Raw genomic sequence first — 144,179 nt, 5'->3', positions numbered from 1 at the left:
AACCATAAACAAAATGAAAAGACAGCCTACAGGATGGGAGAAAATATTTGCAAACAATATGACTGACAGGGTATTAATCTCCAAAATATACAAACAGCTCTTCCAGCTCAATATCAAAAAAACCAGACAACCTGGTCAGAAAGTGGGTAGAAGATCTAAATAGATATTTCTCCTAAGAAGACATACTGGTGGTCAAAAGGCACATGAAAAAATGCTCAACATCCTAATTCGTAGAGAAATGCAAATCAAAACTATAATGAAGTATCACCTCACACCGGTCAGAGTGACCATCATCAAAAAGTCTCCAAATAATAAATGCTGAAGAGGGTGTGGAGAAAAGGGAACCCTCCTACCCTGTTGGTGGGAATGTAAATTGGTACAGGCACTATGGAGAACAGTATGGAAGTTCCTTAAAATACTAAACATAGAGCTGCCATATGATCCTGCGATCCCACTTGTGGGTATATATCTGGAGAAAATCATAATTTGAAAAGATATATGTACTCCAGTATTCATTGCAGCACTATTTATAATAGCCAAGACATGGAAGCAACCCAAATGTCCATTGACAGAGGAATGGATAAAGAAAATGGTGGTGTGTGTGTATATTTATATTTATATATAGTAGAATATTATTCAGCCATAGAAAAGAATGAAATGATGCCATTTGCAGCAACATGAATGGACCTGGAGATTATCATACTAAGTAAGCCAGACAGAGAAAGCAAATATCATATGATACTACTTATATGTGGAATCTAAAAAAAAATGTTACAAATGAACTTACACACAAAACAGAAAATAGACCCACAGACATAGAAACTAAGTTATGTTTACCAAAGGGGAAAGCGGGGGAAGGGATAAATTAGGAGTTTGGGATTAACGTATACACACTACTATACATAAAATGGGTAACCAACAAGGACCTACTATATAGCACAGGGATCTATACTCAATATTGTGTAATAACCTCTAAGAGAAAAAGAATCCAAAAAAATATATATGTATATATATTGTATACATATATATGTATATGTGTTGTATACATACATATATATAACTGAATCACCTTGCTGTACAACTGAAACGAATACAACACTGTAAAACATTGTAAATCAACTACACTTCAATAAAAAAATAAAACTTAAAAAGGACCCCATGACAGAGATCCCTGTGGATCAAACCGTTCTGATCATCCTTCCAGCCATGCTGCTCATTACAGTAATCATGCTCAGTTTGCCTCTGGTGGTTGTGCCACTCTATCAACCCCACTGAAGTCAGAAGGCACTTTTCAATGGCAACATCTTGAATCTTCACTTCTGGCCACTGCAGTGCTTGGAGTGCAGCCACTAACAGTGCTTTTCAAAGATTTCCTGCTTCTATCGTCAATGTATTTCTCAGTGCTTTGGTAAGGGAGTGTTTTTGAACCCTCTCAAAGGTGGATGAGTGAATGGAATATAATGAATTAACTCCAGCGTCGTTTCTCCCTGCATCTTTGTCATTTTCCTTCTACGTTATACCATGAATATTGACTTTATTTACAGTAAGACACCACAGAGTCAAGATTTCTATCAGTCATTTGGAATCACTCTCAGCTGCTTGAATGAGCCCACTGATTTTAGAATCTCTGGTAAATAAACCCATATCACTAAATTCAGCCTTATTCAGACTTATGTTACTCCCTCCTTAATCTCACATGTGTTTCCTGGGTTGTGCTGACATAATTTAGCAAAAGTTTGTGGTTCTTTTAGTGTGTCCCTTCTTTTCTGGTTTTACTCTGTAACTGATGTCCCAGAGCAGGTTGCGATCTGACACTGGTTTTAAGCCTGGAGCCTCTAAGAAGTAGTATATTGAGTCAAGGGAATAGTTGGATTTCTGTGATATGTACTACCTTAGATGATGCCTTTATTGGTTGTTTTAGCAAGCAGGGCCAGCTTCATCAGACAGAGAAAGAGGGGCTGCTTCTGTTGGCAATGGAAGGTCAGATTTGGAAAGTTAGAGGTCCTCAGAAGCATTCAGAGCCTCTCAACTCATTCTTATCCTCAGCATCCTGTTCTTTTCAAATCATCTTTCTAATTTGTACACAAGAAATTCAATGAGGCTGTTTAATCAATCTCTGTTGAATTTTGAGCGATCCACAGGATTAGGCTTGGCACCTTATTTTTGTAACCCCTTTCTTTTAGGTTAGTCATGGGAACTGTGATTCTCTAATTATGCCTTAAATAGAGAATTTAAATCTTGAATTTGTCATTTTATTTTTTAAACTTGGCAGTGTAGTTAGAATTAGCCAAGCATTTTGTTAATCTATTACTATGTAACAAAGCACTCCAAAGTTTAGTGGCTTACAATGGTAACCAGTTATGATCTCTCACAATTTTGTGGACTGACTGGATTTAGTGGTGACTGCTGGGACAACAACCAGAGGGTCACCATGGGCTTGGACATTCAAGATAGATGACAAAAATGGCGGGTAGTAGATGCTGGATGTTGGTTGAAGATTCAGGTGGGGTTGTTAGCTAAGAATACCTTGGTTCTACTCCCCATAGCCTTTCTTCCTGGTTGCTTGTGCTTCCCTACAGCATGGTGGCTGGATTCCAAAAGGGAGTGTTCTAAGAGGCAGAGGCAGATGCTGCCGATCTAAGGCCCAGCCTCTGAAGTTACACAGGACTAATTTTGCTACATTTCTATTCATTGAATTAAGAGACCATTGAGGTTCGGGGGGAGGAGGGAACAGATGGATAAGTCATAGTATTTGTGACCATCTTTAATCCACCGTATTAATCCACTTACCATTTTTTCATTCCTTGTGCCTTGTAGTAGTCTATAGCATCAGCCACTTAGACCTCCAAAACCTTACAGAAGTTCCATCTTCTAATGCTGACGGAATCGGCATTGATTTCAAACTCAACCAGGTTTTAATTGATCTCATATTTCCCATTTTCTTGAAGATTGATTGCCTGTAATCATCTACTGTATTACTTAGGTTCTTTAATTGCAGACAAAATAATGCACTGTAACTAGTTTAAGCAGGGAAGGATTTATGATAGGTCATTAAGTCACAAGAATTTCTAGGAGAGCCAGAGAGAGAAAAGTAAGTGCTACACAGCCAGGAGCAGAGGAGCCGAGAGAAAGTCCAGTCACATGTAGCATACTTCCAGTGAAAACCTTGATGCTTCTGACACTTGACACCCGGAAGGTAGGACTAGATAGAACCACTGCTTTGGTAGAAAAACTAAATACCTCTTCCAGTGAACCTGTGGGAGGACTTTACAACTGTGACCACATGGATCTAACATCTGCTTTATAATTGAGCACATGTGGAACTCTAGCTACAGGATATTTCTGTCTTGGAAAATAACCTTGTTTTCCAGCCTCTAGGCATGTTTCACAACTTTGATTCTATTGACATTTTAGACTAGATACTTTGTTGTGGGGCAGGGGTGGGGAGAATCTAACACATTGTAATATATTTTAGTAACATCCCTGGCCTCTATCTGGTAGATGCTCCTCTCGCCTCCAGATTGTGACGACCAAAAATGCTTCCAGTCATTGACAAATATCCCCTGGGGGAGAAATTGCCTCCTGTTGAGAAGTGCTACTCTAGGGTAATAAAGGCATGGTAGAATGGAATGGGAATGGGACTAAATAAGCTACCATACTCCACAAAATAGATTAATGGGAGGTTAGTGTAGAAGAAAAAGAAATTCCTTGATATCTCAAGGATCAGTGACACAAAAATGTCATTTTAGATATATTAATACCTATTTAAATATACTAATATCAAACTGGAATGAAAGGTCCACCTCGATAGTGGTAGATGAGATAAAGGTAAATTCTAGGCCATTTTTTCCCAATGATGTTGACAGTTAGGGTTTAGAATAAGAGAAATTCTTTCAACATGGTTGCCCTCAGATAAACTCACTTCAGAGCCCCCTCTTTGCTTGAGGTTCTGTCAACATGGCAGAGATGGTTCTTACTATATATGTATGAGTGCAGAGTACCATTAATCTGTCTGCATTTCTCTCCATTTAGCTGTCTTTAAAAACCCAGTAGTTCATAAGTACAATATTGCTATCAGTGTCATCTGACAATTTTCTGCCCTCCATTCCTCATACTTTTATTTCTTGAATCCAGGTTCTATTGGGGGTATGTTTTAAAAGTGGCAATAGAAACTAGTGGACTAGAGGAGAGAGAGAAGAGTCTCCACATTGTGGATAAAGAGTTTTTATTCTGTACAGCTATAAGGATGTCAGTCCCACAGGAAATTGCTTTTGATTCAGGAATCCCTAGAGAGACAGGCACGGAAGAGACAGTAATGTTGCTGTGTGACAGCAGATGGTGAGAATGCAATTGGTCAGCCAGCTCTAATCTTTACATTAAAACAAGTATTGTTGTGGGATAGGAAATTGAGTTAGCAGGTTTAATCTGCTCCTTCCTGATACATAGGTTGGTGCTAGTATATTTATTAGGCACTTACCATGAGCTCAGTCCTATGAAAGATAAAAGAAAAGTGGAAGACATTGTCCTTCCATTAGCAGCCATTATCAATTATTCAGTTATATCAATTATATCAATTCTTGTCTCCGTTTAGTGAGAACTCACAGCACCTAAGTATTGGTTGAACTGCTTTACATACATTAATTACTTCATTAAATGCTTGAAATAATCCTATGAGGGATATACTTTCATTACTTCCATTTTACTTAGCCCTCATACTACATTGCAATAGGAGGACTTCATGCTTAAAAAAGTAGATTAAATAGAATCTAGAGCCTCATAATATAATATCCAAACTTCCCAGAACATAATAAAAAATCACTGCTCTTACCAAGAATGAGGAAAATCACATCTTGAGTGAGAAGAGACAATCAATAGTGCCAACACTACAATAAGCCAGAATTATCTGACAAGGATTTTAAAGCAGCTGTCTTATAGCAATTATGAATTCCCTTGACAAATGAGAAAATATAAAGTCTCAGCAAAAAAAGAGAAGTTATAAAAAAGAAAAAATGGAAATTATAAACCTGAAAAATGAAATAACTGAAATAAAAAATTCACTCGACAGGCTCAATAGTAGAGTGGAGATGACACGATAGATAGAATTGGTAAACTTGAGGACAGAATAATAGAGTTTACTCAGCTTAAACAACAGGAAATAGAAAGAAAAATGAAGAGTCTCAGGAACCTGTGGGACAACAAAAAGAGCTGACATTTCTATCATTGGAGTCCCATAAGGAGAGGAAAGATAGAGTAGAATTGAAATATTTGAAGAAATAATGACTGAAAACTTTCTAAATATGGCAAAAATCACGAACCTACATATTTATGAAGCTGAATCAATCCCAAATGACATAAATACAAAGAAGTCCATGCCAAGACACACTATAATTGAAGTTCTGAAAACTAAAGACAAAGTAAACATCTTGAAGGTGGTCGCAGAGAAACAAGGCATAGCTTATAAGAGAACACAAAATTCAAATGATAGTGAACACAAAATTCAAATGAAACATGGAGGTAAGAAAAATGGTGTGATATTTTTCAAGTACTGAGATAAAAGAACTGTCAACCGTGAATTCTAAATCCAGAAAACTACATGAACTTAGAGAGCGGAAGGGGAAGTTACACCCAAAAGCCTCTAACAGTAGAAGGGAGTATGGATACTGGGGAGACTAAGAGAAATACATGTTGCCTCAAAATATAATGGGTAATTGAAGCCATTTTCCAGGTTAACTAAAATATTTTTGCTCTGTTTTTTACTTTTGTGATTATGGCTGTTTCTCTATTCTTTTAGAAAGAATATTGGATGTCTTCCACCACTGACAAATCTCAAAACATTTACCACTATGTGTTTCTCTTCCCAGTGTGTGAAATTATCTTCTTTGCTACTACTAGGGAGTAGTTTCTGACCAGGCTGAGTAGGCAAGACTGAATTAGCAATTAGTGTCCCTTTGGGGCAGCATATAAGGCATTTTTGGATGAAATCCTTGTTCTGCCTTTGCTTTGACCACCAGGGATTGCATTAGCAAAGCAGGTTTCTCTGAAAAAGAGATTGGATTGAATTGGGTCAGATATTCATAATGATGACACCAAATTCTTGCCAAGATTAGACCTTTGCCATTCAGTGGGAGTAGGTATTTCTTTATTGAAGACACACAAAAAAGCTGGCTTCTCTGACCCTGTCAATGCAAGAACCTTAACAGACAGGTCTAAAGGGAGGAAGGCAGAGCCTCAGAAAACAGAGGTGAAGAAGAAGGGTAAAAGCATTAATTACAAGGAATGACTGGAAGCTCTGCCATTTGAGCTTAGATTAAAAGTCTCCATCAAGATGTGGGAGCATGTGTGTATGTATAACTGATTCAATTTGTTGTAGAGGGAAAACTAACACACTATTGTAAAACAATTATACTCCAATAAAGATGTTAAAAAAAAAAAAAAAGAAGTCTCCATCAGTGCCTGGATTTCTGTTCCTGGAAGTATCTAAGCACTTTTAATCATTCCAAGTTGTATTTAGTGACCTTTATCTCATTTAATATTCTTCATATTCCATAAATATATTGGCCATGAATGATTGTACCCATTCCTTAGATGAGAAAATCATTGCACAGATTTTACATGGTATCTAGAACTTGAAGCTGTTTAAGTATCCTATCTACTGTACCATAGACTTTTGCTATAGACTTAAATCTCCATGTGACTTAAATGATTCCCTCCATTCTGGTTCCTCACTGGCAGGTAGACTCCAAATAGACTTTGCCACTCAGTGATGAGGAGGTAATTCTGTCATGAGTAAATGGATCTTGCAAAGAATCATTGAAGAGAGGCCCTTTTCACTTGGGAAACCACAGCTTGAAGGCTCAAAGCTGTGAAAGATAAATTAACCTTCCCTCGGACTTCGTCCAACCTGCCAAGCAAACTGGAAGTAATTATTTTATGTGGAATGCTTATTGCCATTACAGTGGCAGGGACTTGATTTCACCATTTAGCAGACCCATCTGTTCCTTCCTTGGCAGGCACTCTGATCACATGTCAGGTGGGGCCCTAGCACTCCTGGGCTCTGATTGCAGGGTAAATCTGAGGCTAAGATGTGGGTATATAAAGAGTGAGAGGACCTGGCTCTAGCCCCTAGTCTAGCTGGGGAGATGGAAATAAGAGTGAAATGATAAATACCGTTAGAGGCATATTAGTACCGAAAGAGTTGATCAGATAGTACATGTTCCAAAAATAATAATATGCAGTGCGGTTGCAGCCCATGCCCTGTTTCTGTCACTTGCTAACTCTGTGATCTTGGGCAAGTTACATAACCTCCATGTGCTTTAATTTTCTCAGTTACAAAATAGGCATAATAATGCTTACCTCATTGAGTGTTACGTGAAGGTGGTGTAAAGTGCTCAGCACATAATAAGTATTCAGTAAATGTTAGCTTTTATGGTAAAGAGTTCAGGAGGGACAGAGCCCTGGGGGTGGTCAAAAAGGGCTTTCTTTGGATTGGAAATACTGCTTTGTCTTTTCGCTCCACTTTCACCCCACTTCATAGCTGTGTCTGTCTCATTGGTCACAGCTGGTTGGTCTAAGCATGGTCATCTGACCAAGGAGGAGCCAGTAAGAGTTCTTCCACAGAAAATGTAGAACTGGGAAAGCCATCATCCCCCTGGTGGTTGAGACTTAAGAAGTAAAACTGGGTGCGATGATGGCTGAGTTTCCTGCTATATGGACCAGAGAAGGAAGGATAGGGAAGGCTTTGAGGCCCAGCTAAGGTTGTTGGTTCTTCATTTGACAAACAAGCAGGCATTGGGAGGAGTTTCTGAAGAGGGGCATGAAACCTGAAAATGAGCATTTTGGGGTAGGCTAGATCTCCTCCTTCAGACCTGGGGAGTCTGTTTCCTAGAAATGCCTGCTTTTTAATGATGCTGAAAGTTATTGATCACTGTAGGTGCTGCACAAAGTGTGTATTCAGGGTTTAGTAACATTAGTACTCTCCAGCTTCTAGAGTGTTGACAATATTTTTCCTTTATAGGGAAGTTTCTGCAGTCCTGGCTGTGCCTTAACTACCTTTCTGATTGATCCAATCTAGTTCTTCAGACTAGACAATTACCTCTCATTTCCTTATGGGGAGAAGCTGCCAACAATTTCTGTTTAGATCAGGAGCCATTTGGTGTCGGGTACCACATGGCAGCAGGAAATGAGGAGCTCATATAAACCATCACTTAAGTTCTTGCTGAGACGGTTTTGTTGTCATGATGAGGAATACACATTAAAAAATACCCTTACATCTTCTTAAGAAACAAACCAGTTGTGAAAAATGGCATGCTGGTGTGTTCCTGGAGCTCTGATTTCTGACAGAGACCCTAAAGAGACAGGAACAGTTTTACTATTCTTGTGGCTTTTATGTGCCAGGTAGCCTGGCCATTGGAGTCATTCCTGGCTTTGACACCATTTCTGTGCCTCGTAATATTGTTGCAAGGATTAGATGGTAGACGGCATCAATAAAGAACCTGGCACAGGGAAAATGCTTGACAAATGACAGGAGTTAGTATTGTGCTTAATGATAGTGCCCCAGAATTTGCTAATTTTGTCTTTTTAGTTAGTTCACAAATCTCATTAAGAAGGGAGGACACCGTGTTGTCATCTTCTGAAGTCTTGGATTATTGATCCTGTACCATTTACTTTGTTTCTTCTCTTTTGTGTGCTCTTGAAATGTTGTGTGTATGTGTGTGTGTGTGTGTGTGTGTACACGTGGGTATGTTGTTTGATGAGTTTTTCACACATTCATGGATTCACATAACCACCGCCATGGTCAGGATTCCATCACCCTCCCAAAACCCCCTTAGTGCCCTTTGGCAGCCAAATCCTTCCTCCACCCTTGGCAACCACTGTTCTGTTCGCGATCACGATACTTTTGCCTTTTTCAGAATGTCACATCGGTGGAAACATGTAAATGTAATGTTTTGAAATTTGTTTTTCAGTCAGCATTAATGTCTTTGTTTAATGCATGCTGTCATATTTATCAATAAAGCATTCTTTTTTAAAAATTTACATAATCTGCTTTTATTGGACATCTGAGATATTTCCAAGTCCTTTCAAAACTACTGTGACAATTCTATGCATACATAAATTTGTGTGCACTTCTGTTAGCATTCTCTAAAATATGTGAGTATCTTTTCCTTCACTTTTTACTATAATAAACAGTTAGAACCTTTTTGCATACATCTCTGGGCACGAGTGTAGTATTTCTAAGAATATATCCTCTGAAGCAGAATTCGGAGAATATTCAGAGGGGATGAATATTTTAAAAATTTACTGCCAAATTGCCCTCCTAAAGATCTTACCAATTTATATACTTTCACCAGTAAGAGTATGAAAGTGTCTGTATCCCTCATATACACTACAACTCTGGTTATTTTATTTAAACATTTTAATTTTTACTGATTTGTTAGGTAGAAAGGTGACTTTTTAAAAAAAGAATTGCATTTCCCTGGTAATTGGTGAGGTTGAGCATTTTTCAATATCTTTGTTGATATTTTTACTTCTTGTTCAGTGATTTGCCTGTTCAGAGACTTAGCTGGTTTTTCTTTGTCTTTTGTAATATTGATTTACAGGAGCTCTATAAATAACTAGTGCTTTCTTAATACTTTATCTATTTTATAAAAGCATTCTTTTTTTTTTGGCTGACAAGTATTCCATTGTATGAATATACCACGGTTTATCCATTTGCCCATTGAAGGACATTTATGTCATTTTCAGCTTTCAGCTATTACAAATGAATTGGCTACAAATATTCACATGATCAATCCTTACTTGGATATATGCTTTCTTTTTCTTGGGTGAATACTTGGAGTAGAATGGTTGGGTCTGTTTAACTTTACAAGAAACTGCCAGTATGTTTTCCAGAGTGACTGTATCATGTTGCATTGCCGCCAGTGATGTATGAGAGTTCCAGTTGCTTCACATCCTCACCAGTACTTGGTATTGTCAGTTATATTTTAGCTTTAGCTTCTCTAATAGTTGAGGTTTTAACTTGCATTTCTTTATTGGTTAATGACATTGAGCATGTGTTTGTGTGCTTATTTTTGATCTGTATAGCTTCTTTAGTAAGATACCTGTTCACATCTGCCCAGTTTTTTTAAAATTGAGAAATAATCCATATACCATAAAAGTCACACTTTTAGTGTGTTTTTTTGCATATTCATAAAGTTTTACAACTTTCTTCCTTCTTTTTTTAAAGATTATTCACTTCCTTTACGGAGCATGGTTAAAATTAAAATAGATACTTTAAAGTATATGTCTGATAATTCCAGTATCCATATCATCGTCAGGTAGGTGTGTGTTGATTGTCTTTTCCTTTTCCAGATGTTGAGATTTTTCTGGTTATTTGTGTGTAGATTAATTTTAAATTGTATCCTGGACTTTTTGAATGTCATGTTAGGACACTTGTTTTTATTAAATCATATGGAGAATGTTATTTATTTGTTTGTTTTACCAGGCAGATTTTGTGCAAACTGCCAGTTTCTACTTGTCTCCTCTGAGCTATTGTTCCAGTGTCAGCTCAGTTTCAAAGCCTTTGCAGTGATATTTTGATCTACCTCATGTGAGTGCCATCTAGGTGCCTGCTTGGGAATGGGGCAGTGGTCTACTCTATAATTTAGTTCTTAAAGCTTTTGGCATGTTATTTGGGATCAGATCCATGTGTGCATAGCTCAGAGTAAGTGTAGGAGTTCATACAGAACATTTTGGCCTCACTTTCTCAAGCTCTCTACTCTCTTTGACCTCCCAGATACTACCTGGCTTGAAGAATTTCCTTTCCTGGTCTTTTGACTAGAAAGCTGTGACTTAATTTCTTCGCTCTGTTGTGCCCTTCCCACAATTTGTCTGCTTCTGGGGCTCAGTGGTGGGAGGATATACAGAGAAAAAGAACAATGAGCATTTTCCTCATGCTTTTGGGACCAGTCTCTCTGGTCAGAAGAAAAAGAAAAAAAACCCTCCTCTCTGAGTTTTAGGCACCTGTTCAGCTTCTGGTGCCATTACTAGCTCCAGCACTGTGTGATTGCCTGCAACTAGAGAGAGAAAATGGGAAAAAAATGTTTTTTTTCCAACTCTGTATTATCCAGAGGGCCCCCTTTCTGTTCTTTGGACCGGAAACAGAGCTCTTTTGGAGGTCTCTCTGTCTGCTCTCCATATGCAGTTCTGGGTTCCAAGATGCCTTTGAATCTAGGTCAGGAGATTTTGGAAGGGGGAAAGTGGGAAGCTAACTACTGGCGTAGTAGTACTTAGAATTCTGGTTTCCATCCCTAATCTGCCTGCCACTATTTATTTTTCAGCTGCTCCATGCATTTTGTCCAGAGTTTTTAATTTCATTGAGTGCCTCCTCCATTTTGAACAGAACCTGAATGCTCCTTTATTTTTGACAAAGGAAAAATGATCTTTTGAGGCAATAGCTAAGCTCTGGTCCTTTTTTAAATCATGAAAGTTACATAGAGTGATAGTAAAGCACGTGGACCATAGATCCATCTGCTTGGGTTCAAATCTTGATTCCGTCACATTCTAGATGCACAGCATTTACCAAGTTACTTGATTTCTGCGATTCAAAGAGCCATCTTTGATAATAACAGAAAATACTTCATAGGGTTAATATGAGTTTATATTTATAAAGCATTAGAACTTTGCCTGACACATAGTAAGTGATATCTAAGTGTTCTTTATATAAACTAATGTCTGTTGGCCCCATAGATTATAAGAAATGAGTTTTATTTCTGCATTTCCCAATTCCCTTGGTGTTTAACTTATCATTTTTTTGTAGAAGGCTATAGAGAGAGTAAAAATACCATAGGCATTAGAATCAGGATGATCTGAATTTAAATCCAGTGTGAAATATCTAGCCCAATATCACTCACATGTAGGGAGCAATGTAAATGTTCCTTCCCCCTTAATATAAAAGAAAATGTACAATGTCCAAAGTTCACTATTCTTGATTATTGTCCTAGTGCTACTTCCTCATGCATTCATCCATCAATTCATTTCTTGATTTATTGATTAGTTAATTAAAAATTTATTAAATACCCACTTTGTTCCAGGACATGTGCTAGGTGCCAGGGAAATACTGGTGAGCAAAATAGACATGATTCCTGCCATCATGGAGGTTACATTAATCAAAGAATCATCTAAACATACAATTACAAATTATGATGGCTACACTGAAGAAAAAGTACATAGTATTTTCTGAACACATAACAGAGGGATCTAACCTAACTGCAGGAGGTGAGGGGAGAAGGTGGTAAATAATGGCTTGAGTTGAGTCTGAATAATGAGTGGAAACTAAATTGGCCAATTGGCAAGTAAGGGGTAGAGAGGGCAGTGCTTTCAGTGGCCCTGTAGTGTGATGAGAATAGCATGTTCAGGAGCCAGTATGGTTGATGAGGTGGCTAGGGAGGGAGTTAGTTAGTTCAGAGGAGAATGGCAACCAAAGAGGGTGAAACAAGATGGAATTAGGTTGGGGAAGGCCTCTTGAGCTTTGTGCAAGACTGTATTATAAGAACAAGATGAAGGAATTGAAGATTTTTAAATGGGATACAGGGTGGGATAGGAGGGGACAATGATAGGACCACATTTACTTGGGAAGATGACACCCATGACCACCTCCATGTGGATGGTTTGAGGCTTACAGTCATTGCTCCAAGTCTAGGTTTGCTTAGAATCAATGTCCTCCTCTGGGTTTTTTTTTTTTTTTAACGGTTCGCAGGCCTCTCACTGTTGTGGCCTCTTCCGTTGCGGAGCGCAGGCTCCGGACGCGCAGGCTCAGTGGCCGTTGCTCACGGGCCTAGCCACTCTGCGGCATGTGGGATCCTCCCAGACCAGGGCACGAACCCGTGTCCCCCGCATCGGCGGGCGGGCTCTCAACCACTGTGCCACCAGGGAAGCCCTTCCTCTGGGTTCTTAAGAGGCACCACCAGTCTCTCCACAGTGAAAGTCAAAAAGCCTGGCATTTAAAGATATGGTTGAAGATGACATCCGCTGTCTAATGGTCTTCCCACACCTTTGGGATGTATTTTGTTGGTTTAGGCAAATAATCTTCCTCTGGAAGCTGACATCAGGAACTGTAGGAATGAGTTCTCTTTGTGGTGGGAAAGAATGAAACAGACCCGCCAAGAGAAGTACAGATGGGAGAAGACAGCTCCCAGGATATCTGAGTTTCTGGATCCAGTCAATCCTGAAACTGTTTCCACTCTTACTTTTTCTATGGTTTGTGTTTCCTGGACCAGTGAATTTTTTGTGCTTAAGCCAGCTTGCCACCAAAAGAGTCCTGTCATTCTTTCAAGAAGTTCTCAGGGACCAAGTTTTGCTTTGTGTGCTAACTAATTTAACTCAAGAATTAGCTGGGGTCACTGTGTCCTTTGGCATAAACCTCCATCCCACATGCAGAAGGAAAAGGCAGTGTTTTTCCTTGTGTGTGTGTGTGTGTGTGTAGGTGGGGGCAGGAAATAGGGGAGTGGGATGAAGGGAGTATGTGAAAGTTCTCTGGCATCTGGCTCTGCCCTCAGTGAACTCTCAACCATATTCAGTTCTCACATCTGGCAACTCTTTTTCTCTGCCTTCCAAATCAGGAACATTGCCCTGTTAACCTCAGTTACCCCAGATCATTGTCACCAGGCATAGGTGTGTTTTACATCTTGCTCCAAGTCGGGGTGGCAGAAATGTTGACATTTCAAAATTGCAAACAACTTAAATTTAGACGTCAAATCTTCTTAAAATATACCAGAATATCTCCATGATCACTCTTCACTGTACGCTTCTGCCTCCTGCCATGCTTACCCCTTGCTGTGTTGTCCAGTCCTAAATCCTTTGAAATTCCTACGTAGGCAAGTTTTTTATCGTTTGATTTCACTGTCTCCATATAGAACCTCCCACCTAGAGCAGCTTGCTTACAAAGACAGCCCCCCACCTTGAGAAAACCCCCTACTAGCTGTTAAAGTTTTCTTTCACCCTACTTCACTGTCTACACTCTCTGGTTTGCCTCTTTAACATCTCCTTTACTTTCTATTGTTATTTTTACCTCCTCCCCTTAAATGCAGCAAAAAACAAACAAAAAAACTCTTGGTGTTGATTCTTAACAGTGTGCTTTGTGCTCACTGAGCAAATGGCTTTGAAAGGATCATTTTCCCTCATCTCCTGGGATCAGGGAAGAGGCCCCAACCCACTCCCCTCACCCCTGCAACTCACTAATTCTAAGGTACCAAGTTGGCATCAGCTCTGAGCAGTCTTTTTGTGTCATGTAACCCTTCCTCTTTCCTCCCGCCCCCCATGCCCAATAGGAGCTTTGGCAAAAGAAAGAAAGAAAAAAACCTGACTGGGTTCCAGCTCTTCTTTTGCCTTTTTCTCCCAGATCTCATGTTACTTGAATGAGGAGGCTCTCTGTCGATTGAACCTCCTGTGTTCAGCTTTTTGAGCTGACAGCTTCCCTTTCTTCTCCTGCCATGAGAAAGCTTTCTGGGGCTCAGGCGTGCTCCCTTTCTCTGGCATGGAGGTGGAACAGTGCTCCAGCTCAGGTCAGCCCCAGGAGTATAGGATTGCTCAGCCCTTGACCCCGCAATAGCTGGCCTTGGCACTGCTGTCCCTCTGCTGTCTGCTCATGTACCGTGTTCCAGGCAACACTGATATTGGTGGATGACCTTTCGTCTTAGGCATAGCTTTCTTCTCAAACACAGGAGAAGGGAATGCAGGAAGGGCAGAGCAGTGAGGGGTGCCTTCTGTGGCACAAACACGTGGCCTTACTAATGTCAGTGGTCTACTGGACTTCCCTAACTATAGCCAGGAAGATTGCCTGTAGGAGATAGAATAAGACTGTAAACGCACCCTTCACCTTTCCTCCTTCCTTGTAATCTATAAACTGTAAAAAGTAAGTGTTATGCATTTTTTTTCATGCCATGCAGTCCCTATCGTATACATTCCACACACCAGATCCTAAAAAAATTTGAAGGCATTACAAAAAGTGAAAAGATGTCAGGTGTCACTAATAACATTAATCAACAGTCAGTCATTGTTGACATCATTACCATTTATGGATCACTGAATTGCACACTAGGTACTATGCAAAGACCTTCAAATGGAATGTCTGATTGAATCCTCCCAACAATCCTATGAATTTGATTTGATCTTTCTCTCTATCTTATAAACAGAGACAGAGAGGTTAGCCATTTAAACCCAGCAAATTTGTACTGGAGCCGGAATTTGAACCCAAACTACCTCCACTCTGTATGCTGAATCGCATACTGTGTTCATGCATGTCATGGATCTATCAGGAAAGTGGTCTTGACCCTTGATGGATATAGTACAGTTGTTAATGAAAAAACTCATATCTATGCAAGGAAAAGCAAAGAGAGTTTTTCTTCTTTGTTTTGTGTTTTCCTGTAAACATCAGTCTTTGGATGATTTCAGCTCATGACACTCTGATGCCAGGTAGACTGAAGGAGTTCAGATTCCCTGAGAGGTATCTTTGGAGCAAAACTGGAAGTTTAGAGACTGCTTCTGTCATCCTAACACTAAATAAGTGTTTTAAGGAACAGAAAAGCCAGAGATTTGGTATGCAGTGTAGAAAAGCAAAGCACAGAGACATGGAAATGTCCAGAGTTTGGATGTTCAAAGGAAATTAAAAGGCTTGGTGACTCTTCACTGTATAGTGCATTTGTAACTCTCTCATTTAACCAACATCATGCAGCCATGAACCAGGCCCTGGCTATGGGCTAAGTATTGGGAGTGTAGCATGATAGCTTGAGCCTTCTTCCCTGAGGCTTATGTTTTAGTGGGGATAGATGGACAGAAACAAGCAAACAACTGTGTTGATTTCAGGTAGTGATAAATCAGTGCTGTGCAGAGAGTAAAGCAGTGTAATGGGTTAGATAGAGACTGGTTAGACTAAGGCATCTGGGAAGACTTCTTTGAGGTGGGGGCATTTGAGCTAAGGCCATCTATGCTTGGGTTTATTTCTGGGCTTTCTTGGGTTTATTCTATTCCAATAAAGTCACTATGAAAATTCCAATGGAACTCTTCATAGAAATAGAAAAAATTCTGAAATTCACATGGAACCACAGAAGACCCCGAATAGCCAATGCAATATTGAGCCAGAAGAACAGAGTTGGAGGCATCACGGTACCTAATTTCAAATTATATTACAAAGCTATAGTCATCAAAACAGTATGGTACTGGCTTAAAAACAGACACATAGACAAATTGAACAGAATAAAAAGCCCAGAAATAAACCCAAGCATAGACAGTCAAGTGATTTTTGACAAGAATGCCAAGAATACAAAATAGGGAAAGCATAGTCTCTTCAGTAAATGATGTTGGGAAAACTGGATATCCATATACAAAAGAATGAAATTGGACCTTTATCTGGCACTAAACCAGTCTACTCTTAGCAAGTTTTCACTGTTTAATACAGTATAATTAACTATAGTCATCATGCTGAAGATTCAATCTCTAGCCTTATTCATCCAATATAACGGCAACTTTGTATATATACAATGGACTAATACTAAGCCATAAAAAAGAGTGAAATAATGCCATTTGTAGCAACCTGGATGGACCTAAAGATTATCCTCTTAAGTGAAGTAAGTTAGACAGGGAGAGACAAATATCATATGATATCACTTACATGTGGAATCTAAAAAAACGATACAAATGAACTTATTTACAAAACAGACTCAAAGACATAGAAAACAAGCTTATGGTTACCAAAGGGGATAGCAGGGTTGGGGGGAGATAAATGAGGAGTTTGGGATTAACGTATACCTACTACTATATATAAAATAAATAACCAACAAGGACCTACTGCATAGCACAGGGAACTACACTCAATATCTTGTAATAACCTATAATGGAAAAGAATCTGAAAAAAAATGAATCACTTTCCTGTAAATTAACTATACTTCAATTTTAAAAAAATGGTTTAAAAAAGATTTTCTCTATTTTTAAGTAATTTGATTATGCTGTTAATTGGTAAACTTTTTTTTTTCATCTTTCTTGTGCTTGAAGTTTATAGAACTTCTTGGATTCTTGGTCTTATAGGTTATGTTAAATTGGAAGAAAATTAGTCATTATTTCTTCAAATATTCTTTTCTGTCCCTGTACTTTTTTAAACACTGTAATGACACATAGGTTACACTGCTTGAGGTTGTGCCACAGTGCACTGATGCTCTGTTCCATTTTTTAAAATTTTTTTCTTTCTCTTTTTCATTTTAGAGAGTTTCATTTTTGTGTCATTAAATTCTCTAATCTTTTCTTCTGCAGTATCTAATCTGTCATTAATCCCGTCCAGTGCTTTTACCCTTACACATTGTAGTTCTCATTTATCCAAGTTTAATTTGGGTGTTTTTTATATTGTCCATGTTTGTACTTAACAAGTACAGTCTTCCCTCTGTGGTTTTAAAAAAATATCTAGATTGCATTATAATAATTTTAATGTTCTTTTCTGTTCATTTTAACATCTGGGTAAATTCTGGATTGGTTTCAATGGATTGAGTTTTCTCCTCATAATGGATTCTATTTTTCCCACTTCTTTCCATGCCTGGTAATTTTTTTTTTTTTTTTTTGCAGTATGCGGGCCTCTCACTGTTGTGGCCTCTCCTGTTGCGGAGCACAGGCTCTGGACGCACAGGCTCAGCGGCCATGGCTCACGGGCTTAGTTGCTCCGCGGCATGTGGGATCTTCCCGGACCAGGGCACGAACCCGTGTCTCCTGCATCGGCAGGCGGATTCTCAACCACTGCGCCACCAGGGAAGCCCCATGCCTGGTAATTTTTGATTGGATACCAGATATTTGCCAGTAATATGCTGAATTCTTCAGGAGCACTCTCTGCAGATCTGTAGTCTTTTTCTGTGTAACTCTTTCCTCTTGGTACTCTGCCTGTGAATGCTAGCTGTCATGCTCTCTTTGGACACTCATGTTCATATCCTCAATCAGGGAATTTGCCTAGCACCACCTGAGTTTCCCCTGCCTGTGCCATGGACTGGAAACTCTTTCAGTGGAGTTAAGCTTGGGAAACTGCAGGGCTCCCCTCATTTGTTTCCTGTATCTCAGGTATGACTGTCCTTTGTTGACTGATGCTCAGTGTCTTGGAAACCATTGTTTCATATATTTTGTCTGTGTTTTAAGTGATTTCAGGAGCAGAGGTCCCTGTTACTAAATCATGGCTGAAAGTGAAAACCCTGAAGATCATTTTTTAAATAAATGACTTATAATAACAGAAAGGGTTACTAATAATATATGATCCCTTTGGCTTTCAGATATCTCTTGGGATGACTTAGCACAGTAGGTGAGGGCATATCCATTACATATTCATTACAAAACATAATGAACATTTTACTTTAAAAAGTAAATATTCTAATGTTAAGGTGCAAGGTATGTGATAGAAGTAAAGTATTTAAATACTGATTTACTAATATTTTAGAACTCTGGCAGTTAAATTTGACACAATATCAGTGAAAGTATTCTCACTGTACAGGCCGGTTACTAATGACAGCCCATCTATGATGCTAATGGAACAAATAATGATTCTGTAAAGTTTTAGTGGGAGATTATTTCTGTTTCTGTGCAGTCGATGCTCAAGATAAGAGTAAATTCATTTTCTCTAACAAGGGAATTTTGTTTATGATATGGGAAAACTCATTCCTCATAATGAACAGGAGTTAGCTTGTCATTGACTTAGAGGGCTGAGAAAACTCCCAGGTAAATGGTAATCACTTTCATAGATATTCGTCAAATAAAAAATTGTATTCTCTATCAGTTGCAAGAATAGCAAACTGGTGGCTTGTGTGTAGTATTCTTCCTGTCCACATGTTTTAAAAATCAGGAGATTTCACTGATTCATCCAGATTTTCAGTTTCTCTTTGATGAGGGAATCTCCCTATTAATAAACTTGACCCCTTTTATTCATTTATATTAGCTGCATGGCCTGTGTATTCATCTGAGTTTGCAACCCCTTCCTCAGTACTTCATCCTTCCCATTTTTTTTTCATTGAAATATCTTCCTAATAAAGATAATGTCTACAATATTGTGAGTAGTAAAAATACATCATCAAAGCAGGATTGATCGGAAAGGCACTTTAAACTTATTATTTCTATCTTCTGATGGAACAATGGCCACTGTTTTTAGATAAGTGATATCATATGATGTTTGTCTACCTGAAACTTAACACAACATTGTAAATCAACTATATGCCAATAAAAATTATTAAAAAATAAAATAAAATAATGGCCACAAAGCCTTTGACACTACTCACATTGAAAGACGCGATCTATGTCTTTTCTCTTTTTTTCCCCCTTGAATCTATACAGGCTTGTGACTCAGTTTGAACCAGTAGCATGGGGCAGAAGTAACACTGTGACTTCCTACTGTAGGTTAAAAGGTAATGCAGCTTTTCTTTTGTTTTCTAGATACCTGCTTTTGGAGCCTAGAATTGCCAGTTATGCAGTTTGACCACCCTGAGGTGGTCATATTATGGGGAAGCCCAGGCAGGCCACATGGAGTAGGGGCTGTAACCTACAGTTCCACCTAAGGACCCAGCCAGTAGCCATCATGAACTGTCAGACCTGAGTGAAGATGCTCCAGGTGATTTCAGATTTCAGTCATAAAGTCATCCTTAGCCATCAAGAACTCCTAGCTGAGGACTCAGATACTGTTGAGTACAGACAAACTCTTCCCTTTAGACCTTGTCTAGATTTTGTTTCATAGAATGTGTAAACGTGGAAAAAAATGGTTGTTTTTATGTGCTAAATTATGGGGTAGCTTTTCACACAATAGTAACTGGGACATAAATATTTCAAAACTTATTTGAAGGAATTCTACACTAAAGAGCACATACACTGATCTGAACCTCCCTATCTGTAAAATGGGGATGATAGTTTCTATAAGACTAAGGGAATGAAAGCCTGAAAGTGTGTAATGTACCAATTCCAGTGCCTGCATGTGGTAGGTTCTTGCTTTTAAAAATAATTAAAACGAGTAATTTATCACTATGTAACACAAGTTCAACGATAGAAATTTAGAAGGGACACTAGTACTAAAATGATTTCTGTTGGTATTTACCCCACCCAAATCCTAATCCCTCGTTACAAATGGAACTATTGCAGAAGAAATTATTTGGATTCTGAGTGAAAAATCTGGTTAAATGGAAGGCACACTACACAAAGGCAGTGTTCTAGGTACTTGGTGAAAAACCAAAACATGGCTTTTTACCCTTTAATCAGCTGTAAATGGGACTTGTAGGTTTTTCAGGTAATTAGGAAAGTCAGTTAATTCAAATAATCATAAACATTTGATACCTTAAATACCTTAAACTCTTTATTTTAACTAAACACATCCACTGTACCTTACACAGTAATCTACATTTATAGTCTTTATCTCTCGGGCCAAGGCCTTTTCTTTTCTTTTCTTTTTTTTTTTTTTTAAATCTTTACTGGAGTATAATTGCTTTACAATGTTGTGTTAGTTTCTGCTTTATAACAAAGTGAATCAGCTATATGTATACACATACCCCATTACCCCATATCCCCTCCCTCTTAAGCCTACCTCCCACCCTCAGCGAGCTGATCTCCCTGTTCAATGTAGCTGCTTCCCACTAGCTAGCTGTTTTACATTTGGAAGTGTATATATGTCAGTGCTACTCTCTTACTTCGTCCCAGCTTACCCTTCCACCACCCATGTCCTGACCTCCATTCTCTACATCTGCGTCTTTATTCCTGTCCTGCCCCTAGGTTCGTCAAAACCATTTTTCTTTTTGATTCTATATATATGTGTTAGCATACGGTATTTGTTTTTCTCTTTCTGACTTCACTCTGTATACAGACTAGGTCCATCCACCTCACTACAAATAACTCAATTTCGTTTCTTTTTATGGCTGAGTAATATTCCATTGTATATATGTGCCACATCTTCTTTATCCATTCAACTGTCGATGGACACTTAGGTTGATTCCATGTCCTGGCTATTGTAAATAGAGCAGCAGTGAACATTGTGGTACATGACTTTTTGAATGGTTTTCTCAGGGTATATGGCCAGTAGTGGGATTGCTGGGTCATATGGTAGTTCTATTTTTAGTTGTTTTAGGAACCTCCATACAGTTGTCATAGTAGATGTATCAGTTTACATTCCCACCAACAGTGCAAGAGGGTTCCCTTTTCTCCATACCCTCTCCAGCATTTATTGTTTCTAGATTTTTTGATGATGGCCATTCTGACTGGTGTAAGGTGATACCTCACTGTAGTTTTAATTTGCATTTCTCTAATGATTAGTGATGTTGAATATCCTTTCATGTGTTTGTTGGCAGTCTATATCTTCTTTGGAAAAATTTCTGTTTAGCTCTTCTGCCCATTTTTGGATTGGGTTTTTCTTGTTTTTTTTTTTTTTTTTGCTATTGAGCTGCATGAGCTGCTTGTATATTTTGGAGATTAATCCTTTGTCAGTTGCTTCATTTGCAAATATTTTCTCCCATTCTGAGTGTTGTTTTTTTTCATCTTGTTTATGGTTTCCATTGCTGTGTAAAAGCTTTTAAGTTTCATTAAAAGTTTCCATTTGATTTTGTTTTTATTTCCATTTCTCTAAGAGGTGGGTCAGAAAGGATCTTGCTGTGATTTATGTCATAGAGTGTTCTGCCTATGTTTTCCTCTAAGAGTTTTATAGTGTCTGGCCTTACATTTAGGTTTTTAATCCATTCTGAGTTTATTTTTGTGTATGGTGTTAGGGAGTGTTCTAATTTCATTCTTTTCCATGTAACTGTCCAGTTATGCCAGCACCATTTAGTGAAGAGACTGTCTTTTCTCCACTGTATATTCTTGCCTCCTTTATCAAAGATAAGGTGACCATATGTGCGTGGGTTTATCTCTGGGCTTTCTATCGTGTTCCATTGATCTGTATTTCTGTGCCAGTACCATACTGTCTTGATTACTGTAGCTTTGTAATATAGTCTGAAGTCCGGGAGTCTGATTCCTCCAGCTCTGTTTTTCTTTCTCAATATTGCTTTGGCTCTTCGGGGTCTTTTGTGTTTCCATACAAATTGTGAATTTTTTTGTTCTAGTTCTGAGAAAGATGCCGTAGGTAGTTTGATAGGGATTGAATTGAATCTGTAGATTGCTTTGGGTAGTATAGTCATTTTCACAATATTGATTCTTCCAATCCAAGAACATGGTATATCTCTCCATCTGTTTATATCATCTTTAATTTCTTTTATCAGTGTCTTATAGTTTTCTGCATAAGGGTCTTTTGCCTCCTTAGGTAGGTTTATTCCTAGGTATTTTATTCTTTTTGTTGCAATGGTAAATAGGAGTGTTTCCTTAATTTCTCTTTCAGATTTTTCATCATTAGTGTATAGGAATGCAAGAGATTTCTGTGCATTAATTTTGTATCCTGCTACTTTACCAGATTCATTGATTAGCTCTAGTAGTTTTCTGGTAGCATCTTTAGGATTCTCTATGTATAGTATCATGTCATCTGCAAACAGTGACAGTTTTATTTCTTCTTTTCTGATTTGGATTCCTTTTATTTCTTTTTCTTCTCTGATTGCTGTGGCTAAAACTTCCAAAACTATTTTGAATAATAGCGGTGAGAGTGGACAACCAACCTTGTCTTATTCCTGATCTTAGAGGAAATGGTTTTGGCTTTTCACTAATGAGAACAATGTTGGCTGTGGGCTTGTCATATGTGACCTTTATTATGTTGAGGTAGGTTCCCTCTATGCCTACTTTCTGGAGAGTTTTTTTCATAAATGGGTGTTGAATTTTGTTGAAAGCTTTTTCTGTGTCTGTTGAGTTTATCATATGATTTTTATGCTTCTGTTTGTTAATATGGTATATATATCACATTGATTGGTTTGAGTATATTGAAGAATCCTTGCATTTCTGGGATAAACTGCACTTGATCATGGGGTATGATCCTTTTAATGTGCTGTTGGATTCTGTTTGCTAGTATTTTGTTGAGGATTCCTGCATCTATGTTCATCAGTGATATTGGCCTGTAGTTTTCTTTATTTGTGACATCTTTGTCTGGTTTTGGTATCAGGGTGATGGTGGCCTCGTAGAATGAGTTTGGGAGTGTTCCTCCCTCTGCTATATTTTGGAAGAGTTTGAGAAGCATAGGTGTTAGCTCTTCTCTAAATGTTTGATAGAATTCACCTGTGAAGCTGTCTGGTCCTGGACTTTTGCTTGTTGGAAGATTTTTAATCACAGTTTCAATTTTAGTGCTTGTGATTGGTCTTTGTATTTTCTATTTCTTCCTGGTTCAGTCTCAGAAGGTTGTGCTTTTTAAAAATTTGTCCATTTCTTCCAGGTTGTCCATTTTATTGGTATATAGTTGCTTGTAGTAATCTCTCATGATCCTTTGTATTTCTGCAATGTCAGTTGTTAGTTCTCCTTTTTCATTTCTAATTCTGTTGATTTGATCTTCTCCTTATTTTTCTTGATGAGTCTGGCTAATAATTTATCAATTTTGTTCATCTTCTCAAAGAACTAGCTTTTAGTTTTATTGATCTTTGCTATTGTTTCTTTTGTTTCTTTTTCATTTATTTCTGATCTCATCTTTATGATTTCTTTCCTTCTGCTAATAACTTTGGGGTTTTTTTGTTCTTCTTTCTATAATTGCTTTAGGTGTAAGTTTAGGTTGTTTATTTGAGATTTTTCTTATTTCTTGAGGTAGGCTTGTATTGCTATAAACTTCCCTCTTAGAACTGCTTTTGCTGTATCCCATAGTTTTTGGGTCATTGTGTTTTCATTGTTATTTGTTTCTAGGTATTTTTTGATTTCCTCTTTGATTTCTTCAGTGATCTCTCGGTATTTTAGTAGCATATTGTTTAGCCTCCATGTATTTGTATTTTTTACAGATTTTTTTCCTGTAATTTATACCTAGTCTCATGGCATTGTGGTCAGAAAAGATGCTTGATATGATTTCAGTTTTCTTAAATTTACTGTGGGTTGATTTGTGACCCAAGATATGATCTATCCTGGAGAATGTTCCATGAGCACTTGAGGAGAAAGTGTATTCTCTTGATTTTGGATGGAATGTCCTGTAAAGGTCAATTAAGTCCATCTTGTTTAATGTGTCATTTAAAGCTTGTGTTTCCTTATTTATTTTCATTTTAGATGACCTGTCCATTGGTGAAAGTGGGGTGTTAAAGTCTCCTACTATGATTGTGTTACTGTCGATTTCCCCTTTTATGGCTGTTAGTGTTTGCCTTACGTATTGAAGTCCTCCTGTGTTGGGTGCATAAATGTTTACAATCATTATATCGTCTTCTTGGATTGATCCCTTGATCATTATGTAGTGTCCTTCTTTGTCCTTTGTAACAGTCTTTATTTTAAAGCCTATTTTGTCTGATATGAGTATTGCTACTCCAGCTATCTTTTGATTTCCATTTGCATGGAATATCTTTTTCCATCCCCTCACTTTCAGTCTGTATGTGTCCCTAGGTATGAAGTGGGTCTCTAATAGACAGCATATATATGGGTCTTGTTTTTGTTTCCATTCAGCCAGTCTGTGTGTTTTGGTTGGAACATTTAATCCATTTATATTTAAGATAATTATCGATATGTATGTTCCTATTACCATTTTCTTAATTGTTTTGGGTTTGTTTTTGTAGGTGTTTTCCTTCTCTTGTGTTTCCTGCCTAGAGAAGTTCCTTTAGCATTTGCTGTAAATCTGGTTTGGTGTTGCTGAATTCTCTTAACTTTTGCTTTTCTGTAAAGGTTTTAATTTCTCCGTCGAATCTGAATGAGATCCTTGCTGAGTCGAGTAATCTTGGTTGTAGGTTTTTCCTTTTCATCACATTAAATATGTCCTACCACTCCCTTCTGTCTTGCAGAGTTTCTGCTGAAAGATCAGCTGTTAACCTTATGGGGATTCCCTTGTATGTTATTTGTTGCTTTTCCCTTGCTCTTAATATTTTTTCTTTGTATTTAACTTTTGATAGTTTGATTAATATGTGTCTTGGCGTGTTTCTGCTTGATTTTATCCCGTATGGGACTCTCTGCACTTCCTGGAGTTGATTGACTATTTCCTTTACCATATTAGGGAAGTTTTCAACTATAATCTCTTTAACTATTTTCTCAGGCCTCTCACTGTTGTGGCCTCTCCCGTTGTGGAGCACAGCCTCTGGATCCGCAGGCCCAGCGGCCACGGCTCACAGGCCCAGCCGCTCCGCGGCATGTGGGATCTTCCTGGACTGGGGTACAGACCCGTGTCGCGTGCATTGGCAGGTGGATTCTCAACCACTGCACCACCAGGGAAGCCCCACCTTTCTTTTTCTCTTCTTCTTTTCGAACCCGTATAATTTGAATGTTGGTGCGTTTAATGTTGTCCCAGAGGTCTCTGAGACTGTCCTCAATTCTTTTCATTCTTTTTTCTTTATTTTGCTCTGGGGAAGTTATTTACACTATTTTCTCTTCCAGGTCACTTACCTGTTCTTCTGCCTGAGTTATATTGCTATTGATTCCTTCTAGAGAATTTTAAATTTCATTTATTGTGTTGTTCATCATTGTTTGTTTGCTCTTTAGTTCTTCTAGGTCCTTGTTAAACGTTTCTTGTATTTTCTCCGTTCTATTTCCGAGATTTTGGATCATCTTTAGTATCATTGCTCTGAAGTCTTTTTCAGGTATACAGCCTATTTCCTCTTCATTTGTTTGGTGTGGTGGGTTTTTACCTTGCTCCTTCATCTGCTGTATATTTCTCTGTTTTCTCATTTTGTTTAAATTACTGTGTTTGTGGTCTCCTTTTTGCATGCTATAGGTTCATAGTTCCCATTGTTTTTGGTGTCTGCCTCCAGTGGGTGAGGTTGGTTCAGTGGCTTGTTTAGGCTTCTTGGTGGAGGGGTCTGGTGCCTGTGTTCTGGTGGGTCAGGCTGGATCTTGTCCTTCTGGTGGGTAGGGCCACGTCCAGTGGTGTGTTTTGGAGTGCCTGTGAACTTTGTATGACTTCAGGCAGCCTCTCTGCTAATGGGTAGGGTTGTGTTCCTTTCTTGCTAGTTGTTTGGCATGTGGCATCCAGTGCTGGAGCTTGCTGTCGTTGAGTGGAGCTGGGTCTTAGTGTTGAGACAGAGATCTCTGGGAGAGCTTTCACTGATTGTTATTACATGGAGCCGAGAGGTCTCTGGTGGTCCAGTGTCCTGGACTTGGCTCTCTCACCTCAGAGGCTGAGGCCTGACACCTCGCTGGAGCACCAAGACCGTGCCAGCCACACGGCTTGGAAGAAATGGAAGGAAAAAAAAAAAGAAAAAAATCCCACCAAAACCAAACAGAGAGAACCCCAAACCAAAAAGTAAAAGCAAAACTAAACAGACAAAAATCACAGAAAGAAGCATACACATACACACTCACAGAAAGAGAAAAAAGAAAAAAAAAGAGCATCCAATCCAGTAAACAAATCCACCAATGATAAGAAGCACTAAATGTAAACTAAGATAAACATAAAAACCAGGAACAAATCAGATGCAGAAAGCAAGCCCCAAGTCTACAGTAGTTCCCAAAGTCCACTGCCTCAATTTTGTGAACATTCATTGTCTGTTCCATTCACCAAGTTGATTGTGGAGATTTAATCTGCTGCTCCTGAGGCTGCTGGGAGAGATTTCCCTTTCCCTTCTTTGTTTGCACAACTCCTGGGTTTCAGCTTTGGTTTTGGCCCCACCTCTACGTGTAGGTCTCCCTCAGGCATCTGTTCACCACCCAGACAGGAGGGGGTTAAAGCAGCAGCTGATTAGGGCCCTCTTGCTCACTCAGGCCAGGCAGAGGGAGTGGTAAAGTATTGATAATTGGAATGCAGGGTGAGCCTGCCGTGGCAGAGGCTGGTGTGATATTGCCACAGTCTGAGGCGCACTCTGTGTTCTCCTGGGGAAGTTTTCCCTGGATCTCAGGACCCTGGCGGAGGTGTGCTGCACAGGCTTTTGGGAGTGTGTGGGTAGTGACCTGTGCTTGCACACAGGATTTTTGGTGGCAGCAGCGGCAGCGTTAGTGTTTCATGTTTGTCTCTGTGTTCCGAGCTGATAGCTGCGGTGCATGCCTGTCTCTGGAGCTTGCTTAGGTGGTGCTCTGCCTTCTGTGGGCACACGGAACAGGAATCCCCTCTCCTCACACACGCTGGAACAATGGTCTCTTGCTTCTTCTCCAGGTCCAGATTTTTTCCCGGACTCCCTCCGGCTAGCTGTGGCACACTAGCCCCCCTTCAGGCTGTGTTCACGCAGCCAACCCCAGTCCTCTCCCTGGGATCTGACCTCCGAAGCCCGAGCCTCAGCTTCCAGCCCCCGTCCATCCCGGTGGGTGAGCAGACAAGCCTCTCAGGCTGGTGAGTGCTGGTCGGCACCGATCCTCTGTGCGGGAATCTCTCCACTTTGCCCTCTGCACCCCTATTGCTGAGCTCTCCTCCATGGCTCCTAAGCTTCCCCCCTGCCCACCCCCCCATCCCCGCCGGTGAAGGGGCTTCCTAGCGTGTGGAAACTTTTCCTCCTACAAAGCTCCTTCCCAGAGGTGCAGGTCCCATCCCTATTCTTTGGTCTCTGTTTTTTCTTTTATCTTTTGCTCTACTCAGGTCTAGGGCAAAAGGTCTAGGTGGGGATATTCTTGCCTTTTGGGAAGTCTTAGGTCTTCTGCCAGTGTTCAGTAGGTGTCCTGTAGGAGTTGTTCCACATGCAGATGTATTTCTGATGTATTTGTGGGGAGGAAGGTGATCTCGTCTATTCCACCATCTTGAAGGTCTCTCCCAAGGCCTTTTCTTAAGGTATGGGTTCTGTAATTGCAGCTTCACATTGCCTTTATTGCATTAAACTGTAACTGTGGTATATATTGACTATGATTTCTATTTCAATTTCTTTAAAGAGGAGTGAGAACTTAATGGAGCTCGAGAGGCAATTGAGTGCAGAGCAGATCCCATTTATATTTTTGCAGCCTAATTTGATAGCCATTTTAAATCACTCATCACTTGATTCTTTTTAAAGCATGTATCTCAGTTTTGAACATCAATTCTTTTTTTACATTCATAAAAATAGGTGGCTACACCTGTGAATTGGTCATGGAAGCACCCTCCAGTCCCTATATTTTTGTATGTGTGTTATAGTTAAATTCCATAAAACGGTTATAGATAGTGTTCAGTGGGAGGGAGAAGGGAGTTATAACTTTTCACCCTGGCATTGGAAAGGTGTCAGTAAAGACTTATTGAGTCAGTAGGTCCTCTGCTGTATCTGGAAGGATGGCAGAGTTGGAAATGCTAGCAGTATGGTGGAGAATACTCTCTGCAGATGGGAAGGCATGTGTGAAGATGGAGGCAGTCAAGTTCAGGGCATATTTAGTGAATGATGAGTGCCGAGGTTTCTGGGAGTTAAGATGTATCTACAGGGAGGGTAATCCTCCCTGTAGATACACTCAGTTTTCCTGGGAAATTCCTGACTTATGCCTGTTGTTCAGGAATCCTACTCAAGGTAGTATTTGTCCCAGATAAAAGTGTCACAGTTTGGACAATAAATTATATGGCCACCCTACCTAAAGGAGAAGAATAGGAAGATGAAATGTCAGGTAAGGTGTTTTGACTTTGGGAGGTAATTGAGAGTCATGGAAGATTTGGAGAGTTTAGAGAATCAGTGCTAAATTTTAGGGATCATTTTGGTGACACTTCAGATTGCACAGTGGGTGAAAGAGAAGAATAGAGAAGACTACATTGAGGTTTCTGGTAATAAGTTGTTTAGAACAGCAGCCAGGAGAAGGGCAGGGGTTGAGGAAATGCAGAGGAAGGCATGGACAGGAATCAATATTAGAATCTAATATTGAAGCATCAAATTCCTTGAGAGGTGAATGGACAGGGGGCAGGATTTCTTGTCCTTGGGCCACTTGGTGGCATGGTTTATTGGCTAATCCAGTTCCCCCTGGGATGGAAGTAATAAGAAATCAACCTTAGGTCTTGTAGCTCTTCCAGTTTAGAGATGAGCCTTGTAGGTGTGCACCACCTTGCTGTTGAGAATAAATCACCAAGATTCTGTATCCCATCTACATTCTGGAAAATGAAAAGAAGTGAATTATTAGTCTTGAAGGCTCAACCCCATTTTGGATTCACTTCCCACCTTTGATTTCTCATTGGAAACTTGAGAAAAAGATTTTTTCATGTGTGTTAGGGTCTTCGCTTGAGGAGGAGGTGACCAGAAAAAAATTTAAACATGGGGTCGAAGCACTCACAGAAGTAATTTATTTTTCTCATTTCCAAGCCAGAAAAATCACCTTTTCCTCCCAACTCTCTCGTGCAAAGGCTATGTTTTTATCATGGTGTCTGAAAAACATTTGGATAGCACTAAGTTCTCTACACACATGTGGGGCACTTTATGTAAAAGACATATGTGTGACACCTCCTTTTAAATCCCCCCCCACCCTTCAGCACACATTTCCCCTGGTGCTTTTCATCCTGTTAGACTCTGAAATGAAATGGAAACTTTGTGGGGAGCTGACAGAGAGGAAGCACTTTCTCTTTTTCTAAGACACAGGGCTCGTGGAGGCTCTGAGGTCCTGCACTGGATCTCTCTGACACAGGTGTGTACTTTCACTCCATCTTCCTGCCAGTTTACAACCATCTGGCCTTGAGCTCTGCTTTGGCCAGTGTCTGTCCCTTCTCAGCCAGATAACATTTTCCTGTGCTTTTTCAAGCATGTAGAATTCAGTTTGGATGCAAGAGGGCATGTGTCTGGGCGCTGTGTAGAAAGTTAACTAACTTGTTGGAAATCTGGTTCCTAATTGTAGGAATCAAAATGAATTTTCAGTATTCACCTATGAGAATGGGATCATTAACCATTACAGAAACACAGCCAAGATGGTGTTTGTATTTCAACAAAATCCTGGAGATACAGCAGTGAGCAAAACAGACAGAAATTCCTGTCCCTGTGGAGCCTACATTCTACTGAGGCAGAGAGAGAGAGAGAGAGAGAGAGAGAGAGAGAGAGAGAGAGAGAGAGAGAGAGAGAGAGAGAGAGATGAACAGTATAGTCTTGATAAATAAGTGCTAATGAAGGAAAAAATCTGGGGAGAAAGAAAATGATGAGGGTGAGGGACTTTGAAATAGTAAATAGAGAAGCCAGGGAAGGCCTCACAGTAAGGTTGCTGCTTCCTTTGGGTATTTCCTAGAATGAGACCAAGCCTTGTCTAGTGGAGGGATGTCCCAGGCAAAGGGCAGAGCAAATGCAAAAGCCCTGAGCTGACATGTTCAGGGGACAGCAGGCCAGGGTGCTGGAATGAACTGTTTTTCCAAGTTGTTTTTCACCTTTTCTCTGCACAGTGAAGGCCTAAGATCTGACCTAACATAGTGTATATTAGCATTTCCTTGTACTGGCTGAATTATCATTAACCCTTGGGAGCATTTGGAAAATGCAGATGCTCAAATCCTTGCCCAAGCTATTCCAGTTGAGTAGGTCTGGGGTGATAGCCAAGTACCTGTCTTTATAGACAGCTTCCTAGGTAGTTTAGATGATCTGTAGGTCTTGGGATCAGCTACCTAGATCCAGTTCATCATGAGCTCCAGCTTCATTTTGGCTACAGCATCTATGGATCCCCTTTTCAGGGCAATGAAACATTGAGGCAGATATGATTAGTGTTGGATTCAGTTATTCTATCTGCAGGGTGATGACAGGCTAATGTTTTTCTGTGTCCTATGCTCAGGAATTGCAACACAGTTTCCAATTGCGCTATAGATTTGTGCTGTGCTTTGCTTTCTTTCCATGAGAACTGGCCTCTGTCTTCAGCAGGTTCTAGTTGCTCTATTCCATATCTCATTGTAGCCAAGGAAGGATTAAATAAGCCAACTGTAGGGGTAGGGATATAAATAGGATTCACCAGGAACTTGAATACAACTTGAAATATTCTTTTCTTGTTTTTCCTGCTCTCTGCCTGTTGGTCTTATGTTCCATCATTCCCACAATGTAGAAGACAGGGACTCTCACAACTCTTGAATGTCAGCCTGAGAGCTTCTGCCATGAGAGGGTTTGACTTCTATTCTCTGAATCACACATCTAAGAAGTTCCCAGGGAGGAGGCTTAGTGGTCTGTTCCTGGTCAGGTGTCTCCTGTTGAGTGGATGCAATGTGGCCAGGGTCATGTAAGTACATGGCAGCTCCTCTAGCAGCCATCAATGAGGACAGGTGACAGTTCCTAGGAGAAGGATGGGGTGAAGTGCATATGAATAATGTTAACTCCAGAGCTGAGACTTGCATTGAAACTTTTCTTTTGATATTGATATAGAGCCAGGGTAATTTAGATTTAGAACCAAAACCAAAGTCCTTAAAACTAGATAAATGGCCCTCCTAGATCTAATTCCCTATTACTGCACTATAACTTCATCACTGCACATCATTTCTACGTTCATGCCCCTCTAGTCACACTGGTCTCCCCAAGCAAGACCTTTGAACTTGCTGTTACTATTGCCTGGAAAAGTCCTGCCCCAAAAATCTACAAAGCTCACTCCCTCACCTCCTTTTAGTCTTTGCTGAAATATTGTTTTCTCAGTGAATCCCCCTCTGTCCACCTTATTTAAAATTGTACTTCTCCTACCCCAGAGTTCCCAATAATTTTATCCATAGCGCATATTACCACATGACATACTCTGTCTTATGTATTTGTTGTCTCTTTCGTTCACTACAACCACAGCTTTACAAAGCCAGGGATTTTTTTTTTGTCTGTCTTGTTCACTGCTGTATCCTCAGCACCTGGAGCAATGCCTGACACATGGTAGGCACTCAGCAAATACCGAATGACCAGTCAAGTTCATGTATATTTTCTTGGACAGCCATAGTTATCCCACAGCCATACTTTCCTATGACTTTCCATGATTAGGCACCCCCAGGTAGAGAGTCACACCTGGGCCTTCTTTGGATTGAAGCCAGTGATGATTCCAGAAAACAAACAGAAGAGCAGGGAGGCTGGGGTTGGCATAGCAGCTGCTGAGTTGGGAAGGGGGCAGCATCTGTATTACTCAAAACACAGCAGCATCCCCAGGGAGAGGGTAACCCTGAGGCTCTGCAGGTCTTTTCAATATCTTGGATTAAATGAACTGTGAAATGTTTGTTTTATTAGAAGAGCTTGGGTTTGTTTCTGAGGGTTTAAATCGTGTCTGTTCTGGGCAGCTGATACGTAGCAGAGAGTGCACAATGTTTAGAGAACTCATGGGAATCTCGCCCATCATTTGGGGTCTGTTTTCAGGGGCCCCTCTCGTTTCTCTTCCAAGACCAGCAATCTCTTTTGTTGGGACAAAGCACTGAGGAAACACGAGGTTACTGTTGGTAAAGGAAAAGGACTGTGGAGGGGAGCAGCCTCATGTAGCACACTGCGTGCAGAGGAACTCAGGAAATTCTGAATGGCTGCAGTCTGTGGAATTTCTGACGGGGGCAAGTGCATTAAATGAAGATGGGACTGGAGGTTCAGGAAGAGCCAGTGAGAACTTTTATGGGACTTGAAAGAAAAGCCCTTCATGTGTACAGATGTTCTGAATACAGTTCCACAGCATCCCCTAAGTGTGTTGCTCTTAAATCACACTTTCCATCTTTATCTAGGAAAGCTGAGGGCCTCTGAGGTTCAGGAGGGAAGCCCTAGTTTCTGAGTAGGGAATGATAAAGCTCAGATCCTGTGGTGAATTCCCATAGTGAATGGAATAGGAGCCTCCACATTCACAGCTATGAATATTGAGCTTCTTTCTTCCTGTTACAGCTTTGTCATTGATTTAGCTGTCAGCCCTCCATCTCTGCAGATGTAGAACCTACAGATATGGAGGGCCGACTGCACCTATGCCATTTTATACATATAAGGGACTTGAGCATCTGTGGATTTTGTGTATGTGTGAATGTATGTGTGTAGACGTGAGTGTGTGTAAATGCATAGGAGAAGTTTGCGAGTATGTACCCTCCCAATGGTTAAGTTTTCAACTCTGGGAAGAAAAGAAACAATGAAGCAAGGTTAAATAGTTTCATTTTTAGCCTTATACTATTCTAAAAATTTGGCATCTTTTTCCTACCGAAATGTATCCATGCATTATTTGTGTAGTTTTGAAAAATTGCAAAAAGATTGTAGTTGACAAATGAAATCACTAACAAATGACAAATTGACTGATGTTCCCTTTTCTGCTCTCTTCTATTTCCTGCTGGTTCCAAATAACCACAATAGTAGTGGATTGGGGAGGGGAATCTAATCACATCATGTAGGAATCATTGTTTCTTTAATGCTGCTGACCTACTTTCCTACATATCTATGCCATTTTTTCATGCTGTCTATTATACCTAGAATTCTTCCTTTCCCAGCTCTTAGTGTCTTCGATTACTAATTTTGCTCATCCTTTAAGACCTATCTTGATTAAATCACCTCCATGACACTTTTTCTCATTTGTTCAGCATTCATCTTATCCATCCATCTATCCATTCATCATTCAGTGAATGGTTACTAAATGCCAAACACTGTGTGGAACTTCAGGTAGTACAGATATTATTCTTGCTCTCTTGAAGATAACATTATAAAGAGAAGATGGAAAATAATCAAGCCATTGAATGAATATAAAATTTAAAATTGTATTGAATGCTAGAGAAAAATAAACATGATATCCTGAAAGAATAAAGAAACAACACCCAAATTGAATAGGGTGATCAGAGATGGCATTTATCTTAAGATATAAAAGTGGAAAAAAATGAGAAACATGTCAAAGGATGAGGGAGGGTAAGTATAAGGCTGTTTTCACAGGGGAAATATAATATATATGATCTCTTTTGCTTCTGAAAGCCTTCTATATTTGCTTATCACATTGTTCATTGTATATATGATGTCTATGTTCATATTCTTGATGTTCACGTTTTGGGGCAGCTTTCAGTTTCCTATCACGTAGTAGGAACAAACACACTGAATCAAGCATCTGTGGACTCCAAAGCAGGAAGAAGGAATTCCTTATATTGTCTCAAAGACATCTTAAATTTCATTGATGCCCTCTCTGGAGAGTTTCTAAAAACACAGAAATTATTTCCAAAATGATCTTTAGGACTGAATATTAAAGTGGTTTTACTTTTCCAAGTTGCCTCTCTGCTAGATCTTTACTCTGTACCAAGAAAGATTTCCATTATCTACTAATCCAATTCTGGTTGGGTGGAATCCATCCTTAGGCCAAGCTTTATTTAAAATCATTTAAAGTCTTGTTAAAGAGGAAGTACTTTCTTCCCTTTGTGTTCCCTCAGGCCTGTGGGTTTTTTTTTTTTAATAGGAAAAAGAGTATAGTTTTGTTTTGTTTTGTTTTGTTTTTTGCAGTATGCGGGCTCTCACTGTTGTGGCCTCTCCCGTTGCGGAGCACAGGCTCCGGACGCGCAGGCTCAGCGGCCATGGCTCACGGGCCCAGCCGCTCCGCGGGATGTGGGATCTTCCCAGACCGGGGCATGAACCCGTGTCCCCTGCATCAGCAGGTGGACTCTCAACCACTGCGCCACCAGGGAAGCCCGATAGTATAGTTTTGATAGACCAGAAATTTTCTTTAGTGAAATATATGGACTGTAGACTATATCCAACGTATAATCACCTCTCCATGACTCTGAACTGAGTTAGTGCTATTTTACCAACTTAAAGAGTTGTTAGTCATCTTGACTTTTCCCAAAGGTCTGGCCTTAAGGCATGGAGAGGTTTTTATTTTCTAAACCAGATACCAGAAAATATCTTTGCTGTCTCCCTTGGGGATAGCATCTTCCAGACTAAGGCAGTAGAGAGAACAAGTCCAATTTCAGGAACATATGATAGTCAGAATAAAGTGAAAAACGTCTTGCTATCTCTGGAAGGTCATAGTATCTTAAGAGTTATAAGGTACCTTGGAAATTATTTAGGTCAGTCCTCTACCCAGGGCTGAAATTTGTTTATAATAGCACTGAAAAATGATTATATATCTCACTTGCACATAAATATTTTCCTTGATGAGAAACAGTACCTTCTAAGACAGACCATTCTGCTTTTTAGTTATCTCTGGTTATTAGACATTACTTATTCATACCAGTTTTATCCCATAACCTTCAATGAGACAAAACCCACAGTTCTAACATCTTTCCAGTAATCCTAAGAACATGTCTTATCTATGGCTTAATTAAAACTAAATCAGGCTTTGAATCAGAAGATTCAAATTATGGCTTCACGAATTAGTTGATCTTGGGCAAATTTTTAACTTCTATGACTCAATTTCCTCCCCTGTAAAATATAGTCACCTACCTCACTGAATCATTGTGAGGATTAAATAGGAAAATGTGTGTGAAAACGACTAACATATGCCCAACATATAGTAGGTGGTCAATAACTTCTTTTCTGTCCCATCTTCTTTCTCATGTTTACTGAAAGAGTCTGAGGACAACTAAAGGTAAGGAATGCATTTGTCTACAAGTAACAGAGAGCCCAAATATTATTGACTTCATCATAAGGACATTTATTATTTATTTATTAAGAAGCTCAAAGATTTGGCAGCCTTAGGCTAGGTATGGTAACTTATTGATCTTATGAAGGATCCAGGCTCTACCTCACTTCTCCACCATTCTTAGCATTACTAGCTTTTTTCTTCACGCTTTCTGCACCCTAGATGTAAGATGGCTGCCGTAGCTCCTGGCACCATGGATGAATTCAAGGCAGAAAGAAAGAGGAAGGAGTGGCATCTGTAACTCCTTTCCATGCCCTTTCCTTTTCTCAGGAAGGAAAATAGTGTTTCCTGAAGCCTCTCTGCAGACTTTTCTTATCTTTCATTGGCCAGACTGAGTGAAAGGGCCATACCCACTGCAAGGTGAGCTGGGGAAGTGATATAGGCAAGAGGGAAGGGTGGGGATGGCTATGCATTAGCCAACTAACCACAGCTGCTCCTGAAGCACCTCTCATGTCTCCCCCAAATCGTCCCTTCTCCGGGCTTATCACTCCCTGTACTCTCAGCATCTCTGAAAATGACTTGATTTGCATACGCTTTGCTCCTTTAGTCTGCTTGGTTGGGTTAATCATGGTCAGCACCAGGTGATGGCTGTACCCAATGTGGCTCAATCAGGGAGCAGAACCACAATGAGTATTATGAACTGTGGGAGTTACTGTGGGATTAGATTTTACAGAATGTAAAAGGAGCTGGAGAAGTAAGGTCTAGAAAAGGAAGTTGTCAGATCAGAGAAAAATCACTAACCATCTCTCCCAAGGCACAAGCACAGGGAACAAGTCATAACTTATAGGAAAATCTGGAAAGTCAGGCATGTCCAGCTGCCAGAGCAGGGCCACAAAAAGGATCTGGAAAAGAAGTTTCAGGAAGGTTGTTGCCTCTATGTCTGGTGGTGAACCAGGGATACTGATAGTCAGTTGGGCCTGTGGTCAGGAAGAAGAGCTGTGTGCCGGGGAAAGCTAGGACAAGCTGGAACCTGCTGGCACTCTTTTCTGTCTCTTACTTCATCTAACTAGAGTGAACTTTAGAGCATAAGTTCAACGTGATTTGGATGGACTCAGTGTAGCTCCCCCAAACCCAGGATGTATCAAGCATGGGGAAAAAGAAAAGGGCTGTGCACCCAAATGGACTTTGGCCATGATGAGGTTTCACACATTTTCATTGCAGCAAGACACACTTTTGGGGAGAGCAGATTCTCTGAGGGTGTATTAAATGAGGGAAATAGGGCCCATTCAAGGTAAAATAGGATTAGCATGGGATATGAACATAAGTTGCTCTTATGAATCCATTAGGGGAAGGAAAAGCAGGAACTTAGATTGTGAGGATAAAGAAGGAGGAAGAAGATGGAATTTTGAAGCAGAAACTATGTCCCCAATCATCTTCCTATATATGCCCTTCACATCTCCACTATTAATTTTGTTTCTTAAACTTCTGTTTCCAAACCCCATAACAGCAATTTTTCCTTGAGTATTTTTGCTTTGGAATTAAATTTTTTATCTTTGTCTTTTTTTTTTTTTTTTGGTGTTACGTGGGCCTCTCACTGCTGCAGCCTCCCCCGTTGTGGAGCACAGGCTCTGGACGCGCAGGCCCAGAAGCCATGGCCCACGGGCCCAGCTGCTCTGTGGCATGTGGGATCCTCCCGGACCGGGGCACAAACCTGTGTCCCCTGCATTAGCAGGCGGACTCCCAACCACTGCGCCACCAGGGAAGCCCTTTATCTTTGTCTTGACTTGTCTATCTGTAAATGTTTAGCAGTATGTTAACTGTTATCTTTTGTGTACTAAAGCACAAGGTTGTTTAGAATAATTAAATCATGGGATGTCTCCTATGCCCATCTTACTGCTGATACTCTTCATCTAGGTGATAAAAGCCAGACATACATTAATCCACATAAAATTGTCTCATGATAACTTGAAAAATTATGAGAATGTTATCTAATCATGAAAATAAGTTAAATTCTTCCTTTTCTATAAATAAGAGGTGGTTTTTTTTTTTTTTTTTTTTTTAATTTACAAAGCAGACAGAAGAGTAGGGCCATTTTTCTGTTCCATTATGCAACACATGATATATTTATTGTTTCTAAGATTTGTTTTTTGAGGCTGATTTGTCAAAAGGACAGCCTGACCTATGTCTTCTCTGCATGGCAAGCTGAATGCCAAACAAATATCTCCTTCATTCCAAAGATACCATTCTATTCTATTTAGGTAGAAGATGATGCTTACCTTAGCAGCAGGAAAGGCAAGCTTATTTCACAGAGCTCTGTAGAGAAGGTAAATTTTGATGTCAGTGCTAGTTAAAGCAATAGTTCCAACCTGATTTCCAGTTATTATTGTCCAAATGGGAACATTCAAATGCTGGGATTTCCTTACAAAACTAGTAGCCCTAGAAAAGTCACATTAAAAAAAAACAATACAACTTAAGGGTATATATAAAAACAAGCATTATAAATTCCTTATTGCTCTGGACTTAGGGAAATAAGCAGATGGAATATATTGGAAGGGCTGAGGGCACAGATGTCTTCTTGGCTTGGGTTCAGAGTAAAAGAAGCCCATTTTGTAGCTGAGTCTGGGATAGGAAAGATCCAGATACATGGAGGGCTGAAAAACCAAATACACAGGTTTAATGAATTGTTTATCAAAGTAATTATCACAACATTTAAGCAACAAGTTATTGTCTGGGAGCATGCTTTTTAAACTGATTTAAATATGCGTTTTGAGTGGGTAAAGCTTTTCGGTGGTGGTTGAGTTATGCTGAGTGTTCTTAGCTCTTCCACTTACAGTAGCATTGCTATTGCTCTGGCCAAGAGAAGGCTTACCCTTTGGGGCCCTAAGCCCTTTGTTCATTACAAACATTGTTTCTACTATGTTCAATAAACTGGGAGTGAATGTTTACTATGTTGAACTTTCCTTTAAAAGTGAAAAAAATAATATCAGCTGCTGTACTCAGTTTAAGGACCATATTGCTAAAGGAGAAGCCATGAAAAATAATTAACTTCTGTTGTTTAGTTCTTGTTATAAAATTTATGCATACCCATTGGAGAAAATGTAAGAAAATACAGACAAAAAGAAAAAATTTAAATCATCAGAAATCCTTCTATCAGAAAACGATCAAAGTTAACATTTTACAACAGAACTTTCCAGTTAACTTAGGTATTTTTCATATTCCTATTGTTTTCTTCCAGCAATATGTTACAGACATTGTTCCTTGTCAATAAATAGAGATATAAAATGTCAATTTTAATAGATGCCTATATTTTAACTAATCTATAGTTTATCTAAGCTATCCACCATTTGTAGACACCATGATTGTTTTTATCTATCTATCTACCTATCTATCCATCTATCTATCTAGCTAGCTTTTCAATCTACATACTTTTCTGTGTGCTTGTCTGATTATTTCCTTGGGTTGAATTCCCGGAAGCAGAATTGCTGGATCAATGGTTCTGCACAAGTTTAACTTTTGGTAGGTATTGCCAAATTGCCTGCCAAAATTTCAAACTCCTTATATTCCCTTCGACAGGGTACGAGAGTGTCTTTTCTCCATATGTTCCCTAACACTGAGTAATATCAACCCAGTTAATCTTTGCCAAGCTGAAAGGCTAGAACTACCACAGCATTAACATTTGTTGTTCTTATTTGTGTATTTAAGATTATTATTGAGTTTGTACATCTTGTCACATGTTAATTAGCCCTTTGCACAGAACATTATGAATGTTCAGACTATGTGCTTCCCATTCATTGTGTTTGCATTTTCATTGTATTTTAAAGAGATTATATAACCTGGAAGTTAGCAGGCCTGGCATTTAGTCCCTAAAGGGATTAGTTACTACTTCTCCCTAGATGGATCTGTAAAATGGGAGCAATTATAACCCAGCCCAGCCATAAGGACTACTTCTGTTATGTACAGTAATTGGAAAGAGGAGGTTTTGTGTTTGTTTCTTTTGGTTTTGTGTTTTTTTGTTTGCTTTTTAAATTTCTGCTCACTCCTGTGGTAGGCAGCCTATAAAAGGCCCCTCAAGGATTCCAAACTTCCTAGTATTCATTCACATCTTTGTATAATCTCCCCTTGAGTGTCAGCTGGACCTAGTGACATACTTCCACCTAATAGAATACAGCAGAAGTGATGGGATCCACTTCTAAGACTAGATTACCAAAGACTCTGGCTTCCATCTTGCTCCACATCTCTAACCCTCTGTCACTGTCTCTCTCCCTTCCTCTCCCTTTCTCTCCCTTTCTCTCCCTTTCTCTCCCTTTCTCTCTCTCTCTCTCTCTCTCTCTCTCTCTCTCTCTCTCTCTGAGCCTTAGCTCTGGGGAAAGCAGGCTGCCATGTCATGAGTAGCTCTATGGAGAGGTCAATGGAGCAAGAAACTGATGTCTCTGGCCAACAACCAGCAAGGACCTGGGGCCTGCTGCCTGCCACTTGAGTGAGCTTGGAAGCATACCCTGTGCAGGTCCAGCCTAGAGATGACAGCACCCCCAGCTGTGACACTTGATTGCAGACTGTGAGAGACTCCAGGTCAGAGGCACCCAAGCAAGTTGTGCCCAAATTCATGACCCTCAGAAACTGTGAGAAAATAAGTGTTTGTTGTTTCAAGCTGCTATGTTGTGGAATAATTTGTTACACAACAATAATACCTAATACAGTCCCTGAGTTATCCTATTGGAGTTGATACTGTGTTCTGCTTCCTGCTCCTGGCTCAGCCATCCACCACCCCTCTGTCATCACTGGTCACCACTGGGAACTTGGAATTCTTTGTCTCAATGTACTTGTTCTATCTTAGCAGACAGGTCAAGGAAAGCTACACTCCTGTATTAACCACATCTTTTATTTTCTGTATTCTAATGCTTTGCTATCTAGGGCCTTGCTGACCCCGGAGGGACTGCTCATCTTGGGGTTAGTGAATTTCTAGAGGTAGCAGACAGCTGTCAGGGGAGTGTGTCCTTTTCAAATGCAAACCAACCCACCCAGAGCCACACCCCCAACTGCCTCCTTTATTGGGCTCTTATACTCTGGTTACTAACCTCCTGTCCTAATCACCCCAGGGCCAGGTACCAGACAATTAGGATGGCCTCTGTACTCCAGAGCCCACTGAAATGATTCAAACCAGCCAATCCTAAACCTGCTTGCCCTGCCTTGCCCATTTCTTCCCAAAGAGACCACATTAAAGGCTCTTGTACAGAGTCTCCCTCTTCCTGTGCCTCCTGACTGACGCTGGTGCTTCCCCATGTGTCCCCCACTGCAGGGTGTGCCCCCTCCTCTTGGAGTTTGAATCTGGAACATAACTAATTATCTTTTCAATGGCAATTGTCTTATAATCTGTTGGCTTTACCACACCTGAGTAATAATAAAACCTCTATTAAAACAACTCCCTTTTTTCCTGCCTGCCTTCTTCCTGTACTACCTCCTCTCAGTAGTTTTAAATGAAAGGCTATGACTGCACATAACCAAAAGAAAATTTGATTTCTCAGAGACCCATATTAGCTAAACGCACACTAAGTAAGAGAAACAGTTTGTAAGTGCGCTTGATCTGTGCAGATGCCCTTGACTATTAATATGCAAATCAACATCAGTTCTCCTTTATTACAACTTTCTGATTCTATGTTTGACTCACTAGTATTTAAGAAATGGGACTCATTAGAGAACAGGTACCCCATATAACTCAGGTTACCCTGAGCTATACAGAGACCGATCTAAAGCTCTGGAAGTAACTACTTTTAAAAGTTAGATTATTTGTTGTTCACACCCTTCTTACCTCTTGCCCCTGCAAGTAGAGAGGAGGGGAAAAAAGAGGTTTGGTTTCCAGTTATTTTAGTCAAAGGGCTAGGTCAGATGATCTTTCAAGGTCCTACTTAGCCCTTAAAGTTGCTTGGCTTGTTTGTGGATTGGTTCTGAGAATGGTAGAATGAAGATCATGGACACTGTTGTTTACTCATTATGTTGCTTGTATTTTTGTTTCCTTTGTTTTTGAAGAAATGGCATTCCAGCTTGCCTGACCCATAATCCTGTCTCAAGTCCTTATTTTTGAGAGAGGTGGGAGATGCACTTCGTGTAGACTGTCTTCTGAATTCCCCATACACTTGTTTTCCCCGAGCAGGATGTCGTCTTTTGTCTCTGAAGGGGATGTACTTTGAAAGGCTGTGCTTTCCTAAGGCCCAATCAAATTTTGTCAAAATTTTGGTTCAATGAGTTTATTTGTCAACATCACATTGTATCTAAAGATGCTTTTATCCACTCATTTGTCTTAGGTTGAACTAAATAGTATGTAATTTACTGTACCACCAAAACATGGAAAAGAAAAGAGAAATATTTCTTACTCTTTGTTCTGCATCTCAGCTGTGAAGTGCAAGGAATCTTGTGCTTCAGGGCTGTCATTAATTTCTGATTCTAGAACTGCTTTAGTAAAAATTAAGATATTCTGATGGGTTATATTCAGATTCTATTTTTTTATTTTTGGGACTCTTTTCTTTGTTTAATGAACTGTCTCTTAAATAATGCTCTTACTCTGTTAAGGAGAGAACTATTGAATTGTCATGTGTGCGTTGACTAGCAAACACACATAAATGGAATAGTAGCTGGGCTCCTGTAACCAAGAGAAATTTGCAAAACATTTAATTGTTAAGGGAGTCACAGTATTTCAGAGATTGACCTTGAAGTTTTGAAAAAGTGAATTGATCCACTGGAACAAGTACAAAGACAGCTTTGGTGCTAAATGTAAATTGTTAAAAATGGTACGGAATAACATCTGCCTTGTAGTATGCCTTAATCAGCACTGTGAAAAATGAAAGTTTAACGATCTACTATAGTGGCTTCTAAGTGAAGGATAAACAAAGGATGAAAGAGTTTCTTGCATGGTTTGTAACTGATGCCATGAAAAATGTCAAGAACCATCTGCCTCAAACTTATCCAAACTGTCATCGAGTATTCTAATCCAGTCAAACGAGATACAACTAGAAGAACCTATGTAACTTGCTGAAGGCTTATCAAAAGAGTTGTAAATAAAGAAGGAAAAAACCCATCAACTGTGTAGCTGCAGATTGTAGCCAGCTTGCCTGTGGCTTTGAAATTCAATCCCATTTCTTTAGTCTGACAAACTGTACTAAATAGCAAAATGGATTTTTATTGCTTTCAGCCATTTTCACTTTAGTTGCTATCAGGAGATGAATACACAGTTTCCTAATAGAATCAGAATCATGATTTATTTTTTTTTAATGCACATACTGATTTGGACCTTACCACTCAGTCCATGAGTATGTACAGAGTATGTGCAGAGGAGCTAAACAGTGCATTTTTGTAGGTAAGAGATCCCTTACCCATGTATGGCTAGATTTCCATGACCTAAGATTCCCCACATTTTTTTTTCTTAAATTGGAGCTTCTCTCATGCTAGCTGTTTATTATTCACATTTTCATAATCTACTCATTAAGAGTACAGAGTTCAAAATCATTCTGATGGGGTTTAAACTCCAGCTCAACTACTTACTGGCTGAGAGATCTTAGGCAAGTTGCTTAACTTCCCTGGACTTATTGTCATCATCTGGAAGTCTGAGATATTTGTAATTACCTAGATCATAGATGGACATGAGTTTATGCTTATAAAATTCCTGAAACATTAAAGCTAATTATGACAGGTAATGCTCACTGAATATTCATATCCCTGTGTTCCTCTTGGTTTCCTAGTCCTTTGCACTTGGGCTGGGGCCATGTCACTAGCTCTGGCCAATGGACTGTTAATAGAAGGGCTGCATGTCATTTCTGAGCCAAGATATTTAACTGCCTGTCTGCCTCCTCCATCTTTCTCATTCCCTGCCAAGGTGACCTTGGAGTCGATGTGATCCAGACAGAATAGTTACAAGATAAAGAAGGGCCACTGGTCCCACGTTGGGCTTCCGATGAGAAAGAAATACAACTTTGTTGGGTTTAGCTGCTGGCAGTCATTCTTAATTTGTTACTGCACATAGCAGAGCTAGGCCTAATACATAAATCAGTAAGTGTTGGTCTTTGTAATTATATATATTTACTTTCCTATCAATAGATATGCAGTAAATATGTACTTAAATGGCATGGAATCTTCTGACTATTCCATTCTCTTCTTCAGTATTTCTAACTGAACAGGAAAAAAAGTGTGGGGGGCGGGGAAGAAAGAGGATGATACAAATAACTGTAGAACAAGGCAAAAATGTTAAAGCTGCAAGGATAGTTTCACAAAAGGACCTCTGAGAAATTAGAAGAGATTACTTACAGCTGAGAAGTTCTGGAAGAAACTTGATGGTTGTAGATAGAGTCCCTTTAACTAGCCTTAGAGGATGGGCAATATTGAGATAAGCAGGTCTAGGAGTGTGCGAGGCATACCATGTTTCACCTCCCCAAGATGGAGAACAAGGCATAAGTCTTTAGGAAAAAAAGAAGAAATAGGAATGACCAACATATAAATGAAAAGATATTCACAGACTTCCCTGGTGGCACAGTGGTTAAGAATCCACCTGCCAATGCAGGGGACACGGGTTCGAGCCATGGTCCAGGAAAATCCCACATGCCATGCAGCAGCTAAGCCCATGGGCCACAACTACTGAGCCTGTGCTCTAGAGCCTGCAAGCCACAACTATTAAGCCTGCATGCTGCAACTACTGAATCCTGCACCTGGAACCTGTGCTCCGCATCAAGAGAAACCACCGCAATGAGAAGGCCTTGCACCGGAATGAAGAGTATGCCCCGCTCGCCGCAACTAGAAAAAGCCCACGCGCAGCAGTGAAGACCCAACACACCCAAAAATAAATAACTTTATAAAAAAAAAGAAAAGATATTCACTCCCATGAGTAAGCAAAATAATCAAATCAAAATGAATCAACATTGAAGCAAGAAGCAGATGTTATTTTTTTACCCATCAGTTTGGCCAAAATATGAAGACTGATGATATCAAATGTAGGTGAGAGAGTGGGGAAATGGCGCTTTCACTGACCTCCAGTGGAAAGGTAACTGGCTGTATCTCTGAGGTTTTTGGCAATAAACATCAAAAGCCTTAAAAATGTGCTTATCTTTCACCCAGTGGTTTCACAAAGATGATTGTATGAATATATTCATCAGAGAAAAAAGGTTAAATAATTAAAACAACCAACAGCAGGAAACAATCTAAATGTCCATCAGTAAGGGATGGATAAAAAATTCATGGCATATATGAGAACATTAATTTAAAATGATACCTGGGCTTCCCTGGTGGCGCAGTGGTTGGGAGTCCGCCTGCTGATGCAGGGGACGCGGGTTCGAGCCCCGGTCTGGGAGGATCCCACATGCCGCGGAGCGGCTGGGCCTGTGAGCCATGGCTGCTGGGCCTGTGCGTCCGGAGCCTGTGCTCCGCAATGGGAGAGGCCACGGCAGTGAGAGGCCCGCGTACTGCAAAAAAAAAAAAAAAAACCTATATAAACCTATTGACATAGAAAAATCTGTACTGTATAGTTAAATGAAAGGATGTCTTAGATCATTATGGACTATATATCCTATTTGTGTCTTTATTTGTGAAGATACATACTAACATATTTTTAGAGTTTAGAATTATAATTTGTAGATTATAAAATGTCTGTATTTTCACATATTATATTTTGTATATATTTATTTGGACTTTAATTAGATTTAGATTCATATATACATACATATCCTTTCCAAATTTTTATATATCAAAATTTTAACAGTTTATACGTGGGTGGATTTAGGTGGCAGGATTATAAATGAAATTCATTGTGACCCTTATTTTTTGAATTACTTCTCACGTTTAGGTGTTACTTTAATAGTAAAAAGAAAGCTATTTCCAAAAAAAAGGAGAAAATGTTTGGGAATGGCCTTCATGTTTGGATGTGGATAAGGGACTCTTCTAATGGCCTCATTCCTTATGTGATGGATACACTTTTTACAGCCTGATTGTGTCTACTCTGTGTGTAAGGAGATGTGCTACATGTGAAACAGGCCATTTCCTACTTATGTAAATCATTTTGCACTGAAAAATACTGCTTATCAACAAGTTTTTATCTTTTTAGTATTATTTGCCATTTCTCTAAAAGCAAGTCTACCTTTAATTTTATAATAAGACTGAAGTGGTTTGACAGTCCACACAAGAAAAGAGAAAAAGATGGATTGATACTTTAAGAGCTAGAGGACCGGAAATCTCTTGCCTTGTACAGCCAGGGCAGAGAATTCTTAGTTTTGTTATATATAAAATAAGAGCTACCACGCATCGAGTGCTTTCTATTTGACAAGTCTGTGCTTCTGTGCAGTATCTTATTTCATCTTTCCCACAATCCTCTGAGGTCAATTCAATTATTATTTTAATTTTATAGATGAGGAAACTGAGTTTGTTACTTACTGATTAAGGATAATTTAGGATTCCACAGCTAAAAAGGGGAATTCATTGTGTTGCCTGATAATTGAGAGATGATCATATTCCAAATGGTAGAATCTTGATGAATGAAAAGGGACCAGGTTTGGGATTAGATGATACGGATCATATTGCTGCTGCTTCTTGGCAACTTTTCCCCCTTGGGTCAGAGTAAATATGGCAAACAGAATGCACATGTATTTACACTCTAATTCACACAGGAGTACAGGAATAAAAATTATCTACCTATATTTAGACCTAGGTCTATTCCAGTAAAGACAGAAAGGAGAGGCCACAAATGAGAGGTGTCAAGGCATTTCGGAAAGATTGAAAGCAGAACATAGAGCAGTAATTACCTTAGCAGAGTGGAGAGGACTGTAACCTAAGCGCTTGTGGTGTAAGGAGATAATGCCAGGATATTTGCTCTGGAGATTCATGTAAAATTTCAAAGATGAAGGCATTCTGAAGAATACTTATTTATTTACCTACCTAGTTATTTTTCTTAAAATATTTTATTTTTAAAAATTCTATTGGAGTGTAGTTGATTTACAATGTTGTGCTAGTTTCAGGTGTACAGCAAAGTGGTTCAGTTATACATATACATACAGTCATTCTTTTTCAGATTCTTATATAGGTTATCATAGAATAATGAGTAGAGTATACACACTACTATACAGAAGATGGATAACCAACAAGGACCTACTATATAGCACAGGGAACTCTACTCTTAAAATATTTTAATCCATTTTGTAGAATTCTTACTTTCCAGTGAATTACTTTATGATTGTTTCATTTTTCTTGCTTTTTATTTTTTTTCAAATTAGAAAGTTTTGAGGTTTTAAAATTATGCAAGTATCATATGCATATTGCAAGAATTTGAAACAACACAGAAATGTAAAGAGTAATAAAAAGTCTTTCACACCTCCATATGATTCTCTAGCTGTGCTACCCAATATGGTATCCACTAGCTGCATGTTGATATTTAAATTTAAATTAATTAAAAGAAACTAAAAAATCCAGTTCCTCAGTTTCAGTAGCCACATTTCAAGTGTTCAATAGTCACAGGTGGCCAGTGGCTACTGTAGTGAACAGTGCAGAAACAGGTCATTTCTGTTATCATAGGAAGTCTGTTGGGCACTATTGCTCTAGAGGTATTCATTATTAACAGTTTATCATATAATTTTTCAACATTTTTTCAATTGCACATGGAAATAATAATGTGTCATAGACACGTACTCATGGTTTTACACAAATAGTCCAGCTGCTTTTAAGGAAAAGCCACATTGCCTTTTTCTGTCCCTTCCTATCCCCAGCTCAGCTTCCCAGAAGCACCTACATATCATGTTTTAAATCAAATTATAGTTTATGCATTGTAACAAACTAAATAATGCAGAAGCACAAGAAAAGCACCCCTGACCATCTCTAGTCCTATATTATAGAGGCAAAATCTATTTAATGTTTCTAGTTTTTGCTCTTTTGGTGACTGCTTCCACAACTCCATCTCTTGATTTATCACTCAGTCAATATTTATTAACTCCTCAGTATGGAAGATGAGGATTAGCTCACCCACATCGACCTCTCCCCTTTATATCCTCCTCCTAGTGTTTGAAATTTATATTATCACACTCTATTAATTGCCTCTCTAACTCTGAATAACATTGTTTAACCTCCATTTCTTATTTCATCAACTTTCCCTGGACTTGCAAAATCAACGCCTCAACCCTCCCCTCTATCTCTTCCTCCCATTTCCAAGTCCCACCCTTTGTTGCCACTCTTTTCCCACACATTGTATATTCTGTCTGCCCACCAAAGCTGTGTTCTCTATGCTTACTTCACAGTTTAGCCTAAAAGTCTGAAACCGGTTACTGACATTCATTTGAAACAAAGTATGTGGCTTGAACTAAAAACACTCCAAAGTTCCCTAAATTTGGGTCTTCTGCTATCCACTTAGCTAGATTTGTTGTTAGAGCATCTGATAGAAACTCAAGTTCATGCCAGTCTGTGTGCATGTGTGTGTGCGTGTGCATGCTCATGTTTGCGTGGGCGAATTCTCTAATCATGTCAGGTAGGAGTTGCATGTTTAGGGGCTTCAGAGGTCCCTCAGAGACAAGCTACAGCAATGTGATTCTGATCCCTTTGATTGTATACAGGCTTCACATCCTACATCTTTGTTCATACACTGTCTCTCTGGCGTGGCCTGGGGGCTGTGGGTACTGCTGAGCTTTCTGATCTTCCAGAGTGTAAAAGATTTCCTTGACTGAGGTAGAAGCCCATGGTCTAAAAGGCATGGAGAGCAAAATTTCAATCCCAGAGATCTATGCAAATGCATGGAGACATCTATATTACATAGGCCATGAAAGTTGACACAAGTTATTCATAATTTCAATGACAATATTGGATTGCCTTTAATATGCACTAGTTGAAAGGGGGAACTAACCAAAAGCTAATATTGGAGATTGCTTTCAGGCTGCTGGGAGGTCCCCAAGAATCTCATTGGCAGTCTCTTTTGAAGATCAGTTCCCTATGTCCATTAAACCAAGATTAAATTAGTTTGTGGGAGCTGCTTTTAGCATTTGCACTATTACATTATGCATGATTCCTGACTGCACATCGCATGAACAAACTACACAGAGCTCCATTAGTGATTTTTTTAAGGCTGTGCTTAACTTGGAAATGGATTGATTTTGTGTAGGTTAATGTATACCAGTGGTGCTGCCGTGTCCTTAAAAATACCCTCTTATATTTGATATCAATCGAGAAGCACTCTTTGGGGATTATGGCTCATTTAAAAAGGATAAAGTATGTAGATTTCATGATTAGAGAGCAGTAAACCCTGTAACAGTATGTTGTAATATCAGAAAAAATAGCACGTCCCTCCTCCATGCCTTGGAGAGGTCAGGCTACCTCATTCAGTGTTTCCCACCATTTCCCAACGTGGGTAAAATGGTATTTCCAGGATCATTCAGCAATCAGGACAGAGCCAAAAATTGAACTTATACCTTTTAAATTTTGATTGTGAGAAAACTGGATTTTTAGGGACCTTAGCTCATCTTTCCCACCAGAGGGCTGCATCCATTTTCGTGTTCTTTATAGAGCCAAGCAAGGTGCCTAGGATAGTGAGGATGTTGGTATAAATTTGCTGAATTGAACTACATACAATGTAGCTTTCTTGTTTTATAGAGAAGGTGGCTGGGACATGGTTAAATATTTAGTTAAAAAGTACTTTTACTAACATGTACTCTAGGCCAGGCACAAAGATCAACCAGCCATAGCTGCTACCCTCTAGGAGCTGAGAGTTCAGTCAGGGAGCAGGTAATGCACAGGTAATGGCTCTGGAAGGGAGCAGAATACAGCAGGTGTGCTGGGCATACAGAGGAGGGTCTTCCAGGTGCTTCAGGGCAATGATATCTATGGCTAGTCAGGCAAATGATGTGGTGAAAGGCATCCAGGCAGGAGAAGAGCTGTGCGTATGGGCACAAAGAGAGGAAACAGCATGGAGTGGGCAATGAATTGATAAGCCATGGTGGTAGATGGGGCAAGATCAGCAGAGGCAGGTAAGATGGACCAGGGAGGAACTTGCTTGCCAAGTGAAGGAGTTTGCTTTGCCCAGGGATGTCTCATGTTCAATGACAGAAGCAAGACTCAGATTCACTTCTCTTGATTCCCCAAACTGCACCATCCACCTGTATTACTCTACCGTGCTGCTTCTCTCACCTCAGTCCTCTCTTTTGCTGCCCCTACTGGGAGAACTTCTGCTGCAGACCTTGCTTTTTATTAGTATTTTTTAATTAGAAAAGTAATGCCTTCTAGTTTTTTCTAAGGATTGCAAGGTATAATGAGAAAAATAAAATCTCTTCTCTCGACTTTCCCAATCCCAGACTGATAATGGTTTCATATGTGTCTTTCCAGACATACTCCATGTGTGTAAGAAGTGTAGTACACAGAAGCCATCAGGCAACTCACACTGTTCAGGAACTTGCTTTGATTCATTTGATAGTAAATCTCAAACAACTTTCCGTGAGTGTATAGTGTTGTCTCAATTTTTAAAAAATTGCTGCATAGTATTTCATGGCTCTAATTTATTAACCAGTACTCTATTATTTAGCATTTGAGTATTTGAGTTTTTCTCATTTATACACACACACACACACACACACACACACACACACACACACACAACAGTGTATATTTGAACTATATACTATATACATATATGCATATTTACATATAGTATATAATAAATATGGTAGAAAAAGTATGAAACATGGATTAAAGACACTCAAAAGTTAGGTGAACGATTGTCTTAAGGAACAGGGGAAACACAAGCTATTTCATGTTTATCTGTAGTGTTTTATTTCTTTAAAAAAAGATACATAGCAAACAAGGTAGGTACATTGATAGCTATTACATTACTTTCTGTGATTTTCTGTATCCTTCAGTTCTAGAGTTTTATTTTAAAAGTACGCATGCAAAGCAAGTTAACAATTTCATCCTATAATATGTATCATTTTATATCCTGTAGGGATACAGTTGAAGAAACTGTCCATGAGATCACAAGAGAAGTCCCTCTGATATTCTTCTCAAAATCAACCCCAGGATTAAAGGAGAGCTTGTAAGTTTCTAGTTTATTTTAAATCAGTGAGACCAGTGGGAAGCAAGAGACAGGGGGATGGCGAACATAATTTCCCCGTGTTTTCACCATTTTCTGTGGTTCTTCCCTGGAGCCCTTCTGGAAAAGTCCAGTGTGCCAAACAGATTTACTCACTGAGGGACCTGCTGTGTTACATTGTGGCCTGTTGAGGCAACAGTGGTCCTGATGGGTGGCCAGTCCAGGAACCCATCTCTGTAGATGCTTTGCATCCTTTCCTTTTGCCTCACCTTCACCACTGTAAGTTTGCAACTCCCAAGCAAAACATCAGCACTTAAATCTTTGCCTTGCCTCTGCTATCCAGGGTACTCAGCGCTTTCCCGTGACCCACATATTGGTTATGCTGTAGAGTTCATGTGGAGCCTTGGAAATGTTGGTCTGAAGTGTTTCTAGAACCAGGCAATGTGGTTTAGTCAAACACAGATGAAATTGTGCAGCCAGCTGTCCTAGATTCAAGCCTTGGCTCTAGTTCTTATTAACTGTGTGATCTTTAATCTCTTTCATCAGCCTAATGGAAATGATATTACCTTCCTTCCTTATCTTGAAATGCCATCATCAAGATCAGATGAGATAAGATTTGAGAAAGCAAAGTGTAAGCCATAAAGTACCATACAAGTTGATAATTAGCACTATCTAATGTGAATTTGGTCCAGTGAATTCTCTTGTCTTTTTAGTCAGTACAAGTTCAGTGTTAAAAATTTGTAATATTGTGAAAACTTCAAGTAGTTAATTGTGTTAGTTCCCTGGGGCTGCCATAAAGAACTGGCTTAAAACAACAGAAATTTATTCTCAGACAGTTCTGTAGGCTAGAAGTCTGAAATCAAGGTGCCAGCAGGGCTATGCTCCCTCCAAAGGCTAGTATCCTTCCTTTCTTCTTCCAGCTCTGGTGACTCTAGGTGTTTCTTGGATGAGGCAGCATAACTCCAATCCTCCACCTTTACCTGCCTGTCTTCTCTTTGTGTGTCTCTGTGTCTCCAAGTCCTTTTCTCCTTATAAGGAAACCTGTCATTGGATTTATGGTCCACCCTAATCCTGTACAATCTCATCTTAACTTGATTACATCTGCAAAGATCCTGTTTCTAAATAAAGTCACATTCACAACTACCTGGGGTTAGGATTTGAACATATCTTTTTGGGGGGATACAGTTCAACCTACAAGAGTTGTGAAAGCTCTTAAAAATATATGTGTGTATGTATGTGTATGTGCATGTGTAGGTGTATATATATCTATATATAATATTATAGATCTATGAAGCTAACAACGTGAAGAGAAGCACAGTTCTTATTAATAAGCAAAATAATCTATCGCTGAGGAATCTTTTCCCAAGATCCATCTTCAAATTACCATTCCTTAATTCCAAATACCCTGCCCCCAATATACCATAACTTAGCCATGTAGGGGTCATTTAATTCTGTGCCATGAACCCATCCTTTAAAGAGGTCCTTTCAGCATTCCTATAACTGAATCATCTTCGCAAGGGAAAAGAAGGAAAAATGGAGAAAGAAACTCAAATTTTTTGAACACTTATCATTACTCAGTGTTACCGTAATTCTTTCATTTAATCATTGTAACCAACTTGTAAGGGAAATGCCACATTTTTTTTTGTTTTGTAGATAAACTGAATCTCAAAAGAGTAGTGTCATGTCTAAAGACTCAGAATAACGGGGGAATACGAGACTCCAGCTCTACTGTTCTGAATCAAAATCTCATGATGACTTTTCTTATTCTCAGTTTAATTCTGTAAACACTGTGTTCAATAACAGTCCCATCTCTTTAGCAACTAAACAACATTAAAAATATAATCTGAATAGTGAAGGATGGTCCCCCAGTCTCTTTATACTTTAGTGTCCAAGTTTTATGGTTGAGGAATCTCTCACTTGGGATTCTTCTCCTATATACTAAGTCTGAATGGGCCAGTTGCTGGATTATAGCTACCTCTTACCTCAGTGCTTGTTTGCTTGTTCATTCATCCAGTCAATGAATATTATTGGACATCAACTATATTCTAGGTGTGGAGTTCCAATGGTGACTAAAAGAAGCCTTCAGAAAACTTACAGTTTTATGGTAACTGAAACACCGGGTCTGTAGGTCAAACCAGTGTTTCACTTTTGGTAAAGGTTGAAAATGATATGGGTCAAATCAACCTAAAACTCAAACAAAAGGAGAAAAAGGAAAAAAAGCAAAATGCACACACCTGATGTGAATCAGTTCCCACAGGCCATAGAATACTCCTTGGCTCACAGCCCAGTAAATTATATTAAGATAGAAGGGGATGCGGGGGAAAAAGAGAAAAGCTAAGGAATGGAGAAACTGCCAAAAAAAAAAAATAAATAGGGGGGATAAAAAGACTATTCATGTGGGTAACTGATGGTTGAAAATTTTCTTTTTTCATATCATAGGGGATGGTTGAAAAGAGAATCTTGCTTCTAAATGCACAAACACTGACCTGCTTTAATAATTCAAATCAGAATACAGGTTCACAGAGCTTCCAGAATCCTGCATAAAATCAAAGATACAGAAGACAGGGAAAGCTGCAGTCTAATTAGAGGGTGTAGAAGCCAGCCAGCATGAGTGGCGGTGAGAGGGTGAGGTGGAGTCACCTTCCAAAGCACCAGGGAGAGAGTCCTGGCCGATGTCAAGAACAAGTGGGGACAGTAAGAAGTAGGTAGGGGAGGCTGAGGCACCTCAAATTAGCTTTTTTTTCTTCCTATAGATTCCTAGGTTAGTAGAGTCTTTGAGACATTTCTATTCCCTTTGTCTTCTGAAACTCATGAAAATTTTCAGTGTATTCCATTTGTCATCAAGACAGATAAAGCACATTTGCAGTCAGCCAAGGATAATTTAGCGATGCCCCAGTTGTGTCTGGGTCTGAGTTTTGAGTACTAGCTATATGCAGTACACAAAGCTGGACAAGGTCAGAATAAGTTCCCATCATGGGTTTTGCCAAGTAATCATTGGGTCTGGAAGAAAGCAAATCATAACATGATTACTGCCTCATTGTTTGTAGCTGTAAAAACTGGGAGCAGCCCAAATTTAATAAAGGGGAATTGATACATATACTGTGGTATATTCAAATAATGTAGCACCGAATAGGAGTTCAGGCAAAATAACTATATGCAGTAAAATCGCCAAATCTCAGAGACTTGTTTTTATAAATACTTTCAGCTATTCACCATGAATATACTTCTGTGTATACATATTTATTTTTACATTATGTACATGTTCAACCATACTGATGCATTTTGTTTCCAAAGTATATACTACAATGGAAGTGAAAAAGAATGAGGTATGGGCTTCCCTGGTGGCGCAGTGGTTGAGAGTCCGCCTGCCGATGCAGGGGACGCGGGTTCGTGCCCCGGTCCGGGAAGATCCCACATGCCGCGGACCGGCTGGGCCCGTGAGCCATGGCCGCTGAGCCTGCGCGTCCGGAGCCTGTGCTTCCCAACGGGAGAGGCCACAACGGTGAGAGGCCCGCATATCACACACACAAAAAAAAAAAAAAAAAAAGAAAAAAAAAAAGAATGAGGTAAAAGATAGAAATGATAATAGCCCTCAGAATTTGACCATAGTTTAATGACCCCTTTTCTAGTAGGGTAATATTTCTATAAAAGCCAAAAAAACACACATAACCTACCTGAAGTTTTCACAATTTTATACATTTTTAACACTGATCTTGTACTGACTGAAAATGGTAACAGAGACTGTTAGACTAAATCCATGTTGTACAGCAATAACTATCATTTGTATGCTATTGATACATTATGGCTTATGCTTTGCTTTCTCCAACCCTATCTGATCCTGATGATGGCATTTCAAGATAAGGAAGGCAGGTAATATCATTTCCATTAGGCTGATGAAAGAGATTAAAGATCACACAGTTAATAAGAACTAGAGCCAAGGCTTGAATCTAGGACAGCTGGCTGCACAATTTCATCTGTATTTGACTAAACCACATTGCCTGGTTCTAGAAACACTTCAGACCAACATTTCCAAGGCTCCACATGAACTCTACAGCATAACCAATATGTGGGTCATGGGAAAGCGCTGAGTACCCTGGATAGCAGAGGCAAGGCAAAGATTTAAGTGCTGATGTTTTGCTTGGGAGTTGCAAACTTACATGTATGCCCAACTTAATAAGTTTTTATTAGTGAATTTTTCTGCTTTCTGGCCTCTAAAATGGTCTTGCAGAAATGGTAAAAAAATAAAATCAAATCCAACCACAGTTCTCTCAGAGTCTCCTGCTTCCAAGGGAAAAGGCAAAAGGACAGGATGCTGTGAGGTGTCTGCTGAAGCTGTTCACTTATTAAATGCTTGTGTGCTCTCTGCTAAGTGTCTTACATGCATTTTCCCATTCAGTCATCATTATTATGAAATTAACACCTGCATTTTGTAGATGAGCTACGGAGGCTTCTAAAAGATGAATAATTTGAGAAAATCAAGCAAAGGAATACTTTGTCAAGCTCAAAATATCTGCCCAGATTATCTGCTGCCAAAACCAGAGTTCATAAGCATTGTGTTACACTATTTGAACTTTATCAGAATTTCATCCAATCTAAGGCACCACTGATTGAAGTCAAACCATCCTTTTACGTGTGATTAAGACATTAAAGAAAACCAGTGACGATTAAATTGGTGTGTTTTATCACTCAGAACTTTTTACTTTTTACCTATTGAAAGTTTTCTTTTAAACTCATCTAGACACACCATTATTATACATAGAAAAGAAAATATAGTTGAAATACATTTGTTAGGCAGTTTTTAAAATATCTTCACTTTTAATGTCTTGAAGATGTTTTGAGTTAACATTTCATCTGGGTTGTCAATGCCTGCACATTCTATACCACTGAGAGTCTTGGGTGATGAATACTTTGCTTAAAAGAGAATCTATTATTGTTTCCACGATTTTCTTGCAAGCCATTGACACCCATTATGCACATGTTGATGCCCATGAGCAGACAATGACAACTACATTGTGACTGACAGACCCCTGGCCAACAGTGACTATGATATGCATCCAATTGTAGAGGTGTAGTAAAAAGGTGAGAGATACACATTTTAGAATCTGTGAAGTATGGAAATTTTATCTCTGGTCATAATCCAGATGTTCTTTTTCCATTTAGAATAAAATGTTTTTGTCCCATGACCTAGGGGATTTCTGCTGTCTGTATGGCTTATTGGGGGAAAAAAATGTAGAAAATCTTTCTTTTGCTGGGTTTCAATAATCCCAGCAACAACATTAATGAATTGGATTATTTTATAGGTCACCCAGCCCCCTCCATTCTTTGCAGGCTTTGAGATTTAACTGTGTTTGAGAAAGTTTTCCACTAAAACTCCTGGGCTTTTAACTTATGTGGAGTCTTAAGTCGAATTCATTGTCTTATCTAATCTGATATCCAAGGATAGCTTTGTCAAAGCAAAGTCAAGTATTGGCAATCCCTCAGAAACCTCAGAAGAATGAGTAAAAGAAAAATGATTTAAAGCTGAAAGATTTACTTAGAAGTTTGAAATCTTTTTAAAAACTGAACAACATACCCCTTCCTGAATCTGCTGATGCTGGCTTTGGAATATGAATAGTACAGCAGACTGTGAGAGCAGAGATGGATCTTGGGATATCATCTTGTCTATTGCAAGAGGAGTATCTAGCATCCTGGCCAGATCATAATACTCTGGTGGTGATCCCAGATTTCCTCGAAGAACAGATTCCCTAACCTTCAGTAACTGTTCAGGGCCTCACTTAGCAGAAAAAATGCTACAGATTTTTGTTGCTATTACTTATTCTTGACCTTAGAAGATACGGAGAAAGATGACCCTGGCCCTTATATTACAAAGGGGATGCATAGTATAGGGATTAAAAGTATGGTTCCAGCCCCAGATTTGAATCCAAGCTCTGCAACTCTGGAATTTATTAGCTGTGTGGCCCTGGGCCAATTTTGTAACCTCTCTGTGCCTGTTTTCTCATCTATAAAGAGGAGAAAATAATTGTGTCTATTTAATGGTGTAGTTATGAGTACTAAATGTGAATATTTGTTAAGCCCTAACACATAGTAAGTGCCTGGAACCTGGTAGGTGTTTTTGTAAGTGCCTTTTAAATAAAACAAAAGTAACAACTGTTCTCATTAATTCAAGTTCTTATAAATAGTATAAACTGAATTGGAGTCCTTTATTATGTCATATGTCCATTGCTTCCTTCAGTTTCAAAGGAAAAACAATGAACCAGTATAATCACCTGGATTGTTTTTCCATCAGCATATTTCTCTCTGAAGATATACTTATATGTTTTTCCTAAGTTCTGATAAATGGAGGTGAGAATTTTCTGGGTTGATGTGCAGCCTGCTCTGTGTATGAATGCAGTATACATATTTAGTTTTCTTTTTGATTGACTTTATGCTTGTGCCTCTTGCTGCATCAGGAAAGATGGAACTTATAAGGACTTCTGGCCTAGGCAACTTGGATACTGTGATTTAAAGGAAGTTTGCCTGGCTCCAGAGTTAGAGCTCTTAACTGCAAGTTTCAAGGCTCTTCACTCCAGGGCTGTGCTGTAAGTGTGACTCATCCCCACTGCAAAGGGTTGCTTCTCTCTATTCTGTTACCTTCTGGAAAAGCTGTTTTTGGATTTTAATGTCTAATGGAAGGAATCTGAATGTCAGTATACTTTTCTTTCAGTCAGGCTACTTCTTAGGCCACCAGCCATCCCCACACCAATTCACAGCCACCCTCATGTAACAGCATAGTGCTGCCTTTGTGGTTAGGGTATGAACAGAGGCCATGGCTACATTGATTGGAGCATAAAAGGCAGAATTTGCTCTGGCAGCAAATAGATTGACATGTACGATGCAGACACCCTAGGGCCTACTTTTGCCATTCATGGAAGCAGAATTCAGCAAGTTCTGATAAGCACATCTTTTTGTCCTAGAAGTTTCCTTTTGTTCTAGAAGTTTCCTCTTTCAAACTCAGAAATTTTTAACCCAGATTTGTTAGTAGAATGTGATTTCCATCAGAGCAGGGACACATCACTGAGTCAGTCTTGCATGGCTCTGTATGCCTAGTGCCTTTCAAGTTGTCCAGGCCCATGAGTGGCCCTCATTCACTATTAAATGAGAAGATTTGTTGTTTCCTTTGAAATGACTTACGTTTTAAATTAAAATATTGGAGTGGTTACTGTAATTTTACTGAATTCTTTTAAGGAAAGTTCCAGTTATACTAGATGAGGAGTAAGTCTAAAAATCTGCTGTATAACATAGTGCCTTCAGCCAATATGGTATCATGCACCTCAGAATTTATTAAGAGGATAGATTTCCTGTTAAGTGTTCTTACCACAAAACAACAGCAGTGACAACAAAAGAAACCAATGGGACGCAAGGAAAGGCTGGGAGGTGTTGGATATGTCTTGTTATATTGATTGTGGTGATGGTATCATGAGTGTTTGCATAAGTTCAGACTCATCAGATTGTACACATTAAATGTGTACAGTCCTTTGTATATCAATTATACCTCAATAAAGCTGTAAAAAAAAATGAATGCAAGGGAGGAGAGGCAGAGGGAGGAAAAAATGAGAGGAGGAAGGAACAGGGCCCCAGTCTAAGTAATTGAGTTGAGAGTGACTCTTGCTTGTTTGCTGTGGTTCAGGACCATACTTACTTTCTGAGAAGTCCAACACCTTGTCGTAGTAACCACCAAGAAATTCAAGTTGGAGAACCTGTTGGATTATAAATGAAAATGAGTCTGAAATGTTCATGGGTCTTTTTCTCTCTTTTAAAAATTGTGATAGTAAATAACTGCCTATTATAGTTTTTTGATCAAAAAAATGAGAAATGCAACAAAATCAAAGTTTCCTTTCCTCTTCTTGCCCTTGCACTCTTATCTCTGTCCTCAAAAGTAGCCTCGTTAGCAGTTTGGTGTCTACAGTTCCAGGACACTCTTCTGTGATAAAACACAAATGTAGGGGTATATGTGTGTGTGTGTGTGTGTGTGTGTGTGTGTGTGTGTGTGTGCGCATATTATATACATTTACAGAGAAACTGACATGTATATTAGTTATGGATATTAGAACACAAACTCAAAAGATTCTTTGTTATCAATAAATCAACATATTATGACTCTGAATTTCTGTGCTTTCAAGCTGGCAGGAAATTCATCCTCAAATTAAGGTTTCCCCAGCTCCCAAGTGCTGTGCCTAGATCCTAGGATCTTATGAGGCATCGTCATGAAGGCTCCTTGGGTCTTCTCTCCATATTGGTTACTGCTGAGATGTCCATAGTTGTTAACATGGTCCTTTCCAGAAATCCTTGGCAAAACCTCTGCTGGTGGCAAGGATTCTGAATGGGCAAAGGCAATGGTAGAAAAAACAGGGAGAAAACACCATTTATCATACAAAAAGGCATTCTGCCTAGATGTGTTTATATTGTTTCAGGAGAGACAGAAATGAGGATATTATGACACATATCTGTGACAAAATAATTATAGTTAGCCCACAAAACTATCCTTATATTAACTGCGAAGTTAAATGGATTTTTTCTCCCCTTTCTTCCTGATAGTGAATTAACAGATTTCAATAAGCATAAGGAAGAAGCTGCATAGGCATCCTATCTGGTTCAGGCTGTGTGTGTATGAAGTTCCTTGCTAATGAATCCTTTGTAGCGATGCTCAGAAACAAGCCTCATAATTCACTATAAGCAGAGTAATATGCAACATGAAGTAAATCATTAGTTGCATTACTTGAAAGGCACAACCTGCCCTGTAAAACTACCCCTGGTTTCTTCTTATTATGCTTTTCTCCCTCTTTCCTCATTACTTCATGGCTGTATCGATTAGTTTTTGTTTCTATTTTCTTTTCTTTCTGTTTGTTCTACTCTTTGTCTTTATTTTCCTAACTGTGGCAGAAGCTCAGTGTACTCCACTGCAAAGGATGAAATCCCTTAATGAAACAATTGGAGATAAGGACCTGGGCTTCTCAGACACTGTCAATAACTATCTTTGAAGTTTAAAGGAGAAGCATGAACCTTGTGATCTTGGTGGAGCAAACTCACTTTGCAATTTAAGCTGATAGGTTTGAACAATATATTTGAGGCACTGAGGGAGGGGGAGGCTTGACCCATTTCACGTTATATACCCAACTTGAGTTCCAACCAATTTCTGAGGCTTCAGCTAAGTCAAGAAACTTTTAGAGCTCCAGGACTCACAAAGTATGTGTGTAGTCCAGGAATATTCATCATGTTATCTTATCTGATGGTGATGTTTCCCCCTTCTGTTCACCAAAATAGAAAAGTCAGTGCATCTGGGTGATGTGCCCTTGGCATTGCAATATAAGGCATCTTGGAGAAGTTCTCCTGGCTAAGTTGACACACTATGTTGGGGTGTGAGAAGTCAGTTTTATCTTTCAGCTCCTAAAATTTCTATCAATTGAAAATGCGGCTGCTATCTGAAATCTGAAATCTCAATGTCCATTGAGATAACATGTCAACCTCTAAAATTTATATTAGAGCAGCTAATAAAGCTGGATATCAATTAAATTCTGTGCTTAGGGGTAAAGAGAAAAATGCAAGAAATTGGAATCCTTCATCTTTTAAACATACTGTTTAAATGGCTATTGTTATCCATTCTTATGTTTTCCATTATCATGAGATAGAAGGTTATGGAATTCTGACACATTTGTGGTTCTTATGCCCCCAAATGGTATGTATGACTCAGGTGATTCCCAAATTTATTTTGATTTTCCACAGCTCCTTCAATCCCCAAACCTTTCTACCTGTGTCATAAGAGACTCATGATCATCAACAAAATCTCCTGTATCCTCTTCTTTGAATATTCTCTTCAGCATCGTGCCCTGAGACCTGGCTATGCTTTGAGGACATTGCCTCCCATAATCTTGGACCAGAGCTTGGAGATAGACCATTTCCTCCTTTTCCCCATTGCTCCCATTCATTGACAATTTAAACAGTTTAATAGTTCTCTCCCATTGTCACATCTTTATCATTCTTGGTGACTCCAGCCTCTACAAGAATGATCCATCCGACCCGTTGGCATCATAAGCTCTTGCCTCCCTCCCTTCCAAAGGTCTTTTTTTCTCCACACTGCCTTTTGTAGTTATCCTTTTTCCATGACATCATCCTAGACCTCTAAGCTCACCCCAATTCCAGGACTTTCACATTTATCTGGGACATTTTCTCCAGGTCTCTCATGGGTTGTCCTCTCAGTTTCACAGGTCTCTGTTAAAATGAAACTTCCTAGAGAGGCTTTCTGGGCTACCCTATCTAAGATGACCACCCTGCCCCAGCCCTCACCCCTCCCTTCCCACCTTCTCCCTCTTTTTCTTCATATCTCTTATTACCATCTTGACGGTATAAAAGTATATCCTCTCTCTCTAAAATGTGTGCTCATGAGAGTGGGATTTTGTCTGCTTGTTCACCCCCAGGTTCCTTGCACCTAAACCCTGCCAACTCATATTAGGCCCTTAATAGGGATTTGAGAAATAAATAATAAATATGTTATATGTGTTTATGTATTAGCTATGTACTCATTTACTGTGAACACTTTCAGGCCATTTAGTGAATTATCACAGTATCTCAGTACTCATATGGTAACTCTGATATGTTAAGAGCATTCCTGGGAATAATTTCCATCAGAATTTTTATGTTTCCCCACTTGAAATTTTTCTGATGCATTCAAATTAATCCAATCACGTTCATAGCCTATCCTGAATTGCTGTGTAGATTTCTCACGGGAGCAGTTTTGAAACAGGCAGGCCAGCTCTTAATATTTCTAGCATAAGTTTGGATAATTGTTTTTATACTGGATGAGAAAAATTGCATAGATGGCAAGGGTGAGAGAACATGGGTCATTCTTGTGAATGAGAAGATTTATTGCTTGCTTAATTCTCAAGGAAATACCTTTAACTCCTTCTTAAACTATGGGTCACAGTTTTTCTGTGTTTATGTAGTAGCTTTATTCATGGGCCTGATATTTGGTCCCTTCTGGGGAGTTCTGAGATCCTGAATCAGAAAAAAGCCCTGCTTTGTGTACAAAGATGATCTATTGACCTGTTGGCTACGAGACCTCCTGCTGGGCTGTTTCTCCAGAGGTGGAGATTTTTGATTTTTTTTCTAAGGCATTTACTAATTCTTTTCTGATTTTTCTTCTGATCAATGGCCTGAATTTGTAAGACATCTGGCAGTATCCAAAGACACAGACTGATGCTGAAGAGAAGACTTTCCCCTTGTGCAAACCTAGCTAAATATATAGACTTTGACCTCATTAACTCATTTTTTCTAAGCAATTCTATAGCACACTACTGTAAAAAAACAAAATTCAACTGAGAAAATTTAAAGATCTAATTGGCTTTATTCAGTGATTCATGAATGGAGCAGTATCCCATCTAGCAAATAGAACGCAGCTCCGAGGAGCTACGCTAAATGAAAGGCTTTTATAGGCAGAAGGGGGTGGGAAAAGAAAGTTTCTAGCAAAGAGTGAATTAGCAAGTTTCAAGAAGGTCACCTTTCTGTGGCGGACAGGAGGGGTCTGTCAGGCAGATTGCCTCCCTAGTGCTGACCAGATAATTCAGATTAACTGGTTAAAGGTCACATTCCTGGGAGAGGCTGAAGCTGCCATCAGGTTAGATATTAAGTCTTGGGTTACTGATGTGGTGCTTAGCACAAGTGACTCCATTTTGGGTCTGCTGTTTCTTTTTTAATAGCAAGGTTAAGCATGGATGAAGGTCTTTCCTAAGGTACGTCCTTTGAAAATTTACTTTTGTATTTGGAGACTAATGATTCTGATTACCAACATGTGGAGGGCTTCCCCATACCACTAAGCAATTCTCTGACACCGGCTGGGTGTCCTACAACTCAGCTGAACTCTGACACTATCTGCCTGGATGTTGCATCAGATCCCAAACATTAAGGGTTCAGTTCTACAAGACTGCCCCCTTCCTGCATTTCAGGTGCAGCTCACAAGTCCAGGTGGTCACCTGAGCTTCTGACTGACTGGCTGTAGACTGGAGGTTCCAGCCACTTTTTCTTTGGGTTTGAGTAATTTGCAAGAGTGGCTCACAGAACTCAGAGAAACATTTTACTTACTAGATTACTGGTATAATAAAAGGTTATAACTCAGCAGCATCCAGATGGAAGAGATGCGTACAGCAAGATGTAGGGAAGGGCAAGGAGCCTCCATGCCCTTTCCAATTGCGCCACGCTCCCTAAATCACCACGTGTTCACCAACCTGGAAGGTCTCTGAACCCTGTCCTTTTGGGTTTTTATGGAGGCTTCATTACATAGGCATGACTGATTAAATCGTTGCCCATTGGGGATTGAACTCAATCTCCAGCCCCTCTCCCCTCCTCAGAGGTGTGTTGAGGGGAGGGCTTGGGACTGAAGTTTCCTACCCTCTGATCACCTGGTTGGCAACCAGTTTCCTTTCTTAGGTGACCTAGGGGCTTTCCAAAAGTCACTCATTAACATAACAAAAGACACTTCCTTAGATCTCATCACTTAGGAAATTCCATGGCTTTTCAGAGTTCTGTGCCAGGAATGAATGGGTCAAAGACCAGATATGTATTTCTTACTATATATTTAAACATCACATGGAAGAAACCACAGAGCCTTTGAGCCTGAGTAAGAAGACCCCTCTATATACTTTGTCACAGTGCATATTCAATAAGTGCTAAATAATTGATTGAATACTAATGAGAAAGAAATCAGAGGTTAGAAAAGGATATATTCTTTTTACTGGCAGAGAATACTATTATGTTGTGGGGGGATCTTCATTGGTAGAAAAGTTTTAAAGATCAGACTGGGAAACCTGTCCGCCTTAAACATTAATCACAGGCCTGGTGAGGAAGATAACATATTAATAGCTTAAACTCTCATATAAGTGTGATGGGGAAACACATGTGTATAAGCACCTCTTCTCCCTTATCCCCCATTATTATGCTGAAAAAGATAGAGAATGACTTACTGAAGCAGGGAAAAGTGGCCAGAAAGAATAAAGAGCCAAGTTGGATATGTTTTTGGTAGAAAATGGTTGATATGAAGAGTATTAAACATGAGAAATATAAGAAAAGAGGATTTTAAAACAAGAAATTGCTGTATGTGTGTGGTTTCCTTCATTTTGTACTTACCAGAGAGCGTGTACTACTGATATAAATTATTTTCAGTCATTTTTTTCCAGTAATGTTATTTTGTTGAATGCATGTTTATGTCTCAGGGCTCAGTTTTATGTGGTTTGCATAAAGTGACCCATCACTGGGGATGGGAGGGATGGTCTTTCAGGCTGTCTCTGGATATTCAAGTAATTAGAGTGCTGACTTCTTATCTGGGGGATCAGAGAAGGCTTCCAAAAGGGATGGTATTTTACTCAGGCCTTGGAAGATGGGTGAGATGTGGATCAACAGAGACAAGAGGCAGAGCTTCTAGATGGACTGAGACAGCACAGATCAGGGAGCAGTGAGGAGCTCAGTGTGGCTGGACTCTTGCCTGGAATATGTCCTCACACTTGACCATCCCCAGCTCCTATCCTTTTACCTGGACAAGTCTTATTCATCCTCTAGGTCTCAGTAGACTTCACTCCCTCCAATAGTACTTCCCTGATTCCTCTCCACACAGTATTAGGGGAGGCTCCTGGATGTGAATTTGGTGATACCCAGGGCTACTGTTACCAGAGCACTCATCACACAACGATGGAAGCTCACATTGGCTCCCCTGTGTCCAGGAGGACAGAAGCTTCTTGCTCATCATCATTTTTCCCAGCATCTATCACAGTACCAGGACATAGTAGTTTCTTAGTAATTGTGTTTCCCCCCCCTCCACAAATACTTAAATGAGAGAGAGAGTTGTTGGAGATACTTTTTGAAAAATCCTGGAAGACACAGCATGGAAGACACTGGTCTTTTTGGACACCTAACCTGCCAGGTGAGTTGATTGCTCAGTCATAAGTTACCATTACGGGAGGAGGTCTTTAGAAATATCTAAGTTACCTCATTGTAACAGACATTTTAGAGTTGGGGAAACAGAGGTGGTGAGAAGTAAAATATCCAGGAAAGGTGTACAATTAGTGCCAGCTGGACTATTCTTTATTAATTGCCACATTGGTGCATTTACCCTGTGCCATGTGGTTACCACAGAAATTAAAAGAATAAAATTATTTTTATTTAAGAATCAGAAGTTTGCAATCCAAAATTTAAAAATACTGAAAAAAATCACGACTAAAATGTCATGCTCCGAAGCATACCATAGCTAAGACTCACAGAAGTGATAGAATTTATTTGCCTGGAAATACTAAATATAGAATCCAGTCTGCAGACTCCCCCACCCCCCGACCCTGCTTCTTGCTCCAAAGTCTGTTGTCACTGTTGTCAATCACAGCTGCTCCATCTCTCGCCCACTCAGCTTATATTGAATATACCTGTATGACTTTAAGGTACAAGGAGCCATAATAATAGGGGATTTGGAGTCTTTCAATTTTCTTGTGCATTATAAGAGCAAAGGGATGATAAGAACTTAGGACTTCACTGTGGGTCTTCCATGTTTACCCTGATAGGTTCTTGGGGTGCAGTAGTGAACAACAGAGCTGCTCCTTCACTTCAGGATGTCACTCTCTGACTGGAGAGATGGAAGGTGAGCACATAATCACAAATGTAAGCGTTCAATCCCAGGGGTGCTATGTGCTGAAAGAAAGCATGCAGGTGTCCTGAGAACACACACCAGGAGGACTCTTGATAGAAAATAGATAGGGATAGAGATAGAGAGAGGGAAGAGAGAGAAGAAAGATCTATGTATATTTATAGATATGTATATCCTTCTATATAGGTTGATCTGTTTACCTATCTATCTATCTATCTGTCTAGAGAGAGTTTAAAAAATCGGCTCATGCAATTGTGGAGGCTTGGTAAATCCAAAATCTGCAAAAGGGTATTAATTTGCTAGCACTACCATAACAAAATACCACAGACTATGTGTCTTAAACAACAGAAGTTCATTTTCTTGCAGATCTGGAGGCCAGAAGTCCAGAATCAAGGTATCAGCAGGGTTGGCTGCTTCTGAGGCCTCTCCTTGGCTTGCAGATGCTCCATCTCTTGCATTCCCACATGGTCTTTCCTCTGTATGCCTGCGTCCCTGGTGTCTCTTTGTGTGTCCAAATTTCCTCTTCTTATAAAGACACCAGTCAGATTGCATTAGGGCCCACCCTTATGGCCTCATTTTAACTTGATCACCTCTTTAAAGACCCTGTCTACAAATATAGTCACATTTTGAGATACTTGGAATTAGGGCTTCAGTATATGAGTTTTGGGGGGACATATAACAGTCAACGCATAACAGGATTCGATGATAACTAGGATTTGCCAAGTGGGAGGGAGATGGAGGAAGAGGGTCACTTACTTAGAGTATATGAAGTCTTAAGAGGCTCTATGGCCTCTGGCTAGCTCAACTCAGATCTGAGTTATATTAACTCCCATAATCTTGACGACAGCCCTGAGGTGGGGACCATGATTGCCATTGTCTTACTGAAGAGGGAAGTGAGGAGGTTATGTAACTTGTTCAGGATCATACAGCTATCAGCTGGGAAGTTTGGCCTCAGAGTTCATGCTTCTAACCACCACACTAGAATACATGTGTCCAGGTCAGCAGGGTATGAGAGAGAAGGTGTGTACTGGAAGATGAAGCTGGAGAGGTAAACCGACGCAAAAAAATTCAGTGCCTTGGAAGCTTCTAGAAGGAAATAGGACTTCCTCCTGAGATCAGTGGAGAGCCTCTCAGGGATTTAAGAGTGGGAGTGACAGGATTAGAAGATTCTTCTTGCTGCCATTTGGGAAATGAATTAGTTGAGGATAATGATACAAAGAGAAAGTCTCCACCAATGTTACTTCCCTGGTTCACCTCTCTCTTTGATTCCTCTGTGCCCCTGCTTCCTTCAGTTATGGGTGGTATGTGATAATTTTAGGTAACACATGGACAAGACATTAAATAATATCTCATGGGGGGAAGTTCTTGCCGTTTCTTTTTTTCCTTCAGTCCTTGCATTGAAATCAAAGGAAAAAGTTCAAGCTTAGGGCTAATATATCTTTAATAACTCTCTGATACTTGTTTTTTTAGTCACTTTTTTGGGGGGTTGTTTTTTAATAAACAGAGAGCCCGCCTTGGGCTTAAAGCCTTGCCAGTAAACAGGGTCTAGCTAGAATTTAATAACATTGCTTTATTTTTCAGATACTTTCTGTTTATGGCCAGGGATACCAGCGTTCCATTTATCTTTGTGTTATGGATCACCTTTTAAAAATAAATATATTTAAGGGAAAAAGGAAGTTGATGTGAAATACTAAGAAATAGTAAAGAAACTGTGCAAATATAGCAAACATTGTGAATAACTTAAGACAGTGGTCCCCAACCTTTTTGGCACCAGGGACCTGTTTCTTGGAAGACCGTTTTTCCACGAATGGGGGCAGGTGGGGTGGGGAATGGGACGGTTCAGGCGGTGATGCCAGTGATGGGGAGCGATAGGGAGTGGCAGATGAAGCTTTGCCCACTGCTCACCTCCTGCTGTGCAGCCCGGCTCCTAACAGGCTGTCCGAGGATGGGGGTTGGGGACCCCTGCTTTAAGAGAATAGTTATAACACCTGTGCTCTGATGCACAGATAGGCAGTGCTTTCATCTATAATAGAGTCCTGAACGGTATGTAAAAGAAATCTGTAAGCAGAATTATTATGAGAACCAAAAAATGATTTTTTCAGAGTTTGGTGCCTTTTCTTCTTTGACCTTTGAACTCCCAGTCAAATGTGGTCCAGTGAACATTTAACTGAGGAGCAAGATGTGCCACTTCTGCCACACCTAACAATGTTCGTGCTTGAACTTCATTAAGTTGATGAGAACTATTATTATAACTATTTCTTGTGCTTTCTTGTTTTCATTTTTATTTTCAAAAGGCAGAGCACAATAAAATAGCCGCCAATTGCTTGAACACTAATATAAATAAAGGGGCAAGGTCAAACCTGAGCTGTTTACTGCCTGGCAGTGCCCCGTTGATAGCTTAGAAGCTGGCAAGAAGAACAGATATACAAATGTCAAGTCACAGGTGGTTGAGGGGTGTCATTGGTCAGAGGACAAAGTTGTACATTAAAAGGAAATTGGACCTTCAGAAATTTGCCATATGGTTTTATAGAGTATGGTATGCTTGTGTTACAAGTTCAGATTTGATCTTAATCGAGTGCTGTTTTATGTTATTTATGAATTGATTGGTGTTTTGCTTCCAACAAAAATTAAGTTCCTGAAGTTTAGGGACTTATTGTTTTGACCCTCAGCCCTGATTTGGGGTGGGTATATGTATGCTCTTTATCTTCACAGCATCTCTTCTTTTGGATGGGGCACCTCAATTTTCTTTTAGGAACTTACCCTTGGTCCAGTCCATGTACTTTAGATGGGACCGACTTCATCCCCGCCTCCATGGGTGGACACATGACCCAAACACGGTTAATCAAATGACTACATCCCGTTGGTCAGTGTAACTCATTGTGAATGGGTACATAGTCCAGGCTGAACCAATAGGAACCCTACCTAGGGTTTTGCTTGAACTGATGGGATAAAAGAATTTTCTTTCTACTGTTAAGTACATAGGATGTGAGCCCAGAACTACCAGAGCTAAAGTCTAGAGAAATCCTGGCCAAGAGGGAAGCCAGTGCAGAGAAAAAGTAGAGCCTTGAGTGATGGAGAAAGTAATAAAATCCAGATAACTCTTCCTGTGCCCCTACTTCCATCCGTTTCTGCAGGATTACCCTTGGACTTTCCAGCTATATGGACCAATGAATCTCCTCCACCTCCGACACCCTTTTTATGTTTAAGCTAGTTTCAATTTGGTGTTTGCGTCTTGCTTCTGAAAGAGCCCTCACTAATACATCCCTTCTTCCCACTTAGCAATCTCGCACAGTGCCAGGCATGTGACACGTACATGGTAAATACTTGTTGATTTGAGTGGTCAAAGGCCCCCCTAGATTTATGAAACAGGGTGAGGTAGGGCATTGGGACAAGAGTCTGAAGGTTTCAGTCATTCTTCCATCTCACACATTTTTACTGAGCACCTGCTTTGTGCCAGGTGCTATTTTAGTGCTGAGGATACAGCAGTGAACAAATAGATAAGTCCCCATTTTAACAAAAACGGTATTCCAATAGGAGAATATATATGTCAGGTGGTGATATATGCAGCTGTGGAGAAAGACTTCCTCCTAATTAGGTGTGGGACCTTGAGAGAGCCACTTTATCTTTCCGAGTTTCCTTTTCCTCATGTGAAAAGAGAGAGGTGCACCGCTTCCTCTGTTTTTTCCTTTTCCAGAACGACCACCACACCAACAACGGTATTGCCATTTCATGATGCACTTTCATAAGGCTGAATCCGGAGCATACCTGAAAATATGTTCGTTGGTAGTTTACATTTCCAGGAAATGTTATGTTTTCCTGTGTTTATTGGTACACTTTTCTACGCATAGTTTTGAGAGCTATGAATTCTTTCTTGTTCAGGTTTCCCAGACATAAGCTAGATTCCCATGGGATTTGGGAGCTGCCTAAACTTACTAAATTCCCTTGAGGTCTTCACCTGAAAGCACTATCTGAGTCTACCTGTTCTGTCCATGAGCGTTCCCTGAAATCAATGACACACAGTCTGTTCAGTCGCTTTTCATTTAGTCAAAAGTTTGTTATCCCTGAACCTTGACCAAGTCGAGACTTCTTCCCTCATACAGCTCTTCAGTTAATCACTTTACTTATCATGATCTCTGGTCTTGCCTGCCTCTTCCTACAGGTTTTCAGAATCCTCAGAACTTCTCTTCCAGTGGAAATGGTCTCAGTAATGACATCACTGTTCACGTTTGGAGTACAATTGCTTTACTTCAGTGTTAGTTTCTGCTGTATAACAAAGTGAATCAGCTATATGCATGCATATATCCTAATATCCCCTCCCTCTTGCGTCACCCTCCAACCCTCCTTATCCCACCCCTCTAGGTGGTCGCAAAGCACTGAGCTGATCTCCCTGTGCCATGCAGCTGCTTCCCACTAGCTATCTGTTTTACATTTGGCAGTGTATATATGTCAGTGCTACTCTCTCACTTCGTCCCAGCTTCCCCTTCCCGGTGTCCTCAAGTCCATTCTCTACACCTGCGTCTTTATTCCTGTCCTGCCCCTAGATTCACCAGAACCATTTTTGTTTTTAGATTCCATATATGTGTGTTAGCATATGGTATTTGTTTCTCTCTTTCTGACTTTCATCACTCTGTATGACATTCTCTGGGTCCATCCACCTCACTGCAAATAACTTAATTTCGTTTCTTTTTATGGTTGAGTAGTGTTCCATTGTATATACGTGCCACATCTTCTTTATCCATTCACCTGTCGATGGACATTTAGGTTGCCTCCATGTCCTGGCTATTGTAAATAGAGCTGCAATGAACATTGTGGTACATGACTCTTTGAATTACGGTTTTCTCAGGGTATATGCCCAGTAGTGAGATTTCTGGGTCATATGGTAGTTCTATTTTTAGTTTTTTAAAGGAACCTCCGTACTGTTCTCCATTCCCACCAACAGTGCAACAGGGTTCCCTTTTCTGCACACCATCTCCAGCATTTACTGTTTCTAGATTTTTTGATGATGGCCATTCTGACCAGTGTGAGGTGATATCTCATTGTAGTTTTGATTTGCATTTCTCTAATGATTAGTGATGTTGAGCATCCTTTCATGTGTTTGTTGGCAATCTGTATATTTTCTTTGGAGAAATGTCTATTTAGGTCTTCTGCCCATTTTTGGATTGGGTTGTTTGTTCTTTTGATATTGAGCTGCATGTATATTTTGGAGATTAATCCTTTGCCAGTTGCTTCGTTTGCAAATATTTTCTCCCATTCTGAGGGTTGTCTTTTCATCTTGTTTATGGTTTCCTTTGCTGTGTAAAAGCTTTTAAGTTTCACTAGGTCCCATTTGTTTATTTTTGTTTTTATTTCCATTTCTCTAGGAGGTGGGTCAAAAAGGATCTTGCTGTGATTTATGTCATAGAGTGTGCTGCGTATGTTTTCCTCAAAGGGTTGTATAGTGTCTGGCCTTACATTTAGGTATTTAATCCATTTTGAGTTTATTTTTGTGTATGGTGTTAGGAAGTGTTCTAATTTCATTCTTTTTTTTTTTTTTTTTTGTGGTATGCGGGCCTCTCACTGTTGCGGCCTCTCCCGTTGCGGAGCACAGGCTCCAGACGCGCAGGCTCAGCGGCCATGGCTCATGGGCCCAGCCGCTCCACGGCACGTGGGATCTTCCCGGACCGGGGCACGAACCCGTGTCCCCTGCATCGGCAGGCGGATTCTCAACCACTGCTCCACCAGGGAAGCCCTAATTTCATTCTTTTACATGTAGTTGTCCAGTTTTCCCAGAACCACTTATTGAAGAGGCTGTCTCTTCTCCATTGTATACTCTTGCCTCCTTTATCAAAGATAAGGTGACCATATGTGCATGGGTTTGCCTCTGGACTTTCTATCCTGTTCCATTGCTCTATATTTCTGTTTTTGTGCCAGTACCATACTGTCTTGATTACTGTAGCTTTGTAGTATAGTCAAGTCTGGGAGCCCGATTCCTCCAGCTCCGCTTTTCTTTCTCAAGATTGTTTTGGCTGTTCAGGGTCCTTTGTGTTTCCATACAAATTGTGCAATTTTTTGTTCTAGTTCTGTGAAAAATGCCATTGGTATTTTGATAGGGACTGCATTGAGTCTGTAGATTGCTTTGGGTAGTTTAGTCATTTTCACAATGTTGGTTCTTTCAGTCCAAGAATATAGTATGTCTCTCCATCGATTTGTATCAGCTTTTTGTGGTATGCGGGCCTCTCACTGTTGTGGCCTCTCCCGTTGCGGAGCACAGGCTCCGGACGCGCCGGCTCAGTGGCCATGGCTCATGGGTCTAGCCGCTCCACTGCATGTGGGATCTTCCCGGACCAGGGCACGAACTTGTGTCCCCTGCATCGGCAGGTGGACTCTCAACCACTATGCCACCAGGGAAGCCCTGTATCATCTTTAATATCCTTCATCAGTGTCTTATAGTTTTCTGCATACAGGTCTTTTGTCTCCTTAGGTAGGTTTATTCCTAGATATTCTATTCTTTTTGTTGCAGTGGTAAATGGGAGTGTTTCCTTAATTTCTCTATTAGATTTTTCATCATTAGAGTATAGGAATGCAAGAGATTTCTTTGCATTAATTTTGTACCCTGCTACTCTACCAAATTCATTGATTAGCTCTAGTAGTTTTCTGGTAGCATCTTTAGTATTCTCTGTGTGTAGTATCATGTCATCTGCAAACAGTTACAGTTTTGCTTCTTTTCCGATTTCGATTCCTTTTATTTCTTTTTCTTCTCTGATTGCTGTGGCTAAAACTTCTAAAACTATGTTGAATAATAGTGGTGAGAGTGGACAGCCAACCATGTCTTGTTCCTGATCTTAGAAGAAACGGTTTTGGCTTTTCACCAATGAGAACAGTGTTGGCTGTGGGCTTGTCATATGTGGCCTTTATTATGTTGAGTTAGGTTCCCTCTATGCCTACTTTCTGGAGAGTTTTTTTCATAAATGGGTGTTGAATTTTGTTGAAAGCTTTTTCTGTGTCTGTTGAGTTTATCATATGATTTTTATGCTTCTGTTTGTTAATATGGTATATATATCACATTGATTGATTTGAGTATGTTGAAGAATCCTTGCATTCCTGGGATAAACCGCACTTGATCATGGGGTATGATCCTTTTAGTGTGCTGTTGGATTCTGTTTGCTAGTATTTTGTTGAGGATTCCTGCATCTGTGTTCATCAGTGATACTGGCCTGTAGTTTTCTTTCTTTGTGACATCTTTGTCTGGTTTTGGTATCAGGGTGATGGTGGCCTCATAGGATTAGTTTGGGAGTGTTCCTCCTTCTGCTATATTTTGGGAGAGTTTGAGAAGCATAGGTGTTAGCTCTTCTCTAAATGTTTGATAGGATTCACCTGTGAAGCCATCTGGTCCTGGGCTTTTGTTTGTTGGAAGATTTTTAATCACAGTTTGAATTTCAGTGCTTGTGATTGGTCTGTTCATATTTTCTATTTCTTCCTGGTTCAGTCTTGGAAGGTTGTGCTTTTCTAAGAATTTGTCCATTTCTTCCAGATTGTCTATTTTATTGGTATATAGTTGCTTGTAGTAATCTCTCATGATCCTTTGTATTTCTGCAGTGTCAGTTGTTACTTCTCCCTTTTCATTTCTAATTCTGTTGACTTGAGTCTTCTCCTTTATTTTCTTGATGAGTCTGGCTAATGGTTTATCAATTTTGTTTATCTTCTCAAAGAACCAGCTTTTAGTTTTATTGATCTTTGATATTGTTTCCTTTGTTTCTTTTTCCTTTATTTCTGATCTGATCTTTATGATTTCTTTCCTTCTGATAACTTTGGGTTTTTTTGTTTTTCTTTCTCTAAGTGCTTTAGGTGTAAGGTTAGGTTGTTTATTTGAGATGTTTATTGTGTCTTGAGGTAGGATTGTATTGCTATAAACTTCCCTCTTAGAACTGCTTTTGCTGCATCCCACAGATTTTGTTGCATCGTCTTTTCATTGTCATTTGTTTCTAGGTATTTTTTGATTTCCTCTTTGATTTCTTTAGTGATGTCTTAGTTATTTAGTATTGTATTATTTAGCCTCCATGTGTTTGTTTTTTTTACAGATTTTTTTCCTGTAATTGATATCTAGTCTCATAGCATTGTGGACGGAAAAGATACTTGATAGAATTTCAGTTTTGTTAAATTTACCAAGGCTTGATTTGTGACCTAAGATATGATCTATCCTGGAGAGTGTTACATGAGCACTTGAGAAGAAAGTGTTTTCTGTTGTTTTTGGATGGAATGTCCTGTAAATATCAATTAAGTCCATCTTGTTTAATGTGTCATTTAAAGCTTGTGTTTCCTTATTGATTTTCATTTTGGATGATCTGTCAGTTGGTGAAAGTGGGGTGTTAAAGTCCCCTACTATTATTGTGTTACTGTCGATTTTCTCCTCTTATGGCTGTTAGCATTTGCCTTATGTATTGAGGTGCTCCTGTGTTGGGTGCATCAATATTTAAAATTGTTCTATCTTCTTCTTGGATTGATCCCTTGATCATTATGTAGTGTCTTTCTTTGTCTCTTGTAATAGTCTTCCTTTTAAAGTCTATTTTATCTTATATGAGAATTGCTACTCCAGCTTTGTTTTGATTTCCATTTGCATGGAATATCTTTTTCCATCCTCTCACTTTCAGTCTGTATGTGTCCCTAGGTATGAAGTGGGTCTCTTGTATAAGACAGTGTATATACGAGTCTTGTTGTTGTATCCATTCAGCCAGTCTGTCTTTTGGTTGGAGCCATTTACATGTAAGGTAATTATTGATATATATGTATGTTCCTATACCCATTTTCTTAATTTTTTGGGGTTTGGTTTTGTAGGTGTTTTCCTTCTCTTGTGTTTCCTGCCTAGAGAAGTTCCTTTAGCATTTGCTGTAAAGCTGGTTTATGGTGCTGAATTCTCTTAACTTTTGCTTATCTGTAAAGATTTTCATTTCTCCATTGAATCTGAATGAGATCCTTGCTGGGTAGAGTAATCTTGGTTGTAGGTTTTTCCTTTTCATCACTTTAAATATGTCCTGCCACTCCCTTTTGGCTTGCAGAGTTTCTGCTGAAAAATCAGCTGTTAATAACCTTATGGGGATTCCTTTGTATGTTATTTGTTGCTTTTCCCTGGTGCTTTAATACTTTTTCTTTGTATTTAATTTTTGATAGTTAATTAATATGTATCTTGCTGTGTTTCTCTTTGGGTTTATCCTGTATGGTATAAATGTTTCCTGGACTTGATTGACTATTTCCTTTACCATGTTAAGGAAGTTTTCGACTATCACTTCTTCAAATATATTCTCAGACCCTTTCATTTTCTCTTCTTCTTTTGGGACCCCTGTAATTTGAATGTTGGTGCATTTAATGTTGTCCCAGAGGTCTCTGAGACTGTCCTCAATTCTTTTCATTCTTTTTTCTGCTCCCTGGAAGTTATTTCCACCGTTTTATCTTCCAGCTCATTTCTCCGTTCTTCTGCCTCAGTTATTCTGTTATTGATTCCTTCTAGACTTTTTTTTTTTTTTTTGTAGTATGCGGGCCTCTCACTGTTGTGGCCTCTCCCATTGTGGAGCACAGACTCCGGACGTGCAGGCTCAGTGGCCATGGCTCACGGGCCTAGCGACTCCGCGGCATGTGGGATCCTCCTGGACGGGGGCACGAGCCTGTATCCCCTGCATCAGCAGGCGGACTCTCAACCACTGCGCCACCAGGGAAGCCCTAGAGTATTTTTAATTTCAGTAATTGTATTGGTCATCACTGTTTGTTTGCTCTCTAGTTCTTCTAGATCCTTGTTAAATGTTTCTTGTATTTTTCCATTCTGTTTCCGAGATTTAGAATCATCTTTATTATCATTACTCTGCATTCTTTTTCAGATAGGTTGCCTATTTCGTCTTCATTATTTGGTCTTGTAGGTTTTTACCTTGTTCCTTTGTCTGTAACATATGTTTTTGTCGTTTCGTTTTTTTTTTTTTTTTTTTTTTTTTGATGGGTGGTGCTGTATTCCTGTCTCACTGGTTGTTTGGCCTGAGACATCCAGGACTGGAGTTCGCAGTCAGTTAGTAGAGCTGGGTCTTGGTGCTGAGATGAGGACCTCCGGGAGGCCTCACTCTGATTTATATTCCTTGGGGACTGAGGTTCCCCAGTGGTTTGGACTCGGTGCTCCCACCACAGGAGCTTGGACCTGACATCTGGCCTGGGAACCAAGATCCTGCAAGCTTTGTGGCCTGGGGGAAAAAAAAAAAAAGGAAGAAATAAAAAAAAGGAGCAGTGCAATATCAAAGAATAAAAAACAATATAAAATTAGAAAGATTAAAAATGTATTAGGAAAAATAAAAGTATAATTGAAACAACTGCAAACAAGGTAAAAAAAAAAACCCACAGCAGAAAAAAGAGAAAAAAAGGGGGGGTGGGCAACAAGCCAAAACGAGAGATCACTAACAAAGTATAAAGAATAAAATTAAATTAGAAAAATAAAAGATTAGGAATAATAAAAATATAAAAGAATAAGTAACAATGAATCAAGGTAAAACAGAACCCCAATCTGAAAGAAGAAAAAGGAAAAAAATAAAAGGAAAAAAAAAAGAAAAAAAGCCTTGGCTATGGGGGCAGAGTTTACTTGGGGGGGCGTGGAACTTAGGCAGGGGCGGGGTTTAGGGTGGGGTGGAACCTGGGCAGGTGGTGGGGCGGGGCCTCTGCTTAGGACCTGCACAGAAGTGGAGAATCAGTAAGTGGAACAGAGGGCATGTGGAGTGTGGAGTTCTGGAGTTTGGAGGTGGGGCCCTGGGTGAGGGTGTGTGGACGGGGTTTAGGCGCAGCGCCTTGGAGGGTGTCTCCGAGGGTAGAGGTTGGGCCCTGGGTAGGGGTGTAGGGGCGGGGCTTGGGCTCTGTGTGGCAGGAGGGAGGTTCCGAGGGCAGAGGATTAGGTCCGGGAACCAAACAGGCTGCTTGGTTTCTAAGCGGACAGGGAAAGCACTGGACTGTTTCCCTTCCGTTCCCTCGTGCCCCTCCCCCACCATCTCCCCCAGGGTCTCTCCAGTCGCTGCTGGACCCCTAACCGTGGGTGAGACCCTCTGGGTGCAGGAACTCCTCCCCTCCCCCAGCCACCCCTCAGGGGTGCCGTCCCGGAGGTCTGGCCTTTACTTTTGCTCTGCCTTCCCTTCCTCGCACTCCCTCAGGACCCCTGAAGTTGGAGGCAGCCTTGGTGGGCAGAGGGTCAGGCCCGGGATCTCAGCAGGTTCCTGGGGGTTCCAGTGGTCAGGGGAAACGTGGCCACACTCCCTTTTGATCCTCTGCCCTCCCAGTGGTTCCCCAATTTCCCCCTTCGGACATGGGATCCCTTCCCCTCCCCCAGCGGCCCCTCAGGGGAGCCTGTCCTGTCCCGCCCCCACTTCTCCTCTGCCTTCACTCCCCCCATGCCCCATGTCCTACCCGGTCACTGGGGTTTCCTCCCGTCCCCTTAGGTGTCTGTGGTCCCCCACGGGTGCCTCGTAGGTGCTCTAGTTGTGAGGAGACACCAATTCCACGTCTTCCTAGTATGCCATCTTGATTCTGCCCCCAATCTTACACCATAGTTATTTTTTTAACAAATATTTACTGAAGAAATACTATGTGCCAGCGGATGCCTGGCACATCCAATTGATCTAGTGCTTCTGGCAGGTATAGGGGAGAATTAAATTTGATTTGCGGCAACCACTATCTTAGGCTCACCATGCTATGTTCTGTCCACTCCATGTACTACACATGCTTAAGTCACCACTCCTCATGCCTGTATCCTGCCCATGGTTACATTTCCAGTCACTTCCTGCTAAGGCAGTTTCCAGGATGCCTTGCCGGGCCACTAGGACGTCAGGGTCTTGGAAAAACATATCTCTTGTTTTTTCCTAAAAGCTGTTTTGAAAGATGATTGGAGTCCTCTAAGCGTGATTCCTCAAGAAGCAATTTGGAGCTTGAGCATGTGGTAAATCCCTCATGAACCCTTCCTGATCATTCTGCCCATGGTACTAGCTTTATTCAGACTGAAAGCCTTTGGAGTGTCCACTGAAGGGATGTAAGCTTCCACTCAATCCCAAACTGGCATGACTTTGGTAGGCTGAAGCTTTTGGGTCTCTGGTATTAACAGTGTAGTTTGTATAACTCCAAGTCATCCTACTTTAGTTAAAACTTTAGTTTTAGGTTAAAAACCTATTTAAGTCACATGGTCTGTGCCATGTCTATCTCTGTATAATGCATGTTGGAATCACTACTCTGATCCCATGCTTATGCTGTTTGGTGACATTTCTCCCCAGGAGGGAGAGTGCATCTTATTTCTCTTAATTTTCCCAGCACCCTGCACACTGTTTTGCATGCAGTGAGGGCCCAGTGAATGTTTTGACAATTGGATTTTGAATCAGTTACTTTCTTAGATAGCTGTTGACAATATCCCAGCTTCTTGATAAAGTAAAACCTGATGTTAGTCATTGAATTTCTATCAAAGGCATTGCAAACTAGTTATTGATTTTTTTTTTTAAAGAGAAACAAATCTACCACTTGATACTTACTCTTGCACTAAAATGTGAGCTAGGGCAACCAGATGTGACTCAGATGTCAGATGAAATCCCTATAAATTAATAATAATAAAAGTAAAAGAATAACGTAAAATAGGGATTTAATTAACTTCAAACAGCCGTTAGTCAGCACTATCTGGAGAAAGTCACAAGCACTCTCCATAATTTTGAAAAGGTTTTAGGGTTTAACTCTATGTTTTTCTCTGTTTCCCCATTTCTTCATTCATCTTTGCTGCTCTAACTCTGTCCCACTCTCAGCACAAAGCTCAGTCTCTTCCCTGTTTCCACCAAAAATTCATTTATGTTCAAGCATTTTTTTTTTTTTTTTTTTTTTTTTTTGTGGTACGCGGGCCTCTCACTGTTGTGGCCTCTCCCGTTGCGGAGCACAGGCTCCGGACGCACAGGCTCAGCGGCCATGGCTCACGGGCCCAGCCGCTCCACGGCATGTGGGATCTTCCCGGACTGGGGCACGAACCAGTGTCCCCTGCATCGGCAGGCGGACTCTCAACCACTGCTCCACCAGGGAAGCCCTACGCTCAAGCGTTTTATGAATTTAATAACATGATTAAAGAGTTGGGAGAGAAGCCACGTGGGGAGTATGCGCACACCCCACCTCCTTCCGTTTTATCTTCCCCCTCCCTCCCTCAGTGGAGAAACCACTTAATTGTTCACGTTGTCTCACCCCAAACTCCCACCCATATTCATCCCCCCTTAACCCAAAGCACTTCTCCAAACAGAGAAACAGCACTTCTCCAAACTAAGAGTTCTGGGAAAATAAAAACATCTCCAACTTATGATACAGAAAATGGGTCTCCCATATCTTGCCATGAAAAGTTTGCCGTGAAAGGTTGTATGATGGGTCTCCAACAATGGCTCTGTGGAGTAGGCTATGTTAAAACAAGTGCAATAACTGGAGGACCTATCTTCACCCATCAGAAAGGGCTTTTCAGTCAGGGATGGTAGAGTCCCAGTTCAGAAGGCTAACTGCCAAAAGTTTATTGTGTGCAAGTGTAGCAGTTTCTAGTTTCCGCAGGATGGGTTAGATGAAGGGTACTCGATAAATGCTTGTAAATGATGATGCTTTGGCAGCAGTGGCATATATTCATGCTTCAACTCAGCATGGTGCTGACTCGTGCTCTTCCAGTGGGAACCCAACTGCTCTGCCAACACTCCTCACTCTGCAGCCTTTAGGGAGAGCTTGCTTTCAGCTGCAGTGCAGCCCTGCAGTAGCTTGCTAGAGGTGCGGAGTGAGGCAGGCAAGGAAAAGGTGGAGGGTCACCAAGTTGGCCGAAGGGAATGTGGGGTCACTGTGGCCTTTGGATTCTGAGTCAAACTAAAGAATATTTTAGGTCATGGAACTTCCAGAGCTAAGATCTCTAGACCAGGATTCAATAAGCTATGGCCAAATTTGTTCATGGCCCCCCCTTTTTTTTTTTTTTGCGGTACGTGGGCCTCTCACTGTTGTGGCCTCTTCCACCGCGGAGCACAGGCTCCGGACGCGCAGGCTCAGCGGCCATGGCTCACGGGCCCAGCCACTCCGCAGCATGTGGGATCTTCCGGACCGGGGCATGAACCTGTGTCCCCTGCATCGGCAGGCGGACTCTCAACCATTGCGCCACCAGGGAAGCCCCCGTGGCCTTTTTTAAAATGCCATTTTATTTAATGAATTAATTTATTTCTACAGCTGATGGTTTTATTTATTTTTAATTTTTTATTGGAGTATAGTTGATTTAGAGTGTTGTGTTAGTTTCAGGTGTATGGCAAAGTGACTCAGTTATACATATATCCACTCTGTTTTTGTGCAGCCCACACCAAATACAGAGCATATATTTAGACAAATGGTTTTTACTTTTTTAAAGAGTTGTAAAAAGCAAAGAGTATGTGATGGAGAATGTAGCATGTGGCCTGCAAAACCTAAAATATTTACTGTCTGGTCCTTCATAGGAAAGGTTTGCTGACCTTGCTCTAGACCAGTGGTACTCAATCTTGACTATACACCAAGGTCAATCTTTTAAAAACAAAACAACACAAATAAATAGATAATTCTGCCCTAAACAAATCTGCTGAATTAGGCTCTCCAAACTCTTGTTTGCATTTTTATAAACTATTACAGGTAGTTCTGAGGGTTACCAATGATAATAATGATGCAGACCTTTTCACTTTTCAAACTTGCCTGATGGCTGGTCTTGCACTCAGCCTACCATTAAGTCTAGCACTGGGTCTACATTGCGTTAATTTCAGCCTCTCTTTCAGCAGAAGGGATGTCAGGGGAAGGACTGAGTAAGAGAAGGTCCTCAAGAATGTTTCAACCTTGCCCAGGAAAAATCTGAAAAGTTGCAATAAAGCACTACTGTATTTGCTGAATACTTTATATACATTTTCACAATGGTTCTTGCAGCAAATCTATTAAATAAATTATTATCATGAGGCAGCTGAGGCTTAAGAGTGTTAAATAATCCATCCAAGGTTACCTGGTTGTCAAAAGTATGGCTGGGACTTGAACCTGGATGTGTCTGCTGCCAGAACCTAATTCTTAACCAATGTGCTTTGCTGCCACGTTGTCATTGAACAGAACCACCAATAGCTGGAGATCTGATAGACCATCTTGGGAGTGGATAGGGAACAGTTTGTGGAGTATATTGATTGATACTCTTGCTCTCATATAAAGCCACAGATTCTGGGAACGTGGGCCCTCTTGATGGCTGTCTTGGAGAGTAATTGGTGGGGGGTGCATCTGGATTTAAACCCCTTATTCACCTGTAGTATTTAAGTGTTGTTGACTTCCAACCTTTCCAGGCCTAAAATGCCACGTACAGACACCTGCCTCTACCCTTTCAGTTCCCAGGGTGACGTGGAATGCAAAGCACATGCTCTCTAGAATGAAGGTAGGCAAACAGACTGTAACCTCAATGATGCCCTCTGTAATTATCCAATGCAGAAACCCAGTGTTACCTAATCTTTTGGAAGAAACTGAGCCTTAGGGAGATTAATGAACTTATTTAAAATTGTGCTGATTCTAAGGGTGGTGTCTGTAAGGCCCACGCTCTTTCTGTGATCACCGCTGCCTGCCTGTGGCAGTTTATGGACCAACCTGATTCAGAGACACCCTTCTTCTCTTCTCCATCTACTTCTTTGGAAACCCACCAGGGCCTTTCCCAGTAAAGGGGCAGCCCAGTGATTACTGGGGCCTCCTCAAGAGGCCCAGGTCTGAGCTGTCCCTTCTTGGGCCTCTCAGTGGCCTGGTCTCAGTTGAAGATTTTCCCCTTCAGGAGGCCCAATTGCTGCCACATTGTCAATTGCTAGCTGGTTACCATGGAAACAGGTCTCAAGAGAGATCTGCTTTTCTCCCTTCTTGAATGAGGCGGAGTATAGGGCTTTGTGAGGGGCGTTGCTTCCCCCTTCGTGGCCAGAAGCACTGGCTTTGGGTGATGGGTCTTATACAGTTTGCCTGAGGACCCCACTCTTTGTCAGCACAAGATTGCCAGTTTTTCATTCTGGCGAATGACTGTCCTTATTTGGAATACATATCCTTTTTCCTTTCTGATGGTTAAAATGCCTTTTCTTTTATGAAATGATTATGATAGTAGAAGGAATGGTTTAAAAGATGTCATCACTTGGTAAAGTAAAAAGTTTGCTAATGCATGCAACAATATGGATGAATCTTAAAGTCCTTATGCTAAGTGATATAACCCTTGCAGAAAAAGAGTACATACTGTATGATTCCACTTAAATAAAATTCTAGGAAGTGCAGACTAATCTGTAATGACAGACATCAGACCAGTGGTTACTAGGGGTGGGGAGGAGAGAGGGATGGATTAAAAAAGGTCATGAGGAAACTTTTGGGGGTGATAAAAATATTTCTTATCTTGATTGTGGTGATGGTTTCACAAGTACATGTATATTTTTAAATGGATCAAATGTTAAATTTTAAATATGTGTAATTTAATGTACTTCAGTTATACCTCAGTACAGTTGAAATAAAATCGCAGCCTTTCGCTGGCCTTCCATTTTAATTTAATTTTTTTTTTGTGGTTTAAGCTATCTGTGGAAAACCAAAGTGTGGGAAGCGTCGGGCCCTGTCGCAACATTTCTAGATACAGTAGTGAAGGAGGTAAATCTGCTTCTCCTGTCCTCTCTACACTCAGCCTCTATCCCCAGGGTTCCTATGACAGAAGGGGATTCTATAAGCTTATTGGCTCTAAGGCATCTGGAAACTTAATGTGGCTTGTTTCCTAAGAGTATTTACATTTTATAAAGGATTCTTGGCTGTGAAGAAGGATCATTTTGGCTACTATAGGCTGTGTGGACAAAGTAGCAGTTGGGAATGAAGTTAAAAGACTGCTGTTGCAATATAGTAAAAGATAATGGTGCCTGGAACCAGGGTGCTAGAAAGGGGATGGAGGCAAGTGGATATATTTGGAAGGTAGTGTTTTACTTAGAGCTGCTGTAACAATACCATAGACCACGTGGCTTAAACAACATTTATTTCTCACGGTTCTGGAGATTGAGAAGTCCAGGGTCAGGGTGATGGCAGATTCAGTATCTGGAGAGGGCCTGCTTCCTGGTTTGCACATGACCCTCTTCTCATTGTATCCTCACAGGGCCGAGAGATAAGTCATCCCTCCTCATGTTTCTTCTTACAAGGTCACTGCTCCCATTTGTGAGGCTCCACCCTCAAGACCTAATTACCTCCCAAATGCCCTGTCTCCTAATATGATCACATGGGGCGTTAGGGTTTCAACATATGGATTTGGGGGGCACAAACATGAAGTCCGTAAATAACATATGGCAAAGGGTGGAATCAACACAACTAGATTCAACAGATGCATTGGATGAGTTCAATTGGGGACATGCTGAGTTGGAGGTGCCAGAGATGCATCTAGAAAGGTCATGATGGAAGTCAGACAGATGTAAGGATCTGAAACTCAGGAGGTGAAGCCAGCCTATAGACAGAGATTTAGTATATTGATGGTACATGAAATCATCAGGAGATAATGAAGCAGTAAGTAAATGCATGTTGAATTAAATTCTCTGTTTATTTTAGTCATTTACTTTTTATGTTTCACAGGCCAATCTTTGTTTACACAGTGGGGAAAGAAGTCCCTAATTAGTGGCAGGTATAATTGAGAATCCATTGTTTTTTGACTATAGGGAAGGGCGTTGCTTTGGGGATAGAAATGTGGAGTTTGGATTAGAATTATACCCAAGGTCCTCAATCCTTCGGTTTTTATCTGATTATACACTTACTTATTTTTAGAAAATATTCCCTCATTGATGGTCCCACTGAACTTGATATACACCTCCATGAGAGTACTTTTAAACTTTGGCCCCTTTAATGCATTTATGCATCTATTTCCCCTTGTTCATTAAGCCCCTTGAGCTCAGGTACCATGACTTATTTTGACGTGCAGTCAAGGATGGGCGTGCTAAACTGAGTGCTTCATCTCCACAGTTCCCATGTTGAGTTTTCTGGCAAATTACTCTTGACTTTCCCCTTGACATTTATGTATTCATGAGAGCAAATTTAAATGGGGTGGTCTGTGTTTCCAACTGAAAGGAGAATTTTACTCATTGTTAACATAAGGAAGAAATAAGTGATTGTATAATGTGTTGTTGAGTCCTACATTTAAAGACATGTCCTTGATATACGGCTGAACCACTGGACTGATGCTTCTCTTGGCTTTCTGTACAAACACCCAGGAAATCCCTTTTAATTTGGTCCCTGGACTTTCTGTGATTTCCCTTAGCTTGCCAGACCAAATCTTAGCTCTCTAAAATCACCCAGAAAAGTAACCAAAGATATTGTTTCTGTCAGATGCTTAAGCTGATGACATCAGGATGTTGTCTGTTTGTGTTTACATCTTAATTTTAAGCCAACTGTTTTTGTGTTTACAGTCTGCATTAATTAATTTTAGGACATCATGAAAACGGTTTATGTTTGATGGTTGAGTTTCATAATGAGCAGAATTTCTGTATGGATTTCTTACTCATTTAACAGCTGAGAACATGTCATTATTTTATAAGCACTACTGATAAATCATTTGGCAAAGGACTTCTCAGTCCTTTAAAATAATTTTTATTTCTTGTGATTTCAATTGTCTCTGCATTTTTCCTTGTAAATAGTTGAAGAGTAAGCACATTTTCAAAGAGCTGTAGGGAGGCTAAGATGCCAGTTGCATTTTAACGATATAGGGCATTATCATTCTTACTGTAGCCAATTCTCTTTTAAATCATTGCAGTTTCTGCTCTAGCCTCCAGCTATAGAATTCTTTTCAAGCTGGCAGTGAACTTGGCAGGCTGCCAGAAGAAATATAAAGGTGTTTTGGTCCACCAAAGTATTTTGAGTGGTTCTTAGTGATACAGTTTTCTTCAGTACATCTGCAAAACATTTTTCTGAAGTGAATTTTCATGTGAAAGCCTCCTTAATCATCACCAGCATTGTTTGTTTCAATGCAGTTATTTAAGTGCCCCCCTGGGTGCCTACAAAATAAACAAGGGACTCTTCTAAAGAGTTTTAAAAGTGGCAGGTGCTGGGGCTGTGCCCCATTCACTTAGTTTGCAATGACATTTTTGTGCTAATCTATAGACAAACAAGAGACAGGTGACACACCGAATCAAGTACAATGAATAAGAGAAGACGGTATTAGCCAGTGGGGGTCAGCTTTAGATAAGATGCTTTTCAGGCTAATGCATGCAAGTAGCAACTGCTTTTTAACCCTCTTGCTGTTTGCATTCTGGCTGTAAAAATCTGATATTTAAACTTGTGAAAATCTGGTATTTAATCCGATATGTTAACTTTTTTGGTGTTTTCTATATTTTATTTTGGAAGTTTAAAAAATGTATCCATTATGTTTACATCTGTAATCCATTTTGAGTTATATGTATATGATGTAAGATACCGGTTGATTTTTTTTTGCATATAGCAATCTAGTGTTCCAGCACCGTCCAAGTCCAGCTTTTTTTTGTTTTTCTCTTTTTTTTCGGTACGCGGGCCTCTCACTGTTGTGGCCTCTCCGGTTGCGGAGCACAGGCTCTGGACGCGCAGGCTCAGCGGCCATGGCTCATGGGCCCAGCCGCTCCGTGGCATGTGGGATCTTCCCGGACCAGGGCACGAACCCGCGTCCCCTGTGCATGGGCAGGCAGACTCTCAACTACTGCACCACCAGGGAAGCCCCCAGCTTTCTTTTGATTAGTATTTTAAAAAAATTTTATTGAAGTATAGTTGATTTACAATGTTGTGTTTAATATTATTTTCCATTGTGGTTTATCACAGGATATTGAATATAGTTCCCTGTTCTATACAATAGAAACTTGTTTACTTTTTGGTTTTAAATAAAAGCAAAATGAGATTCACGATTAAAATATCTCTGTGTGTCTGTGAATACACAAGTAAATATGTATGTATGTTTGCATGTATACACACACATACATATTTGCATTCAAAGAAAAACAATACTATGATTAAACATTAAAACATGTAAAAGTGACCATTTGTTTGCTATTTTGGCCATGAATTCAGTCCACATTTGTTGTATTTCCACAACAAACCACCCTATTTACATGCCAAACACCAACACACATGATGGAACTTAAGAAATAAATGATTAAGCACATTTTTTATATTGTTTCCTCTTTTTTTTTTTTTTTTTTTCTTTTTTTCGGTACGCAGGCCTCTCACTGTTGTGGCCTCTCCCGTTGCCGGAGCACAGGCTCCGGACGCGCAGGCTCAGTGGCCGTGGCTCACGGGCCTAGCCGCTCTGCGGCATGTGGGATCCTCCCGCACCAGGGCACGAAGGCGTGTCCCCTGCATCGACAGGCAGACTCTCAACCACTGCGCCATCAGGGAAGCCCTGTTTCCTCTTTATTGAATACCATATGTATGTACAAGTTCTGTTTCTAGGGGACTTATTTTCTTTTTAAAAAAGTTTGATTAGTCATCTATTTAGAGATACTTGATGGGAAGTTAATTGTATTATGTTTTAATGTATGCAAATTATTAACCACCACCCTCCTATTTCTTTTTTTAAGTAATTCTGCTTGTGAGTTGGAGACAAATAGAGTTCTGTGGAAGATTTTTTTTAAAGCTTATTTTGGTGTGTGTGTAAAAAATGAAGCATAGCTATTGTGAATAATACTGAATGCATAAAAACACTGTAAAATCATTAAAATATTTCACTGCACTAAGGGGTAAAGTTTTGAGAGCATTTATACACTGTTTAGAAAAAGTTGAAGATTTTGCATATAATACCCCTTTCCCACCACACACAAAAAAGTACTAGACAATAACATTTTATTCAGCCTTTTCCACCTTAAGACTCCTTGGCAAGGTCCATTTTGATTATTGCGATCAAGAACAAGAGTCCTCACTCTGTTGTTGGTTAGATCTTCAATATCATTAAATTTCAAGCTCTCGGTCTAGTGGTTTCAGCTTAGCTGCTTCCATGGCAATCAGCCTTGGTTTACAAAAATGTGTCATTTACTGAGTGGCAATCCTAGAATTTTAAGAACTAAAGGAAACTTAGATATCATTTATGTGGTACTGGGAGAAAATGAACTTTATTAAAACTAAATTGAGAATCCATGAGCCAAATGCAGCACCTCATCAGATTTGGTTGGGCTTGTTTATGATGGGGTAGAGTCCTCTACTAAAGCTAGAGATGACTGCCTGTTGATCCAGCAGCAGAATGGTGACCTGTTGCCATCACTAGGAGGGTTGTAATGTGCTGAATTTTATCAGGCAACTCTCAACCAACTAGGCAGTAAGTCAGTGAAGAGAACGGAATTGTCCACCGGCCAGTCTGTAACAAGGCTGCAATGGTTTTCAAATGTGTAGCGTGCTAATTTTCTTACTCAACATATTATGATTGTTTTTCTGTCAAAGAATGGCTCAAGATTCATCAAAACAGTGAAGCCTCCTGGTTGGTATCTCTGGACCTTGGCCCTCAGAGTCATCCTCCCAACCTTTATCAAAATATCAGTATTTCAATGCCTGCCAGAGGATGAGAGTAAACAGAATAGGAACTTAAAGAAATGGCAACCTTTGTAGGAATAAACACTTTTAGGGGATATATTGTCTGAGATAAGACTGCTTAAATATACTGCAGGCCTTCCTTCCATTTAAAAGTGGGAACAGTTACAATGAGATACAGATTATGTAGTTGATGGATAACTACGGAAAGGAGGTAGCGCCTCTCACTAAGAGGAATAGGTTAGGACATGAATCCCTCTGGTAATTTGATGAAATATATGCCCTCTTTGCATATGTGCACAAATATATTTACTATATATACATATAAGTAAACACACATATAAAACTTGAGGGAAAACAGAGACCCACTTGAAGTGAATCCACACACCTTCCCAGAGACTGTGGGCACCTGGTTGAGAACCCTATGTTAGAGCATGCACAATATTGCCAATACATATTTTCTTGGGAAGGTGGATGACATTAAATTCTGCTTTTGCCTGTGACAGGCTCATTACCTTGATGGCCAGCACAGAGTGAAAGAACCAACTCCTTGTATTGTACATTGGTCTAACCAAGGTAATTTGCATTTCCAGTGGGTTTATACTTTGGAAACCACATTCCCATCTACAGCCTTGTTCAGCAAAGAGCAGGTACTGTAGTATTATCTCCGTTTTACAGGAGAATAAACAAATGTGGGAGTGAAGTGCCTGCCCTGGACCAGTGATCCTTAACCTGTACTCCTGCTGCTACATTGCTCTGACAAGGGCTTTATTTGATTTGGAATCAAATCCTTGCCAAACTTGAATTTCTCTTTTTGTTTTCATGCACTTAAAGTAGTATGGTTTTGATACAGTCTACCTGTGTTCTTTCTTATGAGCTTTGAGTAGATGCTGTTGATTTTGGATGTTTTAAACTAGTATTTGGAGAATTTCTATAGCCAAAGAAAACACATTGCTTTCACCCTAAATAAGACATTTGCAATTACCTAATTTAGCTTCTATGGTTTCCTTTACATGTACTCTTTAGAATCCCTAAATTGTAAGCATGTAGTTCCTGCATGGGTTAACGGTTTCATTTCACAATGCCCACTAGAAAATGAAACAGAACAGTGGCAGTTTTTCAGGTGGCTAGAATCAATGCAAGAAAAAAAAAAAAATCACAAGTGCTACTTGAAATATCCAAATAATTGAGACAAATCTGATCCCCATGATGAGACCTCTAGTCCCTTCTTGGGGCACTGCTGCTCAGAACTGACATTTCCCTGCCTCTTTCGTCAACATATTCCAGAAGGTTGCTTGTTTAGAAAGGCAGTCGGAATGCTCATCAAAAATAACCACACTTGATATTTATCCCATCTCTTTAACATTGCAGTGTGATCTTGCATCTATTTTCTCACGTGCTTCTTACAACAGCTTTTGAAGGTGCTCAATTTAGGATGGTTGCACTCATTTTACAGGACACTCTCAGACGCTGAGAAGTCAGATGTGGTTCAGTCTGTTGTTATCACTGAGTCCAAGCCACCAGCTTGAAAGATAAAAAATTTAACTATTCCAGAAGTTAATTTAATCTCTTATACATACAAGGTGTTTTACCATCTACATCATATTTTCACATCTGTAATTTCATTTTATCCTCATGTGTAGAATCACTAAGCAGGGAGCTGGAATCACGTGTTATAGATGGGACAGCTGAGGCTGAGAGAGACTGGGGAAAAGAATGAGACTGGAACCAAAGTCTTCTCAGTTCTAGCCTTTTCCATTGTCTTGGAGTCCCTGGTCCATTTTACTGATGTGATTGTTATACTAGGGAAGGGCCAATGAAGTTGGTCCTTATTTTACACCTGTTTCTTCTGACCCTCCTGTGTCCTTGGCAGGCAGCACCTCAGTTGATGTTCAAGATTCAGGTAACCAATTATCTTGCTGTTTGCTTAAGAGCACTCATTCTGAAGTACATGAAACTGGCTTAGACCCTTAGACAGATCCCCAGGGGATGACTTATGTGTGCAGTGGTGAAAGTCGATTTAACAAAACCATTAATTTGAGTTTCTGGGAATAAACAGTAGCTGTCACCCACCATTAGAAAATACACAGATAGTGCTTTGTAATCCAGATTGCAAAGTGCCTGAGAATACGACCAAATCAAGGAAAATAACTTTGGTGGTTGTTCAAGTCTGTGTATTGTTTTAACTTTCTGGCCAGGGTGGTTCATTTCAGTGTGGTTTTCAGAAAACTAGATACTGGGTTGTGCCTGCCACGTTTCATCAGTCATGCTGCATTACGAGCATTAGGAGGCCCTGTGAATTCTTTTGGTCTCAGATTTACTGCAAGATGAGGCAGAAATCCATTTATGAATCCAAGGAAAGAGACTGTTAAAGATAGTCCCCCTTCACTAGGGGAGACAGCACATGCTTCTCTCACCATTCTCTTGTGACAGTCCTCCTGCCAACCCCAGTCCCTTCCCCCAAATAAAAAGACAACTCAAGTAAAGCTAAATTCAAATAGGGAGAAAACATTTTTCAGAGATCCATGGCTGATTGTAAAATTGTCTTTATTTTTTTAAAACAATCCACAGTAGGCAGCATTACTGATGAGCTTAAGAAACAGCTTCAACATCCATGATCTGATGAGCTTGTGAGAGAACAGCTACTGCTATTCTTAAATGCCTGGAATCTGTGCTCATGTACAAGCCAAGTTCATTGAGTTTATGCTTTGAAATTATTTTAAAATATTTAATAAGGAATATTTAAATATTTAAATATTTAAATACAAAAGACAGAGAGCACTCTACTTGACACCATCATCCAGACAGATCTAACCAATGTGAACATCTTACCATATTATCTTCAGATCTTCCATTTCTTATATAAACTCAATTTTGTATATATATATATTTATATACACACACACACACATATACACATATATACACACATATACATATATACACGTCTGTAGATACATGTATATACATTGATATACACATTACCCATATATGCACACACATATATGTCCACATGTAGACATATGTATGTCTACACTTATAGGTACATATATACACATATGTAGCTTTATATTTGTGCATATATAACTGACTAGAGATGATACTCAAGTCATTATTAACAAGCATACTGTTTGGGAGATGTGAGGCTCTCTTTATATATTTGAAACCTTAAAACCTCAGTGCAGTATGTCTGCTAATAATTCTTTTACAGAGAACTTCTCTTGTCAGACTCTAAGTCTTTGTATGTCTGAAAATGTATTTATTTTGGCCTCTTGTTTGAATGAAAATTTGGCAAAATATAGCATTCTAGGTTGACAGGAATTGTTTGTATATTGTTTATTTATTTTTTCCTTTTCAACTTGGATCTATACTTTGCTCCCTTCTGGCATCTGCTGCCTTTCTCTGGTCTGCCACTTGGGATGGGTTACATTTAGACTCACGTACTCAGTGGGAACCAAATCTTAGCCACTGTAGGCTTTTGATGTCACCTCATTCAGTGCTTTGTATTTGTCTACTATTTCTGCCAAGGAGATGTTAATCTTGTCTTTGACCACGTCTTTTGTTATTATTATTTTCATGCTCTATTGCTACACATAGGAGTCAAAGGGGTTTTCATGGACTGGACTATCTACACCACGCTTGTTCTCTACTGAAATAGATATAATGGAGTAAAACTAAAGGTTTAAATTATTAATCTTACTATGATTGAGTTTCATGTGCTTAAAAAGAAAAGAAGTAATTGGTGGACAAGAAAGAATTCACAGAAAATAAATGCTTAACAAAATTGAAATAAAATTACAGACACCAAATCGCCAAATGGTGAAATGATGAACTGATAAACCAGCAGAGGACATTCCTCAAAGTGCAGAGCCAGAGGACAAAATTTAAATTATGGATAAAAAGGGAAGAAGCACAGAATAAGTGTAAGAGATGAGATATCTAGTGTGTGTTATAGAAAGAGTAAACATAGATGAGAAGAATTCTAAAGAAGTGATAATAGAACAGGTGAATAAAATTTCCTCAGACAAAGAAATTCTTGAGTGTTCAGATCAAAAGGCACACTAAATGCTAGGCAAGTGCTTGAAAAAGGGATGCATATAGACATGTGCTCTTTTTGAATTATTGGGATACTTAGAGAAAAAAGCACACAGTTTTATAATAAAGAAAGAACGTGGTGACCGTTAAGGAAGGAGCATCAGTCTGGCATCCAGTGTCTCACCTGCAATGTGAAAATGCTAGCAGGAATAGAAAAGAAATTCCAAAATTCTGGTGGAGGGTGGGGAATGATTTTGATTTCAACATTCTTGGATCCTCTCAAACTATTCTCCATGTGTAATAAAAATAATATAATAATGATTGTAATAACAAAGTCCAGGAATAAACATTTACTTAAAATATAATATTGTTTTAGGTTGCAGGCAGGAGTGTGAATAGATGCTGCTTAATTTTTTTTTTTTTTTTTTTTTTTTGCGGTACGCGGGCATCTCACTGTTGTGGCCTCTCCCGCTGCGGAGAACAGGCTCTGGACACGCAGGCTCAGCGGCCATAGCTCACGGGCCCAGCCGCTCCGCGGCATGTGGTATCTTCCCGGACCGGGGCACGAGCCTGTGTGCCCTGCATCGGCAGGCGGACTCTCAACCACTGCGCCACCAGGGAAGCCCGATGCTGCTTAATTCTTGATAGAGAACTATAAGCTTGTTCTTATTTGTTAATCTTTTAGTGGGGAATCATTAGTGGCACAGAACAGAAAGATACTGACGCTAGTTCAAGGAAACGTGGCTTATTTGACAGGGAAACTCAGGGTCACAGCCTGGCTCATAGGAACCAGAAATTAGAAGCGAGTACAAACCAAAGCCTGCCCTCAGTTTCAGGAGCTGGTTGGTTCTGCCTCTTTCCTTGAGTGGCCACATAATATGACATATCTCTCTTCTTGGTAGCTTCTCTGTGAGCTATGTGCACACAGCCCACAGTGCCACAAGTCACGTCTACAAACTGGACCCGTTCAGGACTAAACAGCCACCATCTCTGTGACTCTTAATTCAGTTCTCAGGAAGGAAAGTACAACTGGTTGCTAGGCAGCCAATGAAAATCTGTCTTCAGGTTATGTGTCTCATTCAGGACCAATTAGCTCGGCCGGGTGCGGTGGGGTCATGAGGTATTACATGGCTTAGTGGGCTTGCCTTTTCATAGGGCATAAAGATAAAGGATGCTGGCAAATAAGAAGTGAGCTGATGGCAAAGACAAGGAAACATGCCCAGTAAGGACAAAGGCTGTATGACTGGCCAGTCATAGCGTAGAAATAGGGTAGCTCAGTGATTCTCAATGGAGCTAACCTCTTATGGGAACACCCTACTTAGGAGAAAGTCCTTTCTGATGTCAAATTAAAATGTAACTCATAAATATTTAACCAGATATGCTTTCTTGAGCAACTCAGAGAAATATTCTTCTACTTCCTCTCTGGCAGCTCTTTAACTATCTGAAGACAGCAATTAATATCCACAGCCTACTCATCATCTTTTCTCCAGGTTAAAGAGTCTTGCCTAAATTATTGTTAACGTTAAGATTTTTGAGGGAGAAAGAAAAAAACAATTACACTACTCTTGCACCTTGTAGGTACTTCTATAATTGCATGTCTTACTGTTTGGTAAAAATTTATCTGCCTTGCATGCTAGATCATAAGCTTTTTGAGGTATTGTGTCCAATCACCTTTTGAAATGATTTGGTTCCCTGCCAGGAACATAGTAGGTGCATAAAGAAATGGATGTTAGTCAAAATAATCTTTTCTTTGAATCATAAGGTGTTTTATTTTAACATTCTCAACAATTCCATCCTCTTGGTGATTATTTAAGCACAAGACAGAAGTGGTAAATTTGAGAACCTCTTACTGCACATATTGTGCATTAAGACTTAACAAAGTGCCCTCTCCTTTAGTGGCTCTTTCTGGCAGGTGTTTTCCAAGTTGATGTTCATGGGAGTCAGTCACAGAGGGTTTTCCAAGGCACACTGGAATTTAGCAAAAATGCAGAGGAACAGTGTCAATTTTCTTGGAGTTGCTCTATCATTTGCGGGGAGGAAATGAAGCCCCATTATTGATTTGTCCCACTGGGGTACTGAGTGACAGACATTGGTTTTAAACCATAATTGGCATTTTGAAAAAAAAGCCACACACACACAGAGACACACACACAGACACACACACACAGACACACACAGACACACACACACTTAGTTGTGGTTTCTCAGACTTAGTGACCAGAGGTTCCAGGGAGCAAGGGATGAGGTTAGTCCATGAGATAATGTTCACCTCTGGAATCTTATTGCCCAGGTAATACATATAGCAATCCACTGTTTACTTAGGGAGATAAAGTAGCTTAAGGTTTGACAGTTGGGGTAAAGGAGCAGGTGCACTGTTCAAACTCTGAACCAAACTGTCTTATAAGGAAACGTTCATCCTTATAAATATGTGACATCTAGAAAAAAACAATCTAATCCAAACTGAGTTGGCCAGTTTCTGTTCTGTGGACACTGTTAGAGGCCTAAGGAGAAATTAATACTTAAATGATAGGATTCCAAGTGCTACTGCTCTCCAACCTGCTTATTACAGTCTTACATTGTTCCTTATCTGACCCAGATTTTGAGTCACTACTTAGAACTTAATTTAAGGAGTGGCTCAGTGTAATGAGTTTCCAACTCTGTGCAGAAAACAAATTTGCATTTTTCCAACTGATTAGTTTCTCTACTGATTAACTCAGCAAGGTCAACTTCTGGTCACTGATGCCGCTGATACACACAGCTGATATTTTCCAGTTTCAGAGCTGGGAGGCCTAACTTGAAGCTCTTGTTTTTGTTACTGAAGGCCAAACTAGAACATTCCAGAAGAGAAGGAAATGCTGGAGCACCCACACATCTACCTGGGTGCTTATTAGTCTCCGTTGCTCAGGGCCTCAGTGAAGGAGAAGCTCCCCTCACCTCCTCTGCCTTCCTAGCTCCCACTACAGAGTCCTTTAATGAAAAATTTCCAAGGTGGCCCATGACTTTCATTTCATGATTTCACTGGAAACACAGTGTGAAGTAGAAAACAAGGGCTTTGGATTCAGAAGGACCTGGATTGTAATCCCCAGTTCCACTACTTTCAAATCTATGTAACCCTGAATTAGTTCTGTGCCTTGGTTTCCTTATCTATAAAATGGGGATAATAGCTGTTTCCTTAAGTTACTAGGATCAAAGGAGGAAACATATGTGAAAATGCCTAGCTTAGTGCTTGGTACATAGTAAGTGATTAGTAAATGTTAATTGTCTACTGTTATTGAAGTCCTAGGTAACATATGATGGCTGATTAAGAAAGCAAACTTAGCATCACTTATATTACTCCCATGTCTCAAGTCTTCTCCGAAATTGCCCAAATCATTTCTGCCCCTGGGTCCACTAGTTGGACAACCCTGTCAATTCAAGCTCCACTCAAATGCTGCATCCTTCATGAAGCCTTACGGTCACCTGGCCCACAGATCACTTCTTCTTCTGAATCCCTTTCGCTGTTATTTACTTCCTAACTAGTAGATCCTTAATTATATGGCACATACGACTGATGGTGCCATGATGACTTTAAATAAAAGAAAAATGATCTGAGATTATACAGATACATAGCAGGTCTCAGCTTTCAGCAGGCGAAAATATCTAGGTGAAATTTTATAACATGGTTTTATTTTTAGTGTATTCCCTTTTATATTTACTAAATTTTAAAAAATGAAGTTTCCACTTATGATAGTGGTCTAAAGTTTCCTTTGACTACGGGGTTAATAAGGAGAAAATAAATGATTTTATTTATATAAAACTACTGAGTAAATAATAATAATTCCACAGCACATGAATATGGTAAAAGAAAAACCACATCGGATTAGCATGCATGTGACTGAAATTTAAGAAATATCAGTCTGTTCCACTTACATAGAAGTACATTCAAGTGGGCTGCTGTCGTTTAAGTTTTTATATTGCATCCTACTCTTTGAGTCCTGTCTTCCTCTCAAATAGACTGTTAACCTCTTGGAAAAGAATGTCTGGCACTCATTTGCAGTTTGCTGTCCTGTCTAATAGGCCTATAGGTTCATTTTCACAATAACTACTTATTACATGATTGAAGAAGAAAGTAACTTATTTATCGACCCAGGCTTGTGAACTGGCAGACACCCACAGGGATATAATGCGAAGAAAAATAGTTATGCTGTGAACATGAAGAATTTACATATAATTAAGATTATAAACATAATTAAGAATGTATATAATTAATATACAATTAAGAATTACAATAACAATTAAAACTGTGACTCACCTACTGTTACTTTTCTTCCTTAAAGGCTTCTCAGTCTTTGCTGGGTGCAGAATATTAGTATGAGCCCAGCAACCATAGAAAAGGCTAGAACACATTCCTACTAGCTATTAGATTTAAAATAAGTTCATCTTTGAGCCTCTACCAACAGGGACTGCCTACTGTGTCAATCAGTGATGAGTGACAGCTGGAGAGAGGAGAATTTTGATGTGGTGGCCCTTGTCAGCCCCTATTCGTCATAGGAATTATTCTCCATTTTGATTCTTGGGAGTAGTTCTGGTGCTAAAGAACATGAAATTCTTCGTTAAATGTGTATTGCCCATGCAACTCGCACACCTCAGAAATGGCTCCTGCATCCTTTTCAGCAAGGAGTTTCATTTGCTTAAAAGTAAGTCTCCATCTGTCAGGAAGAATGTTCATCAGTTATTCCAAGAGAGTTCCTGATCTTACATGATCAGATCACAGCATTGGCAATATGGAAACAACCCACTTCCCGTTAATGCCACCAGTCCCCCCATCTCTGCAGGATTCCCAGCGTGCCCCACTCCAAATTAGAAGTGGCCACCTCTGCCCCCTTCCAATTTACTTTAAAATGATGTACAATAGAACACTGAGAATGCTTCTTTAATCAATCCTGGCCTGCAAGATGGCCCTCTTGTCAACCTTTTCATTTTCCAGCATTCAGATGTACAGAAAAAATCAGTCATTCTTATGGTGGTGTACATGTCTTTAGGTACAGCACTGTAACTTTTGGTTTTTTTTTTTCCAGATGGTTAATCTCCATGTTGTGTGCTGAGTAGAAATTATAACAGAAAAATACTTTACTCTTACGACCTTGCTGCTGCTTTGAACTAACCATTTGGAGTCACAAAATCAGGATAGCATTTACGGATTCCAATAACTCATGTTTAACCTGGAAGAATACAATCATGATTTGAGGAGAGAAATTTGATTATATATAGGATATGGATCTATAACCAGATAATGTGTGGCATTAGGTTTTCTTACTGTTTTACAGTTTGATTCTTGATGCTTCTAGGGAAAAAACAAAACCCCAAAGGCCCATTTTAAGCATATAAGGTCAGTGTTGCAATAATGAGGTTAATTTGCAGAAAGCATTAAATCAGGGATCTTTTATTTGCTAATGGAAGAACCCAGTTCAAACTAGCCTAGGACAAAATAACTTTTGGGGTTTTTCTGTTTTGTTTTGTTTTGTTTTTGGTTTATATGGCCTGTGAAGTTTAGGTTCCTGGCTTGGGATAACTGGAGACAAGCACTAGGGTTTGTCTTCTTCCTTTCTATACATTGACCTCATTCTCTATTTATTCTTTGTCTTTGCAAAAAGGCCTCACAAATCAGTGAATTTCTGTATCACAAGAGAGAAAGTGCCCATTCTCCAGGAAGATCCCAGGAAAGAACTCTTGACTCTCCCAGCTTGTGTCATGTGCTTATTTCTTGGGATGTCACTGTGGTCGTTGAGGCAGGGTCATATATATAGGTGTATTTCACAGTTGGAACACGTGTTGGAATTTTGGATGGGGATTCTGTAGGGGCTGGCAGCAACCAAAAAGAAGGAGGTGGCTCAAACAGCCTTGGACAGCTAGGCTTTCATCCTGATTTGTATCTACTATTAAGAACTGAGAGAGGAAGAAGAGAATCAAGAGTAGGTTAGAATGATGATCAAGTTGAACAGATGACAGGAGGAAAAACTATCTCTTGAGACCATGTCTACCAAAATCTACTCTTTGATTTAGGGTACAGGCGACATTGTTGTAAAAAAGAGCTCCTCAAATACAGACTTATGAGACAGACACTTATTTCTCTCATGATACAGCCCAGAATTGGGCAGGCGATACAGGTTGGTTAAGCTACTTCATTCCATGAGATCATCCAGGGGTCTAGGTTACATCTATCTTGCTGCTCTGCCATACTCCTAAATACAGCTCCACTGGTTAATCTGGCTCACATCATTACCTCTGCACACCAGCCCCCAGGAAGGGAAAAGAAGGAATAGAGGCCAAGAGCTTCCTTCCAAAAAATTATCATCAGCAAGTTGCATACGTGTCTTCTGCCTGCATCTCATTGGTCAAAATATATTCATATGGTCACACCTACCTAACAGGAAGGCGGGGAAGAGCAACCTTTAGATGGGTAGCCATGTGTCCAGGTAAAGCTCAAGAGGTTCTGTTATTATAGATTCCGGGAAACAATTAGCATTCTACCATACCTAAAAGTGGAAGATCACTTAAAACTGCTCTAGCTTCCATGGTGGTAAAAGGAAAGTGTATTCAATGTTTATGAGGCTGATTAAATTGTAGCCTGGTGAGTGTAGATTCATCCAACATGTAGATAATGAGCTTATATATCCCTATTACTTGTTGAGCCTCCTCGTTAAGAAAAACATCCTTTGTTTTGCCACTGAGGCTACATTTATTTTGCCTTTAAAAAATTGTGTCTGTTAAAACAAAAGGTAGATTGGGTCTATGGTATCATAATATTTTTCCCAGTTTAAGTCTTATTAATAAGGGGTGAAGGGTGGAGAGAGACTTCCTTAGCTTGGAAGAAATGATATGCATTTATTGTGGCATTTATAATGAAGCCATTTGTACAATCATCATTGTTTTGCCTCTCTTATGTAATTTTTCCTAGGCATTCTCCAGCAGTTTCTAGGAGTAGAAAATGCTGGGCCTCATAACATCTCTCCCATCTTAGGCTAAACTAGCCTTCTCTTCTCAGGTCTCCAGGCAACAGAATCTTAAAAATGAAATATTCATTTTCTGAAACCTAATTTAATTTCAGCAATGACTAGGTTGCAGAGCTTATCAGATCACAGAATCCTAAAAATTCCCTGAATTAACAGTCCTCTCTTGGTGATGGAGTTTTTGTGTTGTCATTGTTTGCATTATTTATTTATTGCTGCACCTTGTTAAAATGTACACACTCAATTTTAACCTTGGTTTGTCTGACACTGATTTACTCATTTGTGATCTAGAGGTAATGAGAAACACTGTAGGCAATCATCTTGCTGTCAATAAATGAAATACATCATTATGTTTCTAAAACAGAGATTGTTTCTCCCAAATGTAGCTTCTACCCTTACTAGAAAATAAACAATTTTTTAGTTTTATTTTTGGAGCAAATTCTGAAGTATAGTAGTAAAAAATTCATCTTTCATAACTTCTGGAGCTGATGAGTCATTACTGACATGTAATATCCAATTAAATCAGTGACAAATGTAATTGTGTGTCATGCACCATGGGGGTGATAAATTGTACCACATTCTGAAAGTCATGTTTTGGTGAATGTTGTTTTGCTGAAAGACTGCAATTATACCCTGCTTTGAATGGGGTGCCTTTGTTTTAAACCAGGGTAATGGAGTTCTAAATAGAGAGATCATGTTAACAAAGACATTTCAGAGCGCAGTGTAACCAAGCTAACCAGCGGTTGAAGTTTTCCTACCACTATCATTTTCACCTGCAGCCAGAATCTATCTTAATTCCTCAAAGTAAGGTTGTTCCTAAAAAGTTTAATTCGGTTGACTTCATTTTTTTCTCTTAATATCATGGACCATTTTGGCTAATACTATCTACTTGAAATTATGTGACACTGCAGGTTCCTGCAACAAAGCAGAAAGGCAGGAAACCATCTAACGAGGTTGGCTTATATTCAGACATATGGGAAGAATATGAGAAATTTACCATTCTCTAAAATATGTAAGCAGAGAAGATGGACTATTGGTTGAGTTTTGAATTGATTAGATAATCTTTCATTTCTTTGCCTTAGCTCGTAAGCTTTCCTTTGCTTAGCACATGTATTTTATGACTGTGTTAACACTGTTTTATGTGTGTATTTGGTCTAAATCTAGATCATTCCTGATTCTTGATTAAAGAGATTTGGAAAAGTGGTGATGATCATACGTTTTTTAGGTAAGAAAGAATCAAGCATTTAGTTTTACATCATGATTGCTTTGTCCATTAAACTAAGCTTGTTGAATTTTGTAAATAGCTAAGCCATTCTAAGCCAATTATATTACTGTGACAATATTCTTCATTGTTTTGCTGAGGGTTGTCTTACTGTGCTTACAATAATAGTGATAGTAACAGACTGTATTAATTGAGAGCCTCTAATATGCTTAAAATGGTGATAATTTTAGTGATTTTCAACTTGTGTGATTAAGCTTCAGTACCTGGATCCAAATTTGCTCCTCTATTCAAAGATACATTGTCTTTGTCTTTGAGAAGACTGTTACGTAGTAGAGGAAAGATAGAATGCAATATAAGAATGCCAGGTGTTTTCCTGTGACACAAATATTCCTAACAGTATCTGGATATGAGAGAGATTAATTATGGAATACAATTTACATTTACTAGTTATATTTATTGTAACAATATGGAAGTATTTCCATCTGTCATGGGTGAGCAGAACAATCCACTTGCTAAGAACAAATAGAAACGTTGAACAAAGTTTAAAAAGATCTCTTTTTGAATGCATTAGAGAGACACCAAGGTAGGAAGATTTGAGAGGTCGAGATCCTGGAGGGCAAGGAAGTGAAGAGAAGTGAGCCTAATAGTCTAAGCCACTTTTCCACTCAGAGCAATTGCTAATTCAAAAGTAGTTCAAGGCAAAGATGAGAAAAAAGTAAGTAGAGAGTAGTAGAAGGAAGCTTATAAAAGGATGAGAATCTAAGTAGAAACTCTTAAAATTTAGATGAGATGACTAAATTCATAAAAATACAACTTATCAAAACTGACTTAAAAAGAAAGCAAAAATCTGAATAGTCCTATATGTAGTAAAGAAAATAATTTCTCAAGAAAAACCTTCCCACAAAGAAACTCTGGCCTCAGATGGGTATACTAGTGAATTGGACTAAACAGTAAAGAAATGAATAATACCAGTCTTATGCAAACAGAGAGAATACGTTTTGATTCATTTTATGAAGGCAGCATGACCTTGATAGCAAAATCTGTCAAAGCATTACAGTAAAGGTAATTTGCAGACCAATCTCTTGAAAACATAAATGCCCAAAATTCTAGTAAATAAAATCAACAGATGTGTAAAAAGGAATCTGTTTGGTTTAACATTTTAAAGTCATGAAAATTTGCCATATGAATGGAATAAAATAATAATCTCAATAGATACAGAAAATGCATTTGGTTAAATTCAACACTGTTTCCCAGAAAAAATTCTTAACTAGGAAAAGAAGGGTAATTCATAGCTGATAAAAAATACGTATAAAAACACCTGCACTAAATATATTGAAGACCAAGATGTTAAAAGTTTTCTCCCTTAAAAATGTTGACTAGTAGCATCACTGTATTAATCACATCAGAGGTTCAGTGCAATAAGGGAAGAGAAAGAAATGGATTTGGATTGCAGTAGAAATAAAAATGTCAGCTTGTTTTCCTTCCTTCTGTTGACGTGGTAAGTTACATTACATTTTAAAGTAGGCTAACAACTGAGGGCACTCCCAGCATTTTTCAGTTGCCTCAGGAAAAGATAGTCCCTTTGCTCAAGGTCACAGCCCCTTCTTTGGGGCAGCTGTATCTAGTGACTGGGGTATGTGGGTATATAAAGTCATGGCTCCTTCATCCCAACTTGAGCATCCTAGCTTCAGAAGTACCATATGGAGTTGGCCAAGGCCTTTGTTGAGACTGCATCACAATCTAACTTCTCCTGCTGCTTGGTTCTATTTTATTTACATTCCTTCCATGAGAGTTGATTTCAAAAGCTGCCTAATCAACCTGTTGCAGGCTAGTCTCTATCTTAGATTCTGCTTTCTGGGGAACCAGACCTGCAACAGACAGTACTATTAGTGGTTGGAGACAGCAGATGCTAAGATAAGATTTTTTTTTTTGCGGTACGCGGGCCTCTAACTGCTGTGGCCTCTCCCGTTGCGGAACACAGGCTCCAGACGCGCAGGCTCAGCGGCCATGGCTCACGGGCCCAGCCGCTCCGTGGCATGTGGGATCCTCCCGGACCGGGGCACGAACCCGTGTCCCCTGCATCGGCAGGCGGACTCTCAACCACTGCGCCACCAGGGAAGCCCCTAAAATGAGATTTTGAAGCTGGATTACCTTGCTGCCTGAGTGGCAGTGAAGACTCATCATTAGTAGTAAGTGGAACACAGACAGACAGCCTTTGGCATGAGGCAGCTATGCAGTTTAAATTAGAGTTTTTACTGGTGACAAACTGGGATGATACACTGGCAGAATGGAATTCACAAACTGGTGCAATAGCAGGCATTTCAGAAACATGTGGTAACCATAACAAAAAGGAGAGTGGACTTAGATAGCTGTTGCTAAGCTTCATTCATGACTTGGAAAAAGGTAACAAAAGGCTGAAAGTGAAAAATGGGCAATTAAAAGGTAAGAAGGAAATCCAGAGCGCTTCCTTGGTAGCCTATAAAGAGACCTTCATCTCCCATAGCCTAAAAGCAGAGAAAGCTGAAGACCAGGCCCAGGACTTTATCATGAACAACAGAGCTCTAAACCTAGGCATGTGCTAGGTCTGAATGTGTTCTCACCACACCCCCAAATTCATATGTTGAAACCTAACCCTTAAGGTGAGAGTATTTGGAGGTGGGCCTTTAGATGATTAAGTCATGGGAGTGGAACTGTCTTAATTAGTGCCCTTATAAAAGAGGCTCCACAGAGCTTTCTATCCCCTTTTACTATGTGAGGACACAGGATGAAAGTACCCTCTAAAAGGAAGCCGTTTCCCACCAGATACTGAATCTGCTGGTATGATTATTTTCGACTCTCCAGCCTCCAGAACTGTGAGAAATAAATGTTTGTTTATGAGCCACCCAGTCTGTGGTATTTTGTTATAGCAGCCTGAACAAACTAAGACAGCATGTCAATTATACCTGGGTCTAGATCAGGAAAGAATAAAATCAAAACAAACTAAAACCTTGAATCTCAAGGTTCCCCAAACTTCTGAACCTTTAGAAATGGTGCATACCTCTATTAATGAATTGCTGCTTCCCTCTTCTTTGACAGTTGCAGACATTTCTCCCTTGTAAGATGCATGCAACCCCTCTTCCAGGATCTGCCCCCGGTTTCCTCCTGGCCAATAAGCCCATAAATAACAAGGGTCAAATATGAGATAGCTTGGGAAGGGTTATACTAGGCCTGGTAAGGGAGAAAAGGGGTTAGACTTGAAAGGAGATACAGGATGTAGCCACTATGGCCAGCAGGAGCCAGAAAATATGCTTAGGACTGTATTCTGAGGGTGCTGGATCAAGGAGGAGAACATAAGATTTGATAAAACACAGTTTATTGATTTTGGAACACTCCATCAAGATACAGAGTTTAACATCCTGGCAAGGACCCTACCAGATAGCACAAACACACTGTTAGAGTAGCTTCTGTGACATGGAAATAGTAAGAGCCTACAGAAAAGGTGGTGAAACCAGAAATGCCATAGTAAAGAATCGCTGTGCCAGACAACAGAAAGGAATAAAAGGCTCAGAGAACTAGGTATGTTGGGTAGATACATGTTGTAAGGTCAGAAAAACCATCAGATGTCTTCGGCCCTGAGGCAGGGCCTGACAGATGACAACATCAACTACAGTCTACCCCATGTACCTCTTAGATTAATTTCTTCATATAATTTCTGGGAGTACTCCCCTAGGATTCCCACTAGTCTCTTTCCCCAAAGGAAACTTAAAAAGGAGAAGGTTAGTGGGAGAGTCTGTAGCACCTGCCACTTGCATCTGATCTCAGAGCTGTAATTGATACTCACCATTTCCCTCTTCTACTGCCATTCTAGATTCTCCTCACCCTTAGCGAGCACCTCTGCTGGGCTGAGTGACTTACTGGTGGTGTGATACAGATCCTTATTTCTGAGCAGTCTGAGTTACCATGCTTTACTTGTGTATTTACAGGTATCATTGGTCAAGGGAGACCGACAAGCACTCACAGGGATCCCTGGGTATCAAACATATTCCTCCCTGCCATCATTATGTAACCATAGTTCTAGTTCTTCATGAGATTCGGGTAGACAAAGATGTCTTCAAAGGGCATATAAAACATTCACTCTAAGAGAAAAAAAGATACTTTTTATTACATAAAATCAAGAATTTTTTTAGATCAAAAAACTTTAAAGGATGGGCTTCCCTGGTGTTGCAGTGGTCGAGAGTCCGCCTGCCAGTGCAGGGGACACGGGTTCGTACCCCACTCTAGGAAGATCCCACATGCCACGGAGCAGCTGGGCCCATGAGCCATGGCCGCTGAGCCTGCGCGTCCAGAGCCTGTGCTCCGCAATGGGAGAGGCCACAGCAGTGAGGGCCCGCGTACCGCAAAAGAATAAAAAAAAACTTTAAAGGAGCGAAAAAAAATTCACAAACTATGCTTAACATTCAGTAATAACCTAAATGGAGAAAGAATTTGAAAAAGAATAGATACACACACACACACACACACACACACATATATATATATATATATATATATATATATGAAAAACAAAACAAAATCCACATAGTGAGATAACTGATTTTTAACATATAAAAATATGCTGATAGCAATCCAACTACTGGGCATATGCCCTGAGAAAACCATAATTCCAAAAGAGTCATGTACCACAATGTTTGTTGCAGCACTATTTACAATAGCCAGTACGTGGGAACAACCTGTGTCCATCGACAGATGAATGGATAAAGAAGATGTGGCACATATATACAATGGAATATTACTCAGCCATAAAAAGAAACGAAATTGAGTTATTTGTAGTGAGGTGGCTGGACCTAGAGACTGTCATACAGAGTGAAATAAGTCAGAAAGAGAAAAATACTGTATGCTAACACATATATATGGAATAAAAAAAAATGGTTCTGATGAATCCAGGGGCAGGACAGGAAAAAAGACGCAGACGTAGAGAATGGACTTGGTGACATGGAGAGGGGGAATGGTAAGCTGGGACGAAGTGAGAGAGTGGCATGGACATATATACACTACCAAACGTAGAATAGATAGCTAGTGGGAAGCAGCTGCATGGCACAGAGAGATCAGCTCAGTGTGTTGTGACCACCTAGAGGGGTGGGATGGAGGATGTGAGAGAGATGCAAGAGGGAGCAGATACGGGGATATACGTATGCATATGGCTGATTCACTTTGCTATACAGCAGAAACTAACACAACACTGTAAAGCAATTATACTCCAATAAGGTTGTTAAAAAAATATGCTGATAGATGTTCAGCATATATAAGGAAATTACAAATCACATAGAAGGAAAAGGTTAACCCAACAGAAAATGGGCAAAAGACTTAGGCCTCTCACAAAAGAAGATATCTAAATGGCCAATAAGTACATGCAAAACTACAAAGCTGCATAAAGTTTATGTTGTCATAAACAAAATGTGAATTGAAACCCTAGTGGATATCACTTCAGTCTTAACCAGGATGGCTAAAGTACAGATGATAGAAAACACCCAAGAGTTGGTGAAGACATGGAAGGACTGAACTTTCATAAACTGCTTGTCTGGAAAGATAAGTTAGTACAACTGCTTGGGCAGTATCTACTAAAGCTACACATACGCACCCTATGTAGTAAATGCAAATATATACATACATGCACCAAGTGGCCAGAACAAGAATGTTCATAATAGTAGTTTTTTGTTTTTTTTTTTTTCTTTTTTTTTTCAATAGTAGTATTTTTAATAGTCAAAAACTGATAATGATCAAATGCCCACTTAACAGTAGAATGGAGAAATAAATTGTAGTACACTCAATAGAAGACGAACAAGTTAATACTTTTATGATTTCATTTATACACTTTTAAAAACCAGGCAAAACTAATAAAAGGAGGAGGGTTAGTCACTGAAAATGGGCACAAGGAGGACTTCTGAGGGGGGGCAGTGATGTTCAGTTTCTTGATCTGGGTGGACACATGGATGTGTTCACTTGGAGAAAATTCGTTGAGCTGCACACTGATGACTCCGTACTTTCCTATAGATATGTTATACTTCAGTTAAAATGTTAAAAATGAAGTTAGCCAATCAGAAGATTCTAGGAACTAGCAACTTCTACTTAAAAACAAAACACTGTTGTACTTGCGACCAGATGAAATGTTTTTGTTGGAGTGGTTCAGCATGATGCCTTTTGTATGTTTCATCAGCTCACCAAGCTTGTTCCCTCCCTCACACGCCCAGGTATTCTCTAGCCTGTCAGCCTATTTTTCCTCACAGTACTAACTGCTGTTTGAAATTGTTTACTTGTCATACTGTAATGTAGGACAGTACAAGCAGGGATCTTGTCTTTTGTTCACTGCTGTATCCTTTGCACCTAGATCAGTGCCTGGCACATAGTAGGAGCTCAGTATTTGCTGAGTGAAGGAGAAAAAGGTGGTAAGAGTATGCATAAAAAGACAAAGGCTTTTGCTTGATCAGAAGTTAAACTTATTCCAATACTGGGTTTGTTCAGTGATATTCCCATTTTATAGCTACCTACAAGCATCTGTTATTCTTAAAATTAGTGTAGAAAATATGACTTGTTACTGTTAATCTGAAGCTCCCTATCGCCTAATTTCTGTATTTCCCATCAAAACAACTATTTCTAAACAGTATTTTTCATAATTTCAGTTTTTTAGGGACACAGCTATGCATTTAAGTAGAAAATACTGAATGTGATAAAGTGATGAAGTGGGTGGGTTAGATTATAATCATTACAAAAGTTGAAGGAGGAGGCGATTCTCTGCGGTGAAAGCAGCCAGAGAAGTTTCTGGAAGAAGGTGGGTCTTGAGTTTCTGTGAATAATGACTAGGATAGGAGAAAGGGACAGGGCCTTCAAGTGAGAGAGGCAACACTGAAACATGAAAGAGGGGCCTGTGTCCATATCCCTCTGGCTGGGATCCAGGGCAACCAGACAGCATCGGGATCGATTGTGGAAGCCCCAGAGAAGTAGGAGGACATGTGTTTCAAGAGACCAACATAAATGTTCAAGCACCTGGGGCAGCATCCAGTTCCAGCTCATTGCCTTCCTCTTCTATTCCCAGAATCACATTCATTATTATTGTTGATTAAAACTGCAGGATTTGCTTGTGGTGATGATGTTACTGGTAGGGGAGGTGTGCACATGTGTGCCAGTGCTTGCAGTGTCATAATAGTATTTATTCACTTCCCTAATTCACTAAATTTGTTCCTTTTACAAGCAGTGGTACAAATCTTTCTACGTCCATTAAATAATAATTGAATGTCCATTGTGAGCTAAGGACTGGGGGCAGAAAGATGAAAGAGACAGTTTTGGCTTTTAAGGAGTTCACTGTCTAGTAGGGCGGAAATAGCAACGCAATTAATGACTATTTGGTGTGGTATGTACGGCGTCAGAATTATATTTAAAGTACAACAGGAATAGATGGAGACAGTAATCAAAACTGGTGCAGGGTGCTTTCAGGGACAAGGACAGATAATTTGACATGTCCATTTGGAACTCCTGGGACATAGTGATCTGGTTGTTTTGAATAAGTGATGTTGTCATTGCCAACCCCGAGCTAATGAAAAGAGAAAAAATGAGGGATAAGCAGGCGCCATAGTTGACAGCTCAAGGGTTAAATCCAGCCTGAAAACAGTGGCCTATTTGGCCTACAGAGTTAAAAGAGAGAGTAAAAGATTAGTTACCATAATTGCAAAGTGGGGAGATTACAAAAAGATCTGGATTAACAGTTTCCCTTGAGACAGTGGACGATTTGGCAACAAGTGGCTCGTGCTCTCTGGTTTGCCATGGTCCCCACCCAGCTCTGCTCCTGCAGCTGCTCTTCTCCCTGGCTCCTGTGTGCATTTGAACTTGATCCCTATTTAATGTGATGGTGGGGTCAAAGACCATCTGAGAGTGTCTGTAGCACATAATACTGGGTAATAAAAATCTGTACTTTTGGGTTATGTCAAGATGTTACATACGCATCAGGGAAGACCATTAACACATGGTCATATGTTAAAAGCATTTCACAAATCTGCTGTGGGTTGTACACCCATTGATTAAGACATAACCTTAAAGAATGGAATCACTAGCATTATTCATGTCCTTAACATATTTCATTATTCCAGGGTGGCTGTGAGGATCAAAATAGGATAGCGAATATAAAAGTGTTCTGTAAAATGGCTGTGGTTTACAAATACAAGAGAGGATATAAAGAACAAAACAAAAGATACAATAAAACTTTCATGATGACAATAAATTTCAACATGTGAAAGCAGGGGAAGAGAGTGGCATCTGAAGGAATCCTCTAAATTTTAACAAATAACATAAAATTTTTGTATTGGGTAGACTGGGGAGGCATCCTGGTAGTATTCTAGTTCTACTTTCAGAATCAAGGAATGGCTATTGTCGATGAATATAATATGCCCACATTGTTGATGACCCCAAGACACATATCTTAACCTCCTGCTTACAAATCTATTACAGACCCACTCTTCATGAATTTAAGCCTTTCTTGAGCCTGTTAAATGGTTTAAGAAAATTACAGATTAAAAAAAAACAAAACAGGAAAGCTATTAGGCACAAGCAGTACAGTGAATCAAAGTAGATTAGAAACCTTGCAGTGGATGTATCTTTCCTTGGCATTTAATCCAGCAAGTGGAGAATGGTTTACAGTTAATATGCTTGCTGGGTATTTTCCCTCCCTCGTCAGAAACTTGGCTCCTTAAATGGCAACTTTCTTCTTATGTTTAGTAAAAGTAGAACTCATACAAATAATAAACCTCTAACGGGGTCTCACTGTAACCGATAAAGATTTCCTCTCATTTCTCTGTATAAAAGGGAAAGAATGAAGCTAGTGGGCAGGAGAATAATTTCTCTGAACACATTTTGCAGAAGTTCCGCCTTTTCGCCAATTTGTATTGGAAGCTGATAGGATGACATTATGTCTGTTGAGACAAAGGTAAAACATATTAGAAGGAGCAGTGCAAAGGCAAACCAGTGATAAGTGTGGCGCTCTTTAATATATTGGGTTGGCCAAAAAGTTCATTTGGGTTTTACCGTAACATACTTATTCTCTCATCAGCCAACAGAGCAGTCCCCCAGCCTCCTCCCGAGCACCCCTGGCTAAATTCCCCTAACCTTAGGATCTGGCCCTGAGTGGGGAAATTTTGTTTGGTTAGCCAGGATGAGAGTCTTGGGAGTTGGGTGGTTTTCCTCCCTTCTGCAAGCAAGCTGTCAAAGAATGGAAGGCAGATGCTCCAAGACAACAGTGGTTGTCAAACATGAATGCCAACAGAATCACTTGGGGAAGCTTTAAAAAAATTACCCAGCTTCACTCCCTGCTCCCCCCCCAAGCCATCAATTAAAATTGAATATCTGGAAGTGGAGTTCAGGCACTGGGATGTTTACAATGCTCCTTAGGTGATTTGTACTGTGCAGTGTATGTGAGAACCACAGCCTTCGAGATGCAGGTCAGGTTCTGCAGCCATTGCAGGACCTTCCACAGGTGTCCCTGTTAGTTCAGTGGTCAGCAACCCTCTTCAGATGGGTCGGTAGACCAATAAATGGTCACCTGAGGGTAGATCGCCTTCCCTCTTGCTTTCCTCCTGCCTGCCATCCCAATCCTCCACCTCCTCCCCCTTCTTTCTCCACTTTTGTGTACATCTGCCGTTTTACTGGGCCAGTACCCATTCACGCTGCTTCTAGAAATAGCATCTCAGTTCTGCAAAACCCCTTAGCCCTTAACTTTCAACCTTGACTCCACCCACAGCTCCAGAAGTACCCTGTGACTCCAACCTGACCAATCAGAATATAAACTTGCCTTACCCTAGAGTGATTGGGTCAGGGCTGGGCACATGACTGGATCCCGGCCAATGAAGGGTGAGTTCTCAGTGCTGAGACAGGCGTCCTTGCATTTAGGCGTAAGAGATGCTGTCTGCTGTCCTGTCACCGTGGGTGCGGCCCACCGAAAATAGAGTCAGCCCTGAGAAATGCTGATGTGTCAGCAGGAGAGAGAAGGAAACCTGGAGTAGTCAGGCATCCGGAGTGGGCCATGTGCAAAGTTGGATCCACCCCTGAACTTACCAGCTGTGGCAGCCCTCCACTACTTTTCTTGCTGAGCTGAATTGTATTGGCCCTTCTGTCACATTGCTGGTTGGCGACCTGACTGACTTACCCATTCTCGCCCCTGGGAAGTGTCCTGTAAGTACCCACTTTGGCCGAAGGGAGAAGATGCCCAGAGGCCTTCTCCGTCAGCGGGCCCTGTCAGGCAAAGCCAGCCCATAGGCTCAGTGAGAGTAGAAAATGGCACCTGTTCTGGGCTGACACTGCCACACGCATGGAGAGCGGGGCGCCGGCTCGATTTCAGACCTCTTCTTCCTCTGGGTGATCTGGTGCAGGGGACAACATGGACAGTGGCCTCAAGGGCAGCCCAGGCGTGGTGCACTTGGCCTTGGGCAGAAGCCTCTCACTGGGGACTCTGCTGGGAGAATCCTAAGTCCCTTACCAATCCAAGCTCACGCCCCTCTCTCATGGTACAGTGTCACCAAGGTGACCTGCAGAAGAGTATTTAGTTACCGAGTCCTCCGTTTGATTCTCAGTTTTCAATAAAAGCATATATTTTGTAAGCCTTTGGCAGCTATCAAGAGCTTTATAGCTAATATGTATTGAGGATTTACTATGTATCAGACATCATATATGGGATACATATCATGTATATATCTCAGACTATATATTTATTACATAAAATATTCATTTTATTCTCATAACAGTTACAGGAGTCTGTAACTGTTATCTTGTGTATGAGAAAACCAAGGCACAGAGGGTTTAAGTAATTTGCTTACAGTCACACAGCCACAAAGTTACAGACCTGGGATTCCAAACCCCAGAATTTGTATTCCAGAGCCTGGGTTCTGACGCAGAATGCTTTATCCCAGCCTCATCAAGGCTGCTTGCCCGATCCAGGAAAAAAAATAGTCATTTATGGCAGAAAAAAAGAAAAGGTTGCAAGATGCAGGGTAGGTGCCTTTGGCAAGCCAGTCATTTCTTTCCAGTGTGTGTGCAGCCACCCTCCTTCCTCTCCTGAATGGAAGATTTGCTCTGCTGGAAGTGGGCATGGTTATATAAATACATATTGATTTGGAGAGGCTGCTCCAGGGCTGAGGGACAGGGTAACTGGACAGAGTAAGCTGTGACCATGTTCCAGGTCCAAATACAAAACCTGATCAGTGAGACCATAAAGTGTGCTTTGTTGACAGAAGGAGGTGTTTAGCAACATTTTCCCTTTTCAGTTTAGTATGCAAGTAGCATTTGATTCCCTGGACATTTTTATTTCTAACCAGAGCTCTGAAATGCAGCCTAATTAGCAGCATTGCCTCGAAAGTGGAGCTTTTCTCTCCTAGGGAATGGGGGGCCTTCAGAGAGCACTTCTTGCCTGTCGTCCCCACTTGCTGTACACTGATTTCAGTGTGTTCCGCTTCTCCCTCCTTGCCCCAAATAGCCCAGTAGAACAAAGAGAATATAATCTTACTTCTTGCCACACCTTGCATTTTGTTCCCTTTTTTCTTCTTTCTTGGTAAGGTTGAAAAATACTTTTCAATGTGGCTATTCTCTCCTGTGGTTGGAGGTCAGCCCTGAGATTTCAAAGAAAACTCCTTTGTTCAAGATTTAAAAAAATAATCACTGCACAGCAAACATTGATATGACTTTTAATGGCCATTTACCTGATTAATATCCTTTCATGCTACAAGGCAGCATGAGACACAGTGCTTTAATGAAAGCCAACAACAAAGCGTGGACCAGGTGTGTTACTAAGAAACAATCTCTTGTGTGATTTAATTAGTCAAAGCATTGCATGGAGCAATTATAAGCAACCTTGCAGAGGTGGCAGCAGTATGGAGCCCTCTGCTCTAAATTGAATTTTTAAAGAAAGGCATCATGATTTAATAACTGTGCATCTCTAGTGAAAGAAGAAACCCCTCTTTAATTGGGAGCAAAAGGGAAAAAATAATACGCTAATCACAATTTTTAGATCTTTCCCCACTTCCCCTTACCTCTAATTGGGTACAAAAAAATAATAATAACTTTCAGCCATTTCTTGGAGAACTTGAAAATGATTCTGTTGTGTTTTTTTTCTCTGTTCATTGAACTCCTCAGTACCATTTTTGAGTACCATTTTTGGCATTCCAGGTGGTGTGGCATCTTTGGAGAAAACCTGGAATAACCGCACCTGGTTAGGCTGAATGCGGGACACCCTGTAATTTTAAGAGTTGCCTTTATTGTATTCTTACATATAAAAGAAATGGGAGTTGTGATGGTTTGATGGGGCCTTTTTTTTTTTTAAAATCCTCATGCTTGGTTTAATGATGTGTCAACCTGCCACAGAAAGATTGACTGGCATAATGCTTATTACTTAAGATAAAGATAGATTTCTTGTGTGATATGGGAGCTTTACAATAGATAGGGTCTTATCAGGGAAAGTCTGCCTAACCCAGGTAGGCTTTGTGATTGACTTCTACATTTCAGTTCTCTATACTTCTACTTAAATTATGGAGACAAGTGTTCAGTGCAGAGAGAGAGAAACACAGATTGGAGAACAAAAATGGAAACTTCCCTTCTTCATCAAGCTCCTGTGTACTTCCTCCCTTGGGCGTCTGGGGTGAACTTGTTCCCTGCGAGGACCAGGATTTCCTTGAGTATGGGAGATTGAACATCAAACACCATCAGAGCCTCCTTTATCTTTGGGGTCACTGGGCAACACTGAGTGGAATCGCTTTGGGGCCTTTTAGTATGTGCAGATCTCCTGATCTATGAAGTCTCATCTAGGACTCAGGGTCCGTATCTGGCATTGGGTTTTGATGCCTCAGGCCAGTGATGAGTTAGAGAGAGACAAGGTATTGGCGATGGTAGTTGTCAGCGTCAGTGGTTTGTAAGCCGTGGCTTGCCACAGGCCTGTTTTTGTGAAGAATGTTTTATTGGAACACAGCCACCCCCATTCATTTCCATATTGTACTGCAGTGACAGAACTGAGTGATTGCCACGGAGACCATCTGGCCCACAAAGCCAAAAATACTTACTTGGCCCTTTGTGGAAAAGTTCGCTGACCACTGAAAGTGGTCGGAGATGATTTCTGATGAGCAATCCTTGCTTTTGAAGCCTGTTAGGTGGGAATGATCCTAGAGGGACCCTCCTCCCCTATTTCTCAGTATCCAAGTGGCTTAGGCTGAGGAGGAAAGTTGCATTTGGGATTTGAGCAATAGGGAGTTAATCCACCTCAGTGCACTGAGAGGCCATTCCCAGGCTGGAGGTGGAGTCCCTGATACATTTTGAGTCCTGCTGGAAGTGTTGAGGAAACATCCTTTAGCTTTTGGAAAATTATGGTTTATAAGTCAGTGGATCACAGGCTGTGGACTACACAGCCATAGGCACTAAGCTCTTTTTGTGGATAAAATGCATAAACCTTGCACATAGACTCTTTTCTTATAGATAATTTTTAATTTCAAAAGAAAATTCATTTGCTAAAAATATTTGAACAGTAAAGGTGAGATTCAAAATGCCTGACAACAGTTTGGTACGGGACCTGACCAGTCGGGTTGGTGCCAGCCATGAAGCAAGAAGTGCTAATGGTCTGAAGACCTAATGGTCTGCCCCAGCACAGTGTGTACTCTGCTAATGGCCCCTTTGACCACTCACCCCTTACTCTCATCCATTTCGTTCCCTTTCCTATCGTTCTTAGTTCGGCATGTAACTTTTTGGAGAGTGTTGTAGGCTTTTATGTACGCACTCAGTGAATTAGGAGTATTTTGGGGAAGTTTTTTTTATCAAAGCATGAATATAGCTATTCCAAAACATTTCTTCTTAGTAGATCTTTTAGAACTAATACAGATAGATCTACTTCATTCCTTTTAGCTGCTGTGTGATACAACGTAGTATAGGTATTCTTAAACACCCATAGGAACTATTTTTCAAATGAATGCAGATGTTATTAATAAAACACTAGTTCGTTTAAAATGTCACTAAACTCAGAATGTATTTTAGCATATGGAAACAAACATAGCAGATATCATGGGGATCTGAGAAATATTTCCTGTTAAAAAGAAATAACAGAAAACAAAATCGAAACCAAGTATGTATATTCACATACTTGCCTGCTTGGGCAAAAAAGTCCTTGGAAGGATCCAAAAAGCAAACCTGAAAACTAATAAAGTCATTGTCTTTAAGGAATGAACTAGAGGATGGGATGAGTAGGAGACAATTTTTTGGTAGATTTAAGATTTCAAATCATGTCTAACTATATTATTTGTTTTGAAGAACAAAATAATAACACAAGCAGAAGGAAGTGTCTTGGTGGTTGACGTAGGGATCCCCTGGTCAAGCCTGTGACCAATAACAATTGTTCTCCTATCAGACCAAATAATTGAGTACTTAAATTACTATCAACAACCTCTAGGGAGGTCTGAGGCTAGATTGAAAATCTTTTTTTGAAAAACTAAATATAAAACCTAGATCCACTAAATTAAAAATAATTTCATTGAAACTTAAGCAAATAATCCCCAGGAGACCCAGCCCAGCAAACAGCAGCTGCTGCTCCTTGGGGCCCTCCCCTACCCCAGCCTGTGTTTGACCTGTGGGTCCCAGGGGTCATCTGCTCAGATCCACCTCCCTTAACCCTTCTGGCCTGTGAGTGGCAAGGGATAGAGGAGCAGCTGTTTCTGAGAGACAGTGGGCCCAGATGCCAAGGTTGGGACCTCAGGCCTCAGTCCCCCACCCCCTTCCCAGACAGCAGGGTTGAGGAAGAAGGAACCTTTGTCTCTTCCTTCACCTCTAGGGCCTATAAGGACCCCCAGAAAACCTTTCAGCTAGGATGAGAGATTTCTGAATGTATATCATGGGGAATATGTGCATACCAGCAGCTAGAGTCCTCTTTTTATTACCTTGTGTAATAATAACAGATATTTATTGAGTATTTACTCTGTGCCAGACAGTTTGCTAGGAGGTTAATTATTGAATTATTTTGTATACGCTGAGTTGGGATCTGAATACCAGAGCTAGTGCTTCTACACCCTGTAATCATGCTATTCCTGTATCCCAAAGGCTGACCCTCACATTTAGATGCCAGAATAAATACTCCTATTTACCCAATAAGGGATGAGATGACCCAGAAATCCTGCATTGGGAGCTGCCAAATGTAATGTTTAACCTCGGAGATGATTGGCTTAAGAGGCAGTAATAATCATGCCATCAGGACCAAGAAATGTGTTCAGAGTCTTCTGTGTAAGGAACTGGAAAAGATAAAGAAGTATAATAATATTCAATATGTACTGAGTGCTAACTTTGTGCCAGGCCCTGTTCTAAGATCTCCACTATCACATTTACTCATAGTAATCCTATGGGAAGAGATTTATCATTTCCCCCATTTTACAGATGAGGAAACTGAGGCTTGCAGAGATCATCTTGTATTTTCTCTGCTATATCCCTAGAAACAAACATTTCTTTGAGAAGCCCTGATTCCTTCCAATGAAGAATGGTATTTAGAAACCAAGTTCTGGTCACTGGATGTGCTCATTGTTCACTGGTATGTCACTGCTTATAGGTTCTCTCAATGGACAGAACTAGAAAATACGCGTATGTATACTAACCAATATATACACACATATCTATAATTATTTCTGTATCTGCCTACATATAAATTAAATGTACATAAGTTTATACCTTTGTTTCTGACTCCAATTCAGCACCCACTACAGATTTAACTTTAGCTTTTCTCCCTGTTTATTTGAAAATTTCTTTCTCTGACAGTGAGAAACCTGGCTCCCATTATCTACCATTTATTTACATATTTGTTCAAGTCTAGTATATATGTAGCTCCAGAATTATTAGCCCATATCCCTGAGAGAAACAACCAAATAAAGTGCAGTGATTATATACAGTTCTTTTTTTCTTTAGCTTTACAGTTCCTAGTCAAAATACCATTTTCCACAGTTACTTAGGTCAGCAGTCTTCTCTTTTAGGTCAAACTGGAAGCAGTTGCATTAGTGCAGTTTGCTAATATTTTCAGTTCTCTTCTTTTGGGAGGTTAGAACTTTCTTGCCCTTACTAGGTTAGGAAAGAACATGTTACTTGTTTTGCCCAGTGAAATGTAAGAGAAGGTGACATGTTTTGTTCCCAGGAAGAAGGATTTGATTGCTTGGTGTGAGATTCTCCATCCCTCCCTTGCCCTGTCTTGGCAGTTGTGGAAGCATAAGTTGCTATAAAAGTATGAGCTGATTCATTACACGGAAGGCAGCAGCCTGGGAGAATCATCTAGAACCAGAGTGGATTTTGCATGAGAAAAAAACATTTATTATTGTAAGCCCCTGAGATTTTGGAGTTGTTTGTTACTGCCGCATGGCTATGTTCTTACCTGATACATAAATAAATGTAATAATTAAGAATGATAATATATTAAAAAGTAAACTCCACATCCTATGGGGAAAATTAGCGGTATAGATAAATGCTCTGAATAGCGGTTCTTAAAGCTGTTTGTGTTCAAAAATCCATTTGGAGATCTGATGAAAGCTATCTGCTATCTTCTTCCCAAAATACATGAAGTCACATATACACAATATTTTACATTCCATTTCAGCCACGTGCATAGACTCCCTGAAGCCTATCTAGATCACATGGCCCATCTCACGTGGGCAGCTGCTCTGCTAGTCACCTTCATTGACTGCTGCCATGTGGGGTTGTGGGCTCATTGTTTAGGGCATGAACCTTTGGTTATAAGGTTCAGATTGCTCCCTGCAGGTGGAGGCAGTCTGAGAGAGCCTCTTGGAGGAGGTGCCTTTCAGGCTGAACCTGAAAGGAAAGGCAGAAGAGAGTGGGAATCAGATTTTAGGTGGAGGTCATAAAAGCAGGAAGTAGCAGATGATGTCCTTAAACTCAGGGCAAGCTTACTCCAGATCCCACCATTTACACCTCTTTGTAAGACGGTATTGGCCCCCATGGAATTTCTTTTCACTGTTTCAGGGAGGCAAGAAGGAAACCTAAACCCTGACACTATGTGTTGAACAAGGCTCTGAAATCCTTGAGTGGTTGCAAACTCTGATGCCCTTAGTGCCTGGCAGGTTAGTGAGTGAAGTAAGCCAAGTGAAGGATAGTGGGGAGTGAAGTGGACTGCAGTGAATTGGAGATCATGTGGTCCAGCTCAAATGGGCAGCTGCGATTTATCTTCGTGGATAGCTGCTGTGGGGGAATGTGAATTCAGTGTGCCACTCTTCCAGTTTTTCAAGAGAATATGTAAATCGGGTGTTTTTTTTGTGATTTTGTTTTTTTTGGTAAAATATTCTGATATGTTAAAAAGAGACAAAGCATGTATGGCCATGAGGGCCACCATGTACAATTGGGAAGGTTGTGTTTTAGCTGGGGGGTCCTAGAGTAGGTCCACACAGATGAGGGAATGCCTTTTTTTAACTCATACACAGGTGCATATAGGGCTGCATAAGCCCTGATGAGGTTATATCCAGGCTGCACGCCTGCAATTTGAGGCCTTTGATTTGGGAGAAGCTTGCTTTCTCTGGTCCCAGCAGGACTTTCTGTAAGTTAGTGTGAATAGCCTACAAGGCACACCCAGTTCAAGGCAATCAACTCTCTCACCTGTGTGTGAAGACCCAGTTCCCCTCTGGCTGGCATTCAGGCCCACAAGGTGAGGGAGGTATTAGTGGACATTTTGAATCTGGCTGCTGGGCACCTCTACCTGGTGCCTGTTTTCATGAATGACAGCATAACCTTATTTTCTAGGCAGCCATGCAAAATATAATCACATGGTTTTGTCTACCCAAAGATGGACTAAAAACAAAAGCAGGGTAAAATTACACATGAACACTCACTGTACAGCACACATAAAACTGGTAATTTGGAAAGGAAGAAGTGTCAGCTATCATTAGAGGCACTGGTATGTTTCCCTAGTATTACAGTAGGAATTCCATGAACCACACCTTGCTGTAGTTTTCTGTTTTTCTTTCTTTCTCTTCTTTTCTTTTCTTTTCTTTTCTTTTCTTCCTTTCCCTTCCCTTCCCTTCCCTTTTTCCTTCCCTTCCCTTCCCTTTCCTTTCCTTGGCACGCGGGCCTCTCACCATTGTGGCCTCTCCCGCTGTGGAGGCTCTGGATGCACAGGCTCAGCGGCCATGGCTCACGGGCCCAGCCGCTGCGTGGCACGTGGGATCTTCCCGGACCGGGGCACGAACCCATGTCCCCTGCATCGGCAGGCAGACTCCCAACCACTGCGCCACCAGGGAAGCCCTCTTTCTTATTTTTGGACTATACAGTTTCCAGGGCAATAAAAGTTGGTGGAAAGGTGTTTTGGGTTTTCCCAGCAGAACAGCAGGCTTCCATTCTCCTTGCTGGGCCTCTGGGCCTCTGAGAGGTATACCATCACACAAGGCTTTAGGGGTGAATGCTATATCCCAAAGCAGGCTCTGACCCATGGAAAAGAGGAAGGAATTCACTGGACTGAAGGGTGTGATTATGGTTGCAGTTTTGCTTCATGACCTTGTAGGGCCCTAAGACTCTGTTTGAAGCAGTGAGTGTCCACTGGCTTCTTCTAGCTGGTCATGATAGACCAAGTAGAGCACCCACTGAGTAGAGATGGGGCCAATGGCTTAGAAATAATTCAGACATTACAAGAATGCACAATCCACAAAAAATCTGCTGTATATACAGAGAACACAGAGAAGAAATATGAAGGGGTAATGCGCCTATTTTAAAGAAATCTTTTCTAGTACGTTATTGATAAGGCTATTTTATTTTTTCTTTCTTTTCTTTTTTTTTTTTGGTTTTGTTTTTTGTAATTTTCGTTTGCCATCATTGTAGTTCTAACACTCCTCCCTTCTCCCATGGGATTATTTTGAGTTACAGTGTGCCTCAAGGGGGCCAATCTCCAAAAAAGAAAAAGAAAAGGAAAAAAAAAACCGTTAGAAATCTAATGAGCCTCTTTAGTTTTTATTATTATTTTTCCCCTTCTGGCCTTGTACATAATCAGGAAAAGAGAGAAGGAACTTGTATATGTTGCTGTTAGGGAACCTGCTGTATGGCATGTAGGTGGGAGGCATTACAGCCTTAGTGCTTATAGCCAGTGTCCGGAATTTAACTGGTATTCGGTAATGTGCTTCCCAACTATATCTGTGTAATGGAAACTTTCTGAAGATCTTGATACAGTAGGTCTTGGATAGGATCTAGGCATCCATAGTTTTTAAAATCTTCAAAGGTAATTCTGACATATAGCCAGGGGAGGAAATGTGTATTTAATATATGGAAAGATAATTGAATTAAGGAAGGAGTAAAACTGCAACTAGACCAAGAAGCAGTTGTGTTAGAGTTAAGACTAGAATTCTTTAATATCACAATGTGAATCTGAAATTGTTATCAATTTTGGCTGTGCTAGGGCTCATGCTGTTCTCCTCCTAGGCTTGATGAGGGATTAGTAGGGGTGGGTACACATTGCACCACTCGTTTACTCATTTAATAAATATGTATTGTGATTCTCTTGAGCAGCCATAGAAAACACATACACAGATTAAAAAACAGAGGAACAAAAATGAAATTCTGAAAAGTACTCAATGAATACAAAAGACAGCAGGAAAGGAGGATCAAGGATCAGAGAATAGAAGAAGAAAAATAGAAAAAAACCCCAAAACCCCAAGGATCAGAGACTAGAAGAGGAAAAATAGGGGAAACCCCCCCAAATAGTATATTTATTTATTTTGGCCATGCCATGTGGCATGTGGGATCTTAGTTCCCCGACCAGGGATTGAACCCAATATCCCTGGCATTGGAAGCTCAGAGTCTTAGCCACTGGACCAACAGGGAAGTCCCCCAAAATAGTATATTTAAACCCAGTCTTTATCAATAACTGTTTACATTTAAATGGGAACAAATACTCCCATTACAAAGCCAAGATTATCAGAATGGATAAACAACTAAGTGCAGTCTACAGTTGATGCACTTAAATATAAAATTGCAGATAGACTAAAAGTCAAAAGAGGAAAAAGATATACCGTGCAAACACTACTCATGAGAAAACTGGTATGCCTCTGTTAATCAGAAAAAAAAGAGTTCAAAACTGGAAGTATTACCAGACATAAGAGAGAGAGATTTCATAAGAATAGGGCTGATTCATTGAGGACATAATCCTAAATGTATGTGTGTCTAATAGTGCATCAAACTACATGCAGTAAACATTGACAGAACTAAAGGGAGAAATTGATCAATCCACAATCAGAGTTGGAGAGCTCAACATTCCTTTCTCAATAACTGAAAGAAAAGGAGACAAAAAATTCAGAAAGAGTATAGATGATATGAACACCACTCTCAACCAATATGATTTAATAGACATTTATAAAATTCTTACAATCAACAGATGTAGGATACACGTTCTTATCAAGGATACATTAAAGACTAAGCAAGACAGATTCTGGACTATAAAACAAGTCCTCCAAAATTTCAAAAGTTGAAATAATACAAAATACGTTCTCTGACCATGGTAAAATTAAATTAGAAATCAATAATAAAAATATATCTACAAATTCCCCAAATATTTGGAAATTAAAAACACACTACTAAATAACGCATGATTCAAAGAAGAATTCATAAGGGAAATTAGAAACAATTTTGAACTAACTGACAATAAAAACATATCAAAATCTGTAGGGCACAGCTAATGTGGTGCTAAGGCAGAAAATCATATTTTTAAATGCTTATATTAGAAAAGAAGAACGATCTAAAATAAATTATGTAAGCTTCTACCTGAAGAAGTTAGGAAAAACAGCAACTAAAGCCAAAGTAAGTAAAAAAATAATAAACATAAAAATGGAAAACAATAGATACATCAAGTCCAATAGTTGATTATTGAACAAATATTAACAAAATTGATAAACTCATAACAAGACTGATCAAGAAAGAAGTGAGAAAACACAAAAATCAATGTTAAGTATTAAACAAGGTATCAAAATAGATTTCTTTATGCCACCAAATTTTACAGCACTGTTAAAAAATGCAACTTATCAAAACTGATTATAGAGGGTAGATAGATGACCAGAATAGCTCTAAATATTCATTAAAAATTGAACTCTAAGCCTGCTGGGAAATGCAGATTAAAACCGCAATAAGACGGGAATTCCCTGACGGTCCAGTGGTTAGGACTTGGCACTTTCACTGCCGGGGCTGAGTTTGATCCCTGGTCAGGGAACTAAGATCCTGCAAACCAAAAAAACCAAAACCAAACAACAACAACAAAAGGAACACGTAAAAATACTACTATATGTTAACTAAAACCTATAAAATTTGAAAAGACTAGCAATATCTAATGCTGGAAGGGATGCAGAGCAACTGGACTGCTCATGTATTGTTGGTGGAGGTAGGAAATTACACAACTACTTTGAAAAACTGGCAGTTTCTTATTTAAACATACACCTACCATATGGTCCAACCATTCAGCTTCTACCTATGTACCCAAGAGAAGTGGAAGCATATTTCTACAAAATGACTCGTGCAAGAACATTCATTGCAGCTTTATTCATAATCTTAACATATCCAAAACAGCATGTTTACATTTTCTTGTTGATGGACAAACAAATTGTGGTAACGCCATGCAGTGGAATAGTATGTGCCAAAAAAGGAACAAATTACACATTCATACAACACATGGGTAGATGTCAAAAACATTATGATGAGTCAATCAACCAAGATGCAAGATAGTTCATACAGTATGCTTCCATTTACATCAAGTGAAAGGACAGGCAGAACTAATCTATGGGGATAGAAGTGAGAATAGTGGTCACCTCTGGTAGAGAGAGGAGTAAAACTGTAAAGAGACAAAAGGTAACTTTCTAGGGTGATGGTAACACTCTGTACCTTGATTGAAGTGTTTCTTAAATGAGTATATTCATCTGCCAAAATTCATTGAAATGTACACTTAGGATCTGTGCATTTTACTGTATGCAATTAAATCTAAGACAGGAGGGTATCACCCACTGTGTATTAAGTGTTGTGCTAGACCCTGAGGGTAGGATAGTGAGCAAACACAGACATAGCCCCTGTCCTCACGGAGCTTAGAAGGTGAGGAGGAATAAGACATCAATGAAAAAAATCATGCGCAAAAATTTGAAAACTATAGATGAGTGAAATGTTTGAGCAGGAAGGTGTGAGAGTATAGCAGATATGACCAGCAGTCTCTAAACTTAGATATGCAACAAGCATCACATTCTTTTCTTTTAAAACTGTCTTAGTTTTCTTCCATCTGGGTAGGTGGGATGTTCCAACTCTGTCTGCCTTGGGACTGCCTCTTCCTCTTGGTCACTCCAAACCCATGGAACTCTGGTGACACCTGGATAGTGTAGTAAAGGCCTCCACGTTCCAGGCTTTCATGGTTATTGCTGGTATCATTTTTTGTCCATTGCGTAAGCCTCCTAGAGGGTCAGAGGCGTGCTTTTATTGGACTCTTAAGTTCTCTAGAAACACCATGCAGCCATCCTTTGGAAGCCTTGCCATCTCTTCGTAGGGCCATTTGGGAGTAAGGAGAAGGTCTCCACTGCTTACAGGATCTCTCACTCTCTCTTGCTTTCTATTCCTGTCTCCTCTCTAAAGTCCTAGCATTATCTCTTCAATGGGCTTAAACTGCTGGCAAACACACGATGCCTTTGCTCTGCTTTGCAAAACTTGGTAACGCAAGGAAGAACAAAAAGGCCAAACTGCAAGCTTGAAATGTGAGAGAGAAAGAAAAATCACATATGTATATGTAACAAAACTTTTCAATAAATTATCCCGCTCAGCAAAGCAGCGGGGTACATAATGAGACCAGAGTGGCAGGCAGGGTCCAGACCTGGAAAGGCCAGTATTTCCATCCTTATCTTAGGGTAAGTGGGAAGCCATTGGAAGGTTCCAAACTCCTCCACGTAAAAAATGTATTTGGCTATAGTCTTCATTAAAGGCATAGCTGGTCCTCAGTTCTGCCCACTGCTGAGGCTGCTTCTAAATAGAGTCAGGAAGCCCCAACACACATCCCTTTTGTCTTTGTGGATTCACAAGGGCCACTGACCTCTGAGATGGGTGCACCCACACGTACAGGTAATGTTGTACTCCAGCCAACTCTTACTACTGCATATTTCTGCAACTTGGGATATACGAGCATTTCCCCATTTGATTCAAAGTAGTTAGGTGAAATGGCTGGAGAAATAAAAGTAATTTAAGATATAAATGAGAATGCTAACCATATGATAGGTTGCTATAAAGGAAGACCAACATTAATGTGCTATAATATGCAATTTGAACTTGCAGGGGAGTGAATTATGTACTGCAATAACAAGGAGGCAAAAAAAGTTATATAGTGCTTACGGTAGGGATAGCTATTTCTACAGTGAGGTTTTTACAGTCAGAGTGCATGTGTGCATAATTTCCACATGCTTCCCAGGTAACATATGTTACATCTAAAGACAGAAAGAGGTTAATGTCCAAAGGAGGAAAAATCTGCTATTAAACTCATTAATTTGAGAGTTCTGGTTGTAGAACGATTGTGAAAGACAATTATTTCTTGGCTTGAATGTGGTCTTTTGCTGTAATCCTAAGTGTGAATGCGTGAAAATATTGAGTGCATCTGCTAAGTGAAGCAAAAATGTACAGTGAAACTTTATTTAACCTTATCTTGTCAGTAATAAGGATGGGAAATCTATGAAAAAGGGAAGAGTCCTTTTTAAAATAGAAGCTGAAAGTGGGAATAAAATGGAGTGATATACTTAAAATATTGAATAGAATCTGCTTTAATTTCTGTTTTCTAGCACCTTCAAGTACTTTAGAAGCACAAATTTACCTATCAGTTATAAATCAGTCGCTTATTCCAGAAGTATTTTTATTAAGCAGTAGTTTGAACTTGTCATCATAGTTTGAATGACTATATGTTCCTAAAAGTAACACAGCCAGCTGCATTTCTTTAAATATATTCTAGAATTTTTTCCTAACTCAGAATGAATGTCCTACTTTCCAAAGCAGTTCTACCCACTGAAGCTTTGGTTGAAGTGGGAGAATTCCAACCTAGCATCATTGGCTGGCAAACACTAATGACTGCAGTGAGCCAGAAGCCCAGGCCTCTGGGTCAGTAGGAAGAGCATCGTGCCAAAGGCCTGGGCACTGCATTTTAATTCTACCCGCGTCACTTGGAGTTAGGGTAACTGGCTGCACAGCACCATCACAGATCATCGGTGTCTAGCTTCTGCTCAGCTCCAGATCGCTGCTCTGAAGTTATTCCCCTTGTCCTTGATGAGCTCCATTTCTTCATCAATAAGGTGACTGCTCCAAACTTTTAATGTTTGGCCTTTGCCAAGCTCCAGATGCTCATTAATCTCATAGAGGACAGGGGAGGTGTAAAGTGATCATTCCCTTGTAGATCTCCTTCCTTAAGGTCTTATATAAGCGAGGTCTTGTCTCTCTTTTCTTTCACCCCCAGCTAACTAACCCACCGACTTACCTAGTCTCTTTACTGTCATTCATTTTTAGTATCCCCTCATTGGCTCCTTCTCCCTGTTCAGCTCTTCTCACAATTTCTCTCCTACCCTGAAAGAACTCTTGCCCCACAGAATTTACAGATTTTTAGAGACTCTGGCTCTCCTCTCCAGCTTTCCTTACTGGGCAGATGTCCAGCTGCCCTCTGTTAATTGCATCCCTTGTACATCTTTTTTTCCCTCTGATTTTCATTTGGTATGGTCAATGGATTTTCCATTCTTAAAAATGTACTAACCTTAAAAACTTATGTGTCACGTATGCTCATTATAGGAAAAAAAATTGTTTATTAGCAAAGAGTAGGCAATAAAACTTCCCTTTAATCCTTCCAGACACTGTACACATATAAACACATACCAGTGTAGTGCAGCAGTTAAACATGGGCTATGGACCAGATATGTGAATTTGAGAGCCAAGCTCTGCCACTTATTGGCTGTGTGACCTCAGGCACATTAGTAACCTCTCTGTGTCCCAGCAATTTCATCTTTAAAATGAGGTAAAAATAGTAACACCACTGGGATTGTAAGGATGAATGAATTAATATTTATAAAGTGTTTAGAACCATACCTAGAAAGAAGAAAGCCCTTGATAAATGTGCTCCTGTTATATCATTTATAAAGAAACGAGATCATGCAACATGTGGAATTTTAAAACTTGCTTTTTCACTTAAAATATATTTGAACATTTTTCATGTCATTCATTTTACGTAAATGAATGACTAGTCTGATAGCCTACTTAAGTATATTATTTTAAATGATTGTATAATATTCCACTGTAAATATTGAATTTATTAATGTTTATTAGATGACTTGTTTCCAATTTTGTGATATAAACAACACAGCAGTTAACATCCCAGTCCATGCCTACATCTTTGTATATATCCCTGGTTTCTAGAAATGGGATTTATGGGTCAACAGATATGCACATTTTAAGACTCTTGATTTAAATTGCTAAAATGATCTCCAGATTATACTTCCATTAGTAGAGTGAGTCAGTTTTTTTTTTAAAACACTAATTCCTTCAAGGACCCACAGGAACTTTACATTCACTGTATTCCATTGTGTCTCATGTGGCTAAATATTCTGCATACATGACTTTCTAATAGACATCATGCCAAATACTGATTTCAGATTGTCATAGCAAGGCTTAGTAGTCGTGAGGTTTCAGGAAAGATTCCTAGATTAGCTAAAGACTTTAGGAAGTTCTTGAAAATATAGCTAAATCCTACAAGATGCTCTTAATGAAGAGGTTCTCAAATTTAGCTGCACATTAGACTCTCCTGGGGAAACTTTTTAAAAAATTCCAGTGCTTAAGCCTAGACTTAGTGGGTCTGGTGTAGGACCCAGGCATTGAATGATTTAAAAAGCTCTCCAGATGATTCTAATGTGCAGTCTGGGTTGAAGACATTATGGATTGAATTTCATTAATTACAAGAGAGATTACCTGAATTCATCACATCTGTTTCTTTACACTTACTCTAGGTGTCATCTTGGTGCCACCATTCAGTCATTCCCTTCTTTCTTTGTGAATATAAAATGATCTGTTTTTAAAAAATTGGCAGTATCTAGAAATTTAGGTAAAATATACTCTTGATACTCACTTTTCTCCTTTGGTTATATTGTAGACACTATTCTAACATTAATCTTACTGCTAAGCCATCAATCCTCTGTCTTTGATAGGATCTCTCCTTCAAGACTCTCTTTTCAGGTGATTTCACCTATTATTGTGCTTCATAAGTTGAGTGTGATGTAAATGTCATTGGTTCTGTTTTGTTGTTTTTATAAGACAACCTCAGCCCTGGTCATGTTTGTTGGAAATGTGAATTCTTGATGAGGTTCGCTGAACCAGACGCTTGACTCTTGGAATTTTACAAGCTGTGGGAAACCTCTTAGGTAATGATTCTCAGTGTAAAACTAGGAAAGGTATTTGATAAAAATGCTTTGCAATAGCATGTTCTCGAGTTTTCACAAGTTCATTCAGAAAGAAATACAAAGATCTAATCTCCCTACAAAAAGATATTTAATTATACTCTGTGACTAAAGAAACAAATCAAATTGGCAGTGGCATATAGTCATTAACAACTCATTAATAAGTCAGCTTTATAAGTCAGCTTAGTAAGGGTGTAAGGAAATATTTACTCTTACAACTTTTGGTGAAAATGTACATTAGGAAAACCATTTTGAAAAGCGATGTGGCAAAATTTACTAAACTTAAAAAAGAATATCTCCTTTGACCCAGAAATTCCATATCTAGGAAATTACTTTATGGATATTCTTTTTTTTTCAATTTAATTTTATTTATTTTTTTTATACAGCAGGTTCTTATTAGTTATCCATTTTATACATATTAGTGTATATATGTCAATCTCCCAATTCATCAGAGCAGCACCACCACCCCACCACTTTCCCTCCTTGGTGTCCATACGTTTCTTCTCTACATCTGTGTCTCTATTTTTGCCCTGCAAACCAGTTCATCTGTACCATTTTTCTAGGTTCCACATATATGCATTAATATATGATGTTTGGTTTTCTCTTTCTGACTTACTTCACTCTGTATGACGGTCTCTAGATCCATCCACTTCTCTGCAAATGACCCAATTTTGTTCCTTTTTATGGCTGAGTAATATTCCATTGTGTATATATATGAACCACATCTTCTTTAAATGGATATTCTTATAGATGTATATATGAGATTATTCATTTGAGCATCGAGTGTAATACCAAAACTTTGGTAACAACCTACATGTTCATCAGCAGGGGACCAGCTATATAAATATGGCACATCCATCTAGCTGTTAAAAGTATGCATCAGAGTGGTATGTATAGACAGGTTTTGAAATACTCACATGATGCAAGATTGAGCAAAATAAGCAAGTTATAGAATGGTCTGTAGGATCACCTTTGTGTAAATTTTTTTTTTTTTTTTTGGTGTGTGTGTGTGTGTGTGTTACGTGGGCCTCTCACTGTTGTGGCCTCTCCCGTTTCGAAGCACAGGCTCCGGACGCACAGGCTCAGCGGCCATGGCTCACGGGCCCAGCTGCTCTGCGGCATGTGGGATCTTCCCGGACCCGGGCACGAACCTGTGTTCTTTGCATTGGCAGGCGGACTCTCAACCACTGAGCCACCAGGGAAGTCCCTTTGTGTAAATTTTAAAATAAAATCATAAATGTGGTTTTATGTCCTTTTTAAGATAAGTGAGAAACTGTTAACAATAGCTATCTTTGATATGCAAGGGGTTGGGGAAGAAGAGAGACTTGTACATTTTAATTTTATACTGTTATGTACTTTTTGGATTTTTAAACCACATTTATGTGTTATTTCTCTTTCAAAAATTAGGTTAAAAAATTATGAAAGTTGTCAGATCTGCTGAATCACTTTGCAATTTGAAAGAAGTGGGGGGTAAAACAGTCACAGAAAATGCTTTACAAAGATTTTTGAGGGGTTAATGAGGAAGAACATCACGTTTGATGATGTTAAGTCGTCTGGCACAGCATTGCTTCTGAGCTAATTGTTCTTCGAAGCATATGTTTCAAAAGTGACCATCTAGTGGTTGTACAAGAATTGGTTCTATTTTTCTGCATTCTTTTTGCTGGTATATCTAAAACATTTCCTCAGAAAAAAGTTACCCTCCTATTGTGTCAAACCATTTAGTGATTTGGAAAGGAAGTTAGGATTGGTGAACAGATTTTCTCTCCTATCCTTTGTTCTCCTGCCCTTGGTATATCGTAACTTATAGGGAAAATATCAAATAGAGTGGTTTAGCATTCATGTCATTCTCATTGTTTTAATTGCAAGCTGTATCACAAATATTCAGATACCTAGAGAAAACAACAACAACAACAGATCATTACATGAATGTCTGGTTGACTCTTGACAGGTAGTATTTCAAAAACACACCAACCAGTCTGTTCATCTCTAATGCCAGCCTTGCTCTCCTCCCTGCCTCTCTCCCCCCAGCCCTTTTCCTTCCCACCACTTGACCTTTTCTCATCAGTGTTCGCTGTACCCATGTTTCCTTTCTATGCTACCACCCTGCCCCTATATGAACCTGTGCCTGGATTAGAGAACAAGACGTTTTACTGTTTCTTACTAATCTGTCTTGCAAAACCTGCTAGTTATCTCTTCCCTAAAATGCAATTTTATCCTAATGCCTCTGCTTCTGTATCAACAGAGGCTGCCCATGAGGTTGAGCCCACATTTCTTAGTCTGTATTCAAACTTATTCTAGATCCAGGAAGTCTTTCTTGATTGAACCCAGAGCTCCCACCTCCTGTGTACACACACACACACACACACTCACACACACACACACAGACACACACATTCACGCTTACAGATTGTTCCTATTGGGTCCAATTCTCACTGGTGAACTGAATTTCATGTTATCTTGAACTCAGTGATAAGATGTTTTTAATGATTATCTAAATGGCGTGATGTAAATTTACATGAACACATGTGCACACAGAGTACACAAAGACATTCTCAAGATATATTTGCCAAAAAGAGACTCAGTTGCCCAAAAGAGACTATTTGAATCAGAAGAGACTAAATACCAATAGATGGTATGTTTAAATCCTTTCCCTCCCCCTTTGACTAGGGTTAAGATGTGATCAAGAAAATGAAGTCAGCTACAGAAGTTAGAGTAGTTTCAATTTCTTTACCTGATTGTAGAATTCTGTGTAAATGTTCTATCTTGTTACACAGGTCTGCTTCTTGATAGGTTTCTGGAGGGGAGTGGCTATGCCTTGTTTCTTTGGAATCACCAAGTATCATACATACTTGTGAGAACAGTTGCCTGGACATCCAGTTTCAGAACCCAGGCCTTAGAGGCTCTGACAGGTACTTTCATAGTCATACAGCTTACCCCAAGGAGGATGTGCTAATTTGCAGAGTCTTGGGCCAGAGGGTAGAGTTATTGGTAGCTTATGAGGCCATGGTCCTTTCCCCATAGAAAGTACAGGCTTGTGGAGCTGCCTTTACAGACCAGGCCCATGATCGCTGCCTCCTGGGTGTATTCACTGTCTGTGGAGCCAATCTCAATCGTGGTCAGTATTAGGGAAGGCATCATTTTCTCAACCATAAAATAAAAGGATTAGGTTGGGGTCTGAACAGCAGCAATGGGGTCCAAAAGTTGCTTTCAGTATTGCAAAAAGCCCAGTAGAAGTTGTGCATTTACCTTCATTAGCCTACATTGCTTAGTATAGCAATGCAGAGTAAATGCAGTTTGTTAGAAAAAATTTTTCAAATGTGGAGTTTGTAGAGGAAAATTAATAAAAAGGGTCCGTGGTGGGGCCTAGTTTGTCTTAATGTCCTTTCCAGCCCCTTTAACATTCTTTAATTCAGCTCAGGTGGTCCATGAACTTGATAGTCGGCGGGATACTCTAATTCTACCTGCCATTTTTTCTCTTAAGAACCTAAACGCAGTCTTAGCATTTGGGCAGTGCCTCAGTATTGGGCAAATACTTGACCTGATTTTTAACAGCATCACCCACCTGTCTTGAATCTTTAGTCCTATGTGTCTGAACCCAGAGGCTGGTAAGTGCTCTTCCTTCTCCCCTCCCTCCCTCTTTCTCTTATTTCTTTCAGCTTGGATCTTTCAGCATAAATTTTTGTTTGTTTTTATTTCCTAGGTCTCTTCTCTGTTCTGTGTATGCATCTTCTTGTGTCTTTCCCTGAAGCTATGCATGTTTTGCCCACTGCCATATTCTGGACTCAACTTCATCAACTTGGTAGCCATAAAACCCACTTGTGGGCTTCCCTGGTGGCGCAGTGGTTGAGAGTCCGCCTGCCGATGCAGGAGACACGGGTTCGTGCCCTGGTCCGGGAGGATCCCACATGCCGCGGAGCGGCTGGGCCCGTGAGCCATGGCCGCTGAGCCTGTGCGTCCGGAGCCTGTGCTCCGCAACGGGAGAGGCCACAGCAGTGAGAGGCCCGCGTACCGCAAAAAAAAAAAAAAAAAAAAAAAAAAAAAAAAAAAAAACCCACTTGTTTTCTTCTTTTAGAATGCTGGCAGTTATTTGGATATCAAGTATCAGCAATGCACTGGTCACTGTAGGATGGCTATATTAGGCTGTGCTTCTTACAGTCCTCCTTATAATTGTTTCCAGTAATTCGTTAAATGCATACTAGCTAATAAAGTGCAATTAACATTTAATAATAAAAAATGTAGAAAGTCAGTTGTACCTCCCTCACTGTAATGATAAGCAAAGCCATTTATGTTGTGATGTCTTAACAGTTAGCTGCATGAGTGCTAAACGTTGCTTTTAATTAAACAATAAAGAATGTAACGCCCTTTCTGTTATCATTATAAATTTTGATGTGGTACAACTGTTTGATTCTTTAAAAATTAATTGCCTAGGAGTATGTTTAAGTAGTATTGATTATGTTGGTACCTCACGTTGATCTGTGAAACTTAGCCCAACATTTAAAATATCTTTTTTTCCATTATATGTTGTGATGCAAGAATAAAAGCAAAGTACAAAACAAATAGGCACTTGAATTCTAATAGCAATAAGCAATAAATGTCAGGCATCTGGAAATTATGGTTGCAATTTCATCAGAGTACACTTTGTTCTTCTATTATGCCTGCATGAATTTTGCTACAGGCAAAATCTATTACAGATAACAGTTAAGAACCTTTCTAATCTACACAGATAGTCATGGCAAAATGCTGGAAAACTAAATGTTGGAAAATGTAATATTGCAGGGGAAAATTGACACTTGTAGAAAATAATGTGGGCCTATTTAGAACCACAAATGGTAATCATTGCTTTAAGATCATGGTGTGGTGGAGGTTTCTGTGGTGGGTGACCCAGATGAAGGACGCAGCACTGGGAATGAATCGTGTTCTGCTGGCTGTTTTGTGCATGTACAGGTAGATGCTTATCTGTAAATTGAGGGGTGGGGGTGTGTGCTTAATGATTACTACCTGAAATTGTAATTACAAAGTCAGATTGCACGTGAGAAGACTGGGTTTTTTCCACTGCCCTTGGGTACACTGGAGAGGAATATTTCTATTCCGGGGCCAGTTGACTCCCCTCAGGAGAAAGATTAATTAGTATTCATCACTCTTGATGGCACATAGTGACCCTGGATAGTTGCTTGGTAAATTTACTAACTGAGCTTTCAGGAAATTGGCTCCTGGCTATTAACCTGAATGAATGTCTTTTCTGCACTTAACTCCAGCTTAACCTGCATTTTCTAGGTCTCAGAGCATTAGGACCAGGGTTTGAAGATGTGGTGTTTGCCATTTACTTTATTATCCTCATCCTCTTTATTTTTCACATCCCTTCAACACATATGCAGCATTACCACCTAGATTACTTATTTATTGCTGTGTAACCAATTACCTCCCAATTTAGCAGCTTAAAGCAACAAATGTTTATTATCTCACAATTTCTGTGGGTCAGGAATTTGGGAGCAGCTTAGATGGTTGGTTCTGGCTTGGGATTTCTCATGAAGTTAACGCTCAAGATGTCAGCCAGGGCTGCGGTCAACTAAAGACTTGATGTCAAGCTGGGGGATGGAGGATTCTCTTCCAAAAGAATAGCTCTTGGCAAGAGGTCTCAATTCCTCAATTGGCAGGAGGCTTCCATTCATTGCCACGTGAGTCTTTCCATAGAGCAGCTTGAGTATCCTACAGCATGGCAGCTGGTTTCCCCAAGAGCAATTGATCCGAGAGAGAGGAAGGAAGCTGCGGTGCCTTTTATGACCTGTCACAGCTGCCATATTCTGTTTACTAGAAGTGAGTCACCGAGTCCTCCTCACATTGAAGGTTAGAACTAAATTCTGCCTCTTGAAGGGAGGCACATCAAAGAATTTGTGAATGTATTGCATTGGCCAAAAAGTTTGTTTTTTTCTGTATGTTACGGAAAAACCCGAACAAACTTTTTGGCCAACCCAGTATTTTTAAAACTACCATATCACCTAAACAAGACACACTAACATCGGCTCCCAGGACAGACTTGTTTTCCAGGCTTGTTCAAGTAGCACCTTGTCTGAAAATACCTCCTTCACTTCTTGGACTCACATTCTTCTTCTTTCTCTCACGTCTAGGTAACAGCATCTCATCACTTTGAGCATGTTGTCTTTGACTGCTGTGAATCGTTATTTTATGCGTGTATTTTTTTCTCCTCAATCACATGTTAGGTGTTTTAAGATACGGGTGTGTCTTATAACTTTGTCTTCTCTAGAAGCTGTTCCATTTAGGCAAATAGATGGTGCACAATGAATAAGCACAGGAGACTGTTGAGTGTGGTGGGCGAGAGCAGGGCTTTGGTTCAAAGGAGCCAAGGGGTCTTAGGTTCAAATTCTGGCTCCACCATTGTAAAAGCTTGGGAAATCTCTTATACAGCAAGTATCTGTGAGAACTGTTCCACATGTAGGTGTATTTTTGATGTACTTGTGGAAGGAGGTGAACTCCCTGTCCTTCTATTCCACCATTTTGATCTATTACACAGGGAACAATATTAGAACGTATCTCATGACCCTGTTGTGAAGATTTAATGAGTCGATGAATGTTGAGAATGTGGGAAGTGATACACAAATTGTAGGTCTTATCATTGTGGTATTGATAACATTTCACCTGTTCTTAGGCCATTTTGTCTTATGTTGGATAAAGTGACGTGGATCCTTGTCCTACCAACATTCTGTTTGACAACAAACAAGTTCCTTCTTTTCTGAATCTCAGTATTCTGTCTGTGAAATGAAGGTGTTATGCCAGATAAATTCTGTGACCCTTCTGTAGCAAGATTATCTAACTCTGTTTTCTCTTATACAGGTGTAAGTAAAGAGAGGAAAGATTTTCTTTGTAATCTGGGCAAGTTCTACAGAACATACCATGTTAAATCTTACAGATAAGAACTTTTCATTGGAAGATGAGACACCTGCGTTAGGCTTGTCTGCAAGGGAAGGAGACTGATTTTTTTTTTTTTTTTGCGGTATGCGGGCCTCTCACTGTTGTGGCCTGTCCCGCTGTGGAGCATAGGCTCCGGACGCGCAGGCTCAGCGGCCATGGCTCACGGGACCAGCCGCTCCGCGGCATGTGGGATCTTCCCGGACCGGGGCACGAACCTGCGTCCCCTGCATCGGCAGGCGGACTCTCAACCACTGCGCCACCAGGGAAGCCCCGAGACTGATATTTTTTGAGTACTTACTATATGTGCTCAGGTCTCCACATATGTCATACCATTACATACAATTATTCCTCTGAACTTTCCTTTTCTCCCTTCTACTTATCTCAACCCATCCACTATCCAAGATCCCCACCAAAAATGAGGGTCCCAGGTCACATGGCTAATAAACAGCAGCAGGGAGAATTGAATCCAATTCTATATGATTCCAATCCCAGGTCCTTTCCATGACTGCTGGTTGCCTCCATTTGAGAAGGGTGTAACCTCTTGAGTGATTTAACCTCAGCTTATCCTTCCATACCTGGCAATAGTAATACTCAGGTAACCCAGCGGAAGCAGCAGTGAGGTCATGTGTATAGCTGGATAGCTCTGGCTGGGTCAAGTTGAAGGGAATTATCTGGAGTTCTTTTAGTCATTTTTTAAGTCCAGTAGGCAATTATCAGCAGTCTTGCCTCTGTGACTTAGTCTCAGTGGCACTAAGAAGGTAAAATCCTTTGATATGAAAATTCAAGGGCTTCTGCTATGGTTCTTGAGCATCTGTACAGGAAGTGTTTTTGTTTGTTTGTTGTGTTGGTTTGGTTTTGTTTTCATCGTCCTTTGCCCTGATCCCTCTTAAGTGTGGGAAACCATTGGCTTTGTATGGCAAAGTAGGGAGACTCTCTTCCAGAGAGTCTTGCTCAGAGTCTGGGCCGCCAGTGGGTCTCTTGGCCTCCTCTCTTTGGGAAGGATGGGAAGGCCTATCCAGGCTCCCCAGTGGGGCTTTGTCAAGGGTGTCTCGCTACCTGAGAGCAGGTGACTAGGAGGGAAGAGGGTCTAAATACTTCTCCAGACACATATAAGCATGAGGAGAGAGGGAGAACAGGGCAGGCCATTGTACCATGTACCTGTGAGGATGGGGGTGACAACAGGGTGGGAATGATAGGACATAAAATGGAACATATGACACAGTGGTGTGGTTGGCTGCAGTGCTCAGGGAGGGCCCGGGTGCTCACAGGCATCAAGGATAAAACATAGGCATTTGAGAGCAGGAACGCACCAAGTCTAATTCCTTGACTTTAGATATAGAAAAACAGGTGTGATAAGGCATCTTCTCTTCTGTTGCTTGCCACTTTCCACTCTGTAGATTTCATATCAAGCTTTTCCCTACTGAACTGGGGTCTCTTTGAGGTGAGAACAGGAGCCAGAGGCAACATTCCTGCAACCACCAGTGGCCCTACAGACCATTCACCAGAAGCATCTGGGGACCCCTCTAAATGGCATTCAGGTTGCATCACCCCACTGCTTAAAACCCTCTAATCAGGTTCCAGACCTATCTACAAAGGAAGACTAAATATTAATTTACTAAACAATACTAGAAATCTTAATTGTGTTTATGATTTTAACTGTAGTGCTAGACTACGTTCACAGAAGTAATTAGGCACATCAGTATTGTAGGTTAAAAGATGCAAAGAGTAAGGCATATTTTCCTTTAAATAGATTCCTCATTCAAAGGCAAGCCTAGACTAAACTTGCCTAATTGTAGCATAAAGCATCTTGGTCTCTTAGAAATGTTTCTTCTATGTTATTTTTTTGAATACCGTCTCTAGCTTTGGATAACGTGTTTATTGAAAAGGGAAAGTAGGACAAGGGCAGTTTTCTTAAAAATCAATATATATAAAGCTAAAGTTGCCAGTGACTTCCTGTCCCACTTGGAATAAAATCTGAATTTCTTAGATTTCTTACCATGCAGCTGTGTTCCTCTTGAGCTGGTCACAGCCCACCGCTATGAACTCATCTCCTCATTCACTCCTTTCCAGACGTATTTGTCTTCTTTCTGTCCCTCAGTATGCCAGCTTTGTTCTCTCTTTAGGACCTTTACACTTGCAGTTCCCTCTGTCTGGAAAGTTCTTCTACCAAATCTTGGCATGACTGTCTCCTTGTCATTCAGATCTCAGGTCTGTGTGGTCACATAAAGGCGTTCCTGACTGCACTACTTTATGTGATTGTATAACGAATTTACTGGCTTATCGTCTGTTTTCTTCCATGACACATGAGCTGCAAGAGAACAGGGATCACGGACTGGTTCATTCATTGCTCTATCCTCAGGGCTGAGCCAGTCCCTGGCAAATGTTCACTGAAGAAATGAAGCAATCTTGGCTCTCCCAGCTGTCACCTGTGTGACCTTGGGCAAGTCAGTCTATTTTCATTATGTTACATTAGGTTACAAAATCTACTTGTTATGAAGATGAATGAAATGTATATAAAATGCTTAGCACAGTGCCAGGTTCATAGAATGTGTTTAATAATTAGATTTTTTTTTCCTAAAGGGCTTGAAACAATGTGTGTGTATATTTGTGTGCTTATGAGCACATGTAGTAGGTGCTGAATAAATACATATTGATTGAACAAAATAAGTTCCCAGAATTATTCATTGCAGAGCCAGATCTTCAACCTAGATCACCTGATTCCTAATTTGAGACCTTACATATTTTGTAATTCTCAACGCCAAGCATGTCTGAGGGGTGGGTTGGAGGAAATGGGATGGAACATTTTGAGAAGTGAATATAGGCTGGCTTTCTGGAGATGTTCTTCAGATGTGGTTCTGCCTGTTTGAGCACTGAGGAAGCCATGTTATGTCTGTTGACTTCTGTTTTCTGATCTATAAAATGGAGATTCTAGTTTATCACCTGCTTTGCATCAAGATGGCAGGCACTGTTCTGCCCACATGTTGCATATGATCTAGTTGGGGAGGTATACTGTGGACACATATTGCCAAGAACAACACAGGACTTTATCAACTACATGAGGTCAGAGTAGAACAACCTGAGTTCAGAATTGGACGCTGTTTGTCATTGGATGTTGTGATGGCTTAGGATGTTCTGGAAGAAAGGCTTAAATTGACTTTCGAAGAACCTCACTAGGTGATTGTGAGAATAAGATGGTATAAATTATATGAAATCCTTACAGTGATATAATGAGCTTCACTATTGTGAAGTGTTAAGATTACTGCTCTCTTCTAGATCAATACAATTCACCCCGAGATAATAGGTCTGGTCTATATTCTTATGCTTTATACCTTAAGCAAAATGGGACTCAGAGATAAGCGCTCCATTCTTCCTTTTCCTAAATACAATGTGGGAGAGCAAAGCATCATAACTTAGGTCAGAAAAGTTAAGTCCATGTCTGGATTCTCCTACTTACTAGCTGTGAGGTCTTGGACAATTTGTATAACCCCTCTAAACCTCATTTTTCTTCTATGTAGAATGGAGATATACTACCTACCTCATAGGATTGTGGTCAGTGTTACATTGTGAAATATAAAGCACAATCCAAAAAGCTATGACACTGTTTTGGTTGTCTGGATAGCCTATTTGCTATTGAAATATTCCAAGCAATAGACTGTATGCTTCCTAAGATACGGAAAATTCCTCAAAGGCAGAATTTACAATATTTAATTTTTTTAGTTTTGATTACATCTTCCATATGGTATCCGATTAGATGATTCAGTGAGCATAATTGTCGATCAGCCTTCAGCTAGTCTCCAAACGAATATTTTCAACGTTTCTGCCAAAGTCCCAATTCAAACAGTTTGTTTGTTTGGTGAGAACATCTGATTTGTGTATAAAGGTGGGGAATCAATGGATTCTAGGTATTTTTCAGCCCTGGGTCTTGAGGGAAACATTGATTTCCAGAATTGGTGACAGCAGATAGATGAGAAAGCTGAGGGTTTTGCAGTATTTTCAGAGGGGTTTTTTTTTGGCCATCTATCTAAAGTGTCCCTCTCTCAGCCACCCTCTGCAATGTCATCCTGGTCATTTCCTTTATGGAACTTACAGCTATTTAAAATCACCTTATTTGTTTATTTTTCTATTTCTCTTACATTCTTACACAATTTAAGGTTGATGGGAACAGACCTTTATTCATTTCTCTATCTCTGTAACCTAGAATAATTTCTAACACATGGAGGTGACCAAGAAATATTATGAATTAGCCATTGAGCTAGACACCTAAAAAAACCAATTCAATTGTCCAGTTCTTCCTTTATTCCAAAGATGACTGCCCCTAGACCCAAGGGTAGATACACTTGAGCATTCCATGTTGATCTGGCTGAGGAGAGTCGACCAGCATGGCAGAGATTTAATATCAGTGAGTCTCATTCATATATAAGAAACCCAGCCAGGAGAGCAATTCCAGAGACCCAAGATAATGTTCCCAATCCTGAAAACAGATTCAGCCTATGTCCTCATTTGGGATGTGGTCAGTTATGGCAACCTTAAGTTGCTGGTTTTCTTTTCAGTAGAGCATATCCCCTCTACAGTGTAATGGCTTCTGAAAGAGAGTTAACTTTGTTTCCTCTTTGAGGACAAACTGCATGAAGCTCGTTACGTTCTCTGCCACCAAAGTTTTAAGGGCCATAAGCTGGAATATGCAGTGACTAAACGCCACCAGGTTAAGGGCCCCTCAGGCAAGATCATCACCTTCACTCTTCCCACCGCCTACATGGCACGCCCTTGGAACCAATCACGTCTTTTTTGAAGATCTGTGCTGTATTCAGTACTATTAAGTTAATTCTCAGTTTGCAGTTGGTTATGGTGGTAACCGTCTATATTCATGCAGAATTCTCTCTTGAATAGAATTATTCAGGGTAACATTCAGAGACTCTCTCTGAATCCTTCTTGTGATATTATCTTGAATGAGAATGGCTAATCTGAATAACTTTGTTCAGAGGTGTTGATTATGGACTGAAGTTTTGTATTTTTATGTTAATTTCAGGTAAGCCCTTTTTCTCGTGTATTTGACATTATCATAGCTGGATAATTTTGAAATTCTGGCGATTGTATTTTTAAACGCACAAAACAGAGGTCCAGCGCGAGTAGGTATTTTTCACCAACCCCAAGACTTGAGTGTGTTGTAAATACTACAGAAAGGGCAATATTCCAGTCCAGCTGTACTCCTATTTATTTTCTGTGAACCCTAGATCTAAGCTTTGTAATGGTGCACTCACAATATCTATCTTTTCTGTCACCTCAGGCCATATTCAGTATTTCCTCACTTAAAATCCATAAAGTTTTGGATGATCACATCTCTACACATAGTGGTCCTTTGGGCATCCCTTTGATTCTTTTGAATTAGGAGATGATAGAAGTGGAAAAGCCCAGTGATACATATAAACCAGCAGTGCCCAAACTCGTTTTTGTTGACTGACTGTGTCCAAGTCAAAGCACCTGGTGATCTTTAAAAACATACTGATCCTAGGACTCCAACCCCCAGAGATTCTTATTTAGAAGGTTTGGGGTCTGATCTTGGAATCTGTGTTTTTAAAAATCTGATGCTAAGTTGTATTTGGGAACAGATTGCCTCTAGCGTAACACCCTGATTTTATAGACAGTTAACTGAGATCCACAAAAGACAGAGGAAACATACATAGACACACAGCTAGCTAGTGACTCAACACATATATTCTCAGTCTCTTTCATCCTGATTTCATCATCTTTTTTTTTTTTTTTTTTTTTTTTTTTTTTTTTTTTTTTTGCGGTACGCGGGCCTCTCATGGCTGTGGCCTCTTCCGTTGCGGAGCACAGACTTCAGACACGCAGGTTCAGGGGCTATGGCTCACGGGCCCAGCCGCTCCGCGGCATGTGGGATCCTCCTGGACCGGGGCACAAACCCGCATCCCCTGCATTGGCAGGCGGAGTCTCAACCACTGCACCACCAGGGAAGCCTCATCACCATTCTTTAATTATGATATGAGACTATAACAATAACAACTCTGTCTATAGCTCTGTCTACAACAGGTACACCTACTGTGTACTCCGTTTGTACTGCCCTGATGCCTCATTTTCTCTCATCCTCCCAAGAACACTTTTGGGATATGCCTTCTCTACTTCTCAGAATAATCAGGCCTCAACAGTACTTTCTTATAGAACCAAGTGCCTTTAATGACATTTGTAAGTGTTTCCCAGTGATAGTGTGGATGACTGAGTCAGGAAGCTGTTAATAATTTCCACTGGGAAACTGACTCTGGAGGGTTTCAGTGCCCATAATTTGGAGCAAGGAGATTAGAGATGTACATGGGAGGGAGAAAGGCATCTTTAAAGGAGATAAAGCGAATGGTTGTTCATAAGTCTTCTGCTTTGTTCTGGGGCTCCCAGAATTGATCATCGCTACTTTGTTTTAATCAAAACCTGAAACTTTCTTGCTTACTCTCAAGGGGGCAAATTCTCAGTGGTAAAATGATTTCCAAGTCCAATCAAAACAGCGCCCCCCACCCCAAGAAAAAAATCTCTCAAAGTCTCAAAACTTAATAGATGGTTATGGGCTCATAAAATGAAGCCTGAAACTCCCCAGAGTCCTGATCAGGCTTCCGGGAGGCACAGGATTCCCTGAGCTAGATTTTCATAACAGGGAATCTGGAGAAAGGTTTTAGGATAGTTTTTCCTTTGTGAGTGTGAGTAAGGAAGTATGTGTGTGAGGGGGGAAGAGAGAACATGTGTTGCCTTTACGTGTGCCTGTCTGTGCACCTGCCAACTGAGTGAATATTATCCCTGCTCTCAGAAACATACGAGGCTGCTTTACTGGTGGTGGCAGGGGCAGGGGAGGAAGCAAGCAGGTCCACCCAGGATTTTAGAGCTTTGGGGGTTAGGCTACCTTCTCTTGGCATGGATGACTCTCTCTAATGTCCTCAAGTAACTCATTCAAGCTCTGTTTGATCTTCTCCAATTCTCAAGAGAGTTTTTTTCCCTTTTAGTTAGTTATATTTTTTCTTATTATCAAAGGGATACATTCAACATAAACTTTAGTTTTTAAGTTCACAGCAAAATTAAGCAGAAAATACAGAGTTCCAGATACCTCTGTACCCTCACCCCCCAACAAAGCACGACCTCCCCTATTATCAATACCCAGCACCAGAAGTACATTTGTTACAATTGATGGACCAACAGTGACACATTACCACCCAAAGTCCACAGTTTACATTAGGGTTCACACTTTGTGTTGGATGTAATTCATTTTTATTGTAAAAACTTTGAAACATTTAAAAAAAACACTAAGAAAACTGAAGAAAATTAAAAGGACCTATAATCCTACATCTAAATTTAACTATTGGTAACATTTTGGCTATATAATCTACTCATCGTTTTGTGTGTGTGTGTGTGTGTGTGTGTGCATGTGTGTGTATATGTATATGTTCTTTTTTCCTTATCAAAATCATACTGAGAATACCATTTTGCCACTCTTTTCAACTAATACTAGACCTTGAAAACCTTTTGATGTTCTTAAATAGTCTTAACAAATGATTTTTCACGACTGCATAGTTCCACATCGAATGTTTGATCATGTTTTTTCTAACCACAAATTATTATAAACACTGATGGCGTGAACCTCCTCTGTGTACTTTTTTCCTCCCTTAGGACAGATTCCTAGGGGAGGAATTGTGATGTCAAAGGACACCACACTGTCAGACTCTCCTTACAACAAGCCAGGCCAGCCTTGGGAAAGGCTCCACCGATGTGTACCTCCACCTGCAAAGTATGAAACTGCCCCTTTATCTACAGACTTACCCAAACTAGATATTTAAATTTAAAAATCTATTATAAAAGCAATTAAAATATGCTTTCTCAATTATAAATAAAATAAGGGGACAGATTATGTCTCTCTTCCTACATGTCCCCAAATATCCAGTCATTTAAATGAACCCGTTTAATGAGCACCTCTAACACTGCCCTAATTGTTGGGGCCATTAAATAGATGAATAAGTCATTCTCTAGCCTCAAGAATTTCATTCATTAGAGTGTAGATAGATAAGTATATAACTAAGTTATGTGACGTGCTAAATTCTTTGCATATGGGCAGTACCCAATAATTTCTTTTTTAGATGGTTGCCCAGATGAGGCTGTGGAATCTCAAAGGAGAGAGTCGTTAATTTTTCCTGAGGGTGGGGAGGAGAGGCTTCCAAGTGGAGGTGACTTGCCCTCCATTCATTCTTCATCTGTGTATAAGCATGGGGCCCTCTTCTAGGTACTGGAGACATGGTGGTGGTCGAGGCCAACAGAGCCTTTGACCTTATGGAGCTTCCGTTGTAAGGGGCTGGGGTGGGGTATGCGGTGGACAGGCAACAAACAAGGAAATAAAGAAACCAGCTTGCCATGCCAGGTAGTGACAGTGATGTGAAGAAAATTAGGCAAGTGAGGGGTAGGGGGGAGCTGTGTAAGGTGAGGTGCTGTTGCAGCTGACTGAAAAGGTAAGTAGGGTTTTGCCAGGTTGAGATGAGAAAAGCATCTGGGAATGTGTAGGAGCTTGAACCAAGAAGCCACAGTTGGCTGGTGTGGTGCAGAGAGCGGTGGAGGGCCCGGCTGGGGTGGGGCAGGGGTGAGGATCAAAAGAAGGGGGCAGAAGTTGGAGACTGGGGTGGGAAGGCCAGGCTGTGAAGAATGTATAAAGAAGCCCTCCTTAGCTGACAGACTGACTGGCCAGGTCAGCTCCCATCTTCTCTCCTCTATTTCCCACAGAGCAGTTGAAGGACAAAGAGAAATTTGGTTTGGTTACTAGCCCAGGGTGCCTCCCGGAATGGTATGATGAGGAAGTATTTCATGTAGTTTTTCTGTGTGTTCCATTGTGGCTTCTTTCCCTCTGTCACCAATGAGTAGCTCCAAAAGCCCAGCCAGTCTTTGACATCTTTTGGACCTTCAGAAAAGCGAGGCAGAGTGAGATAAGTCACAGGGTGGTTAGATAAAATACGGACGCCCAGTTAAATTTCTCAGATAAACATGCAGTGTGGTTTTTTTTTTGTTTGTTTTATTATAAGTACGTCCCAAATATTTCATGTGTAACTGTAAGTCAAATTTAATGGGACGTTCTGTATTTTCACTGCTAAACTGGGCTGGAAAGCCAGAACTGGATGTCGGTGTCATCTTGCAAGGGCTCTGAGAGAACGATAGAGAAGAACCCTTGTTCTATTTTGTTTTTATTTCTCCCAGTACTGATTAAATTATTTGCTACATAGTTTCTTCCTTCTGAGAAGCCAGGGAGATGTTTGTTCATGAATATTCAACTAAAATAACAAGGAATCACTGCACTGAAGATGACTTCTGCAAGGGGGAATTGGAAGGGAAGGCCCTCGTCAAGGTCCTGTGCAGGGAGATGATTGGGGGGTGAGGTGCCAACTGTATAGAACCCCCTTTGGAATTTAGTGCTGTTGAAGGGGGATTGACGTAGTGACCATGTGTCCCCTTCGTCCAAGACAGTCCTGATTTACGGCTATTAATAGTGTAAATAGAATAACGCCACCTTTCACCGTCAGAAGTATGCTGGTTTTAGATGATAAAAAACATGGTCTCCCTCCCTCCAGACGCAAGAGGGAGGAGCTATGGGGATATATGTATACGTATAACTGATTCACTTTGTTATAAAGCAGAAACTAACACACCACTGTAAAGCAGTTATACTCCAATAAAGATGTTTAAAAGACAAAAAAAAAATAAGGAACAGTTTTGAATTTTGCAGTTAATAAACATCCTCTGGACATGAACAAAACAAAACAAAACAAAACATGGTCATTGCGTGAGATGGCCAGGGAATCCAGAGAATTAGGCCGCATGTGTGTGGGCTGGGGTAGTGCCATGGCCTTGTTGGGCCTCCCTGTCTTCACTGTGAATGAGGGGGCGTTGAGCAAAACTCTTAAGCTCTCTTCCTAGCTTCCAAAACTCTATTTTTAAAGTACGTCTTTGGGCAGAGCTAACAGTAGGAGGATGTTTGTTCACCCTCAGTTTGAGAACGATGTGTATTCCAATTCTCTGTGTGTTGTGTTTGTTCAGACTAGCAGAGTTATATTAGTTTCCAAAAATCTTTGAAGGGTGAAACCTTAAAGCTATTATTTTGTCCTTGGGATATGAAGACCACGTGGGCAGTAGAGCCTGAAATAAATGTAGTGTTAGTAACAAACAGTCACAAGTGACATTGGCTAATTTGGGCCCAATTGTATAAGCAACTTAAAAAAAAGGTAATTGCACAAGTGATAGCAGAATATGGTGAAATATCCACTTTCTCACTCCTCTCTCAGATTCACAGTGCTCCCTCAAACCGGTGGTAAATCCTTCCAGACCTTACAAATATAGGCTGTATTCATATTCATTTGTGTATATACACATATAATTTTTAAAACTCAAAAAATATATTTTTAGTTTTGTAGCACATTGCTAATATTTCTCAGCCACTCCCCTTTCATTAATTATAGATCTACCTCATGCTTTCTTTTTTTTTAAGCTGTATGGCATTTCATAGTATCACTGTACTAAAATATATCTAAAGAATACGTTATTGATAGACATTTAGGTTGTTTCCAATTATCTGCTGTAATAAGTAGTGTTGCAGTGAGTACCCTAATTTCTAGAAATGGAATCCTTCGTTTTAATAGTTGCTGCTAAATTTTTATTTTAAAAGACTCTTCTGATTTGCATGTCAAATTAAAGGCACTTTCCTGGAGCTTGAAGAGAAATTTTGCATGGAGGCCAGGATTCAAGGTGTTGGTTCTTTCTGAAATTTAGCCCTATGTAGCCACCACCCCCAACCCCCCTTTTTGGGTAATGATTCCTTGACCTGTGCAATTGGATCAAACCTAGACCAAATTAAATCTTACTTATGTAGAAACGTGGTCTCCATGACCTTGCGTTTATCTGGGGAGTGATTTACTGGTATAGGCTGCAGTCCAGCTATGAATGACTCTGATGGGAGAACATATTTATCCCTCCATCTATAGAAGCTGAATTAGGCTTACTGGGATTAACTGAGACTGAAGGAGTTGTTCATCTACTTTAATTATCCTTCCAATGGGAGTTTTTTCCCAGACTGGATTTTGGATCAGGAGAAGAATGGAGGCTGGAGGGAGTGATAGAACAGCTCAGTTAAAGATCTTACAGAAAAGGCACTCAGAAGGGAAGGCTGTAGCCTAATGTAGGTAGATAAGATTTTATGTTTATCTTTTTGAAGGGAAAGGCCATTAAAAAATAATGCATTTTGTAAACTTTGAGTAATTTGGCTCTCCAGTGAAATTATTTTTTCCGAGGAATCACATTAAAAGTCAGAAAGAAAGAAATGGTTTATCCTTGCTCTGAAACAAACCAGTCTGTCCCATACTGAAACTTGCACCCATCAAGACAGAGTTAACAAAAGGATGAAGGCTAGGACAATTGAGGGAATTGGAGAGCTGAAGACAAAGGCTGGACAAAATGGCCATCGTGTCATTGTGTTCTCTGCTGCCCTCTAGTGGTCATGTGAGGGAGTTGGGCGTAAAAATGTCTCAAGGTCATCCTTACATAACTAGATTGTAGAAGAGAGAAAGGTGGCATTAGGTAGTCCTTAAGACTACCCATCTTGCCAACACCCTGACTAGTGATGAGGGAACAAATGTTCCGGGACAGAAACCAGGGAACAGCCAAGTGTATTACCGCAACGGGGCTACTTAATAGTAGAAAGGAAATATGGGAAACAGGACACTCTACAGTTAATTCAGTGTGACTTGTATATATACAGCATTGACTCTGTGCCAGATTTTGTGTGCAGCATTGAAGATATAGGGAGGAATTAAACATCACCCCTGTCCTTGGGGAGATCCCAGTATAGAGGGCAGGGCACATACACACAGCAAGTTAGACCAGGAAGAGTGTTATAAGAGGCATTTGGCAAGATGTTTTTTCTTGATAGTAATTCTCAAGTTAGAATGAGATTACTCACTGAGCATTTTCATTTGTTCCAAAAAGGGAAAACATTTTCTTGTTCCGTATAGAGATGATGCTACAGGAAAGGGATAAAGTT

The sequence above is a fragment of the Kogia breviceps genome, chromosome 18 (genome assembly GCF_026419965.1).
Source record: "Kogia breviceps isolate mKogBre1 chromosome 18, mKogBre1 haplotype 1, whole genome shotgun sequence".
In the NCBI taxonomy this organism is placed as follows: domain Eukaryota; kingdom Metazoa; phylum Chordata; class Mammalia; order Artiodactyla; family Physeteridae; genus Kogia; species Kogia breviceps.
This window is presented reverse-complemented; position numbering follows the sequence as displayed.